Source organism: Psittacula echo (assembly GCF_963264785.1).
Source record: "Psittacula echo genome assembly, chromosome: 1".
NCBI classification, from domain to species: domain Eukaryota; kingdom Metazoa; phylum Chordata; class Aves; order Psittaciformes; family Psittacidae; genus Psittacula; species Psittacula echo.
This window is the reverse complement of record NC_137735.1, coordinates 104,813,100-104,957,278: the sequence shown is the minus strand read 5'-3', so window position 1 is coordinate 104,957,278 and position 144,179 is coordinate 104,813,100. Positions and strand designations below refer to the sequence as shown.

Genomic DNA, 144,179 nt, shown 5'->3' with positions numbered 1-144,179 from the left:
GAATCTCTGTTTTATTAGATGTTTTGGCAGGAATAACACAGTTCTGTGTCATAGTTTTGCTTGATATTTGTTGCAAGATCAGCAAAGTATCTGTTCACTTCATCAGGTTTCTGATTTCTTTCTTCCCTGTTTTCTGCCATGTCCAGAAAAAGTGGTTATCTTTCTTTGTTACCCCCTTCTCCCATATGTTAAGGAAGAAATCTGGCTACATCTTGTCACCTATAACCTGTCCTTTTTTGGAGCAGATGGCACAATTTCATGTTGGTGAACAAAAGAAGGATGACAGCCTGCTCCTAAGATAAGAGTTAAAAGGATATTCTTAGGAGTCTCTTTTAAAGCCATGTAGAAAATAGCAGCAGACTGATTCAGTAGCTGCCAGGCTCCTGTTGTTCTAAAATGGATCCAGAAGATTGTCAGTGAGTTTGCCATACTTTTAAGTTGATGTCCTCCTCAGTTTTTTGTGATGGTCTCTGCAGTGGAACCTTTTCTTCATACATGAATTCATGCAATGGGTGATACTCAGGCACTTCTGATATACAACGTCATCACAAGCAGGTCCTGATGAGGGGTTGTGATCTGTACAAGAGTTATGCTCCTTCTGTCCTGTGCAAGAGGATTGGATTTTGTAGCCTTTTATACTAGAGGCATGGAAAGGCTGGGGGATGAGAGGGAGTGAAAGCATTTATTAAGACCCAAGGAAGATTTAAGAAGAGTGAAGAGAATAAGGAGATCTTTGACAATCAGTGAGAGTTTCTCTTTTGTTTGCCAGTAGGTATATGAATAAATTCTGAGCCTGTCCTTGTTGGCCCTTGCAGGTTTTATTCCATAAACAGCATGGATGTGGTTGCAAGTAATTTGTCTTAGCTAGTGCTTACTGCTACTGGTAAAAGAGATGTGCCATTATCAGGTCATTACACTGTGCCTTCCCAGCGTTAACTCCTATGGAATTCTCTTTCTAGTGCACAGAGAGATCCCATTGAGCAAATCTTTTATTTCTGATATTTATGAGACTGGCTTCCTATGGATTTCTACCTGAGGGGCATCATTTGGTCTTGCAATGCAAAATTAATGTAGAAGAAAGATGCATTCTTTCCTGTGTAGTTTGGGTTTTGTTTGTTTCTTTGGGGTTTTTGATTCCAAGCAACCTTTTTTCTCTCTTTTCACAGAGGAACTGCAAGGGTTGGATTGCAGGTGAATTCAGGAGGATGAATGAGACATGAATTGACAAAGCTTGATCTGAAAGTGATCAAGTGGAATCTCTAGTAACATTCATAAAACTTGGTGTGAAGCTTTTGTTTGCTGAAGCTTTTGTTTGCAGTTTGTTGGTGTCAGAAACTGTGATATTCTTTCAGGTTTGGGAAGCTGGGCTTTGAGAGCAGTAGCTTACAAATTATTCTTACTCAAAATGGTTTGTCCTATGTTGTCACTTCTCATGCATACTTTAGGTGGGATTTCTTATTTACTAGTGAGTATGCACACTACACTGTAGCATATATGCAAGCTACTTTTTAATTTTTAAGAAGTACTCTTGCGATGAAAATCCACCCACTAGTGGTGTTTTGAAACCAATAGCCAAGCCGTTGTTTCAGCTGTTCTTCTTTGGACTTGAGAGAGTCAACTAGATAGTATTTCTGTGCCCTGCGCCATTATGTGCTGTGGCAGTTAGTGTCAGGGAAGGCTGAAGTTCAGTGATTTGTTTGAAGAGAATCGATGTTTTCAAATGCAGTCTGGAGCAGTGGTGACTGTTGGCCTGAGGCTCTGGTGGCAGGGCTTCAGGCTACTGTGGCAGCTTTCAGCCGCTGTGTGATGACAAGAGTCAGTTAACCTCTCTGAAGAGCGTGTTGACAGGGGAGGGGATAAATACCATGAAGGATATGTATTTCAGGATCCTTAGCCATCGGGGTGGATACTTAGTCTGACTTTTGGGGGGTGATGGAGGTTGCTGGTGGTCCAGAAATATCCAGTGGATGCATGTTCCTGTTTTCCACAGCGGGCAGATTTTGAGATTATCTGCCATAGGTGTTTCTTCCCTGTCTGAGCTGCACAGAAAGTGTCCTCTCCCCAGTTAAAAAGATTTCAGCGCCATCTGTGCTCACCACGACTAATTTGAGTCCTTGAAGGTGGTCCCGGGGTGGCCAGGGCTTTCCCTTTCAGTGTACATTGTAGTAACTAGGAATAGATGCTACTAAATGAGGTGACGCTGACCTCTGGTGGCAAAACCACCACATAAACTTACCTATACTTCACTACAGGTTGGAAATCTAAGCATTTCACTGACAGGTAGGTGACAGGGAGCAGAGACCTGGGCAGAAATTTCTGCTCCAAACAGTCCCTGAAAAGTGGATCTAATAATTTGTTTGTGGAAGGCTGATCAGCCACTACGAAGAAAAGTACAACAAGAGGTTCTATATGTAGTAGTTTCGCAACTAAACCTTTATTTTCCTTGTGCTTAGAGTAGTAGTAATGGATTATAATGATGTCACCTACAATAAAATGCAACTGTGTATGGAATTATTTGAGATATTGAATTACAAGAGCTCTTTGTCAATGCCCTCATCATCACTAAAAGTGTCTGCTGATTCGCTGACTTTTTCTCCTGCCAGCAGCTTGACTGTGAGACATTTTGAGATGAAGGAATAGAAGAGCAGCCTAGTGTCCTTCAAAGAGGGTCTGCTGTCAGCCATGGCTCTGTCAGTCTCTGATATGAGAGCATGCAACAGCATGTGAATGAACCAGGTTTCAAGGAAGCACATGTCTGTACCTTGTCAACACATTCACCTTGTGCCCTGCTGCAACACTCATCTCCTAGTGAGCATTCCCTGTCCTTTTGGCTGTAGGCTTCCGGTCCTGGTCAATGCAAGCCTGACTTCAGGTCTCCATCACTGAATTTTTCTTTACTTGTATGTATGCATATATGGGTTATATTTAAATTCTATTATTACATTTTTCATTTATTATAAAATCATTAATTTAATATTATAAAGAAATTGGGTCATGAGCAGGTTCATGGAATAGGAGAGGGATTTCCTCTCCTGGAAAACTGGGATTTCCTGGTACCGAGTTTCCACTAAGAGGAGCGGATTCCTCTGCTCCGGGCTGTGCCAGGAGAGAGCATGTTGCAGAACAGCACAGCCCTTAGCTTCCTTTGGTCCAGGAACTGCTGTGGCAGACATGCATGGTTAGGGGCTGCTGGGAGGCACAGTCCAAGCAGGCCAGCACTGAGGAGCAGCACAGCATCCTCTGCCCACTTTCCCAGGTCTCTGAAGAAGCCAAGCCTATAGGGAGAACTCACGGTAAAGGGTCTGTCTAAACCAGAGTCTATGTGGGATGTTTGTGCCAAATCTGGTTTTTACCACATTTTACCAGGGTGTGACAAACAGTCACCTATGATATCAAATGCCATTCTTTGGAGTCCTTGACACTAGATCACCAGATGTTACAGGAGCCTTCCAACATCTAAAGGGGCTTACAAGAAATCTAGTGAGGGACATTTTGCAAGGGTATGTAGTGATAGGACAAGAGGGAATGGCTTTAAACTAACAGAGTGGAGATTTAGGTTACACATTAGGAAGAAATTCTGCCCTATGAGGGTGGTGAGGCACTGGCACAGGTTGCCCAGAGAAGCTGTGGCTGCCCCATTCTTGGCATATTCAAGGCCAGGCTGGGTGAGGCTTTGAGCAACCTGGTCTAGTGAAGGTGCCGCTGCCCATGAAGGGGACTTGGAAGTAGATGAGCTTTAAGGTCCCTTCCAACCCAAACCATTCTATGAGTCTATGATTCTGAGAAGTCTGCTGGAAAAATGAAAGATAAACATCTCCTACAAACCTATTGTTTGGCTGAGTACTGCACGCTTTTTAATACAAATGCTTTTTCTGAAGTCCTGCTGCACCCCTGCAGGTAGACAGACTATGCTGTATTTGCTCTCCTGGAAGTTACCAGGAGTGCTGGAAAGACGCTGATAATAAGTGAGACCAGAACAGTTTCTAGGAGAGTCAGGGCTGTGGCCAGCTTCTTCCACATGGAGAAAATGATTTCTGGGGTTTACAAATGGGTCAGCTCTCATTCTTTTGAGACTCCTTCCATTTTCATCAAAGGTGTGCTGGCTACTGAAAACCACCATGAAGGGACAGACATTAAAGTAAGTGGTAATGACTTCTGGGAGTTCACACATTATCAGTTCGCTTCTAACAGCTTCAATTTTAAATTGTTCAAAAAATGCTTTTACATAATCTACTGGTAACTTCTCCACATCCTGAATCACCAGGAACAAGTTAAAAGCATCATAAGTGGAAAAATGAGTGAGCCTCTTGTATCCACACCAAAAAAGCCATGAATCTAAAGAAAGGTCATATAAATCATGTGCACGTAGCCTTATCCTGAAGTAGTCCTGCAATAAAGGTGCTGCAAGCCTACCAAGACTACCACTAGATGGTGGTAAGAACTCAATGTCTTGGTTGGTCGGTTTGTTTTGAGAAAGGATTGGCAATCTTAGTGCTCATGATACCATGAACAGTTTGTTAGATGAAGATGAAACACCCGTCAGGCTTCAGATGTGAAACGGAAACCACAGGCTCATAGTCCAGCAGTGGGAAAGAATGTGGGTCCCCCAGAAACAGCCCCTGATAGTTAAGGTTTTTGAAACAGAAAACTTACCAAATCAAGAAAATGAATCTGTCTTCATTAAACCAATGTCCAAACATTGTACTGCATGAGTATTTTCTTCACCTCTGCAGCCAAGTCCTTGCACAGGCAGCACACTAACAACCATAATGCAACCAAGCTTTACATTCACAAACCATTATACTAGGATGTAAAATTTTAATTCCCTCTGTACCTAAATTAGCATATATATGTTCTGGTGTAAGCACTTCATCTGGTGTAAGTACTTACATGTTCGTTCCACTTAACAGTGAATCTGATGTATCTAGAAGTACATAAAAATAAAGTGAGTTACACTAATACATGCTTAGTTGTAATCTGCAATGAAGACTTACTCACTTACAAAATGAATCCTTTTTAAAGAGCCACTTTCATATTCTGCAATCACTGCTACTCCAGTTCTTAAATTTTTGAAGCATTCTGAGACTCACTTGGTCAGGTGAGTGCATTTCTCCCGCAATATAAAAGCTATCTTCTACCTTATAGTATCAGATAAAATATCTGACAAAAGAAATAACCTTATATAACAAATACAGGTTTTTAAAGTAGGAGGCTTTCTTTTTTTCAGTTTGAGGCAAATAATTCTATGCCCCACGCACTTCATTTTTTTGTAATTGCAGGGTATGTTGCATTAGCGTTCAATTGGTTTATCATCATGACTCCCACATTAGTGTGTATGATGATTACTCAATGTTGTGATTTATCAGATCTGGGTGTCCTGCCACCATGACTAATCACCAACTAGGCAGAAGTTGTAAGCTAGGAAAATACCAGCATTCTCAGCTGTTCCTTTCATGCCCTTTCCCTCTTTCTTTTTCTCCAGCGTGGTTCCAGTGAAACAGAGCTTCAAAACAATGAGCATAAGTCAGGGCTGAGTTTGAGACCTGAAAAACCTGAGCTACTGCTCAGAAACTGAGTTGAAGCAGCAATGAGCCAGGCCCTTATTTTGTGTGCTTGATAGCGGAGCACAAGGACCCATGCTGTTTGGAGACACGACTAAGAACAGCTGTGCAAATCGGCCATTGCATTGCACTCAGGCACCAGGATATTCCATTTAATCCTTTCCATTAGTAAAAAAATCCACCCAGAAGAGGTCAAGAAGCTGTAAAAGACACAAAGCCTCTCCTCTCTGATGCATTCTTTGTGGTCTATTTTTACAGAAATCTCTCTTAGTTCAAACTGTCCTGAGATTAATGGTTCAGGGAGGGTTAGTCAGCCTTCCCGCCATGGAAAAGTAATCACGCCACGCAGTCAGCACAACAAATTGATAAGGTGCTGTGTAAAGTGGTCTTTCATCTTCTGGCAGCCTGGGCCCCAAGCCTGTGTCAAATGTGCTTGGAGGATGCCACAGGAATTCAGCTGAGTGTAAATATCTGCCACAAAACATCTCCCAGTTACGTCAAAGCAAACTTACTCAAAGGAAACGAGCCCTTCCTTTAGATACCACCGAAAAAGCCATTTCATTAGCTGATGAGGGTATGAAATGTTGTTTTCCTAGGACATTTACGCCACAGATAGTAACAAATAGGCCAGAGTACACTAACACTTTATCATTTGTCGTTGCATTTGCCAGGTAAATTAGGATTTGGCTCGACAACTCTGCAAGCTGACAGAGAGTTTGCAGGTTCAACATCTGTGGAGGGCCATCCCCATGCTGCAAGCCCATGGGAGGTAAGAGTTTGTGGGGGTACTGCACCTAGGTATGGACGGGCAGCATGGGATCCCTTAGCAAGTTCCTTGCACCCTTCATTTAGGGATAAAGTCGGATGGTGCAGCCAGGCCGGTGCCTGCTTGCTTGTGTTGATTCTGCTCTGTTGTGCCCGTCCTGGAGCTGGTCAGGCTAGTAAACTGGGCAGAAAAATCCCTCTCTCTCTTGCTCTTTTACATGAAGTCCCTTTTTCTCTTTTAGCTCACTGTGCTGTCAGAGAAGCTGATGCAGAAAGCGATTCATTCAGCTTAAACCACTATGTGTCACTTTGCTCTGACTCCCACCAGCATGGAAAGTAGAAGGTATGGGTTTAATTACCTTATCTCTATAGATTTTATTCAAAACCATCAGATACAGGCTTTAACTCTTTAGCACCTAATGATGTTGATAGGCAAGTAATGAGGGTTTGAAAACACAAATCTGTCTCACTGCTTTACAAGTGAATCTGAACCTGAATTCAAGTTTTCAAAGGTAAAAGAAAGAGTTTGAATTTCTTGTTAATCAGTTCACGCAGGTGCACTAAAGCTGTTGGTGGAAAAGGGCAGTTATTACTTGAAAAATCCTCACCCCTTGTTTCTAGCCTTTCAGAAACACAGATTGCAGGATCCTCCCTGGAGATCTCTGCTTCAGGTGCTCCCAAGCACCTGGGTATTGGGAATCATTAGGAAAGGAAAACCAACAAAACCAGAGGGCATCATGGTGTCCCTGTATGGGTCCATGCTGTACCTTAAACATGGCATCGTTCTGGTCCTCCCACTTCAGAAAAGATCATAGAATCACAGAATCATAGAATAGTTAGGGTTGGAAAGGACCTTAAGATCATCTAGTTCCAACCCCCCTGCCATGGGCAGGGACACCTCACACTAAACCATGCCACCCAAGGCTCTGTCCAACTTGGCCTTGAACACCGCCAGGGATGGAGCATTCACAACCTCCCTGGGCAACCCATTCCAGTGCCTCACCACCCTCTCAGTAAAGAATTTCTTCCTTATATCCAATCTAAACTTCCCCTGTTTAAGTTTTAACCTGTTATCCGTTGTCCTATCACTACAGTCCCTGATGAATAGTCCCTCCCCAGCATCCTTATAGGCCCCCTTCAGATACTGGAAGAATAGAATCAAATAGGTTGGAAAAGACCCTTAAGATCATCAAATCCAAACGTTACCCCAAGACTGAAAGGGTCAGTCAGAAACACAACAATGACGATCAATAATGTGGAAGATACATGCCCAAAGGAGCATATAACAGATGTTTGGAAGATGTATGTTGGTTGGGTAAGAAACTGCTTCTTGCTGTCTCTTTCATTGAAGCTGTGTTCCCTCCCAGCTACTTGTACACCCCCAGCCTGCTTGCTGGTGGGGTGGGTTAGGAGCAGAAAAGGCCTTAATGCTGTGTAGGCACTGCTGAGCAACAACTAAAACACTGATAACAGTGTTATCAACACTGTTTCTAGAACAAATCCAAAACATAGCCTCGTACTAGCTGCTATGAAGAAAATTAACTCTACCCCAGCCAAAATCTACACAACACCCTTTATTGGCCACTTTGGGACATTCTTCTGTGTAAGAAGGGCAGTGTACTACAGGGTAATAAACAGGCAGAGTGTGTATCCATCTCCCAGCTCAACAAAACCTTTTAATGGCAAGTTTTCACAGCAAGCTTCTGTTATATTGAGCTATTAAGAAGAGATACTGCATTTGATCTTAATTAAACATCCTCTAACCTAGAGAGTTAAAGGGGCATCTGGTCTGAGTACACATGGCCTTTTGTTCTCATACAGTATCCTTATGTTTTGTTACTCAAAGCTGCTGGCTGCCCAAGCTATGCCCAGGAAAGGATAAACAGAAAAGCAGATTGAGGAGATAATGCAAGCCTTACCAAACGCTGAGGTCAGTGGGGACGCAAACTGGATGCCACCCGACACCACGGTAAAAGGGCAAACAATGATCTAGAGGCAGAAGAATAGGGGTGCAGCAAGTAGGAGGAGGAGCTACATTTGTACTGGTCAGAGACTAGTAGTGTTTGCTTTTTAAAAACAAAGATGAAAAACCTGGGGTGATTAAACCAGTGTCACAAAAACTGGTTCAGTGCTAAAGAAAATGGGGAGCCTATGGAAAACTTAAATCTGTTCAGTTTATTGCGGTGTGACTGTAAAAGGCATACAAGTATTTTCTGAGAAAAAAAAAACAGTCAAAGTGCTCCTTAATCTGACAGTCAGAAGAGGAGCTGGTAGCTAGCATTAAAGAAACACACATTCAAGTGAGAAATGGAACCAGGATACCTGATGATGACAGTCATTATCTGCAGAAGCAAACTCCCTCAAAAGCCATGGTATTTGTGCCTGTAGACTGGAGGTCCCAGCAGGGAGATTTGGCCCAAGCATGCCTTCACTTTGTCACTTCAAGGGAACCTGTACTCCTTCCTTATAGGCTTGGGAAAGCAGGCTAGAGGTATCTTCATCCTTACTATGGTATGACACACTTGCTTCTCCCCAGGTATGTTGTTTCTGTTACTTTAACTCGTACTTTTGTGTTACCTTAGTCCAAGATCACTGGATCTTCCCAAAGATTAATCTAATCGTTATCCTTTCCACCACTTCTCTCCCCAGATTAAAAAAAAAAAACAACAGGTGCAAATGTTATTGCTTTTCATGCCGTGAAACTGTGTTGCAGTGAAAGCTTTATCGGATGAAAACAAGGTAAATGCAGTTACAGGAACTATGTGTGTGTGTGTCCCTTTCTTCCTCCTCTCTCCTTAGTAATCTTTGAATCCTTTGTCTACCATCAACCACAAAAGTTAAAGGTTTCAAGGATAATTAAGATACTACAAGTTTTGTGAAAATAAGTATCCAAGTAGAGAAGAGAGACATTGTTAGTATTTTTATTGAGAAAAGAGTTTTAGCGTAAGCCTACGTCTTTTTAGTCAGTAGAGACGTGCATATGAAAGTGCCTCTATAAGTAAATGCCCAATTATACCCAATATCACCTGGAAATCATGCATCCTTGGAAACCAAAGTCAAGTAACTAAAGCCATAAAATCCTTATGAAAGGAGGTGTCATCAGTTTGGCTGCTCAGGGGATTGCTTGTTTCTCTTTGAAACCCTGTCTCTCAAAAATGGTAATAAACTAGATTATTGTTACAATCTCTGATCACGTCAAGAAGTCTTTTTTCATGTACTTATTTATATTTGGTGTATATATAAAAATAGGTCTTCTGTAAAGTGGTAGGGAGCATAGCTTTCTAATCAAGTGAGAGTTTTTACATGCTTTAGTCTGAACTCCATGCCTTTATAAGAGGATTTGTTGACTAGAACTTCTGAAATGTTTACTGCTTCCCAACCAGAAGAACAGACTTTCTAGTGCCCTTTCTTTGTGACAGAAGACTCAAGCAATGCAAAAGTATCCTCAAAGTCGCAGAATCACCTGCAATGGGTTTTATTTGGTGCAGGAGATGAGACCAGACTCTTACCAGCATGTATGGTTTGCTAATTGAACCAGCTCAGGGCCTGGCGTCTATGAGACAGAGACTATGCATGGACACAGCTACTGAGTCCATGCATAACTTAAGCCAAACTGAGGTTCTTTTATTTAGTATGGGAAATCTGCACTTAGGGGATCAATGAATTGTACAAAGCAGTGAAATCTTAACCATTTTTATAGGATCTGAATGGGGCAGTTGAAACATATCACAAAAAAATCTCTATATCAAGTTGAATTGTTACTTTTTAAATAAGTATCTCTCCTTTGCTGGGCTGCTCCACTTCAAACTGCTCACCAATTTCTGTCCAAGAAGTGCTGATCAACTGGTTTATCTCCTCCAATCTGTGTCCCTGGGGTTATAGGACATACAAGAGCTGGTTCCTCAGAACTGGCCAGGAGAGCCTCAGAGAGCCTCCTCCCTCAGCTCCATCCATCATGCGTACTGCAGAGCCCATTTTCAGAGAGACTCCTCTAGCATGGTGCATCTTGGAAGAAAACATTTGCTATTAGCGTGTGTATTATGATTTAGTTAAAGTTGGCACATAAATTGCTTTTGGAACATTGGCTTGTGATTATCATTGCTTTTTAAAGCAAGCTTTCTTTCTTTCTTTCACTTTTTTCTTTTTTCCTTTTTTTTTTTTTTTTAACCAGGATGTGTTTAGCAGGACAAGTCGACTTTGAAACTGCACTTAGCAACGTTATCTTTTTGTTGTTTGGAAATAACTGTGCCTCCATCCTGAATACATGTAAAACCGTGTTTTCTTTTACGTTCTCCCTGTCTCCGCTGTTCTTTAAACAAGCTGTGACCAAATGATTGTGCTAGTGCAGTGTTTCGTAACAAAGCAGAGCCTTTCACGTGGTGGTGGCTATTTCTGGGGCAACACATGTGAGAAATCACTCCTTTTCTTTTTTTTCTGTTCCAGTCAGACTGAGCACCTATTACCAGGTGACTTCATACCCCCAGTACCAGTATTATGAGTAACCCTAAAAAATAACGCAGATTTGGGTTGATCAGGCTTAGGCAGGTCCTAGGAAGTTGCTCAATTCTCAGCCAGCTCCTTCATTTTTCACCCAGTTTTTAAAGTTTCACTGGTTTCCATCTATGACAAATAACTGGTTTAGAAAGACAAGTGATCCAAACAACAAGCTATAGACATGTTGTACTGAATCTGTCCCTGCTAAGGCAAAGTTCTGCACTATTTCTGTAAGGAATATAAAAAGAAAATATATTTAACTTAGATGCTTTGATGACATTGAACAAAGACAAATTTATGGCTTGGTCACTTCAGCCAGGGGCTTTGGAAAGCAGAGAATCTTTTTTGTTCATAGACATTGTACACAGTAAAACACATAAAAAACTTGAAGCTTTAGTGGTGCAACAGAAGGGGAAGGAGAGATGTGGCAATAAGCTCAGGTTATAGAGTTCAAATCTAAACACATTTAAATATAGAGAGGCTTTATTGCTGTCTTATTTCTGTACCTTGGTTTAAGAAACCTCAGTCCGACCATGGTCTGCCAGTTCATGCATATGGACTCTGGGACCTATACCCAACTATATGACTAGCTCATTTATGGTCAATGGCTCCAGCTTTCATTTGCTGAAGCAAGAGCCGTTGGCTGAGACCTTTTATCACTTTTTTTCTTCTTTTTTCTTTTTATTCCTTTTCCTTTTTTTTTCCTTTTTCTTTTCCTTTTCCCTTGCCTTTTCCTTTACTTTCGCCTTCACCTTCTCCATCCCCTTTGTCTTCTCCTTCTCTTTTTAATTCTAGAAGTAACAAATTTTTAACCAGCTCAGCACACATTGTGTTGTCATTTGCATGCTTTGTAAAATCTTCCCACACGTATTTACCTCATCACTTCCTTGAGTACAGGGAGCCATTATGAGAAAAACAAGCTTCAGCATCTGCCAGGTTACAATTTTTTTGTTTCTTCCAGTCCTACTTTTTGTTAATGGGTTAGCCTGCTCCTTGAGATGTTTTAAAACTCTCAAGGATCCAGCTGTTGAAATGCATGTTAGCTTAATCAAAAAACAAATAAACAGCAAAGATGTGTGGGAAAGGAACCAACCGTACTCACTGTGAACACAGCAGTGTGCAGGATGAACATCGTTTTCCTCTAGTTCCTCTGTGATTCAAAGTTTTTTTACCCATGAACCAGAGAGTAACATTTGATCTCAGTTTGACTTCTGAAGTAGGTCACTGTCTGGTTGGGGAGCAGAGATACGCAGAGATGATGTGTCTGCCTGGAGATCAGCTCTTGTAGCTAATGGGGAGCACATAGGAAAGCATAAATCAAAATAAATATCTGTGTCCTACTGTGGCTAAAATGGGCTCCCGTGGTATCCAGGGACAGCAAAGGATTTGGAAAGAAAGGTTGCATTGTGATAGTATTTTTCCCTTTGTGGGTTACTCAGAATCTTGCATGGGAAGATGAGGAATGGCTCTGAGCACAGACTAATTGGGATGAATCAGTGCTTCTAATTCCGCATAGAATAGCTTTTGTGAGAACTGGAGAGATTAGTGTCAAAACAGGGAGCACTAGGATTAGAAACATTTCTGGTTGTTTCAAGAGGGGTGAGAGTAAGTAGTGCACACAAGCAGACAGGCTCTGGGCTCTCATTATAAGCAGAAGCACAAATAACAACATTATAATGGTTGAATCTCCTGTTCTTCAGGAGATTCTTTTCTTTAGAAACTAGAATACCTTGAGGGATGAAGCAGAGAGTGAGGACTGCAGTGCGGAAGAAGTGAAGTCTCAGACTTCTGACCCCATTAATGGGATCATGGGTGGACTTAAAAATTTGCAAAATGTGAGATGACAAGTTCAGCACCAATGTTTCTAGAAGTAAACCAGAGAAATTAGTCAAAATCCAATGAAAAGTAATGAGTAAACGTCAGTATTTTCCTTCCCTAAGGAGAAATACTTTAACTGGATATGTATGAATCCATAGGGGCTGATAGGTTGCTACCACAAAAGCTGGCCAATGTAATTCTGAGGCCACTCTTTGCTATCTTTGAAAAGTTGTGGCAACCAGTAGAGGTTCCTGAGGACCGGAAGAAAGCAAATATCACCCCTATCTTCAGAAAGGGCAAGAAGGACAATCTGGGAGCTACAGGCCAGCCAGCCTCACCTAGATCCCTGGGGAGATCATGGAGCAACTAATCCTGGAAATAATTTCCGAACATATAAAGAACAAGAAGGTGATTAGGAATAGTTGTCAGCACAGATTTGCAAAGAGAAAATCATGCTTGACCAACCTATTAACCTTTTTTGATTAGATCAGTGGATACTGTTTATCTTGACTTCAGGGAGGCATTTGACATTGTCCCCCATAACATCCTCATAGGCAAACTGATAAAGTATGGTTTAGATAGCCGGACAGTGAGGTGAACTGAAAACAGGTCCTGGGCAACCTGCTGTAGTTCACCCTGCTTTTAAACAAAGGGTTTAGACTAGGTGATCTCCAGAGGTGACTTCCAACCTCAACCCTTCAGTGATTCTGTATATTTGTCTTATACTGTCGGATTTTGAGAGGGCCAAACACTGCAAGTGTTTTGGTTTTTATTGACCAGTGAAAAAATTTCCAAGTAAGCTTGAGAGGAAGAAGGGTAGCAAAGGAGTCAAAGAACTGATGAAAGTATCACTTGTCTACAAAAATGTCTGTGGTTCCTGTTTGTGATGCATTTGGTAATCCTCCGGGGTGATGTGCTACAAAAGTACTGACAATTTGATTTCTTTCATATATTTTTATTGGAAATAATAAAAGATCATGGATACTGCTTTACTTTCAATCGCAAAAGTCCCCTTGCATGAAGCCCCCCCCAAAAAGGCTTTTTGCATGAAGATTCAATGGATCAAAAACTGAAATGAACATACCATGTCCAACAAAGTCCATATAGCAGATACTATTACACTTCTGATGAAAATTTCCCCTTAGGCATTGAAAAGTAGTGGGAATTGCTTCAATTCTCATGAAACAAAGGGTTATATGTGCTTCTAGTGTTTTGTTTCTTTTTAACTACTCTAAAAAAAACTAAAAAAGTTGAAATAGAACAAATGTAAGGAAAATGTCTACAAAACAGCACTGTGGGAGTTTTTCTCTCCATGTGAACTATACCAAGCTCACAGAAAAAGAAAAAAATTCTTTGGTAATTGCCCTTGCATTAAACCCAGCTGAGCTGCAGTAATCAGACTGATATTTTATATCTATCCTGCCATGGGAAACAATACTAAAACATGCTGAACTGCAGTGAGGTTTGTTTGGTTTCAGTACTACAATTTCAGATCTTTAGTGTGTGTCCACTTGCTCCAGTTTTGGGGTGCTCGTGGCCCTCTGCTCCTCCATCACCTCCCCAGCAGCTGCCCTGGGAAGGACAAGATGACTGCTCCTATGAGCACTTTCTGGCTCTTGCCTGGCAAGAAATCCATCACGGTGCAAAACAGGTAGCTCTGGGCTGGTGGGAAGGTCTGTATGAGTGGATGCCAGGAGAATGGGAGCATGAGGCACTGGAATGGGTTGCCCAGGGAGGCTGTGAATGCTCCATCCTTGGCGGTGTTCAAGGCCAGGTTGGATGAGGCCTTGGGTGACATGGTTTAGTGTGGGGTGTCCCTGCCCATGGCAGGGGGGTTGGAACTAGATGATCTTAAGGTCCTTTCCAACCCTAACTATTCTATGATTCTATGATTCTATGTTGGCCTGGGCCCATGCCTCTGTAGGCAACTGGCTGAGGACATATTCCCTTCTCTGCCTGGGAGAAAATTGGGTAGCTCTGGACTACAGTGAGATGAAAGTTGGGGATATCTGAGAGATCGGATGCTTAGGGAAAAACAGAAAGTGAGGCAAACTGAGAGTAGATGTACAACCATACTTTTTTACTTGTGTGAATGCTTGCCTGGCCTTCTGAAGTCATGAACAGCTGAAAAACTCCTTCAACACCATAAAAGTTTAGAAGAACTTAGACTTCAGTCTCACACATGTGGTGCGCTCAGCCATAAGACAGCTGTAGCGTTTTCATTGCAAAACTGTGGTAAGGAAGATGTCTCACCAGCCCAAGTGTTCTGTGGCCTCACTCCCATTCCTGAGGATTAATGAGGCTTCCCTCAGTCCTAGCTAGTTAAAAACAGGGATTTTTTTCTAGTTCCTGATGCACCAGTGAATGGCCTGGCACACCTGAACATGAGAAGGAAAAAGCAGAGATGCTTCCGAGAGACATGCTGGATGTCTCTCAGAAGGCTCTATGGGAAGGTAACCAGCCAGCACCCTCTGGCAGACGAGAGCACCAAAACTGCCCCAGGTCCAGACCGCCCATGTGTGTTAAAGTCCCTTAGGTATACAGCTAGGTGAGGAAATGCTGGTCTGATTGCTCCACGTTATGCTGGAGGAAGGAGCAGCTGAGATGCAGAAGGAGGCTGTGAGCCAGACCACAGGTCTACAGTGAGCCTGCAGCTGTGCAAACAACATCAGCCTGTGCTCACTGACTTTCATGAGCACAGTCTGCATGGATACACAAAACCTTTGATTTGAGGCTTCAGGCCAGCCAGGATGTGATACGGTTTGCTTTTGGCCAGGGCGAGGTTCAGAGCTGGTGTAAGCAGATCCATGGGCTTAGACTTGCACAATCTGAGGAGCTAATAATAATAAAAATTGAATCAGGTCTTCTGATGGTTTTGTATAGCTTTTTCTGGCTTTCTATCTTAAAATAGGCTACAAATTCTGTGTTCAGGAGCTCCATGATCAAAATTATGCAGCTGAAGCTGAGCCCTCAGGAGTTTCTCTGGTTTTTCCATACCTGCATCAGGAAGACGAATGTACTTCAGAAGTTCTTCCTTGACCCTTTCCTAGTACTACCTGTGTGAATCCCATTGCCATGGAAAACCTGTGTGTGTGTGTTCACCTGTACGACAGACCAGCTGCCACAGAGATTTCCATCTGCCCAGTACTGCTGTGGTACAAATCTGAAATAATTCTGTTAACTTCATCAGAGCCGCTCAGCAGAGACACATGCAGTTGAGGCCAGGATCTGTTCCACTTAATTAAATAAATAAAGGTTATATATCCTGGAAGATCCATTTTCCAGTGTCCTTAACCTTGTCTTTGCTGGTGACCTCCTTATTTATTTATTTACTTATTTTCAAGCTGAGCTTTTCATGGTCATTGACATAAATTTTCCAGCTTTTCTAATACGGAACATCTGTGGTCCCTATGCAGTGTCCTCTATAGGTCATGGGAAAGCTTTATCTTACTAATAAGCTCCATTCCTCTATATATTCAAGCCCAATTGACAGGGCCAAGTGTGTTTATAAATAAATATTGCCTTGTAATGACCATTTGCCTATGCCCCAGAGGAACAGAGTTTCAGTCCTTTTGAGCTGGCCAGCTGCCTCCTTTAATAACAGTGAGAACAGTTTTACCCTGTCTGGTTAAAGTTGGATTTATGTGGAAATGAACTCCCCAAAGTGGCGAGCCAGTGATACTGAAGAATGCAATGCTCCCAGCTACCCTTAATAGCTGGGGAAGCTTGTTCATCCATCCACCATTTTCTCTTCATCAAACAAAATTATGGGTGTGTTTACTGAGTATCTCTATTTGTCCCTGACTATCTCTGTCTGCTTCAGCCAAAACAGGGACAAAATCATGAGGAAGGCAAGTGAGTTTCATTTGAATGCTATCCTGTATCTTTCAGTAAATGACCATTGATGTATGACATTGCTAAATTATGGAAGAATACATCTGCTGGGAAATTCAGAGAATGGATTACAAAAGTACCTGATAAATGATCGGCCCTTCTTGCTGATGAGTGCAACAAGAAATATGCTGCAATATGCTTTCTCTTCTGAATGAAGCATGATCTAATAGTTCCTTATCACTGAAGGATGACAAACTGTCTTAGTGGCTTCTTTCTTCTCTATCAGAGAGAATGATTTGTATTTCTTACATGAGTCTTGATCTGCTCTGCATCTTCTTCTATCCAGGCAGAGATGCAGCAGAGGTCAAGACCCATCTTTTAAAGGCTTTGAGAAAAAATCCATTGCAGTTTTTAGAAGATCAGCATACAAGACTAACGTAACCTATCTGTTAATCTTCACTGCTTAAATGGCTCCTTTAGCTGCATACATGCATGTGTTCATGTAGATATATATACACACAGAGTAAAGAACGTTTATGCTAATTTTCCACTCTCCCAAAGCTTTGTTATGTGTGGAAAGGAATGAATGTCTGAAGATTTCTATGGTTTGGTTTCTGATAAAGCCAGTCTGATAAACAGCTTCCATGCTTGATCACTAATGAGAATTGATTCAGATGGCTATTATTTCATCCTATCTTACAGTCTGTCAGAAACAGTTTGGCTGTTTCCTTTGGTGTGATAAACATATTTCCAGCAAGATTTGGCATGAATCCAATGAAAGATGACATTAAAAGAAAGACAAATGTAAAGTATCTCTGTCTTAGCTTGTGCAATTCCTTTATTTCAGATAGAAACAAAATCGTGACCAGTTTCGCAGTAGTGTCTTACCATGGCATTAAAATATGGGTGAAGTCTTTAGGTTAAAACCAAAAGTCTACCATTTTCAGCCAAAATTCAGGCCACAAATATTTATGAATAGCATTCTGGGAGTGTTCAGACATTCCTGTTCCAGAGACAAATAAACCCAAAACCTCCTGAGCCTGGAAACCTGAACAGTGAAAGAGATAAGGTATGGAATTCAAACCTTACCTCCCCTGTCTTCTCACAGCCTATGGCTTCAGTAGTATTTTTTTCTTTTTTTAATTATATTATATATCTGGGGGTTTTTTGCCAGGCTGTTCACCAGAGAAGGCTGCCAGTGCTGGGTCACCATGTGGCACCACGGGCATGTGGCCTCCAGAAGAAGGGTGAACTGAGCCAGGCTGTGGCTCCAGACCAGGAGCACCATGCTGACACTGAGCTGCCCACATGAGGACAAGAAACAGGAGAGGACAGGGCTGAGGATAGTCAAAGGCAAAGAGGGGGTGTGCATGTGAATGTGGGGGTAACCAAAACTTAGGACTAGACTGAGGAAAGGAAGGTAATTTACCAGGACTTCATTTTATTATACAGAGAAACAAAAAATTACCCTTCTGCTTAGCATGTTGAGGTTTAGCACTCAGTGAAAAAAAGGTTATATCAAAATATATGTGTCTAGACTTTTCTCCATTTTTGTGGCAGATCCAATTTTTGCTGATGCACAAAGGACTAGACAGAGTCTCCCTTTCCCATATTCTGGGATGTAGTCTGAGGAGAATTCAGCAGTAAACCTGTTCCTCTGAATTAAGTTATTACACCCTTACCATGTTTTCCAATTCCTTTCATATAATGTAACAATGTATGTCAGAAAAGAATGTGTGCACTGCAGTCTAGTGTTGATACTGACGAGATTTTACATCGCAATCCTGTCTCTTCTGTTTTAAATGGCAACGTGAAAGTCGTAGCACCAGGAAAATAATATAAAATACTGTTTGTAGATATTTAATTTCAGGTTTATGAACTGGATAAAATACCAAACCAAAACAATCAGACCCCCAAAGGCCTCAATTAATCTATTACTACTGGGATCTGCTCAATTTTTTGTTATGTAAACTGCATGACGGCCTTGCTTTCTGCCGGTGGGAAAATCTCCTGAGAAGAAATGTGTCTCTTGCTTCCTCTGGGAATGCTCAGTACCCTGGAGATGCCTCTTGCTTGACATTTTGTTTCTCAAGTGATTACTAGGCCCAGATGAGAGAAGTAATTTTTCTTTCCCTGACTACAAGTAAATAGCACATTTAATTATGTAATTGTAAGGCTCTTATGCTTAAGGGTAAACCGGCTTATGACAGTGGACATACAGGGCTTTGTCCTCCCAGTGCTTTTCTGAGCAAGAGTGAGCAGGGCTGGGCTAATTTGGCTACACTTTGGTGGCAGGTAGCATGGTGAGCTCAGGAAATCCTGGCTCAGCACCGGGCCATGGTCCATCCCTGCTTTCATACATTCTCCCACAGGGAACTTAGGGGCCTGAACCAACAGGCTTGAGTGCAAACCAGGGCAGCACCCTTGGCATAAGGTGTCAGTCATGATTTGTGCCCGCTGTAACTATGGCATACTTATGTTGTTGAACCAGAAACAAACTCTGTTGATAAAATGAAAACACGTATTTGTTCTATCCATCTTCTGGAAATACATGATCATGTGTGAATAATGCTTGTAAAATATGTTGGAATTGCATCTGGAAAACCTTAATGCAGAAGACCCCATTGTGTTAAGAGTTATGTTCACAAACTAGCTAAACTGAACCTCTACTTTCTACCTGATACTGCTTTCTGATATGAGCTGTTTGCAGTCACTTCATTTGGAAGGCACTTTACAGAACTGCAGAAAGGACGCATCTAATAAATGCACACAGGTGATCCAAGCAGTGTTCCTAAATTTATTTTCATTGCACAGTTTAAATATCTGGCATTTCACACAGCACCAGTCTATCCTGCAGTGTCTGGAGTTCTGTCTCTGTGGAAAAGGAGATAATTCTTTCAAAACCAGTACTGAACCATGAGGTATAAAACAGGCAAAACCAAATTTTGGTCACATATTTGAATACGGATGCATTTTTTTCATATTCATTGAGGTCATGTTGCTACATAATCTTTCCTTACCAGAAACCTATGAAACAAAAGTACACTGCTGCCGTTCGGAAAGCCTTACTGCCAACTTCTTTCCCAGCAGAGGTTGCATTAAAATGTCTAAACAAAGATGGTTGTGTTTGAATGTAAGTTTAGGGTTAAATAACTCCCTGGGGCTGGAAGACACACACCCACACTGCCCCGGAGGGGCTGCTTCGGGATTGGGAAAACTCCTATGTTAGACAGATTTATGCTCTGGAGATCTTGCCACTTTTCACTGTGAGTGCTCTTCCTGTCTGGACTCTCGACTCTTTAGCATGTTTTTAACTTCAGAGGCTTCCTTGAGAATCCTCCTAATTTGAAGGGGACTTAAAGCAAGTGTATAGAGATTGCTGAATTGTTTAGGATTTCAGAGGTGCTCAGGTGTTTCTGTCTATCTCGAAGGGTAAGAGAATCCTCACTGTTTTAATTATGTTCACATTTATTCATATTAGTAGATGATACTTTACAGTTCACACTTTATTAGGTACCTATGTCTTAGGTGCCATTTGCTTACCATGTCTTACCAAACAGAGCAAATGGAATTCAGTACTTACAGATCTCCCTTTCAGAAGTCTTTAGTCTGAAATAAACCAAAATCACACTTTATCAAAAAGAATAGCACATTTAGTAAGATATATTTTAAAAACTGTTAAAACAGCTGACATTCACTTCTGCTTTCCTTAAAAGCCAGACACCCCTTGACTTCTTCAGTGCATTCCCACATTAGGCTGGTTCCCTGGATCCCAAGGTTCTGCTCCCTTTGATGATGTGTTCCTTCAAGTCTGCTGCAGTAGTCTGGTGTCTGATACCCCCGGATTCCTCCTTGCCCTGTCATGGTCTCTGCAATACTCTGCGTGTCCTGAAGATAGCTTGTCTTTCTGTTCTTGTTTTTTCTCTTTCTTTTGCCCAGCAGCCCTTTGTTGATCTGGTTCACCATAGTGGCACAACTGCCACCATAGAAACTGTTTCAGTGTTCACTATCCACTATTTATTACAGAGAATCCAGGTTGTTAGTGCTCAGTCAGAGGGCACAAGGGGACTATTCCAGCTCAGATTGTGTGTAAGACCCTTACATGTTATAATCAATTGCTTAGCAAGAGGAAAAGCAAAAGCCATGGAAGGGAATCAGGAATCCGATTTGCCTTTCACAGTCCTTTGAACTGTGCTCTGGCAGCTCTGAGCAAGCCTTCCCCTGGGGGGACATCAGGCACATGTGCTTTTGAGAGCAAGAAGATCCGGGGCTGATCCTCGCTGTTGCTGTGAAGTTTGCCTGGCCACGGCATGCGACCCAGCTGGAAGCGAGTCCCTGTCTGATGTGAACAGGGAAGCACGTAGCTGTGTGGTTGCTACCATGCTTCATGACTGAAAGCACATGTCCTGCACAGTGGTGTGTCCGGCTCCCCATACAGCACCATTTGTGGCTGTGAGCGCTGGTGGAGCAAACTGGGGCCACGAGTGGGTACTGAGAGTAAGTGTTATCCATTCAAAACTCAGATCTCCTAATGAAAACATTTAGAAATCCTGCCATGTCTTTGCTAAGAAGTATTTCACCCCTTGGAGGATACGTCTGTATCCTCTTCTGTGTGTGCGTGCCATGACTGATGCTGTTGGGCACACGGGTTCATGTGTATGACAATTTTACTGAGCTGAACTGCCACAGCCTCTTGAGGATTTCATAATCCAAATTATTACGTGCAAGTTTTGCAGACAGAGGTCTGAAATCTGTTCCTGCTTAAACAGCCCTTCCTTTTTCATAAAAAAGCTCAGGAGCAAAGCATAATATCTTTGCATTTATTTGCATATATTTTATGTATTCGAACACGCACACTTGCACACACATGCACACATTTTTCCATTAGAGTTTATTTCCCCTGTGTACTCCAAATGACATTTCTGAAGTACCCACATGAAATGCCTGGAAATTTGAGGGGGGGGGGAAGAAAATGAAGTTTCACTTTGTAGGTATTCTGCCCCATTTTCTGTCTAGGTGTCATACTGGCATGTACAAGCCTTTTTCCATCACTGCATGCAGATGTAAGTCAAGTTGAAAACTTCCAAAAGGAAAGTGGTCATGTGAAACTCTTTGAGACACTTGACAGAAATCTAAACCAACACATTATGAACAGTCACAGACAAAAATCACTCTCAAAACCAGTGCTTCTCCTGTTACATCATGTCACATTAATCAGTGCTAGGTTGCCCTAATAAGGATGAAAATTCCCCCTTTGCAGCTTGTTGTCCCCGTCCCCCCCCACCCAAATGCATCTGCTGCTGTGTTGGACCTTCCTTAATGTCTGCCAGAACAGGTGGAGCTGGTAGCTTTGCTCAAAGGTCAATGGAGTCAATCGAGGCCCTGGATGGGAGAGAAATCCATCATAATGATGGTCTTTTCCTCTCCGAAGAACATGAGGGAGTCTCTGAAACATGAGGATTCGTGACATACATATAAATTGTGTGCAAATCCAGAGACTAAGCTTTAAATGGAATCTTTTGTCTGGAAAACCAAAATAAAAATAACTTGAAGAATCCCCATCATCAAATCTAGTGGTGAAAATATTTACCTCCTTATATATTTATATATATATGTATTTTTATAAATATGAAGTTAAACAAGCCTTTTTGCTTTGATTTGATAATGTAATCAAGGAGAATTTAAGGAATTTATGAATTAATAGTTCTGTGATTAATTCTGATGAATTAATAGTTCTGTGGAATAGGGAAGAATGTATTGATATACACAGATGTATTAGGCTGGAAAGACATAAAGAATTATCACTAGTTGCTATGTGTGTGATTTGCAATGAATTGCAAGCACCATGCAAGGTGTGGCTACCTATTTAAGATGATCTTTCTATTTTGTGGACATTGCTAGCAGCTTCTCGGTGAGTGAGTGCTCAGATGTTGGCATTTGAAATGAGAAAGATACAATTGACTTAGTCTACATGTTTCCATGCTAAATTATTATGTTTATACATATCTGTTTATACATGTCTCACTTTGAACATCTCCATCAGTACAGTTTCTGCCACTTTTGTCTTGAAGTTTGCACCTTTGCTTTTGACCATACACCATTCAGCACATGGTCAGGAAATGTTTATTTATATTTATTGTCTTTATTTTTTATTCATCTTAACTTCTCATTTCTCCGGTTTTGTGCCTTTACTCAAGTAATTGATGTGACTGAAGTACATTAGCCTTGGACCTTCTCCAGCTCCCCCTGAAAGCAATGTACAGCACAGCCCTTTGCATTTTAAATGTAGGATTTTCCATTGCTTAAAAACATGAGAGGCTTTAAACTGTTGTGATTAAATGTTTCAGGGGCTTGTGTATGATTTGGGTTGCACTGTTTCCAAGTTCAGTTAAACAAGGGTGAAACATCTGTTAGGACTGAAGCAAGGAAAGAAAAAAAACAGCAGAAGACAACACATTTTGCTTGGAGCCTTCATTGACAGAAGGGACATAAGTAAGAGTCGTATCTCCACTGGTAGCAGCTGCTTTGTGGCCTTACGTGGTCAACTTACTACTCCTGGTTTAATTCTGTGAATGCCTTATGGGTGACATATATAGGTTTTCTTTATCATCCTGGTGTCCTTAACGTAGGCTGTGGCTGAACAAAGCACTTGAGCATTAACTTGAAGTCCTGCTAGAGTTAACCCTGGCCTACGGATAGTGAGGTTATAGATACACAACATGCAGCTGGGTCAATGGTCTCACACTCGTGCCCCTAAGGGAAGGAAAAGGAAAAAGAAGCAAACTCCTACTGCACATTAATGCTTTTGCAGGGACTCTCTGGCCTCAGTGAAACTGCGGAAATGTTATTCAAGCAAAAAATAAACATGGTTTTAATACTGGACATAGCTTTTCGTGCTTAGTGATGAGATAGCTGTCCTTCAAAATCAAGCACAAGTTGAAGTGCAGTATTGAGCTGGACCTTAGTAAATGTAGTCATGCCTAACTGTATGTTTTCTTGGAATCATTCCTCAGGACATACCATAATAAATAGGATTATGGAAGGCCTTTTTTTTTTTTTTAATTCCTGAAAAATGACACACTGAAAAATTTGGCCTCAGTTGACAGTTTACTACAAACCTTCACAGAAACATGATGCAGTATCATAAGCAATTTTGTTGTAGTCAAGCAGTCAAAATGTAAACTTACTCTTTGCTCATTGCCTGGTACTTTTTATCTTTAACCACAATGTTTGAGTTGATATTTGAACAGGTTATTGTTCCTGAAGTAAAAAACTCCCATCACGGATAATGGCATACTTAATACCCGTATAAACTGAAGGATACTCATACTTTAAAATGAGGTTAAATAAAATATCTCAAGACTTGTATTCCATTTTTCATGTTGATGTATAGACAATACACAGGGGCTAACTATAAGGAGAGCTTCAGTTCAAAAATCTTATTACTGTCTTAATTTAACACAAAAGATTTAAATAATATGGTGAGATTTTGTATACGGAAAAATAGCACATCACAAACAATTTAATCTCATTGGCCAGGAACAGTGTCTGTTTATAACTCAATTTTAAACACTAGCGAAGTCTGAGCATAAAACACCTTTTAGTATTTGATGTATTTTTGAAATGCTGTGAGATGCAAAGCTGACCACCCAAGGGGCTAACAATTAGCACTTGCTCTTGCTCAAATTCAGCAGTTTCTTTTACTGGGTGTTGCAACCCTTCAGTTTTGCTTTATGTGCTGGCCTTGAATGAATTTGAAAACCATGACAGTCAGCAGAAGCAACCTCTTTTTGACAGAGCAACCCGGATCGCCCTGAATCAAAGACCTAACATCAAAAAATACACCCTGAAGGATAATGAGGCTGGGCCATGGAAGGATGCAATTAATTTTTGTGGCTATTGTGGTTACAAAAGAAGTGCCTGAGGAGAGCAGTGACATTCCCTGGGTGAGGAAGACACTGAGCCCCAAACTGTGACAGCCCTTTGCAGTCGCTCCAGTTGCCATTCCTCAATTTAATGATCTTTGCAGTAGATCTCAGACCATAAAACCGAGAAATACAATTTCACTTTGGTCCACACAGAAATTGGCTTTCTTATCCTTACTACTAAGCCAAAATTTAACAACAGTAGGAAGCAAAGGAAACTCCCATAATGATAAGATACCGTAAGTTTTACAAATTATCCCCAAGAACATTTGTCAGTACTGCTTGATGGATCCATAATTAGCATTGAAATGCATTTGTCAAAATAAATCAATTTGGTGATGCCTGATGCGTTCTCCTCCCCCCCCCCCCCGTTTATTTGTTTCTCAGTGGGAACTTAATTTAAGACTTTTGAATCAGAGAAAGCCTTTCTCTTGATGAAATATCTTTAACCCTCCCTATTCATAAATTTGAAGTGCAGGAGGGATCACTAGATTATCCTGTCTGACCTCCTGAGCAACACATGCCATGGTATCATGCACAGTTACTCCTGCACTGAGCCCAGAAAAGTGTGTTGATACTAACATATATCCTCCAGAAAACTACAGCATTTTTGTGGGTGGAGGTAATGTCTTCAGTTGGAACAACTCTTTTTTAGAGTGGAAAAAAAAAAAAAGTGTTAAAACTTTTTTAAAGGCATATCGAGAATCCAACACATTTTTGTTTGCCTCTTTGCTTTTTTAACAACCTAAATGTTAAAAAGTTAAAATTATTGGTAGCAATAACTAAAGTATGGAGAATGTTTTCCTTGAATGCATGTTTTTTGTCTCTTCTACACTGTAGCATGTCTTGATGGATGTCTAGCATACTCCTTTCACTGTTAATTGATAACTCATCAGTGGTCCTCACATCAGAGTCCTCAGCCAGAAACCTACTCAATATTTATTTAAAAATACTTAGTAATTTTAAATCTTTCTTTAAATCCAAGCCACTTGGTGAGATGTGTCCTGACTGTGAGCGCCTCAGTCTCAGTGGCTGTTTCTCTTGGACAGCACTGATCTCGTCTGCAGGCTAAATCTCTCTACACTGTCCAATAAGGGAATGTGGGAACATATTTTATCTTTACTGTCCAGTTATCACATGAGAAATCTTTTATTTTTTTTTTTTTCAAGTTCAAAGAATTCTGCCAAGGAAGTAGAAACAATTCAGCAAGATAGCGCCGGGAAGCATTATTAGTATGCTAGGGGTATCAGAAATTCTTGCCTATCAAGTTAGATTAGTCTAGATATGATGTAAACACACATACATGGAAAATATATTTTAACGTAAGCATATGAGGGAGGAAAAGTTAACTCTGACTTGACTATGCAAACAACCTGGACTAGGAGATTTAGATAAGTGGAAATTTGCTCCATCATGCTGTATTTCACTGCCATCCATCCGATACCTTCCTGCAAAGGGTGCTATTCAAAGCATGTGGGGAGCCACAGTGCTGCCGAGTCTGCTCCTGGGGACAAGTCACCAGCTCAGGGCACAAACACCAGGGTCCTTGCTGCCTCTAGCCCCAACCCAGCATCACCCCACGTAGAGTCTGGTGACCACAGCTTCTGGAGCAGGCACCACCGTGAACCCCCAGTATCATGTTCTCTGACTGCAAGCATCCAGAGGAGAGGCTGACGCACACTTGTAGGATGCCATGCTGCAGCTACAAACCCCTGTTGCTAACAGCAGCACAGCACAGAATCAGAGTCCAGCAAGACATGATTTATTGTTTGATAGTGCCTTCCAAACCCTCACCAGTGTTTTGAAAATACCAGGCTCTGCCGAGAACACAATTTGTCAAAAATAATGAAAGCTTTGCTCCTTTCATCATACAATATCTAATGTTTTTTTTTCTACAGTCAGAGTTCTTTTCTGGTCTTGGACTAACTACATTTTCAGCTTGCAGCAACAAACATTCACTAATAATAATCACTGGAGAGCTTGGAAACCAATTTCACAAAGCGTCTTTGATCTCTAGTTTGTGAAGGAAGAAAAGATATGCAGAATTAGCTGTGCTTTTTTCAGTCAGCCAGAATGGTGTGTGCATGCCACCTTCCAGATGGAGAAGCCTGAGCCTTTTGCAATATAGATGAAGATGCACGATTTTGTGAAATATATTCAAGATGGCTGTGAGGTAAGTTGAGCCCTATGCCTCTGAAATGACCCAGTGAACTACAGTAAGACATGGTGTTAGGGTTAAAGCCCATTGCATACATGAGGTGTTAACTAAGTCTCAATATATTTCTGACTGTCTTACTGTATGATGTCTTGAGTATCCCAGAAATCTTGAGTTAACCCTTCTATGGATGGAATCAGGGAGTTGTATTTGCAAGGGCAAACTGCTGTGGGGCAACCTGCGCCCATGAAGCAATACTCAGGAGGGGGATTGTTTTACAAGGCCACAGTGATGCTAAGCATTATGGAAAGGCTCAAAGCGTGGCTTGCAGCAGGCTTTAGTGGGGTTTGGTACACAGAGCAGGATGGAGCTGTGCACACTGGAAGCTAGCGCTCATTCAGCCTTGGCTTGAAGGGTAACTCTGCTGCCTTGCCTGTGGTGCAGACCACTCCAACAGCCCTGCTCAGCCAAGTTACCCACTCCAGCAGGCAGCCCCAAACCCCACATTGACCCCTGTCTGGTTCAGCAGTGCTGTCCTCCATGCCATGAGCACTGAGGGTTCCCCCCGAAACCAGAATTTTTGGGCTCTGGGCAGCAGTAAATGACTCATCGACGTTGTACATCCTAGCAAGCCTTGGCTGTCTCACTCTACCTGTGCTGATCAGGGCCCCTGCCTCTGTTCCTGCCTCAGACCAGGTGTTTCAAATGAGAGCACTAGAAATCCTGAAGGTGGCAGCTACAGAATAACCTGCTAACAGGGAAAGTTTCCTCCAAATCCTATTACTCAGATGTTGGCTTTGACCTTGGAGCATTAAGCTTTGCATCTCCTGTAAGCATTGTCTGCGTTTGGTCTCTGTGTCCCCACTGCGGTAACTGAATCTTCTGGGTGTCTAAAGAAAGGAGAAAGGGTCTCACTGCCATTTTTCTGTTTAAAATATAGAAGTTCTTTAAGTTAAGAAAGGAAGATAGAAAGAAAAAATAAAGTACAGTACCAGATATCACTCCTATCCTGGAAGGACTTCATAATCACTTTCCTACCCTTGGGAAATAGTTTTGATCCAGAGTGACAACTGCCTGGTAGGCTGTTCAAAGCGAAAAAGGATATTAAATACACATAATAAGTGATGTTGAAATAATGCAGTTCCAGTTACATCATGTTACAGGAGGATGGGAATAGTAGGGACACAAGTAAGTGTGAAGGGATGGCAGTCAGATAATGCTTATACATTATTACTTCTAATTTTCTCACTTATCAATGGCAGAAAGTTAAATGCTTGCATGAACTGTCAGCAGTATTTGATAGAAATATCAACCGTCATTCTGAACTCGGCAGTGCACTTTAAACACAGAAAACTTAGATTTATAACAAAGCCCCTTTCATCTGATAAAGTTGCCAGGGAGTATAAAGTAATTAAACATATTGAACCACGGTGCTGCCAGTTCATGCCCTCTCAACAGGCATGGTGCTGCGAAACTGGGCCTGAAACCTGTTCTTCAGTTGGCGTACAGCTCCCAGTCCCAAAATCTCCCCTCTGCCCTCCATGGCCGGCCAGGCAGTTTATCCTGACTGCTTCTCCCACCAGCCTCTTCCAAGTCTGCAAGACTTGTTGAAGAAAGGGGCTTTGCACTAAGGGATTTCCTGCAAGGAACAGGAGCACATCCTGTATGAACATGACGTTTATGACACAATGGTCTGCCTTTTATAACTGTTTGGCATCCTTGCATAAGACTGAGGTGTTAGTGTTACCTCAAGATACCAATATCCCTGTAATAGTCTTACAGGAAAGAGAATGCATTAGGTGTAAAGCAGAGAGAGAGATGAAGGCAAAATAAAAATTGGAAGAAGGAGTGTACTTAAGGAGAAAATGGTTGTCAGCTGAAGTCCTGAGAGTATTGAGGTAATACAAAATTATTACTCCAAAGGACTGTAGGAAAGGCTGGGATACAAGAAGGATTAAGAGTATAGAAGAATGAATGGAGAATACAGAGGGAAGAAGCAGGGGAAAATCAGAGACGGAAGAAATCATTGTTGTCATTTTTTTATTTTGTAGAAAATGTGCTTTTGTACAGCATCTGACTTAACCATATATCAAACAGACAGCCTCAAAGAAATCCACAACCCTGGGAACAGAGGCCAGAGACAAACTGTGTATGCTTTGCTCTGACGTTTCTTGGAGGCTACAGATGTTCATTGTTTGAAAACACAATAGACACATTAGTACCTCCAGATGTTCACCATCCATCCTCCCAAAACAGTAATGGGCAGGCCAGGGAATGAATGCATTTAGCAGAAACTTCAGCTTCTGCTCCTGCCTCAGATGAAGCATTTTGTCAATGTTAATGTTCTGGAAAGCACCTGCTCTAAATGTAGGGAGCCTATGCTACAGAGCAGTGCCCCTCTGTGCCACCACCCAACACTGCACAAAGCCTGCAGACCATCCATACGGGTGCTGATGAACTGACTTCCAAAGAGCATGAGAATCCAACATTGCTTTTGACTATTTTACCTGATAAGAATAAGCAAACATTTAAAATTACAAAAGTATTTAAGTGGTTGAATGGCCCAGAGATTCAGTGCAGGATAGTACTTCTCCTGAGCCACAGACATAATAAGACAACTTTTGTAAGCAATTTGAACAGGAATTTGTCCATAATTATACTTCTTATTCCCAGAGGAAAATAGCATGCATCAATTTAACATTATCAAATTTGATACAACTGGTTGTCATGCATTTATGTATTCTTGCAAAAAACCTTGTAATGGTATTTTTTGTGAAGTCTCTAGATAACAAATGCCCATTGTAGTTTGAAGAGAAAAGCTGCTTACCACCAATTCTCGATGTCATATTATATAAAATCGCAGGTGAAATGCTGCTGAAAAACAGTAATTCAGCAGTAGCACCCAAGTCTCCCTGAAAATTATTCACATGGTTTTGAAAATGCTATCTTAAATATGATTGGCATGGTTCCCTCTCATTCTCATTCATGAATTCTCACTGGCCAAAAGTAACCTGCTGAAGCAGACTTAGTCCTACAAAAAATACTGTAAGTGAAGGAAGTACGCTTGTCTGCAGTGTATGAATCTGTAAGAGAAAACAGGACAGGATTTGGTCTTCCACTGATACGAAGAGGATGTTGAAGAGGTGTGTGCTTTTTCCAACTTGCGTAATTTCAGTGCAATGGATGCTCAGCTGGCAGCTGGGAGAACCTGGGTTTCTCAGATTGGGCCACAGCTACATTACAGATGCATGCTGTCCTGCACTGGAGCATCTCACCCTGAGAAGAGCAGTGCCCTACAAGAGGCCATGCCGTTCCACTGTTTTTTCTGCCCGTGCTGCCAGGAGTGGCACCCGTTTTCCTGCAGGATGGTCAGGTCACTTCAGCTGACCTGAATTTGCTCTCACAACACCTTTGCAATAAACCAATGGAAACAAAAAGTTCTGGAAAACTGACTATAAGATACTGTCTCTTCTCCAGTGACATCATGGAGGAATTTAGCTACTCCTTTCAAAAGAACAAGGAAATCACCCCCAAAAGATCAATACCCAAGTAACCCACATAAAATCTGTGGGAGCTGTTGTATGCAGCTGTTTTGAAAAAGCACTCACTTCTGCCTGCAGGTGGGTAACCCACTTACACAGGAAAAAAAGCCTATTTTGTGACAGTCAGCAGAACAAGATAAGGAAGAGACCCTTGACAGAAAGAATGCAATTAAAAAAGTTAGCATGCCATTAAACCAAGTATAAATACACATTATATTACATGAGTGAACAGTGTTTTCTTTAGTGTACGTGCCATTTTTTATTAATTCATACAGTAAGTGCTAAAGTGTTTCCTAATGCCTTTAGGTGGTGCTTTCAGTAAGGAACAGAATAAATATTTCTTGCACAGTTCTTTTCTGCACTGTGGTCTCATTTTCTGAAGTAAAAGGAAATTTAAACAAAACACCACAGGTGCCTCCTCCTTCCAAAGCCCACCAACCTCTCACAAAGCTGTGTATCACGTTTCTGAGGCACTCTGGCTCCCCTCGGGTGTGATAAACTGCACTTTGGGCACGATGAGGGAGGGATTGGTTCTCCGCATGGAGTTGCTCCTCCGAATGGAGTTGTTCCTCCTCATGGAGTTGCGTTTCCGCAGGGAGTTTTGGTGGGACAGCTCGCTCTTCTGCAGTGTCTGGATGAGAATGGACGGCTTCTCATCGAGCTCTCGAGCGCTGCAGCGTGGTGCTGCCACTTTGACAGTGTTGCCAAACTTGGAGTAGTCGACTGAGTACACGCCTTCCTCTTCAGTGACAATGGGCACAAAGCGGTGACCCCACAGGATCTCCTCTGCTATGTAGGAGGTTCTTGCCTGCGTTGTGATGCCAGTTGTTTCTACGACGCCCTCAAGTATCACGATGAGCTCCAGGTCCTGGAGTGCTAGGTCAGCAGCAGAGATATCGTAAAGAGGACTCCGCTTATCTATAACATGACAAATGATTAAGGGAGCCACGAGGAATATATTATTACTTTCAATGGGGTTATCCACAGGGATATCTACTTGGTGAATGGGTATGACTTCTCCTTCAGGGGTAGTAGTCTTCCTCACAACCTGGATTCTCACTGAAGCACTAATGATCATGCTTTTCCTCAGGTCTCCCACTCGAAACATGAAGCAAAGTTTGCCATTTCGAACTGCAATGACTGCCTGACGACTGAAAATCAAGGTCTCAGCCCGCCTGTGAGCTTGTGCGGTTTTCATGAATATGCAGCCCAGCATGACAGCATTGATGATCAGACCCACAATGTTCTGCAGGATCAAGACTGTGATGGCCAAGGGACATTCCTCTGTCATCATTCTGCCCCCAAAACCAATGGTCACCTGAACTTCAATGGAGAAAAGGAAAGCAGACGTGAAAGACCTGGAGAAGAAGACAAAGTTAATGCTAAGGATATCGAACACAAACCAAGAAGCTATTAGCATATACCTTCTAGAAGCAAACTTAAGGATTTCTTTGTAGAGTCCTGGCACATTTATGCCTTCTGTTAACACCAGAAAAAGCATTGCATGCTCGGTGACTCTCTTTTTGTATGATCGATGCAGAATTTGATGGTGACAAAGAACACCTCGGAGCCTGAGCTCCTAAAAGACAATCTGCAAACTAGGTGATCTTGAGCAGATCACTAGATCCTCTTCAGGAACACATGTGACCACTGTGTTAGTCGACAGTGCTGTAACACCTGAACTTTCCACCTTCCCAGCCCATGAAGCTCTTGGTGGAGAGTGGTGGTTTTGGCAATAGTGAGCAGTTGGCCAGCAGAGTGGAATTCTTCCACCAGCCTATGCAGCAAAAGGAAACGGGGAAAACTGCAGCATTTCACTCATACTACCTGATCGCAACCCCCCTTAGCAGGGTTTCCTGGAGGGAAAGGGGACACTCCCAGACTTATGACACTTCCCAAACCCTTGCTCGCCTTGCCACTGAGCCCTTAAGATCTGGCTGCCGAGAGAGATCAGTGGCTTCCATGGTCCCTTCTGCACATCCCAGCAGGTGGACAATGCTGTGACCCAGGGTTTCGGTTCAGCTCACTGCTGTGGCAAGACTAGCTGGAAAATTTCAGTACAGAAATGGGTTGTAGAAGTGTGGTTTAACTTAAATGTCCCTAACACGCTATAGTGCTGGACATCAGAGGATGCTCTCCACAAGTTTTCCACAATACATTATTTATAGTAGTCCACGATGGCCTATCTGCTGTATATACCAGGGTCTTTAGTTTCCTTTTATAATCAGATATGTCCTTCACAAAAGTCTCTTGTGTCTAAAACCAGTACCTTGGGGTTTATTCAGTAGATGTGCAGCACATTGGGTCTCATATGAACTAGTGTCATAGTCGTCCTTTTTACACAGTGCTATACACCAACATTTGAAGCATTGCCATGCTCAGCACAGTTTTACCTATGGGAAATATATCTTCCTCGGGAATATGGATCTAAACTATTCATTTGGTTTCATTTACTTTTAAATTAATCTGCATTCAAATATTTTTTTCTTTTTGTTCCTAGCCATATTTTCATTGAACCTGAGGTCACAAGTAGACATTGAAATAACTTAGGCAGTATTAGGGATAATTTTCAGTAGAATGAGAAAGTCCATCTTTCAGAAATCCAATAGAGATATCTTTGAAAGATCTTTGTCTTTCTTTTTTCCCTTTTTGATTTCTTGTAGTTTTAGAGATTCCCTTGTATTGAGGGGTTTCTTTTAGCATTTCACGCTGAAGAAATCAGGAATGAAGGAGTTAATTAATAGAATCCATGGAAGGACTTCTTATGTTTATGAATTATTTAGTTACATGGAGAATGGAGCTTCTGGTTTAAACTTAATTCAGCTTAATTCAACTTAAAGCTTTGTGAAGTAAATATTCTGATTGCCCTTAAAAATACTGCTTCTTAAAAAAAAAAATTAAAAGAGAGAATCCATCTTTTACAGTGGAAGTAATGGAACCAGCAAGTTTATACAGCATCTTCACCATGTGAAGAGGGAGCCAGAAACTCCAAGTCATGCTATAGCCCGGTCTTTCCCTTTAGACCTGTGTAAAAGGTTTCCTCTTTGTAGAATGTTTGCTTTGTGTGGCTAAGAGCTGTGAGACTTAGGCGTTTCTCCAGTTCTTTGAAAAATTAAAGTGCTGTGCATGGTCTAGGCACTGGTTAAAATTTCCAAAGGCAGGTTTCCTGTAAGTCTGTAATGGCACTGACCCAAGAAAGCTCTCCTGAAATATCCATGGGCTTAAATATCAGGAAAGTACGTTAAAAAATATTTGCCTCTATTTTGGCATACATATCATTGCAATATGAAATATAGTTTACATCCAACAACTCACCATTCTTCAAAATGTTAACCATCACGTTGCTATTCTATTGCTCTGTCTCAAGCGGGAGCCAGATTTAACGAGATGAAATATTTCATTATGAAGGGAAAAGATTTTCCATGGCTTGGGCTTGGGTATTTGAGCAGATGTTACCTGAACCACCCCAAGCATTTGCATGAGGGAGTGATGTGTGTTCTTTTGTCATGGGCTAAACCAGAAAGTTACACGGATTCATCTGCTCTGCTTTTTCCCATCTTCCAGCATAGGGCTGCCACAGCTATGGGGAGGGTGCAAGTCTCAGATCTGTAGCCATGGTCCTCCTTTTCCCAGTGGCACAAAGCCCAAGCAACCAGCTCAGACTCTGCAGGGTGGCCCAGAAGTGCTGCGGGGAGTCCCATGAGATGGCCAAGCTGAGGGGGCCACCAAGCAAGCAGAGGGATATCCTCCTGCCTTACCCTGAAGAGCTGGTGGGGTTTCCACAAATCCCAGAAATGCCAGGGGTAACACCCCAGTGGGCGCAAGCTGGGTGATGAAGTCTCATTCCATTGCGGACAGTAATTGAAAAAGAAATAAGCCAGCACCCCCTCCATCCCAACCTAATGAAAGTTAGCTTGGAAAAATCCCCACTTCCTTTGGCTTGGAAAATCCCAGTTTAGCAAAAAATGTCAAAATCAAAGAAGAATGAAACCTCCGCTCCCTCATGAGCCAGATACGATATCCCTTCAAACTTGGAGAGGTGCCTTAAAACTGAGCGCAGGAGGAAAGAGAAAAGGGAAGTGGACACCCTGATATCTCAGCAGACCCTGTAGACCCCCCAGTCCCTCACAGCACTTTAATGCATAAAGGCAGCTGATCTGGGACAGTCTGGTGGTACCAAATCAGGATTTTTCTGCTGAAAAACCTAGTGCTATAAAAAGAGATTTTGCTGATGAGATGACAAAGCGATCTTACTGCTTACCCCACCTCCCATTTACACTCTCTTCTGTGCGTGGATGTGTCAGTTTATCAGTGCCTTGAAAACTGTCATGGCCTTGGGCAAGGGGAATAAAACACTTTAACAGGTGACATTCAGTCTACTATTCCCTTAAGCTTTCATGTCTGTCACATCATGCGCACTGTGGAAACTGTTCCTCTGTCAAACTACCGGCCTATGGCTTCATCAAGGTATTTTGAAGCACCACATATTTATCTGTCTCATGAAAGTCACCTTGAAAGACTAGTTGTGCCTTAAGCAGTGCTTTTCTTGCTAGCCCTGCCTGACATCCACGGCTGATATCCTAACTTCTCAGACACCGCTCCTGGGGTGGCCACCTTTCAATGGCATGGCAAGTGGCTCGCACCACACTGGGGATGCTCCCGCTGCCGTAGACAAGGTTACAATACATACAACACATACCCACTCTTGTAGCAGGCTCTTATCTCGACAGGCAAGGTATGTTACCCACAGAGTGTGGAGACACATGAAAAGCAGCAGGTCTCCCTTTGTTTCAGATCCTGTAAGGAATCAAAGAAATCTACAGTACAGTATTTTCCAAGCCCAGAAGGCTTGATGAATTTATGTAATCTAGAGGAAAACACTGCACTTTTCAACTGTCTCAACCAAACACAGTGGTTTATGTAAACCAAAAGCTGCATTTTAGCATCATTAGGACAGCAGGCAGCTCTGTTCCACCCCCTTTCTTCATCCCACCGACCATATTTTACCTCACACACGTCACACATGGTGTCCACTTTGTGCTGTTCGTAGTGCTTTCTGTGCTTGGGTCCATGTCGCCGTGGGCAAAAGCCACCAGCCACCACATCATGGCAAAGAGCAGCCAGCTGCACAGGAAGGACATTGTGAAGATGACAAGCGTGTGACGCCACTTCAGGTCCACCAAGGTGGTGAAAATGTCTTGCAGGAATCGCCCCTGCTCACGGATGTTCTTGTGTGCCAGGTTGCATGCCCCGTTCTTGGCGATGAAGCGGGCTTTGCGTGGCCGGTCTCGGATGCGTGGCTTGCGCAGGTTCTCGGCAGCGATCCGTGCCAACACATACTCTTCAGGGATGATACTCTTCCGAGCCAACATCTTCCTGCCACCATAGTCCACTCAGCTAGATGCAAAATGGGGGGTGGTCCCTCTAGCGCATCTCTGCAGGGCTCACTCTACCCTGCGAAAAGAGAACCTGGTTAGATTTGTGCACTACAGGAAGAAGCCCTGATGAGATGCCCCCTACCAATAGCCACAACATTGAATGTCACTGCATGACTACTTATTCTACAGTGCACTCCCTCTTTCAGATCATCATTTTTATATGAGTAATTGGAAATTGCTGGTAGCAGAAACAAAATATGCTCTCTTGACACTCCTTGCAGGAAGGGAGGCTGCAGAGCAGTCTTACAAACTTGGCATAAAGTAACACGACGTACAACAGGTCAGTTTCTCAGGCTGTTTCTCCAGGCGACAGCAGCACCCAGGTGAGTACCTCAACACAGGGCACTAAGTTACTCGCATCCTTCAGGACCTGAAGAATCAGAATTCCCTGGTTTGAACCAAAGCTAGTCTGTGAAGAGACCGTGAAGACTCATTTCTGACGGCTACGGCCTCGCAGCGCAGCCCTGCCAAAAGCCCCCGTGCCGTCCCCCGAAAGCATCACAAGCAGGAGCTGAGCTGGCAGTGCGGGAGGCAGGGAGCGGGACTCCACGGAGCAGGCGGACGCACTGTCCCTTCGCAGCTCTCCGTCCTTTTCCGGGCTAAGGCGGGAAAACCCTCCCCTTTATTCCCAAACTAAGCCCCCAGGCGGGTGACAGAACAAACCTACGGAAAGCGCGGCTCCCCGCCGGCTGGCCCGTCCCACCGCGGGACGTCAGGGGAGGGCAGGGGCTGCCTGAACCCCCGCCGCTTCGCTGGGTCCCCCCCTCCCCGGCACGGAGCTCAATAGAGCCCCTCCCAGTCGCCAGCCCCCACCCGACAGCCGCGTACCGCAGCGCGGCGGGGCAGGACAGGGCAGGCCGGGAGGGGCGGAGCGGAGCGGAGCGGAGCGGGCGCAGGGGGCGGCAGAGGAGGGATGCCGTGCGTGGTTGAGTCTGAGCTTGCGGGGCGTAGGCATCACGCACGGTCGCTCGCTCTTCCTTCCCGTGCGCCCGACCTGCGGCGGATGGGACGATGGGGCGGCTCAGGCTGGGTCCAGCAGGCGTAGCAGAGGGGTGAGGTGCTTACGCAGTGGGTTTGAGCCTTTCCGATGCGGAGCTGGCTCCGTCCGGGCAAGCAAAGCCAGCCCCTGGCTGCTGCCTGACACGGTCCTCGCTTCCTCTGCTAATCCCGGAGTTGTGCCTTTGTAACTTTATCTTATCTCGAATCTGGCTGAGGCAGTTTGCATGCAGAAAGCGAAGCTTGTGCGTAAGAGTTCGGAGGACCAAAGCCAGAATCTCACGGCCTTTGCTGCTTTTGACTTAATTACCTGTTTCTGCAAGAAAAGAAAGAAGTATTCCTTTTCATGGTTCACGACTCTCACTGGGCACAGGGTCACAGCCCCCTTATAATGTTCAGCTGGTGAAACGGGCTGTATGAGTATTTGTACATGGGATAGATATAGGAGAAATTATGCCTAATGGCAGAAACCAAACAGTGAAATCAAAGTTCATTCTTTTTCCCACAGGTCGGGGTTGACAGTTTTGGCTCTTGTGTTTAATGGAAACTTGCATTCTTGGAAATTGCAGCTTTTTTTTCCAAAGTCTTAGGGTTTGTAGCAGGAAGAATAAACAGTACATCAACTTTATGAAAAGATCTAAATTTAGATTTTAATGAAGCAAAGTGCAGAGATTTCATTGTGTCAGATTAACTCCCCCATGTCCAGGGAATGTGTGTGTGTGTACAGTGGGGAAGTTTCTTAACTTTTCTCTGTATGACTCAAGCAAATGACCTATATGGGATAAAACTTACACAGAACAAAATGCTTCTCTCTGTAAACTAGAGAAAAAAAAATGCTTGACAGGCCTGCTGCAATCAGGAAGGTTTTAAGTGTGTTCAGGCTTGGAAAAATTGAGAAGGCGTGTTTGACAGGCAGTGTAATCCTCAGCTTGAAGATATCCACCCTGTTGAACACATGCACGTGCTCAACTTTAAATAGATGAGTGATTCTTGGAAACTTTTCTAGCACTATCCTTTTCTAATCCCAGATGTCCAGTAGTCAGGAAAGAGACAGGCTTAAAGCCCCAGTCACATCAGGCAATTAGCTAAGCATTTGTGTATGAAATTAACTTTAAGCAGATGACCAGCTCCAGTCTGAAAAAGCGGGATATAATTACCTTTATCTTTGGATGCTAACCAGACTCAGAGTACACATACATAGTCACTTGGGTGGGTATCTGCAGGATCAGCATTGTTGCTGCAAGGTATGGCACTTCATGGGCTGGGCTTGGAGAACGTGTGACTTCACCCTGCTACAGATGGGGTGGCAGAGATTAGTTCTGGGGAGCTTACTCATTTGTTTGATACAGCCTCCAAAAGTGCGTCTCCAAAAGTTGGAAATAACTTATTTAATTCACATGGAAAAAAAAAAAATCCATTTCCTTCTCCTTTATTCCTTTTACTTATCCTTTTCCTCCTCCTTTCTCCCTTTTAGCTCCTATGAAGTATTTGTTCCATGCTAGGGCTAGAAACAAGATGGAGGTCCCCTAGTATGGCTGCTAGAGGATTCTCCAAAGATAAAGAACTGTCTGGGAACTGCATGGAAACCCCATCCTTTTTCATAAAATCCTTGAATTGTATTGTTTTGCTTCTGACACAAAGTGCTCATAAAATCCCATCTTTCCATCTCTGCCTGCTCAGTACTGAAGGAGCTTCCCCCTTACAAGAGGGGATGCCTTCCTCCTCTCTTACACCTGAGATTATCTGTGAGGAAGCGTGCTGGGCCAGGACCACTGGGATGTGTAGATCAGAAGCACCAGAACTATTTCCTTTTCCTTGTTAAACATTATGAAACACGATTTTGAGCACAGCATCAGCTTCCCCAAGTTATAGTGAATGAATATGCTCTGCAGAGTGACAGCTACTAAAAATGTTCCCCTTTGCCCTCTTAAATACTTGCTTGTTTGCCACATGCACATTTAAGTCTAAGATTTAAGTAATAGCTGGGGAAATCTCCCAAAATGTCTCCTAATCCATTTTGTAAGGAACACAGTGTCTGAGTGCTGTGAATACAGCCTTTTCAGGCAAAAAATGATCAGAATTGATGGTGGGTTTGGGTCCAGTTTTGTTATGGCCCGTCATGTGTCTCCATTCCTGCTGTTTCCCTCCACCCACAAGAGCTACTGATATTATGGTAAATATAACTTTGCAATTACGTTTATCTAAAAAAGGCTTAAATAACATGCTTAGACATGAATCTGAAATTTCCACATTATAGCTATGTCCAGCCCTTTCAGAAAATCTTGCTTTGTAATAAGTTTTGTTTGAAATTCTAATCTTAGCTTAGAGATAGGATGACTCTGCAGGCATCCAGAGATGTCATGCACTCAGCACAAGGCTTCCACAAAGACACAGAGCTGATAAGCTGCATTTGGACAGCATGGATGAACTCTTCCCCAGCTGGCAGTAGATCCATCAAACATAAAAGAGCAGAAACTGCAAAGTAAGGGCATCTGTTACCCTGAACCAGCTTTTTCCCCCCCTCCTGTTTCATGCAAAAGCAGCAGAGCAAAAATTAGTCTTTATCATCAAAATACATGTAATTAGTGCCTCTCACCCGATATTACTAAGTTGCATAGTGAAGTTTGTTCATTACATGCCCCTTTCCTGGAGCAGGAGTTTCTTCTAAGGCTCTGGGAAGAGACCAGTTTGGTATTGTTTGTTTGCCCCCCTGTCATAGTTTATGGAAAGGCTGTAAATCAGTTCCTAGGTAGATTTAACATGGTTACAGCATGTGTCTAGCTGTGTTAATTCACTGCAGTGTTCTTTACCCTAAGGACTTCTCCCGTCTGGCTCACTGGCTATTTCTCTAATGACTTCTTTTCCTGTGGGAAAACTGTCTGCTGATCCATCTCTCTATGATGATTTTCATTTCTGAGTTTACGAGCCAGACCAGCCCCTGAATAGGCTGAGTAGATAGGTGAACTCTTTGCCTCCTCTAGCTAATGGAGATACAGATGCTCCTTTTGCTACTCTTTGCCAAAGTCTTATGATCAGTCATCAGACGGAGGTATCAAATGGTTTAAGTTCACTGATGGGAGAAATCACAGGGTAGGAGCTCTTCCTACAAGCTCCTAACCTGTGGCACAGTGCCAAAGTGGCTCCCTCCAGCTGCGGTGGAAGAGCTGGTGGGAAGCTTCAGTGCTGTACTTCATACCACCAGGGCACTGGGGAAAAGGTGAACAAGGGTTTGGGATCCTTAGCATCTTCCTCTTGCGTTGCTCCATTTTTTCCCCATCGGTCTACCCATAGGAGACTACACCTAAAACAGCAGCGCTCTCCAAATATCTGAGCTGTTCCCAAGCTCAAGAGAAGTCTCAAAGCAAGATCTGCTAACCTGATTCTCAGCAACCAGGCACAGCTCTATGCTTCCCTGGATGTCATTGCACTCTTTCCTCTGCTCCATCTCATCTCAGATTTCCATACAACATTTGAATTTTAAGTCTTGTAGGGCAGGGATTTCCTCACTAAATGACATCTCAAAGTGTCTAACACCTGTTTTTTGCTAAAACATTTTCCACTGCGGTGGTGTTTCTCCAATTCTTCATGGCAGGGTTTTGGCTTGTATCGAGTGGGACATTCCCACCCAGTAACCACGCACAGTTTGGATGTGGGAAGCCCCAAACATGTTCCAGAGACTCTTCTAAATGCACAGGATGGACAAGGCAACCTTATTTTGGGAAAGCTGTGATTTTAGACATATGGGTAGTCTCACAAGTAGGCTGTGCTACTTTTCTCATTTTATTTAGTAGTGTAGGCAGCATCTAAGAGTAGACTCTAGGAACAGGTCTGCTTGTGGCAAAATGCTGGAGGCGGCAAAATGCTGGAGGCAGCAAAACCCCGGAAACTAAGAGAGGATAGGTACTGCTGAGACAAACGATAGGTGCCATCTCTCTTCCCTTTTTCCATTGCTGGTATCTGGAGCAACAAAGCCAAGTACTGGTGGAATCAAGGGCTTTTCATTCCATCTCCTTGTCCAAACTGTGCTTATTCCTCTAATGTTGCAGGAGCGAGAAAGCTTTTGACTGGCTTCAGCTTCAGAGTAGTATAATAGAATTTTTTCTTCTCTTCTGAGAAGCCCAGGGCTGGCTCAGAAGACTGTATCGCCAGCTGAAGGTGATTTTTATTCTGATTCGTGAAATAGAATGTTTTTGTATTTTCATCTTTGTGTTTCCAGGTCCCCTTGCTTGCAAGTGATTGATATCTCTGCTTGCTGCAGAGTGAGGGTTAAATTAAGATTATGTCACTGATGAAGATAGAGGTCATCTCTCTTCTTAAAATCATATTACAGAATAACTAGCAACTCCAAGCCGTCTGATCTCAGATGCCAAGACCTGGAGAAGTAGGTGGCCCCAAACCCAAATGATTCACCCATGAAAATCTGCAATACTCAGAGACTCTTAGAACCCACATTCCTGTCTCTGATGGAGAAGTCTAATAGTCATAGATGGTATTTCTGAAAAAGGAAGGGCCTAATCTAGCTGGTACAATAAACCCACATATAACTATTAAATATGAATCTCTAAGTTTCTGCTTTTCAAAGAATATGCTGCTTTGGGACACCCGTAACTGTGATACTTAAGGGTGGTGGTTCTGGACCATGTCATTTACACTAAGCTGCATTAGTTCCTTAGTTACATGGTTAAATATTTTACTGGATGTTTAAGTGGTATTTATATATGTAAGCTGGTACAGCCAGAAAACCCTGAAGTAAATTAAAAGGAGAGTTGAGAAATGTCATGGGAGTAGCTGTGAGTTGCTCTTATGGGCAGTGCTAGCTGGTGCTGTTCATTACTTACTTATACCATTTATCCAAAGGTTGTATAACTATGTAAAGTAATGTATTGGTATATTAAATGGGCTAATATACATACAAGGGAATGAATGCATTGGGCAGTGAAATGTGCAACATGGTAATGTGTGAGCTGAATGCTGCATTGTTACATAGGAATTCATAGGATGAATAACCATGTTCAATGAAAATGGGAGAAAGCATCTTGCACATTATGAATGTCAATTAAACCAAATAAAAGTCGATTTAAAAATATATTTTATTAGAAATTTATATATATATTTTTAATGACTGCTTGTTTGTTGTCTCTTCGGAGTGTGGCTTATTGTATGAGAGAAATAAACAGCTCCTGTTAGGAATGTCTGTTATGTTTGCAAAGGTAGTGTCTAGTAGCAAACAGATGCTATCAATAGGGAAAAATTAATAATAACTATGTAGTAAATAAGTTAAGACTTTTCTAAAAATCTCTTCTCTTGAAGGACTGCATTTGGAAGCTTCTCTGAACTCCACAGTTTTCTACAAGCTGTCCTGCCAAAACAGCATCAGCACATTGATAATTTGTAAGAGTGGGAGAACTTCTGCCTCACAATAATCTTTTGACAATTTGAAAACCTGATAATCTTTCCCCACAATACCACATAGAGGTCAGGTCTGGTGGAGAAAAAACAGAGCAGTAAAAAACCAATGTGGAAATGATTGGGATGTTTGCATGGCAATGAAGAATTTGATTTACAGTTTTGTTTTGCCTTTGAAAAGATTTATTTCCAAAGAAACTGAAGAGTGCTTCACATGTCATCATGGAATCCATATGAGAGAATTTACATTATTAATTTTAAATTAGGCTTTTGAAAGATACTACTTGAGGATATAAGCTAGTACATGTGCTGAAATAATTTTTGCTTTTAAACACATTTTATGGGAGAATCATTGCTCCAGAGAGATTTTAACAAGTAGCGCTGTGGTTTCACTAGCTATTTTAGAGCTCATTTCTATTGGCAGTGTCAAGCTGGGGACACTGGGCCATAGTGCTTGCAAGGGAAACATATTCCAACTCTTGCCACTACATAATGGAAACATGATAATGAAAACATGGCCCTTGTCCATAGTTTTTTATAAAGGAAGTTCTTCATCTCAGATATATTATACCTCTATTTGTGACAAAATGGCTACACAGCTTGTGTAAAATGCATGTGTGATGTGAAATGTACGTGTGATGTATGTTCAGCTTCTCATGACGTGTTAGCAGAATGGTATGTCAAAGTATTGTCATCTTTTCATAAGGAAGTACTAAAGCCAATAGCAAAATTAATCAACTTATTGCATAAGAAGTTTGAAGAAATATGTTGTACATATAATAAGATGCTAAATCCTTTAGGCCATATTCATGTTGGTACTAATTGAATGTAGTGGAGGTGTATTAATTTACAGCGGAGGTATTCTGCTTGTTTACACTAACCTAAAAGGGGCTCATTCGAATGCTTGAGAAGCTTTTGATAAAATGTTCTTTCAGCAGAATGATTCAGCTGGGAAAAGCGGACACATCTTTGCAAATAAAGAGCTTTTTCAGGTCTGCAACGAAATTGGAACATATGAACCCTTGAGATACCTCTTTTGCATATCAATTTGTTTAACAAAACAATGATCTCTCCCTGCAGACTTTGACTTGCTTATGCCCCTAGCTTGTCAGAGCTATCCCAAAATCCTATGGGGAAGTTTCCTGCCTTGGAGGAAATGCCTGTGGATTAGTGCATCCTCTTTGGTTAATACATGGTTAATACATGGCTAAAAATCCCACACCAATTATCTATCTGTATCTCTCAGAGGCTCCCTGAGGCTGTAAAGCTAGCAATCAAAAAGGCAGACATCTAGTTCAAACTCATTGCCTGGACTCCTCCTATGTACTTGGGTGAAAGACAGGCACCTCCAGAAGGAGAATCATCCTTTTGGCTGATGCGATGTGGATCTTTGCCTGACATTGAAAAATACATACCGGTGTTCTTTAGAAACCTTTCTTCTGAACACAAAGGAAATGAACCTTGCTTCTTTATGCTTCTTTAAACAAACGATTACATATGTGTTTGTGCATATAAGCATACACACATACAGATAACATGCTGTATATCAAATAGAAAACTTATCCAAGTGGTTTTAAGAGGTCTTCGTATCACAGCAAAGGGAGTCTGAAGTTAGTTACAAGAGACTATTTGAAGTAACATATAATATTAATGTAAAACAAGTTTGAAGTTACAAACCCTCAGCAACAAGCTCAGCTTTTGCAACTTTCCTATTTGATAAGTGTATTGTTTGAAATACTAAGTCCAAATAATTGTCATGCTCCCAAAATCCCTGAAGCATAAATAATAATTAGCAGAACACAAGTGGTTCAGGCAAAGATATTCTGAAGGAGATTCTTATAGTCCTGCAATTGGCTGGAAAACATCATCAAAATAATTCACCTTAGATGAATTCCAGCATCCACTGTGCTGATGTAGAACCCCAGCAATGTGAATAAATGGAGAGTTTTCTATTTTAAGTCATGGATCTTGAGGAGGAAAAGCTTCCCCTTGCTACCTGTCAACAGTGCTGCTTCATCTTAGAGGCTGGAGCACCCGTTTCAAAAAGTGCTTAAAATGCCTACAGTGTGTTTCCCAGCACAATTAAGTTTTGGTTCAGTAATAAATACAAAGGTTGTATGGGATATTAGTAGTTTAGAAGAAGCAGCAATAAATAGATAGGTGTCATGAGTCTGATGAAAAGCCACATATAAGAAGGGAGCAGTCTCCTCTCTGCCAGGCACTGGACCCAGCTCAAGGAGTGGGAAAGATAACCCATTGGTTGCAATTCAGATGTTGAGAAATGCTGTTGTGGCTCCACAAGCAGTTACACAAGAAATTTCAGTGTTTAAAGGGGGCGTACAGGAAAGATGGGGAGGGACTCCTTATGAGGTAGCATAGTGATAGGACAAGGGGTAGTGGTTCTAAACTGAAAGAGAGTAGATTTAGATTAGGCATTAGGAAAAAATTCTTCACTGTGGGGGTGCTGAGGCACTGGCACAGGTTGCCCAGAGAAGCTGTGGCTGCCTCATCCCTGAAAGTGTTCAAGGCCAGGCTGGATGGTGTTTTGAGCAACCTGATTTAGAGGAAGGTGTCCCTGCCCATGGCAAGGGGGTTGGAACTGGATGATCTGTAGGATCTCTCACAGAGATGATTTTCCTCAATCCATAGTTAAAAGAAATATATCCATGTGTTTGCATTCAAAGCTCCCTTGTAAACAGAACTTCTTAATAGTTCTGGGGCATAATACTGCAATAATGAAGCTTGCTTAGTTTAATACTTGGAAAAAAAGAACAAATGCCATAACATGATGACACTACAATAAGTGTCCCCCTGAAAAGGAGGGGTGCTGTTATAGAAAGCTAAAGAAAAGCAGGGTGAAAGGAGAGTGAGTGCAGATCTGTGTCAGAGAGGAAATGGAGCAGAGGGTATGGAGGTAAATCAGGAAGGAGTGGGAGGCTACAGGCAGAATAAGGAGCATTCAGCGATACGGTATGATATAAGGAGATGGAAATAGAAAAACCAAGGAAGCTGTGGCAAGAGAATAAGGGCTGACCAGCAGAAGAGTCAGTGTGACAAGGCAAAGAAGCAAAATCTCCTTTACCATATGCACCACAGCTTAAGGGAACTGCTCCTAAAGGTTCTAAAGGAACTGAAGGGAACTGCTCCTAAAGGTCCTAAAACTGCTCCACACATTTAAGACCTTTACATGAAATGAAACTTATTTCAAAGTCTTCATCCCTCCTTCACCCTTCTTAGTAACAAAACAGCTGTGCAGCTGTTGGGAACACCCTCTCCATTAGAGAGAAAAGCAAAGTTCAGGGTAAGCCCTTGGGAAGTATTTAACATCATATGCACAGTGGCTATAACGTGAGGAGATCTGGTATGTCTATAGCAGTTGGTTTATGTTTGCTGTTTCTCTTGGGATTTGTGTGTGTTCAATAGGATTGATTGCTTCAAGAATGAAATAGGGCTTTTAAACCTTCTAGGCAGCTGCGGGATATATTACAACTATCATCAAATATTTTGACCATTGTTAATGTTGCACTAGGGCCAATACTGCACACCTCCATCAAAATGAATGAAGCAAGCTGGTAGGTTTTTCTCATGTAATCTTGTATATTCTTTCCCAAATGTTTAAACAGCAGTGTTAAGTTCTATAGGTCTGGAGGGTTGGAGAAGCAAAGAAGGTAATTCTTATGCCTGTAATGGCTCTATAACAAATGTAGGTGGAAAGAGCTACTAATTATTGACCCCTCTTAAGTATCAGATCTCAGTGAACTAGTTGTCACCATTTAAAATCAATCAGGATTACATCGTCATCAAACATACACAGACAAATAAAGTTACTTGTACTTCATACTGACTGAGTTTGACAGCAATTAATCCAATTAGCTTTTTGCTGAAGACAATGAAATTAAGAATGATTCTGGCCTTTGGGTTTTGAAATCTGTGTAACTACAGACACTTCCACTGGAAACATCTGCTTTATTTTTTTATTTTCTTTGTATGACAAAGGTTGACAAAGGGAGTTAATCCAGAAAAGAAAGAAAACATTTCACAGCAGCAGCCAGGGAAATCACAGAAGTACTTTCCTTCATACAATGTTCAAGACTGAGGTTTTTTTTTGTTTAGTTGTGTCACACAGCTTTTATTTCCAAGAGTTAAGGTGGGAAAAAAATATAAACAAAAGAAGGTAAACCATTTTACTATTTTTACATGACCAGACTAAATGTAATCCTAATTTTCAGTCCTACAACTTCTCCAAAATTTATAGCATTTTTTTTTTGTGCCAAGTACTCTGCCTTTTGTTCTTTTAATTACACTAGAAATGGGCTGAAGTGCACCTTACGATCTTCCTATATAACAACAAATGAGTAAGAATCACATTGAGTGCTAGTGAAGCTGATGTCTCAAGCTGTGCAGTTGGAATTATGTCTGTGAAACTCCTTCTGGAGGTTTACTTTCCATTGTGCAGTTGTCATGGTTCAAAATCTAGCCATGTGCATTAGTCAGGTGCAGGCAAGCTTTTCAAAGCTGTATGATGTAAATACATATCTAAATTAACCTAAATTCTTAAAGATATAGTAATAATTTGAAAATCATACCTTTCTGGACTAGATCTGATTTAGAGAGATGCCAGAAATGCGTAAAGGAAAAGAAAGATTGTCCCAGGATAAAAAACAATGTGAAGGACTAAAAACATACAAAACAATTAGTGGTTGGCTAATTCTATGCCATATTATGTAGAAAATTGTAGGGACATTTTTAAAAGATTGGCTAATATAAAGTTTACAAATTCATATTGATTTGAATACAAAGTCTTAAGATACTGTACAAAATTCCTCTATAGGCCTATCAAAGCATGCATAGTTATAGTATGATTTTCATCTTTGATGGAAGAGAGTCTGCAGAACAAATACGGATTTAGGAATTGACTGTAGGGATAATACATCACTGCACTGAAAATAGTACTGTGACAAATATTGTGTGCTAGCTGAATTGAAGGACAGGAAGAGTTTCCTTATTTCTGATGGAATTTCTTTTGCTCTTTCACTGCTCCTCCATGACAATTTGAAGAGCACAGTTTATGCCTTTGGACTGCAGCAGACTGCCCCAAGTGTTATGGGTTTGGATTTGATTTTTTTACATTTTGCCCCTCTGGGGACAGAATGCTTCTGGGGATCTCTTGTTTCCTTGACAAACTGCACGATTTGATTGCCAGTTCCAGCATAACATACGCAGTTCATAAGAGCAGTGCATTTTTTTGCTCTCTGTAAAAGAAAATAAAGTCACTAAAAAGTCTAAGGAAATGCCAAATTCCCAGGAAATAAAAAATTCTGCCTGTATGTGCATATGTGTGTGGGTGTAGTTTAATAGCTTTTGAACGAAGTGACATTTTTATTGCTTTGAGGTATACATGTATTGCAATAGGTTTTATTATTTTGGAAGATGGAAGTGTGAAGAAAAAATCTCTAAAAAATAAAAGATAAAAGTGATGTTACATTGAATAAAAAATATTTCCATTTCATTTGTTTCAAAATAAGCTATTAAGATGCATCATGCAATTCTTCACATGTCAGCCCGGACAAATGAAGCAAAGATGCCATCTTCTTGGGAAAGTAGGTTCTCAGGCGTATCATATTCTAAAATGTTCCCTCGCTTCATGACGATGACCAGGTCTGCAGTTAGGATGGTGTGAACCCGATGCTGCCATACAGAAAAGCATACAGAAGTTGTCATTATGATAATTCTCAATGCAGTTAATTAATGGGCCTAATCCAATGCACACTAGGTTAGCGACAGGCTATCCTTGCTTACAGTCTGTGTACTATACAACTTTAATCTGAAGAGATCTCCACTTACTTTACAGCCTCTGCCACCAAGCCTGCAAATACTTCACTTTTGGTCCACTAACTGCCATCCTGGACAGCACAGCTGTTGGAATAAATCCTACAGCATAATTGAAATACATCTTCCCCTTCAGGAAATATGGGCGATAAATATCCTGGGTATGCCTGCACTGTCAGGAGGCTTAGTGTCCTACTTCAGTCCTTGGTGTCTATGCATCTATTTTATGGCACTCCTGGGCTGTCTCTGTCTGTAAATGAATTGGCTCCCTCTGAGATTAAATTTGAGTGTGCTACAGGCAATAGTTAAGCCCTATAGGCAACAGGAATGTAATGAGTTTGATTTCAGTGCCATATGAATACAGCCAGTCAAGTATAGACAGGGCAAACTCTAGAAGTCAGATATTTCACTATACAGATTAAAAGTCAGGGATTGGTCCAGGGGGTAGATTCCTTTGACATGATAGATTCAATGTTAGCTGCATGTCTAAGCTTTAGTGCAGTATGATTAGCATAAATAGTCTTGAAATGAATCAAACCTAGGAACCACACAATAAACACATTCTTGCACCTTCTTGCACTGTCATCTCTGAAGCTGTGCAGTAGAAAGGAAGCAGAGTGAAAGGAGTGAAAGGAAACTAAAGAGTTAAAAATAACTACCAAAGAGCCCGAAGTCTCGTGAACAGTGTGGACTGAGAAAGTCTACTTGTGAGTCTTCACCAAAGTGGTGAACAGGCCATCCTCTTTGAGGAGTAGGTTTGAGGCAGTGTCACATTCAACTAGAAAGCCCTCGGAAAGGACTAGGACAATACTGGCATCCAAGATGTGAGATACGCGGTGCTGGAAAAAAGAAGAGAAAACAGGTGGGTGAAGAAAGGATCAGCCATGAATGAAGAGAGGAAGGAAATGAAGCCAACTTTGTGATGAAACATAAATATTAACACGTGCTATTTTGCTTGAGACACCGACTTTGGAAAGGCAAAGCAAACGAAAAGTGAGATTCCAGTCAGAAAGACAATGCTGCAAACTTACATGCAAGGCATGTAACTGAAGAAGACTATGCTTACCGATAGCATCTTCAGCATTTACACATCCCAGAACATTAGAGCCTATTGTCAGTGAGCTAAGTTAAGTGGTTTGCCTGACACAAACTAGTCACTAACAAACAGGCTTGAAAACAGAGTCCAGGAGGCGTAGCTCTAATCTGTAGCCACAGGACTAGATTCCAGACAAAGCAAATGGAACAGCTGTTGAAATGCGTATTTATCTCATGGATAAAACATCCATTTGTTGAGTAAGCCTGCTGTCACAAGGTGGAACTATTCTTAATGGTATCCACTGTATGTGTGTGCATGTATATGCATACCTGCACACATATGCGGAACTTCTGGGCTCTAGAAATGGCAGGAAAACAGGCAAAAAATGAGTCATAAACCCTTAGTTGAACAAACATCAATTTTTGAGCAATTGCCATTGATTCAGATTTTTAAAATCTTTATCCCAAACCCAGCTGTTTATTCTGAAAGACAGAAAAGATAACCCAATATAAGAAACCACACCAAAAATGATTTTGAAATCTTATCTCCCTTTATATAGTTGTGTCACCATTGTAAGCACTATATATTCATAGACTTTCAGAGGTAAATTTCAAATCTGGATTTTGATGCAACTTTCAATCAAGGTTTAACCCATAGGTTTTGTTTCAATTTTTTAGTGAGAATGAGCTCAAATTTTCTTGGAGACAGTGTAGAGGCTGAAGTTCTCTGTAAAGTCCTTCTTCAGGGAAACAGTGTTTTAGATTTGACCGACTTTGTAGCAAGATAGCATTCACTGCAAAATTTCAGGTTGATTGTCTTGACTTGTTCTGGTACCTGGAAATATTCCTACCTTGTGTTCTAGTTTTATTTTGTGATGTTTTTAATTTTATCTAGTGATGTTTAATGGTGAAAGGCAAGATTAACTGCCTGAAGAATGAGGAAAGAAAGCATTTGCTGGCATCAACACTTACTGCTATTGTTACAACTGTGCGGTCTGCAAAGGCAGTCATCACGACTTTCTGCAAAATATTTTCCTAAAAAAACAAAAAGGCTTACTTCAGTTAAGTCTTCCTTTTACACATCCAGTAAACATCCAGTAACATTCAGTTATACACCCTTTTAATTCACGTGTCTTTAAGCACACAGGAGAGAGGATCATGTTCCAGACCAGCTATGATCTGCGCACTAGATTCTCACGAAGGAAATGTCACACCTGTGAAAGCAGGGATTTTCTAGAACATTTTGTCTTTTTTCCTCTCACCATAGGCATCAATCCCCAAAACACATCGACAGCAATGGATGAAACCAAATGCAAGAGAAAAGCAGAAAAGCTGTAATTTTTTTCCTGCTAAGAGGTCTCATGGCTGACATTTAGGAAGGATGCCTCTTCTTATACATCCACACATCAATGGTGCTAATTGTAATACTCACTGTGGCCATGTCAATAGATGCTGTGGCTTCATCCATGATAAGAATACTGCTCTTGCGGACAAAGGCTCGGGCCAGACAGAAGAGCTGCCTTTGCCCTACACTGAAGTTCTCTCCTCCTTCCGTGACCATTGCATCTGTAATAAAGTCAAGTACTTTGAATGTAACACCACTGAAATGCTGTAAGTTCATACAGAGAGGACCTAGTGATTTTGAGTGGGCACCATGAAAGCTCTGATTATGCAGATTTCCAGTAAAAGCCAATTAGCATAATCCTGGAGGAGAATGATATCAAAAAAAGTGAGTACAGCTTCTTGGGAAAGGAGCAATATATATCATTAAGCAAATAGTTGGCACAAATAGCAAATCTGGTAGGCTGCAGGATAATATCTTAGTAATATGAAACACACTTAATATGAAAGAAATATGTGAGTTTCCTTCATGAACCAGAACTAAAATGATAAGGAAAATACTCTGTCAGCGTTCTAGACAAGAGCTACAGCTCTGCTGGCAAAGCCAGATTCTCCTGAAGGTACGGAGGTAAAGTTGCTCTTTTTTAACTCTTTAATGACTAGTCACACCATTATGATGCTGAGGTGCTGAGGATTGTTCTGCAGTGAGTGGAAAACCAGACTACTCTTCAGCTTTTTAGTAAGAATAGCATGGAGACAGAATATTCATTAGGTGCCTGTCAACTCCTATATGGTTCAAAGTGTAAGATCCCTGCATCTGTTTATATGTGTGCATGCTCATGCGTGCATAATTTCTTATTGGCCTATGTTCCCAGAGACCTGGTTCAGACTTACCAAGGCCTCCTGGCAATGACTTGACCATGTTCTTCAACTGGGCAATCTCCAAAGCTTCCCAGAGTCTATCATCAGTGCACTTGCATTCTGGATCCAAATTAAAGCTGCAAAGAAAACCGTAAAAGGAGTGTTGTTACTGCAATTGCAGTTCATTCAGGTCTTCTGCAAAGGAACATTTTGGCATTGTGTCTATCACTTGACTTCTCTTGGATATGATTTGATACAGCTAGAAAGGTTTCTACCCTTTTCCATCCCTTCCTGTTCCACAGTGCCCATCACAAATATGCCATGCAATGCTGCTTCTCCCCCCCTATGACATATACCTACCGGATGGAGCCACTGAACAATATTGGATCCTGGAGAATAATGGACAGTCGGGAACGGAGAGTATGAAGAGGCAATTTGCTGATGTCTATTCCATCAATCACTATCCTCCCTATTTAAAACAACGTGCAGACGACATGTGAGGGAATTGCAGAAAGCATGTGATCTGCAGGTAGCAGACAGAAAGATAAAACAGCTGGTTTGGGCTGGACTCCAATGAGGAGGCAGCATGTCTCTGTGATCTCTCAGCACTATCATATAAACACAGGGAAGGTGAGTGTATGTAGTAATGCAGGCTAGAGGGAATGCAGCTTATTATTAGTGACACTGTTGCCTTGCTGTCTTTCTTTCCCTGCTCCTCGCTTAGAGGAAATAAGTGGCTTCCATGCTATGTGATTAATGACAGCACCAGAAGGAAATTTTATTATGGAGCAATCTGAACTTTACAGCCAAACAAAGTGAGAACAAGAGCAACTTCCGTAAGTAGCTATGTCCTGTGCCTTTCTTTGTTCCCCTTGACTTTAACAGTTGCCAAAGGTATTAATTTGACATTGTGCACAATTTCTTTTGCATAATATATGCATTTATCATATGCAATCCATTCATCAGGAGCCAAAACACCCAAGGAACAGGGTAACATTAACTTTTTAACGAGAGGCAGATCACAAAAACAAAAACGGTGGCCTACTCCAAGGCATTTTAATACTATTCATGCTGGTTCCTACAGCTTAGTTTCATCTGAGCATTTGGTTGTGAATTAGCCACATACTGTTCTGCTAGCATAACATTACTGGAAGCAGCCACATTAATCACCCCTTAACCCAGTATTTCATTCCCTGGCAAGAAGTTGCTGCAACAGCTAGGATACTTGATGGAGTAAGAGGATTTTCCTTTTCTAGTCACCACTTCAGGTCAATGAGCCTATGGATCTCATCTGAAAATCTGATTTATGATGTGCAGGGTGTGGCAACTGCTGATACTGATGCCAGGGAGATAGGGGAAATGTACAAGAGAAACTGGTTGGCTACTTTGAAAACAGAAAGAGGGTGAGAAGGGCAGAAGGAATGTTTTCCCTTGAATCCTCAAAGAAAAGCCAAGAACTATTGGCCACACTGACTTTCACTGGACAAAAAAACCTCCTCCAGGTTACAGGGAAGGGGCGGGCAGCAATGAGGTAGCGGTCATTGCATGAACTTAAGCAATTACTTTTCTTCATAAATGAGAACATAAGGTGGACTAATCAGAGAAAAATTAATATGGCATGCCTTGGGAATAGGGGAGTGCATTTTTGATACAAGCCAGGGTGCTCGAGGAAAAGAACAGAGTGGATGAGGAGACTTATGGGAAAAAGTAAATTAGAGATGAGTTGGGAACGCAGGAAAGTAATGAAGGGTGTCCAAGCAAGACAGATGAGAAATGAGACATAGTTTGAACAGAGGGCAAGAAAAGAGAAACACTAAAGAACAAAGAAAGAAGCAAGAGTAGGGGTATAAAATGGAACACATACAAATTTAAAGCAATAACAGAGACATAAGGAACCAAGATGGACAACATGAATAAAATCTTGGTTTTAGTAAAGTTACTTCAAATCTTGTTATGTAACTTTTATTAGAGCCAGGACTCTACCCAGAAGTGGACCAGCATAGAGGCCAAATAAGGGTCTAGCGAAAAGAGAGAGAGAAGTGCACAAAGGATAAACAGGACTCAATTAGAAAAGATTTAGGCATTCCAATTGGGAAAAATCAGGATTCTGAAGGAACAGACAAAGAAAAGATACATAAAGAAGATTAAAGTAGAAGGAAACTTCAAGTTGGCTATGAACATAATTACTACTTGTTTGTGCTACTTATATATCCAGGAACCCTGGTCATGAATCAGAAACCTATTAGCTTAGATACATATAGACACAGAACCACATCAAAAGCACATATTAGCTGCATCAGATTTACTTATCCTGCTACATCCTACTGGGGTTTCCCTAGCAAACGTTCCATGCACAATAGCTAGACTAGAAACATGGAAATCTTTGAAACAAAAAGATAACTTTCCAGTAGGTTTCCATATTCCCATAATAGTATACATGCATGTGTATTATAATTTGCAAGGGTTCATATTGCAGCACATAAGTTCAGGCCAGTTAGCTGGGAGAGTGAAGTGCCACAGGAGTGAAAACACAGCAAAATGTTTCCAAACCCTTTAGTCAATTTCTGCTGCAATTGTGGGAAACCACAATAAAATAAAAAATAAATATCAAGGGAATGGACTTGTTGAATTCTAGTTTCTATTCTGCTAATATTTTAACAGCTATCAAAAGTTAATGCAATTATTCATTAGGGAAAAATTCAGAGGCTCAAGAGAGTTGCACATTTTCCCCTCCTATCTCAAAAATGGCATATTATTTTGTCAGAACATACGTAAAAAAGTTCAAAAAAACCAAGAAGGATAATCTGTGCATAACATTTCCTGGAAGATCCGAGCACTACTCACGATAGGACACTTTGTACTTGGAAGGATAAGACATAGCAAGCCTCATTCTAATCAAGTATCTTCTGAGCCAGAGAGCCAAACTAGCAAAATGTCTCCTCAGTTTTTCTGAAGAAAAAAGGGGGGAGCAGGTCAGGAGTCAAACATACTCCATTGAAAACTAACCATCAAATATGTCCACCATTCTGAAGAAGGCCAAAGACAGGGATGACTTGCCGCTGCCAGTACGACCACAGATCCCAACCTGCAAGAGAAAGCAGGATGTTATTTATAGAGGGAAGCCATAAATCAGACTTGCAGTCCATTTGGGAAAGCTGGACTGGATTGCCCTACTGTTGAGGAGAAATATCCTTCCCAGTGGCCAGTCACAGACTCCAGGGGGAAAAAAAGACATGACAGCACAGCAAGGACACTTTTCTGCCTCTCAGCATCATGAGGACTTGTCCCAGGAACATTTTTTAAACTTCAGCATTTTGACCTGGACTAGAATGATACTATACCCTGAAATGTGAGATATTCTTGCATTTTCTGCTCAGTTCCAGTCTGATGTCTGTCTAATCTCATCTGGCCACCTAGGCTCACTCTATGCGGAGAGATGGGCTTGGAAAGAAGTAGAACTGCCAGAAGGAAAATTGAGCCCAGCCAAGAATAAGGTATCATCGGTGTAAGTTTCTTGACCCATGCCCAGGGACTTCAGAGAGAACCATCAATATATATAGCTGTCACTGCAAGTTGTTATTCCTGCTTTTCTGCCACCTTAGAAAGGAAAAAACAATAAAGAAGGATCTGCTCCAGAATGAGGATGATAGGCAATTGCTTCACACTGTACCTACCTTTTGCCCTGGTTTGATATACGCCTTAACATGCTTAAGAACAGGCTTCAGGTTGTTTTCATATCGAACACACAAATTTTCAATCTTGATTTCCCCCTCCTGGGGCCAATCTTCGGGGACTTGAGAGGGATCTGAAATAGTTACAGTAAAACAAACCAAAATGAATCTATCTGAGGGACACTCTTTACGACATTTCCCTTTCCCCACCTCTCTGGGCACCCTCCCGAAGCCACTCAAGAAATGGAGTTGCAGTTCCCTGCCAAGGGTGAGCTGGGATCAGCCTGGCGTGCACATTAGCACTTAGCTTCCATATCATAACACATACGAAGAGAGAGCAGATGCTAAAGTCGCTCTTGGCAACAAAACAGGGAGAAGCCAAACAAGCAGAGAAGAATGTAGTGTCAGTGCTGTGTTAACATGTTCTTCGGTCAGTAACCGGCACAGGAAGGGCAGTGCAAGGAAGAATGTTGTTGCTGCCATACTACAATATCACAGCTAGCATTTCATCCTGATTTCCAAATACATGGGCAGGTTTTCCCTCCAGACTAAGGGGCTTGGCTTTCCAGGGAAGTTTGCTGATATGCAAGCCTTTTTGGTCTTGCACTTCAAGCACTTCTAGAATACCGGTCAAAGCGTGGAGTATGAACACCAATGTGCAGTTCAAGGAAGAGCTGTTGAGGTCTGATGTCCTCAACAACTGATCTGTCCTGTCCTGTAGTCCCCATTTGCTGCAAAGATCAGAGATTCTGAAGCATGTGACTGATGGTGCATTTCTAATTTTTATCCATATTTTTGTTTTCTAAACAGCTATATGGGTGTTTTCTTCATCCCAACTGTGCCCTGGTATTTTCTGATCGTAATACAGGGCCATGCTCTGTCTCCCTAGCATTTGGTAGAGGTTTTTTTTTTTATGTTGAGTAGCATGGGCTACATATCTCAGAGGTTTTTTTTTGGCTATCCTTGTCACTCAGATCGGTGGGAGCTCCTACACGTAAAAAAGAACAGATTTTAGCCAAAGAGGAGTATATTTTTTGCATGACCAAGAATATTGCACTTTCACATTACCACATTAAAACCCCAAAAGATTTGACAGCAATACCCAAGTAGCCATCGTAGTTCTCCGACTCCATGTTCAGGAAGCTGTGTACTTTTTTTACTGCACCCATTTGCACCTCCAGATCAGCCAGATTCCTCACCACCCAGTTCAAATAGTTGGTTATCTGCATCATAAAATGAAAACAAGGATAGTGTTCAGCTTTCTGTCTGTTCATCTATCTAATTGCAAATAAAAGGTGGATAAATATGCCAAAGTTTTTGACCTGAATCAATACAGTGGGTCTCTTATTGGTGTTGCAACAGTTCAAGACTCGGTGCAACACTATCAAATACATAATAAGCCAGTCATCCTCCAACACAAACAAACCTGACAAAGTAATTTAGTGCTCAGTATTCTCATCCTTGTTTTTTGAAGGAGAACTACGGAAAGGTTGTACCGACAGTCTGAAGATGTGACTAAGGGAATCTCTTGTTCTCAGCATCTAGTGATCAGTACTGAAAGGCATATTTAAGCACACAAACAGGAAAAAAAAAATCAAAATTAGCAGTGCTATGTGTAAATATTACATTTTCTAATCTTTCAAAGACTGCAAATAAGGATTAAGAAAGTTCACTATTTGCAAACAGATTGAAAAAAATGACAGGCATTTCATTGCTATTTCATATTTAAATAATTAATTTCTCTCTGTGGAAAATGTGAAGGGCTTTTGGCAGAAAAAATATATGAGAAAAAAAGTGTTATCAGCTCAGTAGTACTTCCTTCTTGCTTTTTATTCTCATTTGTAATGAAAAGGATTTGACCAATAGTGAAGGTATTACTTATAGTAGACAACAGCTGATAATTAGTTGTCTAACACTAGCCAGTAGCTTAGACAAGCTGATCTCTAGTCAGAACTGACTACTTAAGGCTGAAAATTGTAAATCAGTTTCCTAAACATTCTTAAGTCTGTATTTAGGTACTCATCTAAAGAAAAACTGATCTTAATAGGAACAGTTGATTCCTAAGTACCTTTAAAAAATGAGATACTTCACATACCTGATCAAAGGTTTAGAAAAGTAACACAGTGAAAATATCCTATACATATACATTCAGAGAAAGGTTTTGTCGTTTATTTGCGGGAGATTGCTGAATCTGCCAAATAAGAACTTTTTAATGAAGAAGTTATCCAGCCCCACTACTTTTCCACAAACCTAATATTGATGCAATAGGCATAGAGTAAATAATTTTCACTGAGATTCATCAATAACATTATTTTCTATTTAGAGGATTTAGTTGCTTGCTTTATACTTAACATAGAGTTAGTCAAGGGGGTATTATTTTCTTTGTTGTTCAGAAACCTGCTCATTTGGTGCCCAGCCTTTGAGTCCAAAATGCATACATTTGCAGATAAGCTAAACACTGCAGAACTGCTGCTTGTGGAGTAGCAGACTGTAATCATAGATGTGGTGGATCTGATAACAGATCCTGTCATCTGAAAGGCTCTACCCATTATTTCAACCTTCGTTGTAGTTGTACAAGGGAGTTGGCAGTGCTTATGCAAGGGGAGAGAATAAGCTTATGGATGTCTATTGTAAACACAATGTCGGTGCAGTTTGCTGTCATCCAGGTCCAAACCTCAGCCCTCTCTTAGCTCCAAAGAGAAATTATACAAAAACATGTGTGAGGGCACACACAGGTAATAATCCAACGGTATTCAAAATCTCATCAATCCTGTTGTGGAGCAGAAGAGAGACAGGTAACCACGTGGTGACAACAGCGTTTTTTGTCTGCTATGCCAAACTTCAGCACATGGCTGATTTACACTAACAATCTGTTTGCAAACACAGACTAAATACAGAGAAGCCAAAGATGATGCAGACATGCTGGCGCTTCCAGATCTCTGCTAATGAAGCAGGATTACCAGGAAATGTTTTCAGAGTGAAGTTGAAGCACTAGGACTAATTCTCAGTTGCTGTCAGGTTCTCACACTGCTGCAACAGTGTCACGAAGGGGATCTAAGTCCACCCTAAGGCAGCTGCTGCGAACTTTTTGCTGTAACTATGGGCTCACCAGCATTTACGTGCAAAGCCACACTCAGTGTTAGGCCTCTACCCATACCCCTCCCTCATACCAGTGCCATAAAGCAGCCAGATTTTTGCCATGCCACCCATGATTTCAAAAATTCTTTCTGCCACTACCTTTATCCTGCTTTTGTCTCCACCATCATTGTTAATTTAATGGTATTTTTACTTTCTATAGTGATGGTACTCACTCTGTGCTCACAATGCACTCTCAGCCTCTCTTATAGCCTTGTACCATAAATCACTGTTCCTTCTCCATGATTTAGCTCAAACTGCTCAGTACTAATGACAGTGTCACAATGAATCAGCTAGTGTGCCGCCAAAATCTCATTATTCCTAACCCCATCACCTGTGCTACCTGTCATGATGAACCATGCCTACCAGCCCCAAAGGTGCCAATCCCCAAATCCATTCGGAATTGCGTGGACAATATTGGATGTCTGAATGGTTTCCCTCTGAAGGCAGAACTGGTATTTCTGATTCTTTAGCAATTATTTTATTTGGTCTTCAGTTAAAGATTACCCAGGTTATGAGCATTTTCAGGCAGGTTTTGCTATATACAGACGGAACCAACACTGTGTTGTGCAAAACAGGGCGCACAGCAGGTCCTCTTACGCATTTTTAATTTCCCTGCTCTGCTTGGGAGCACACAGGGCCTGGGAATGGTTGTGTTTTTTTAATTGGCTCATAAAAACTGAAGCAAGTCCAAGTTGCCCTGAACTCTCTCAGCTTTGGCTTGAATCCATTATTTGCAAGATTGTTTTATTCAAGATTAAGAAAGCTGGTAGATAACCATATATATATGGTTTTTAAAATATTATAAAATGAATACATTAGTCTGAAGGTTCTTACGCTTTGCCTTGGTACATACCGTTAGAGCATACAGGAGACCCAGCCCCACAAACCCTGAGTGAGGTCCTTCAGTGATGGAAGTGACAGCTGCAGTCAGAACTATGCAAGCACCAAGGTAATCCTGGAAGGAGAGAGATGGGGAGAGAAAGATTCATTAGTCGTAGAGCAGATTCACTTTACTGAGGATTATTTCTGTAATGATGCCTAGTCCTTAATTCTGTTTTGTTCTTTTTTTTCCTGGAAAAGGTTATGGGTTGTGGTGCCCAACCTGAAACACTCCAAAGGAAGTTGCTGAAGACAAGTGAAACAGGCCAGTGTATTCTAGAAATCCATTTGGGCCAGGGCATCTTATAGTGGCCACCCCAAAAAATCTAATAAGCTCATAAAAAAGGTAAAATATAATAATGGCATAACAATTTCTGTACCCCTAATTCCTACCACTAAACCAATTCCTCAATCTCTACTCTTCTTTAGGTCTTCTTAAACATGGGCTTGCCTTCCCAAAAAAGAGAAGTATCAGTGACTGTACAAAGTCCATAAAGAATTTTGGAAGAGTTTCTACAGGTCATGCAACATGTTTTATTGGCACAAGTGGACAGACTGACACACAGCGTCTACATCATGCAAGGGGACACTGTGCATGGTGAAGGCATCCCTAAGCCTTCTATACACTCACAGCCTGCAGTGAAACACCATGTGGGTGTTGGCAGTGTGGACTTTGAAAGCAGTATAGCTGTGCAGTTGTGGTGCTGCAAATGGGCTACTAAGCCTTGCTCCTGCCACAGCACTTGGAGTTTCAGAGTGATTCCGTGGTAGATACCTGAAGGATCTCAGCTCTGTTGCATGTTGATGACTTGCTTTAAAGAATTTGCTGTGTAGGCTGTATTAGAAAGATTTGACTTCTCACAAGCTTTGCAGGAGCTTGAACCTCTTCTTGATGTGTATCTCAGTTTTGAAGTGAATGCCACATGTGATCTCATGTAGTTGTCAAGGTGCCTGATTCATGAGACTGCTGGTATTCCCACTGCTCCCTGCATTATATTTACTTTGGATTACAGGGTTAGCATTTTCCATCCATTTTTTTTCCCCTCCTGTCTGATAATATCCTGCCTGGAATCTTTCCTGCTGAGATTTGAAACAAGGGCTGCCTAGTTCATCTGTCTGTAAAAAGTGTTGATGAGCAGATGGCAGACTCTCAGAAGCACAATGGTCTCAATTCTCCATCAGCAACTGGGACAGGACTTTGCTCTTGCTATTAAATCCTGCAAACTTTTGAGTGATCTTAGTACCACCGTGACATTAGGCAGGGCTAAATGAGCTATTCCTTGGCAAGCCCTCATTATTTCTAATGCTATGATGAAGCAATGATGAAGCTTTGATCAAATTCATTCCGCATGTAAGCAAGCCTATGAGACATTAACAGGCATCATCACAGCTTATTCCAGGATTGACTGTTGCTCTGTTATTTTTCTGTCTTGATTTGGAAGCAAGTCCAGCTTGATCTTGAATGCTGTAGGAATCTGAAAGCTTCATGCACAAGGGAAGGTTTTGCCACCATGAGAAATGGAGCACCTTTGTTGCTCCACCAGCGTATCAGGACGTGAAGGTGAGGATACAGGCTTTGATGTGAGGATTAATCATGCCTGTTACTACTTGTGTCTAGCAGAATCAGGTCACTGTTCTGTTTATTCACTGCTCTTTCAGTGTCAGGTAAATAAATCACGGTGGCTTTGCTTGCGTCTTCTTGGCTTGCAGATCAGAAAAGTTCCATGTGTGCTGTCCCTGGAGAGCCCCTGTAAAACCCAGGAGCCTGTCCCACTGGCAGTGGCTGTGTTTTGCCCTGTGTTCATTTAGTTTTCAGCTGGAGTCTAGTTCTGCCATTTTCATGATACTAAACAGTAAAATCACAGAGAGTATGGCCTCATGGCTGCAGTAAGGGCACTGCAAAAAGGGGTTTAAATTACAGCTGTGGGTTTAAACCTGTTACTGGAGATATACTTCAGGACCTGGAAACTCAGTGGTGCTTTAGAACAGATCTGGCAAAATGACAGCACAAAGCTACTAAATAGCCATGCTCTGCTTTAAAAGTAGTTCCTCCTGCAACAGGTCTGCAGATGGTGCACAGTAGCAGAGCAAACCTCATTTCAAGTTATGTGAATGTTTGTTCTTGCACTCTCTTCAGGCGCTAGACATCACAACAGCAAAAGATGAGCGAGACTTGTATTTTCTTACTCCCGGCCAAGTCAGCTGAAAAACCTTTACGGGTTTAATATAAACAATCCTGATCTATTTTAAGGGACAGTGTGTATAATCTCATCGTGAGATTAATTCTCATTATCATCTTCTCTGCATCAAGCAAAGTCTCTGTTTGCTTCCAAGGTTTCAAAACCAGGGCTGGGACGAAACTGAACGTACCGTCCTGACCTCCAGCCATCTGTTGGCAGCTGATAGAAATAAGTAGGCAATGTTGTTCGTGTCCGTTAGTTCCAGCATACGTTGTTTAAATCTGGCTTCGTGCCTGCCAAGAGCAAAGTTGTTACATTACGACACATTACACACTCATACACACAAGGATTAAGCATTAAATGTGTCTCTCCCTCCCCTCCTACCAAAGCAAAACTTTCTTTCCCTTCTGCTTTTTCCAGACTTTGGGTTAAAAACTCTTCCCTAAGGAGCTGTACCTGCTGCCAGGGCTTTCCTTAACCAGGCAGAGCAACACGTACAGCAGCGAGGACAAGATCTGGATCAGAGCCTGTCCCTTTAAAGAGACAGCAGTGCCTATGTGCTAAGGACAGGTTTTACTCCCCAGAGCATATCCACTTCTACAGCTGCGGACTGTGGCTGCTGCTGCCCTCCAGTCCTCTCACTGGTGAGTGCTGTCATGGTCCCTCACCTTTTCCTCACAAGCCAGTTACCTGGCCAGATGCAGGAGTCTTCAACAGAAGTGACATCTCTAAGGTCTCAACTAATGCAGACTGTAGATTGATCAGTAGATCAGTGCCTTTCAGCTACTCAGCTCAGCTGTTTTCTCAGCCAGACACACATTGCCTGAGCAACTCGGAAAACCAATGAGGGAGAGCTACAGATCATTCCTGAATTACAAATATGAATGGTGGTACCTCCACACTGTCACTCGTTTCTTTCTCCCCCATGTAATGTCTCTCACATTTAAAAAGCAGTGCAAGGATGTCATAGTGCTAAGAGCTGAGGTACACTTTGGGAAAGGCGGGGAAAATCTGTGTTGCTATAAGTGTATTCATGGCACCTTGCAGTACTTCAGATATGACCTGCAGGCAGATGGAAACCATTTTGTTGTTTCATATTCTACTGTCTCTTAAATGTCCCCACTTGAATAAACTAGCTTGACTTCATTTAGCAGCTTATCATTTGTTTTATCATGGCAAGCTCTTCCATTTTAAAGTCTCAGGCCCTGCTGTGAACCACCTGTAACACCTGATCTGTCAGAAACTGCTTATTGCTTTTATTTTATTTGCTTTCCCACTGATACTCTATTTCCTTCCGCACAGCTTGTAAACATGGCAAGCGACCTTCCTAAAACAACAACTGGTAACAGGAGTGACGCCGCGAGGAGCAAAGATGCACGGACTATTCTGCTTGTCTGCTTTTCTGGCAGCAAAACTCCTGTTTTCGTAATGGAAAATCTGACATGCTCAATCTGTATCTTTTCATCCACGTCCAGCTCATCTTCTAGGCAGTCTTAGACTTTTATCCTGTCAGATGACAAACAGCAAAGGTCACCGAAATTGCTTTCTGATCCAATTGTACTACTCTGTGGTAATTTGTGTGAGGGACTGCTCTATCCTGGAACATACTGAACTAAAACTGCAGAGGATGACTAACAGGAGTATTAGTAAATATGAGTCTGCTGACAAAAAACACCAGAGACTTCAGGTTTGGTTGACAGTGGAGGACAGGCAGGGAAATGAATTGGATTTTATTAGCACCAGAGATCCTGGAATATTCAAGTGATGGTTATGATGCTTAGTCCTTCCCTAGGGGTGCCTCTTGCTCTCTGTCATCCAAGCCCACGTTGTCTTTTCGTAAGGTAAGGAAAGGTTAAACCACTCCCAAGAAGTGTTAAGCTCCTCCATCTTTTTCAGAAGATTAACGTGATGAAAGGCCACTCTGAACCTCTCAGTAAGCACTCAGCATACATCAGCATCAGGCCTTAATTATGAATTACTGCTTCAATACATCATTCTGGTTGAAAAAGCTTGTTAAAACATTTCTTGTTGACCACTGGCTCACATCTCTTCAACATAGCAACATTTTTCCTTATCCTCCCTTAAAGCAGCACTCTGTACTAATACCTTAGGGAGTAAAGCTAGCTTGAAGGGATGAAACAGTGTTAAGTTGATCAAATAGCTGTGTAAATAGCAGATCTGCACTGGCTCAAAATACTACATTGTCCAGAATGAGTGCAAGTTACACTTACTGGGGAGTAACATCAAGCTGGCACTTTGACAGACTCATGCTAGCTATAATGTAGTGAATACAAGAGGAGAATTTGGCCTATACTTTTTGTAGGAAGTAGAGAAAAAATATATGCATGGAAAATTGGAAAAATTCTCTGAATCGTGTGGAATTTATTTTTCAGTTTTGATTCACAGGTTGGGTTTTGCAATACTAACATCAAGTTCTGTTCTGCTGTAGTTTTCTTGGAAAGTCTGTCAATGTTGCATACTGACTTTCAGTTGGAGAGTGCTACAGTGATGTTTGCCTGACTGAGGAGTGGGTTAAATACAGAAATTATTCAGGGGTACTTGGATAGCACAGCTTGTGGGATGTAGCAGGAGGGTCTGAAGAAGTGGTGCCTGTGCCTGGCCCAGCAAAGGAGAGCTCCCCGCTGTCCAAGTAAGGCATGGTTAAACTAGACACCTTATAAGTTTAATTATTGTATCCTAAAAAGGTCATCATCTTTAATTTAGTGTAAAAGCCATACAGATAAATCAGTGTTACTGAAAATATGCACAAGTGTTTAGAGACATGGCAAAGCAATAGGAAAACAACATCTCTTTTTTGAGATGTCTTATTTAAAGTTTACCAAATGAAGCAATTTGCCCTCAGACATGCTCTAAGCAAGCTTCCTGGGCCAGACCAAAACCCAAGCCTCCCTCATCATTCATTTTTCTCACCTGAACGCTCTAATGGTGGTAAGGCCTTCAGCTGTCTCAGAGAAGTGACAGAGTAAAGGTAGCTGGGTGCTGTCATCAAGTTCCTGGAGGTCCCTGGGAGTATGAAAAACAAGACAGCCATTACAATGTGAACATCTCTGTAGAAATTTTATTGCATAGCAGACAAGAATAGACATTTTATGTATTGCACATATTCTTTTCAGGATCACACAAAATAGTGTTTCTGTAGTATAGAGGGAATATCACATTTCCCTTTTGCCACAGGAGCCTTTGAATCATCTCCCAGCTCCGACACAACTTAGCTTTTGGTCACACCTAGGCTTCTCTTTGTCCCACAGTGATAATGACATTATCATGTCTCTCCTGGATAAGAACCTGCTGTCCATTTTAGCCAGATCTTAATTACCTTTTCTTCTCAAACATTCTAATTTATTAATATAATTACTTAAATTTAGAACAGCTGATTTTAAACTTTATAGCATGTTATTTGTGGCTCTTAGATCAGGTATAAAATAGAGTTTGCATATCTGTAAGTTTATCTATTTTATTGCAAATCTGTCTGCTGGCCTAACAAAAAGGATCCCTTTCCATATAAACCTTGCCTTACTTTGAGTATCTCTAAATAGCACAAAATGCTGAACGTAAAATATAACAGTAGTGTTAATATTACCACATTGGTTAAATAGAGACTGCAATGACAGAGAAATAATATGAATGAGAAATTCCCTCAATTATTCAGCAATGGTGTTTTCAAGACATGCATGGGGCAAGGATATTTAAGTCTAAATTTCCAGTTTTCTGAAACAGGAATGTTTTCCGAAACAGGAATGTTTTCCAACCACAGAGACAAATACATCTTTCTCTAACACTCTGCCACTGGCATAGCAGCTAGTTGTATAAACAGAAGAGAAGCCAGATCTTTAGATATTTAAACTCTTTATCAAACTCTTACTATGCACACTGTTTTAGCTAGGCCAGGAGAAATAACTGCTCCATGATGCTGAATGTTACAGTATACAGAACTGAATTTGCTGCTTATGTTTTGATGATAAGTATGCCCTCCTTCAAATTTATGATGGAAAATACACAGAAGTTTTTGAGAGATATAATGGAATATACAACAAAGAGTCAAAGTGCTGCAAGAAATCCGTAAATATTTGCATTTCTAAAAATTAGTGAAGCTTATATATCTGGAAAGTACTGCATGCAACCAAGTTATAAATACTGGCTGAAGCTATTCCTTCATCCTACATTTCCCAAGACTATTTTTTCTAGAAATAAATTGGACGTATTAATTTCTGTTATGGACCGAAAGAGCACAAATCAGCCTTGAATGCCTCACAAATGATTTAAGAGAGGTCAGTTTAAACAGAATTAAAAAAAGAAAAAAAAAAAAAGCATTTGCTGACAGATTTCCCCAGAAAACTGTAAGGGAATAAAATGGGTGAGGTAGTTAGTACAGCCAATGGATGTATGTGTGTGTGTGATGATTTACAGCTGATCAACCTTTTGCTAGCTTGCATGGTATGACTATTAGTACAGCATGTGGGAAAACTGAGTCTGGAGACAAATGGAGAATTTACTCTCATATATTAAATAAAGAAATAGTAGTATTTCCCTGAGGTATAATACATCAGATTTTGCCTACTTTTGTGTATTTTAAGTAAGAAGTTTAAACTGTGTGCACTGCTATGTGAGGCAAGACAGGGTGTCACTCATAAGACTACAATGGATTTAAAACCAAAAATTAGGTCTGCTGATTCCTCAGCCGCCCTGAGACCTGGTGTACTGCCACATACAGCTTGACTTTGGAAACCCGGGAGGGAAAGAACAAAGTTTCTGAAAAAAAAATCAGAGAATTTAAGCAAATTATTTCAGAATTAAACATTTTTTGTTTGTGCTTTCTGATTGTAGGGTTTTCTTATGCATAAATCTCCTCATAAATTCTGAGGAAAGCTGATGAAAAGTAGAGTAAGGTGAAGCTAAATTACTGATATGTTACTCTGTGCCCCTCCTGCTCCATTGTTTTAAGATGAATAACTGATACAATTATTTCTCAAGCTACCTGAGTAAGAGTTTTCACTGTGAAGCCAACTGTAGTGGTATGCTCAGTTGAAAATCACTGTGTCTTTTAACTGGATGCTACAAAACAGCAACTAATGCTTTACCATGTGCCTACTGCAAAGACAGGACCAGAAGATACAGTTGCTAACTGTTTTGGCTTCGCTGATGGTCATCAGGCACCTTGATTGGTATTTTTAAGTATCAGAAAGTGGAGCAAATCCAGCTATAAATCATGACTGAATTTAAGAAAAAACTTCCAATGACTTTCCTAAGATGTTTTACCAAATTATGTGATTAATTTAGCACTAGAAGCATGACTAAGAAATCATCACACTCGTTTTGCTGAAAAATTTTGTACTCTTTATAACCAGTCAAGCCATTCTGAATATAAAATGTTGCTGTACAGTGGGAATTATTTTCTGTGGAGTTTTTTTCCCAGTATGAAGAAAAATCTGTGACTAATGTTATCCAGGAAGTTATTTTCCATTCTCCACTAACCCTCAAAAGATCAAAGAGGAGCTGCAACCAGATGCGAGCTGGCTCAGTTGATTAACAAACTTCATGCTCATCTGACTCTACAGCCAATGGTATACATAAGTGATACAACTAGTGTTACTTCCCAAATACCCAATTTGTAGTCATGTCAGCTGGAAACATCCTCCATTGTATGTCTCACAATCATCTCAGGATCAAAAGTGGGATGCCATGGCCATTTTCTTCTTATAGTAGCTCCTATAGCTTCACAATTCATCACAATTCTTATGTACATTTTTTTCTAGAAGAAATTTTCAGGTCAGCTTTTTAATACATACTTGGAAGCAACTCTGAAGTATTTCTGGATGAAATAAAATGCTATCCCAAGTGGCACAAGCGCAACAAGGAACCATGGAGTGGCATAGGAGATCATTCCGATGGCTGACAGGCACAGTAAGGTGGACCGGGTAAGAGACTCCAGTGTAGGTGGAATGTGCTAGAGTGAAATGAAAAACATACATAACACAAAAAACACTGGTAATACCCCTATATGCCTTTTCCTATAGAGGACCGTAGGGAAAGTGGAATGATACCACCTTGTGCTCGCTGATAGTCTCCTTACGTCAGGAGCCTTTATATTTCTGTGCATTTATTATTAAAATAAGCAGGGGTTAAAAAGTCAGTAGTGTTTTTTTTTAAAGGTCAGTGATTCAAAGATTACAGGGAAATAGAAGACATTTGCACCTCATTTAACTGGAAAGAAGGAGAAAATTATTCTTGATATCCCAAATATTTAGAGGAACAGAATGTTCTTTCTCAGAGCCTCTTAATTTTCCTTCCATGTTCCCATCACCCTTACATTCAGGATTATTGGTCATCCAGACATTTTAATTCAGAGCCATAGTGAAAGCGTTCCTTTCTCTCCCTGAATGCTGTAAATTCACATTTGCTACTGCCAGGATGCAACATTTACTTGTCCAGTATAATCCCATATAGTTAGTTATTATATTCTATACTGTTTTGAGCCCAAAATCTAGTGTTTTTCTAATCCATATCTTCCAACATAAGCAACCAGACTGCATCTGAGGAAATTAAGAGCCACTATCTCTCACCATGCCTATTCTAACGGTTACCCACCTTTATTACTAATGTGTGTGCTTTCTATGTTGCATTTCCTATTATCATTCCCAGAGTCTCTTTTTGCTATGCCTTTCTCCAGTGAATATTTTAATAAATCATCTTATTCAGTAGCTAAATGAAAATTTACAAGCCAAGATGTAATAAACCAGAATGTACTGATATGCCTACCTGATCAATGATATTTGTATCAGCAGAGAAGCGATTCAGAATTAGCCCCAATGGAGTCATATCAAAGAATCTGTTGAACAAATTAGAAACAAAAAGTTACCTGAAAAGGAATTCCAGTTTTGGATAAAGAGCCCAGTCAGAGAGAACACAGAGCTGTGTCCAGCCATTTTCTAAAACCAAGTGGTAAATAACATAACAGATCATAATGTCTGCACCCTGACTTTCTAAATGCTTCTTTTGGCATTCCCCTAAAAAACTAAGTCTCCTCTTCCAAAAACTTACCATCTTGCCTCCTGCTCTTTCATCCTGCTCCTTCATCCATGCTCCCTCAAGACTGAAGATCCCCTCTAAAGATCACAGCCTTTCCCTGGCTGCTACTCAACCTTCCTGCATAGTACGGGGCACCAGAATTCAGCTGAATTTCACGTGTTCTTACATGGATTTTTTCTCCTGATTATCTCACTAGTCATTTTCATTTTTTAGGGCTTGAAGAAAACAGAGCAAATGCAAGAGCTTTTCACAAGACTAACCTCCCATTTACAAAAACGGTGGGTTTTGACTATAACTTTGACTGTAACTCTTCAGGAGGAACATTATTTTTGTTGTACCTAATTGGCCCAAGGATGATCTTGTTAAGGAGATTATGGTGTAGGTTCTTGGCTGCTGTAAGACCCATCCACTCCACAGTCAGAGATGTGATGAGACAAAGGACAATTCCTGCTCCAGAGAGGATGCTGAAGACAGCTACGTGATAAGTCTAATAAAATGACAAATAAATCAATCCCAGAAATAAACACACATTTCTCTTTTCTACTAGGAAGTTCCCAAGATATGTGGTATCTCTTATATGACATAATTTTGTTAATAGAATCTTTCATAAATAAAAGAACTATGATGGAACTGCAATTCATTAAGTTCACATAACTAGAAGATCTGGCAGTACTAAGATCCCTCAACCTACTGATGAGTAACTTTCAAGACTTTGAAGTGATAGTACTTAGAACTGTGAAGATTGACTAACTGGACAAATCAAAAGTATACAAACTGATAGTCAAGAAGCTTAGACAACCAAAGTAGAACCTCTCAAGATTTAAAGCACTTGAGAGATGTTAGAAAGTTCCACTTTATTAAATTCAAGCACCACAAAAATTCCCAGAGCGGATCCCAAATTAATCTACTAGGGTTACAACACATTTAAGTCTTCTGAAAGTACACTAAGTAGATTCCAGTGAGATATTTGTATATGACTCAAATTTACAGTTATAAGCAGACTGTATTTAAGCAGTACATTTGAAGACTTATTTCTTTTCCCTCGACAGGACATTACTGGAGAGCCAGTACTTAGGAAAATGGGGTCATTGACTTAGGTGTTAAAAAATACAGATGGAAGAGTTTACTATGAGATTCGTTTCTTTGAAAAGTCAATCATTTTTCTTACATCAAACACGGGCTTCTGTTTCAGTTTTGCATGTTTGAAAAGATTAATAAAATTTGAATTGTCTTATTTTTTGGCATGAACAATTCACCCATCCTATATAATAATCAATCTCAGTATATGTATCTGTCTAGTCTAGCTGGCTTCTAGATGAACAGCAAATAATTACTTTTGAACATATATTTTCCTTCTATTTTTGCCCTGTCAAGCATCAAGATATGGCCTACCTTATTTGTGCTCTTATCATCGTCAGCATTCCTGACTTCATTTGCATTGTCCCTGGATGTCCAAGTAGCAAGCCAGTAATCTATGGCCACTATAACTGAGTGTTTCAGCAACTTTGAGAAAATCATCAGAAAGAGCAAGAAAAATCCTCCAGAGGTTAGATATCTCCAGCAGGTTTTCCACGGCATCTTTGTCCTGAGCCTCATTACAGTTGACATATTATCATCTTCATCTTCTTCCTCTTCTTCCTCTGTGAGTCAGACATTTGATCAAGTTAGTGCAGAATCAATATTAAGAATTATACTTGGTTTTACTGGATTTGGTTAACTTCTTTTGTTTTGAATTTCAGTTTTAATGGCAAAATTCAATTTGTCATTTAAAACAAACACTTCAGACATATTTTCGTAAGACTTCCCTTGTGCTCTTTGCACAACTCTGTAGACTGTCAGTCTTTGACTTATTACAGTTTTGTTAATGTTTTTGTAAATCAGGTCTTCAGTACTCACTACTTACAGTAGGCATTAGGCCTTTCCCAATTTGTTCAGCTGCTTTTATTATACAGTCAGCAGAGCATTTTGGGATAGCATGAAGATTCTAGAAAGCTATCCAAAGCTTTCCATACAGAGTCTCCATCATTTGTTGCATGAGAGTTGAATTTTCCCTTTATTCAAGAGTACTAAAGTTTTGCCTATGAAAAAATGATAATAGTTCTTATTATACTGAAATACAACTGGTGAACAACTTCTGCTACAGGAAATATGTATTTCAGAGGTGCATAAACATGGCATTTAAAAATTTTTTTCCAAGTAATAAGAATATACATCTCACAGGCTTGAAGGCTGCAAATGGGGAAGAAAAAATACTGACTTGCTCTTGACAGCCCTGAACTAACAGCATTTCCACTCATTTCTGATTTTGAACATTAAAAATTAATTAGTGATTTTGTCATTTCTTGAAAGGTGAAATTCTACACTTCTGGGAACACAGAGACTTTGTATGTATTCCCTAGGTCACATAATAAGTATGGATGACCTGGAATGCAATGCCAGGTTATATTTCTGTCCTGAAGAAAATGTTTTCTGTTATGTGTTTTCTGATCTGAGTGATGCAATGTCTGCTTTTTGCAGGCCTTCCGTGGACTATATGAACATGCCTTTTTTTCCTGTGTTTTCTGTCATACCCCACAATGAAGACACAGGTTTTTGTCAAAGTTTTCTTCCACAGACCAAAATGAGGGGCTTGGGAATAACATCAACTTAAACTCCTCAGGAATTAAACTGAGAAAGTGTACTGATGACTGCTCTGCTCTGCTCAGCTCTGCCAAAGAAGCATGAAGCCAACATAATATTTCCATCTTAAGGACTCTGTGTCCAGCTCTGCCTATTGTACAGTGATTGGGAATCTCTTCAAAATGGAGCAATCCAGCATCTAAAGACCTATGACTTCAGATGGCAATCCATTGTGAGTGTTGCCAGATGAATCACAAGGAAGCACTGTTAATAGCCAGTGGCCATTCTGTGATCACTCCAGTCAACATCACTGTGATAATCCCTGCAGTTAGGACTGCTGCTGAGTTAAGGTGAAGGCTGCAGTTTGCCTGTTCTCTTCCCTAGCACAAGCTTTCTGCTTTCCAGGGATGCCAACTCCCTTTAGGCCTGGTCTAACATCCCAGGGATGTTCTTGATGGATCTCATTGCCAGCTGCTAATATCCAACTCTTCTGCTTCCTGACCCACTTTAGAGGTGTTACAATTCTTCCTGTTGTTTTACTTCTGTCTTGCTCCTCAATACCTCTAGGCAGTATGAGTTAGCAAGAGATTAACTTCTTTTGGTACACTCTAATTGCTGCACAATTTTTGACAAACATATGGAGAACCCCTTAAACAAGTCATATGGTAACAAGTAGAAGTATTGGACTTTCCACTGTTAATATCAAGTGCTGTCAACGTCTTCATACTTCGTTGATAAGAACTGCCAGCTATTCAAATGAAAATGCAGTGAAACACGGTAATAAAGAAAATAAGGTGAAATGATAAAACATACCTTCATCTTCATCTTCCAGTTGTGATTTGGATTCTCTGGGGTACATGGCCCTTCTAAGGGTTTTTCTCTCAAGAGTAGTCTGGTCAGCTTCCATATCCTGTAATAAAGAAATTTATTCATTGAGAGCTTAGCTGCCTGCCACTGTGGTAGCACCAACAGTAACCTCAAAGAGACTTTATCTGGATCTTTTAGTTCATAGAATGTGAAAGCACAATATTTTAAGATTTATCTTTCAGAAAAACTTGCTTTGTTCACTTCTCTCTCTCTTTCTTCCATTCTTTCATTCCCACTCTTCTGAAGTTAAAAACTTCAAAAATAATTTTTAGGTAAATGCTCATGGCAATAACAGAATAAAAGGCTAAGAGATACTTTAGGAACTCTTACTCCATCAGACCAGTTGTGTACCATATTACAAAAGCATATTTGTTTAATGTAATAATACTTCCCACCCATGACAGATACATCACATACTTCCCAGACAATCTATTCCAGTCCTTAAAGTTCCTTAGAGTTTATGTGGGGTTTTTTTCCCTAATGTCTAGTTTAAAACTTGCCTTCTGACATTGCTTGAGGTTTTTTCAGAAATTAACTGAAAATTATTTCTTTTTAAAAATATCATCCTTCCCCAAAATGCTCCTTTTTACCTTTTCCAATTCTTGATCTTGGCGATTCATCAAGGTTTTCCAGTGTTCATATAGCTCAATATCCTTGTTTTGGATATCCTTTAGTGTCCCTTCTCTAAGCACCATGCCATCCTTCATTGCTATGATCTAGGGAGGAAAGCAGTCAATAGCTTTACTCAGCAACACAGATACCATAATCACTGACCTGGATCCTACAACACATGTCTCAGTATTGGTGAGATTACCATTATGGAAATTTCTGTGTTAATTTTATTCAGTATTTTATTAATAACTTCTTCAGTTTGTTGACACAGCTGATAAAATTAAATTTCTATAAGCCATGCTTACTTGTACTTGTAAAAAGCACGCACAAGACATAATAAGTGATAGACATATTCTCAATCAAGTCATAATTCTCTGGTGGCTTTCAGTCAAAAAACCCTACACAAATAATATAAAAATAAAATTGCTCCTTCTATTATAAAATCTGTATTATATAAAGTGGCAGTTAGCCACATGACACATGGAATTAAGGAGAGACTCTATTACAGAGAAAAGTAGTGATCCCATTAAGTGTTATGGTGCTAACTTCAAGTGGACGTTCCTCATTAGCAAATCTGCACCGTGGCATCTCTTCTCTTACCCAGTCAGCATGTGGTAGATATTGTAACTTATGTGTCACCAGAACAAGAGTCCTCTTGTCTTCTTGCAGAAACTTCAGAATCCCTTCCTGCATTAAATGGTCACTTAGGTGAATATCCAGTGCAGAGAATGGGTCATCCTGTAATTAAATGAAAATAAAAAAATTATATTAGAACAGGATATAAAAATTGGTTTTATTTCTTTTAAGAGTTTTTCTTTTTAATAGAAAGCATTTGCTATTACTAACGTTTCATCACTCTAATGACTAAGACCTAGTCAGAGAGCTGCACTATGAAAGTAAGCTATAATCCATTGCTCTTCAGTTGATAGCAATGGACTCAATTTTTGACATCTAGGTGTGTTCAGTGCTAGGGCCACACTGACAGGATGGAGTCATCCTGCTCAGGAACACCAGAACTGAAATTACCCATCCAAATTTAAGAATGCCAGGATTCAGAGCCAAACTTAGGCCTAATTTTGATGGGAAACTGACACAGTAAAATTAAAGCAGAGTTAGGAACTGTTCTAATTTCCTCCAAAGTAAACTGCAGATGTGTCAGTCTTTGAGTGAGTGTGGGTACCAAGAAGACAGATAAGGATATTAAAATGGAAACACTTTTTCTCTAAGAACAGAAGTCCTTGGTTGATTTTGAAGAGGCTCAAACGGCCCCTTCATGAGCAATAATCTCCTGAAATTCCTGACGTGTCTTGAAATAAGTAATAGAGAAGGAAAAGTTTGTCCAAATTCACAGCACTCTGCATGAGAGTGCTGTACCCTCAGTCTGCTCATTGCTCACAAGTAGTTGCATTATGGTGCTTTTTCTTATCAGAAGTCCTGCTGATTTCAGTGGGACTATGTTGATACCAGGTCACCACTGAGAGTGAGCAGAAGTTAGACAATCTGTTCTACTCTTGCAGTGTTAATCTCTGTAGGAAATCCCACCTTCACCAGCCTCCCAGTATGTGCTGATGCTGCCTCTGGTGGATGTTTATTTACTAACTCTATAATTTGGATTTGGAGTTTAGTACAAGTCCCTATGGCTTTCTAATCTAACATACATTTTTCTAAAGCTAAATATAAGGAATGACAGTTTTATTACTAACTTCCCATGCTCCATGTGAAAAAGAAAAATCTTACCAAGAAGACAATGTTGGTGTTCTGATACAGTGCTCGAGCTACACAGATTCTCTGTCGTTGTCCGCCACTTAAATTAATCCCCTAATGAATATAATGGATCAGAAATATGATCTTTGAATAAACATCATGATACGACTTTGGAAATGTGATTCGTTTTACAACTGTGTAGAGTTGAATAAAAATAAAAAGCTTCATTAAAATGCTAATCCTGTTGCTAAACAAACATAATCCTCATATAATATCAGAAGAAAAATTATCACTCAGCAACTAATTATGAGTAAGTGTAAATTATGAAGAGCTTCTTTAAGCACAGAAGGCTTCTTAAATTGAAAAATGCAACCAATACTAGCATCAAATTCCACAGGCAGAATATAAGAGACTGATCAAAAAATGCCATTTGAGAAATATCTGAAGAAGGAAAATGTTTTCAACTTTTTTTCAGTAACCCCTGGTGAATTACAATTTTCTGCCAGGCTGGAAGCCCAATACAGACTTGATCTGTCTGAGTGACATCAGAGAGCACCTTCTTAATACTTAGGCTAAGCAGACAAAACCGCATTCATATTATTTACCCTTTCTCCAATTTCTGTCTGATCACCAAATGGTAATAAGTCAATGTCAGGCTGCAGAGAGCATGCATCTGTAACAGCTTTGTACCTGTAAAAACAACATGAGCATTGCAATTGATTAATCAGCCACTTACTTTGCTATCACAAAAGCCTCCAGCTTGAATTTACTGCCAAGTTATTACGGCTCTGATGGTTGGGTAATTGCAAAAATTAATGCGGCAAAATGATTATTCAGTGACTAATCATGGAGCATTGTAAACTAAGCATCTAAAACTTGACATTTATTAGAGATCTTTATTGGCAAGTCTGCTTTTTAAAGATTCAATTATGTAAGTTATTGAGTACATTCCTCCTTATCATGGAGCTGTTTTGCTGGACTCCAGAGTGTTTGAAGCCATTTTTCAATGTGCTGTTATTTTTCCCCCTTTAGATGTCCCTTCATTTACTTCTGTGTGATATTACAGAACAAATACATCCTTATGATCTTGCCAGAACCAGGAAACCACTTGCAAAACCTTGAAATTTGTTGTTAGATTTCTAGGTCTGTGAGGTATTGCAGATGATTTGCTGAAATGAGATTATTTGAGTGGTGCAATTAAGCCTGGCCCCTTTGGTATGCTTGAAGTTAGGCTGATGGATGCAGTAGCTGAAGAATCTGGTCCCTGAAATTTTAGATACTTATCTGGATTTTAAGATATTTGCTAACTTTTACCAAGTAGGAATGGAGTCATACATGTTAACAAAGCACACTCTGAGACGAATGAGATGTATTTTTAATAACTTTAAACAGAGAGAGTGTTGCCTTTGAAAACATCAGCAATTTGTTTTCCTCAAGCCAAGTCACTTTTTCCACTGCATTTGTCAGCTGACCTTTTCGAAGGACACAAGAAGCAAGTGCTGGATAGGAACAACAGAAGCCATGTACGTCAGCTTTCACACTCCTTTCTCCTGTATTTCTAAAGGAAGAATTAAGGTTATTTCCTTGAGGCACCCTATCTTCATACATGCAGTGTTTTTGTAAAGTGGCTACTCCAGTAACTTGATCACAGCAGGATTAGCACATAAACTCAGTGGAAACATGCCCAGAATCCCTATTTCCAGATTCCTCTGGCAACCTCAGGATCCATTAAACAAAACAAAAACATGTCAGTAGTCTTCAAAGATGGGATTCATCTCACCTAACTTTTGCTGCTTGAAAAATACACATACGGCTTCCACTGTATTCCATGGAGAGCCACTGCTGTTGTGTGATTTCTCACAAACATTTTAGACATGCACTCTGGTTGGAAGAGGAGACTTGAAAGATTGATTTAAAACAGAAACCTTCCCTTGAGATGGGTAAAGTCAGGTTAGCTAAATCTACCTCAGTGTTATTGTGCATTGATATTTCTGGAACCTACAAACTTCTTCCAGAAGGAGAAGCCACAAAACCCTCTAGAAGAAGCTGCCAGGTGTTTTTGCAAAGGAGTTGATACTTACCTCTGCTTATTAAATGGGCTCCCAAAGATAATGTTTTCCTCCACAGTTGCATTCAGCAGCCACGGCTTCTGAGCTGCATAAGCCACTGAGTATCTGTTTCTACTGCAGACAGATAAAGAGCATTATTAAAAAGCAAAGCACCCATATTATGAAATGTCTGAAAATCGGTTTAAAATTACTTTTATGAATGTGCATTCATAGAAATACAGGGAAACACATAGACCAAGCAACTGTTACAAAAGTGAAGGGAAGGATTTTAAGTCAGATTCTTTTGTTAGAACAGCACCCACTCTCACCTGATGGCAAAATCTACACTCTCAGTTGTATGCTATTCTACTATACATGGCTGGTACCTACCTCAATCTAGTAACTGCAATTTCAACCCAAAGGCAAATTATAAATAATCAAAATAATTAAATTCTCACAAGAATAGATATTTGGGTGTTTTTTTTCTCTAACATCATAACAAGTAGTGAAAAGGCACTGTTCTAATGGCATTAGTACACTTGACTTGCTGCTTTCTGAAGTTTTAGAAACTTTTATGTGGCCATACACACAAAATACTTCTTTCTTAGTGAATGCTTTTTTCCTTTAAGTCTGTAGATCTTCAGTGGACTAATATGATGTTGGAAAAGAGGGCAGTTCAATACAGGTTAGGAAGGAATCACTATGGTCTCTCAAGTATTTTTTAGACATACTTTAAACATGTTTAAATACCTAATGACGTGTACAATAGGGATATGAAGAGTCTTTACTTTTGGTGGTTTTGCCTACGTACAGCAGCAAAAAAGCTCATATAATTTCAGACATTTTCCTGAGATGCGCAAAACATGTGAGGAAGGTGGTGTGAACTGGTACCAGCTTCTAGATCTGAACACCATCTTCCTTCTCAGTCTCTTTGACAGTATTTCTTCCAACCAACCATTTGATACAGCTTTGTGTGTAAGCATCTAGGAATTGCTGAGAGAGAGGGTGCTAGAGTATGAGAAATAGCTAGTTAGAAGCAGCCAGTAGTATCCCCAAAATTTTAGGAGTTTTAGCAGTTCAGTATGCACTAGTATGAAATCTGCCCTCAGGGTTATCAGGTAGCAGATCATGGTGTGGGTTCCCAACCACAGCTATGTGTGCCACTACTTCTCTATCATTTATGACATATTTTTAGTTTAGTTTGTCCTTTTCAACTTGCAGGCCCTTTCCCTAAAGCTAGGGCTGGAGTCACCACTTGACTTCAGCTGGAGCACAACCAGCTCCCTTTCTTGCTCCATCACACAACTGTCAAACTGGGTTACAAGCAACATGAAACACAGTGCTGATCAGAGAACATGCAATCACATGGGAGAGTACATGTAATGATGTCTTACATCTGAAGTCCTGTCGTGCAAGATATGGAGCACACTAAACTCCCAGCGATGTCAAATGGGAGCTGAGAGCACTGAACATCTTTCAGACAAGACTGAGGTAGTGGTACAATGGCTGGAGAAGATTGGGATCCACTAGGTTTAATACAATCTGTCGGTTAATCATATGGTAAATGATCATCGACACAATAAGAAAACACAGAGATGGCTGAAGGCTACAAAGGTGAAGTTTTGAGGAAATTCTGAAGAAATGAATGAGTGTATTATGATACACTAAAAATAGAAATAATACCTTCTGGGTGCTTCAAAAGAAGATTCAGTTTCATTTACACTGTAAGTTATGGTAAATGACATTTAGTAAGCAGAAACTACAGAGAATAACATTTTGTGCTAGTTTTACATACAGGGAAACTGGAGTTAAGTACATATTTAAGGACTCAACATCAGTTTACTGTTTTTTTTGTTGTTGCTCTTAAAGAGAAAATAAACAAGTTCTAAGTAAAAGCGTAGATCTTTTCTAAATACAACAGTTTCATATTTATAGTGCATAGTGGCTAAACAGGCAAGTTATGTTATGAAATGTATTAAAAATGAAAAGTGTATTGCAAAACCTATTAAAAATGGAATTACTAATACTGCCTGGGCATATAAAAGGTTGACAAGCAAATAAGTTAGCTTCTTCACACAGACCTGCAAAAGTTGGTAACTACTGTCAAATTTCCCCTGCAGCAAAGGTAAGCTTTGCAGATACACTTTTGAATCAGAACAGATTTTGAACCTGTTTACAGCACTAAGGCTGCATCAAGCCATGCATGGCACTACAATACATAGGCTTTCCTTGTCAACCTCCACTTCTTAAGGATCATATCCATTAAATATGTTTTGAAGAGCATGCAATAGCAATAATAACATGGATGACTTTGCAGCTCCCTCTGTTAATTGACTTAATAACAGTGTTGAGGGCATGAAATGGCAGTCAAAGCAGCTCTGGACCAGCAATGGGGCTCATGTCCAGGCATAGCAACACATCACTGCAAAGTGCAAAACCTAAAAGAGTAAGTTTATGCCAGGTAAATGGAAACAGGCATTAGAAGGGACTAGAAAACTGATACTAATGTATTACTTGACTGACTTAAAAAAAAAACCAAACCAAAAAACCCCCAAAGAAACAAACAAATCCTCCTCTCCCAAGTCTATGAATCGTCCAGATGAAATATTTTACTGCTAAGAGGAAAATGCCTGCTTGCCTGCTGGGATGCCAGTAACTGCAGCTGCACTTATAAGCAGAAGATCCAAGTCTGGCAAAGGGCATAAAAATTCTAATAGCAGAGCCCTTATAATGCCAGACTTATGTATTATGCATCTTCCCAAAATGCCAGAACTGAAACATGTTCCTTTCTTTGCTGCACATCAGCTGTCTAAGAACTTTGATAATTCATGCCTCCTAAAGGACACAGTCAGTGTGTTTCCTTCATGCACCTATCAACAGAGAAGATACTACACCAGAGGTGAACAGGCCCTGCTGGTTATCTCAAAAGAACTATAAATTGAGGCTGAAAATGAACATTCCTTCACTAGAGTTGGTCCTTTATTCAGCAGAAGCTTCCAGCCTTCGCTACAATGGAAACAAGTCACAAGAAAGCAAAAGATGGATTCTAAAGAGAGATTTGAAAGAGGCTGGAAATTAGGTCAAGCCAAACAAAAAAGAAGATGACCTAAATTTTCTCTGTTGAAAACCCTCAAACTTTTATCAGCAGAGCATTTGAATGGTAAAGAAAGGCATAATGCTTTCATCTATACATTTGAGAGTGCCCTCTAAAGTACAATTTAACAAAAACTGGACAGAAGCTTTGCAAGACTTTTTGCAATTCCATACCAGATTTAATATGCTTGTCATTATAATCAAGTAGGTTATCCGAATGAGTGTTTAGGATCTCAGTTTCTTAAACACTTCTTTCTTGGTTTCTTCTTTCGTTCCATGCTTAGCTTGAAAAATACATTTTCATTGAACCCACATTCAGTAATAATCTCACGAATAAACACATGTAAGATTTTTACTGAACAGGGGCCCTCACAAATAAGGACATTAAGTATTTGGTCTTATACTTCATCACTCTACTGACTCTGAAAGAGTGATACAATTGCAGAGCATGGGAGTGGGCTGAAACGGAAGCTCCTGAGGTTTTTAAAATGAGTATTTTATTTGCCCACTGGGATTAGTAATCTTTGCTTTAATTGCCTTATTTATTGAAATGTAGCTATTTATAATGATTTTTTATCTGTACTATAAAATATACATATTGCCTAAAATGGGGCATGATAAGTTCAAGTCTGAAACAGTAGGAAAGACCAAACTGATTAGATGAATTAGTTATTTTTATAAGATTTTAAATCTATAAAATAAAATAATATAGAAATAAATTTAAATCAAGCTTTTAAGGAAAAGTGAAAAAGAAGTTCGGATCACTTTTAACTTTAAACTCTGAACTTTTAAAAATAGAATAATGCATCTCTAGTCAGGCCTGGATTCCATCGGCCTACAAAATGCAGAGGAAGGAAAATAAAGAGATAGAAAATCTCTAGGATATCACTGTAAAAGCAGAACAAACCATCTCTTCTGCTAATACAGTCAAGAAATTTGAGGCAAGACAAGGGCCAAACATCTACACAAATACTACCCAGCACAACAACCTGTTTGCATGGAAATTAGTTCAATGTGCAGAAAATGTATACCAGGTGAAGGGCTTCCACTTACCTACTCTGCTTGGCAGTTGGAGACTATTCTGACTGTTTGGCTTGGTGTGGATGAGGGGAATAGATGGCTCTGCATATTCCCCACATCTGTTCCTGTACAGACTTAATAACTGAGATCTGAAACAACATCCGCTGAACCACTGCATCCTGACAGCTTATGCTTCAGTGTTTAAGAAGTTTCTCTAGCTGATTGTGCACTGGGAAAAGAAAAAGCCAGCTCCTTCTCTAAAATTTGTAATATGTCTGAGGGGAAGTGGGGAAGAACTGAGATCTGGCACCTAAGATTTACCCTGGCCAAGATCTCCTACAGAAAGTTACATTAAGATGCTTTCTTCCCCTAAGATCCCAAACCAGTGACAAACTTAGCAGCAGGACATACAGCTCTCACTGCAATCAATCACAACAGCAACAGGGTATTCAAGCCCCATGATGGGCTTTCACAATGATGCATTACAGGATTACTGCAATATAACGGGCTGTTATATTGTGCTATAATGTTTTCATCATTACTATTACTGTGTTATTATACCTGAATTTGCTGGGGAATTCACCTAGCCTGCATTTCGTCCCTGGATCAGTAGCTGCGTTAGTCATGCATGTGGAATTACATGGAAAGGAATTTAAGAGTGTAAATAGGACCTTTATTACGGTTTTGTAAAATACAGGATCCACTTGGTTAAATACCTGAAGTATCCTTCTGTATTCATCTGTCTGTCAGGCAGTCTGAAATTATCAGGAGAACATAACTGTGTTTGCATCAGCTGTATCACAGTACCAAATTGTAGTTTGCAATGAAAAGAAGTTGCTCAGTAGGGCCTGAGATGCTTGCTAAAACTTGAGTTGCCTGGTTATGTACAGAGTGCTATTCACCTGATAATATGATCTTAATCTCTCTCAAACAATGTGAAACTTATGCAATATTTCATAAACTTCCATTAGTATCTTTCTAAGATTTTCTTATTTTCTCTAATATTTCCAAAATTCCATATCTTTCTATATGAAAAATGTGAGTATTTTTCAAATATATCTTTGAAAACAACTGTGAGAATAATTTCAAGGTACACTCTACTCATTCCTTTTATTTTAACTACTCAGAAAAAAATGCCGGATTGCGATGTCAAAATCTTCATTATATATCCCGAAGAAATTAACTATGATAAGACACATATTAATTTTCCTTCAAAGCTTAAACTCACATATAATTAAAGTTAGTTTTGCCTTGGCTCCAACTGTACCTGCTACTCCAGTGAGATCATATGTTTAGAATAGCAGTCAGTGAAATATAGCTAGAGAATAAAAATGCCATGCATACTAGCACAGGAAAAGCAAAAAAATCCAGCTTGCAACATTGCTGTAAGAAAAAGATGACAGACGAGGTCACTAGTCAAGGGATGGGGCAACTAAATATTGGTCTCTGTGACAAAATTAACCCTTTCTCCTTGAAAAGCTAATTAAGAAGAATTTGGCTTGGTAGTTTAAAGGAAACAGAACTGATCTTTAAAATCAAAGAACAAGCCTTGAGGTTGCAGCACATCTCTTCCACTGCCTCTGCCCTGGCTAGGCAGGAAGTGTAGTTGCTGCCCCACGTCGTTTCTGTAGGAAGTTCTCATTCGCTGGGTCTGAATCCACGTGGATCCCAAGGCCTGACCTCGCTGGCAGTCCCTCTTCAGCAACAGCTTCTTCATAGCCTTTACTCTTTAGGTATTTGGCATTCTCAGGCTGCTTTCTGAACATGTTACTGTGAAGAGTAACACTGACTTCCATAAGCAAGGCTTGGGCAGATAAGAGGGAAGTGGAAAAGCATTGCTCACGTGTTTGTTGTTGTATCACCTTTTCTTCTCCTAGCAGCAGCATCACTGAGTCAGAAATACAACCTTTCGGGTATGCTGGTGCCCTATGCATACTACTTAACTGAAGAAGCTCCGTCCTGTCATGCTTTCACTGGTGCATACAGTAGCAGCGTAACAATGCTGACTTCCATTATAGTGAGTATTGAAGCCTATTTGATAGCAGGAATAGTATATCCTTTCTATTCAGGGCATTTGCTAGGTCTAATATATTAGATATTAATTGTCAGACTAGTCTCTTTCTCTTCCCGAGGCATTTTGTTCTGCCTGCTATGAACCATGGCAAAACAGCACAGAAAATCCTCTATAAGTTCGCAGGTGATTTATTCCAGTGAAGATCTGGGTGATAACAATCATTCAACATGCAGTTCTGAGACATCAAGTTCACCTTTCTCCCAGCAAATCCCAACTATCTCCATCTTAAATGAATACAGGAATTAATAGCTATATGAAACATACTTGCTCCAGTGAACTTTTCCTTCCAGTGTCTGCATCTCTCCCAGTATAGCAAGTAGAAGTGATGACTTTCCACAGCCAACTTGACCCACAATCATTGTCATCTGACCTATGATAATAAGAATAACAAACGCATTTTCAAGAAAGGAAAAAACCTCAAGTCGACAAGGCCCAAACAGATCCAGTTCTAGAGCATTTGAACTAGGTGGTTAAATTTGTTAGCATCCACTACATAAATGGGCAATATTGCACATATTCATCTATGGAAATATATATTAATGGACAGTAAAAGTACATACTCATCTCCAAAGGAATGAGACTACTACTTTGACATACTTTATCACACGTATGGGACTCTGTTACTGTATGGAAGTTATTTAGGGTTAAATGATGCAACGTGGGGAGTGTTTATCCAGTCTGGGGTTGCATGTAAGTTTGGGCCAATCTAATAAAAGTGACCAAAACTGAAAGAAGATCCATTGCTCTCTTCTGTTTCGCTGTACTCCTCCTTCCCTCCTACACCTATTGCAATGGTACTTCTCAGATACTCCCAAAAACTAATTCCCAACTCACTAACTGCGCTACCTAGTGCATTTGCCAGGTAAGGTTCTTGGCAGCTAGGGAGTTATGGGTCTTATTCCTTCCAAAGGAGGAAATCTCTCAGACTGGCACATCCAGCTTGGGTACCCATGGCCTTAGATAGTCATTCCTTCAAGCAAAGACTTTCTGCTGGTGTTGTATGGGGCACTGGGCCAGCACAAAGAAGTGTTCATATATTTCTAGGATACCTAATGTTACAGTGAAAGAAGTGATACAGACTTTGGGATTATTTCGTACTTATATTATATCTAAAATGTGTCAACCTAAAGTAATAAGCTGTTTTAAAACTAAGCACTTGATAAGACATAAAAATAACAGGCTATTTAATAACATGATACATCAACAGGTAGGAATTCTACAGCATTAATAATGACTAACATCACCACCACCACCACCACAATAATAAGAAACAGTAGTTGCTACTTTTCACATTTGCTATGCAAGTCTTCCAAAACAAGTAAGTGTTTTGTAAACCTGTGGAACTCCCAGGTAATTGAGGATGCAAGAAATTACAGGAAATCAGCTGGACAAAGATAAATTTCTTGAAAGAGAAAATAATTGAGGATTTCTTGACAGACAAACTGCATAAGGCTGAAAGAATTTTCTGAGATTAAAACAGTTGTGAACTGAGAGACTGTAATGTTGAAAAATGGCAGGAGAAGTAAAATATATGAGTTCTGCATCCCTGTGCATGCACTGGTAGCCACTGCTGGAAACAAAATACTGAATTAGATGGTTTGAATAAGTCTGGAGCTCTCCCTCATTCTTTTTTTTTTAGTCTATTAAAAATAATAACAATTTTTTTATAACCATCTTTTTGATATTTCTTCTTACTCTTGACTTTGTTCCTGCTATTATAAAACCTATAAAAACTATATGGTATATAAAAAAATGTAATTTTTTTGCTTATTTATAATACTTTCGGTATTCTATTATATATATTATGGGTCAATACTGTATATATATTATGTGTCATAGCTATATGACCAATACAGTTCATGATCTTGTATACATTTTTAACCTTAATTTTTTCTTATAAAAATCTTAATGCATGATTTTGTGTTTTCACAACATCAAGGAATGGGATTAGTAACAATTTAATATTACATATTTCATGATTGAGGTACGCATTTATCCTACCTGTTGGGATTCTAATGTTTATATTAGACAGTGTAGCTAAACCACTTCCCCATGAAAAGTATCCATTGGTCACCTACAAAAAAGTTACCATATGTCAGTTACACAAACATATGAGGAAAATGAAAAAAAGAACATTTAGTTTGGATTCAAAATACATTACTAAAATAAATCTGTGCTTAATAGATGTGGGGAGGTAGGCTTATAAACAAAAGCAAACCCAAAGTTAGGTTAGTAAAGATTGCAAAACCCAGAAAAGTTTGTGAATGTTATATACACAAGTATATATACTGTATGAAACGCAATAAAGGGATGGTCTTGAGCTGAACTTTTTTTACCAAATATTTTCATTATGTCAAGTGTAGAAGAATAATCATAAGACCACAGGTGATAATATAAATAGTATAGCTTATCAAGGAATGAATCACTCTGCATATTGTGATATATAGCCACTTGTGAATGTATTCCCAAAGTACAAATAGAATATTCACAAGGTTTAGGCTGGACATAAGTAAAATGTTCCCTAGTGGACCCTCCCTTTTTGTGCAAACTTCCTGACAGGGCCATGAAACATTTTTTGCACAGAGCACATATATGTGGAAAAGTTGGCCAACATGACTTAAAATACTGTCATAATAAATGACATCTCAATAATAATTGTCAAAAAATGACTCAAAAGTTTTGTCTTGGTTCTAAGAGTGAAAGAGTAGTGCATGGAGGGAAAGTAAAAAAAAGTGTATTAATTTCTGCAGTTCAGATTGTCTAGGTTTTGTTCCTTTTGTTCCTCTGATGATGCCTCTTTGTTTCCTGAGAAGACACGGAATCTCTATAAAGACCTGGTCAGAAGCTAATTTTTCTCACTTATTTTGCCAAACTGCTAATTTATTTAGGGGCTTGTTCATACAATGGGCAATTTGCCTTTGGAAGAACAGCACCATCTGTTTAAACATCTGTTGGGCACTATCAGGTACTGTGCAGAGGGACCTACTCCTTGTAAAGAACAAGACAATGTTTTCAGTGTTACCACCTTGATTGCAATATCGTCTATCTCCACAGGACGTGTTTGCTTCCTTGTTGGCTGCTCATAGCTTTCAAGCTGATACCTTAAGGGCTGCCTCCTGTTGATGGCCTTGGTGTGCTACATAGTGAAATGAAGAAAGGAGAAAAGCTGGAATTCTTGAGACAGTATAGCATTTGGTTTCCAATAAAACAAACAACCCATTCCCTTTCTTACCACCATTCTAGGTGAGAAGAAGAAACCAGTGCTTTTCAGCATCTGTGATAATAAAGACACACTACTGTGATGCACATAGGGTAATGTTTTAAACACCTTTACTGAAGCACATGAAATATCTGATTTTTGGTTTCCCGTAAACAACCATCCCAAACTTCAGCTTTCTCATGCTCCTCAAACTGCTGGTAAGTCTGCCCCACCTGAGGTATCTCCAGACAAAACTGTGTCAGTAAAAGTGTAATGACATGCAGAGTTACCAGTTTGGTTATTGCAAGCAGAATAGCTACAGGAGCAAGAAGCGTATCAGATTAGCTTGTGCAGAGTACCTTGCTAATGCATAATACTGATTATGGAACTAGCTCATTCAGAGCTACCTGTGGTATTCATGAGTGCCACTGTATTGAGCTAAATTGGTATAATCTTAGTGATTCCTGATAGCTGGGCTGTATACAGTGATTGATTTAACCTTTACAAATATTACCTTTAGTTTTCCCTCTCCTCATCATCTAGACTTTGTCTCTCTCTGTATGGCTAAGCAAAAGGTGGACAAGAGTAATAAAACAAATGCTGAAACAGTTTAATTTTTGTTTCCTTTATTATAATTGCTGACCCAGAAAAATGTTCTTTCAGGTTTGTAAACTAATTTAATTCACTCCAAAATGAAACTTATTTTGTGCTAATCCTTTCTTTCTGTTACTGTCTACAAGTTTCAGTCACATTTCAATGTATGCAATCAGATTGAAACAGGTGAAATATCTAGTTTTAGAAAAATGTCAAAATGAAAAAAAACCCCAGCTTTTCCCAAATCATCTCTCTTGGGTTATTTCCCCCTTCAAATTTTACTCAAATTCACTGTATGTTTAGCACTCCAGAAAAAGAATTCTGGAATTAATTCCTATTTCACAAAGTTTGGTGTTGTTTTTCCCACCTCAAATTCTGAATTTCCCAGAGTCAGAATTGGTCCTACCTAAAGATGCTCAATGTATGATGGGTTGCACTGGCAATATATGGTATAAACCCCATCAGTTTATGATCACAGGAAATGCACATGGGTCTTTTATATAAACTGAGAAGGATGAATTTGAACCATGTGTAAATGTGTTGGTGTGTTATGGGGTTTTTATAACTACTGGCACTTCAATGCTTACATATGTTTGGGGGACCCTTCACGGCATAGAAAAAAGAGATCCTGACATAGGAGGCAAAACTGGTTTATATTAGAGTCAGACTAAAAGCCAAAACTCACAAGCCCTACCAGCTTGGCCAGTGGCCTTGTATGGGGCTATATGGCCTCTCTACTTTGAAATTCAGTGTCATAAATCAGAACTTACAAGTCCTGTGTGCTTCTTACAGGATTCATAAGCTACAGAGCTGTCCCCTCCTCTCCAGCTGTCATCTCCAATCTCATCACTCAGGAGAAACTCATTCAACTTCTGTACACTTGAAAGAAAACAGGACAGTGAGTTAAATAAACCCAGGTTTCCATGAGTACATTTTCATTTTTGTGCAGTACAGGCAGCAGGATGTATCAGAAATGTTCCAAAAGAAGTTCATAGGATTGGACTGTCTGCCACCCTGATGGCAAGTGACAATTTATTTCTGTGGAGGAAGGACACATGAAAATAATTAAACATCATGCTGGTAGCTGGGAATGAAGAGGAGAGCTAGTCATGTGAGTGGCACTAGAGCTCTGTGGATATGGTTTCCACCTTGGCAGACTTATCTCTCTGTGCCTTTCTCATGCCTACACACAGTCATGATTCGTAACTGAGTCATTCACCTACCTACATCCTCTGAAAATGACAATGCACAAATGACAGGTGCATCCTGAACATAACTTTTGCACAGCTCAGAACAGCCTTGGAGAAATGCAGCAAGAGCTCTTTTGCCTACTTCTTAAAACTGTCCATTGGGAAATACAGCACACAGGTTCAATTCATTCTTTATCGCAGAAAGATTTGACCATCTTTCCTTTGTTGAAAGGAAAATTTGTATGTCTAACTCCCATACCAGAATTTCAGCCTTAAATAAGTGTGCCAAGCAAGAATTTATTCATGTAGAAGATGAGAGACCTTGTTTTGATCATCTGCCTATGAAGACATCAACCATTACTTTGCATTTGAATGACCTGAGAAGCTTTCATGCTGTTAGAACTACTCTTTAACATAAAATGGAAATTCTGACCAAAGTATAAGCACCTAATCATAACACAAAGGAGTACATAACTCATGTACATGTATTTGGTTGATGACACAGCCATGGGATGGCCAACTATGCATTCTTCATTCTTCACTTGGGGAACATGATGTTCATGGGAGAAAGATGTTAGGGAATAAATTTGCCAAAGGGTAACGTTTGTTTTGGCAAATATGGTCTTAGGGGTGGCCATCAGTGTTAAGGAAAACGTACACACCATTTTGATATTAGGGCCATGCTAAACATACTGCAGAGATGTAGAGGCTGAGATGATTTATGAAGGAGCCTTGAGATTTTCCACTAATCAGAAATAATTTTAAACCCAGGGAAAATGTCTCATGTGGCCCTGCTGCTGCTTTGATAAAAACAAACCATATTTAATTATATATATTTAATAATATTAATATTTATATTTAATATTTAATAATATTAATATTTTATTTAAAGTGAGTGTGATGCTGGCACATGACAGCTGTGGAGACTAATGTCCCCACGACTACTATTTGTTATTATTGTTACCCACCAAAACCATGCAGTGGCAGCTGCAATGCAATACATTGCCAATGTCCCTCAGTCTTGGCAAAAAGGAACTGTTTCTGGGTGGGAAGATTAGTTCTGTCTTTATGTCCTGCTAGTCCTTGGCATCTGACACATTACTGTCAGTCAAGTGTCAGTTTGTGCCTTGTGGGACGTCCTGGCAGTGTGTGCATCTACATAACTGCCCCATGTCCATTAGCCTTTCCATACAGACCCCCGATGCAACAGCCAAAAGTCTGAAATCTGACTTACTACCAACCAGCTCCCTTGACATTAACTGCTCTATAGCCCAGCACACAGGAAGTTGTTTTGTTGGGCTGTTTGCAGAAATGAATGCCTGGAACATACATGTTTCTGATGAAGTGACATGTTTCATGAGTTCCATTTCAGGTTTTGGTTTTAGATCTTTTCCACTTTGTGCCAAATTTTTCACTGTCCTGTCATGCAGATCTCTAACCCTCACAGATGAAACTCCCAAATGTCTGCTTTGCCATGTTTCCTCTCCTGCATCTCTTTACTGTCATTCAGGGGAAAGGAATTTCCCCTGTAAGAGAAGTCCGGTGTGGTTCAGTTTCCTTTGATTAACTCATCCTCCATTGTCCAATGTTCCTCCACCCACTCTGTTTCCTAAAAGAGTCCATGCTAGTGCTAGAATATGAGAGTCAGGACAATACCAAACTCTCCCTTAAAGCCCAATGCACCCTTTGTGGAGGTAGGTAAGAGTTAAGCCAGTTGCTCTTCCTTGAAGCAGCAAGGCCAGTCTTGCAGGTAGGAACAACCTCTGTCTCTAGCTCTGTCTCTAGCACCTTCCCTGTTGTATTACTGAACACAGATGCTCAAGAGCTGGAGAAACTAGAAGGGCCCCTTACCTTATGATAGCCTTAACAGCAAAGCGAACCACCGTGGAGAGCAGGAACAGTGGTGTGACCAGGATGTGAAACAATGAGAGTGATGCAAAGGCCTGGGCGGGCTGCAGTGGCTTCTCATTGGTATACGCATAAGTCACAAAGGTCTGTCACATCAGGAAAAGAGCATGTCAGGATAAGGACTCTTGAAAAAGGTGGACAAGGACAGCAAGCAAAATGTTTTACTCAACTAAGGCCTATAGTTATGTATCAGTTTATTGGGAATCCCAGTAAACTGAAGAGAAAGGTGTCTTCTATTAAAGTGAAAGAGATTTTAAAAACTTGACAGTGGTTTCAAGAGATTTACACATTTAAGAATGAATAAAAATTCTTTGTAAAGGTTTGTAATTGACTTCAGGGTTTACAGGAAACACACAACCCATAAAAATCATTAAGAATCTAATAAATCTCACAGGTTTTTTCACAGATGCAGACCTGTGGTCATATTTCATCCAATTCTGGTACATGCTGTCAGCATATTCTGATTAATGCTCTCAGAATTTGGTCTATGAAGACTCCTTGCTGACCAGCATACCATACTTCCTCTAGTTCATTAGGCTGAGGTTTAAACACGGCCCTTTTTGTAAGAAAAAGTGAAAAACCCCATATCTTACTGCAAGAACAGCTGCTATTGGTATGGCCGCATTCATAAATACTGTGAAAGAGAAATAAAAAAAGGATCAGATTATATGGAATGAGAGAAAACAGTTGTACGATTAGTTGTACGGTGCTAGAAAAATCTAATTATTTCCAATTCAAATAACTGAAACTCCCAAAGGAAAATTGCTCTGCAGGAAGAAGTTTCCTTCCATGACAGAAATCTTAAACACACAAACAAATAAACAAAGGAATTATCTCATTTGCATACTTTAGTGAACTGGGATAAAAAGTTTTATGTGTGCACAATTATTATGCAACACAACCAAAAGATTACCCTCTCAGCTTTTCTACATTTCAGAAAATACAATTTATTTCAGACACTGATTTATCTTCACTGTAATCAGAGCTACTAATATTATCTGGAGTCTCCTTACTATAAAGCAACTCATAGCTGTAATGTCATAATGAAGGTGACAGAAAACTTGCTACAGAACAATCTACAAGACATGCTCTGTACTTTCAAGTTTCTTTGTCATATATTAGTCATGACTTTTTATTTTAATCACATTACACACACACAAAATAGTGTCATAGGCACAGCTGTATCTCGCTTTAGTTGAAGTCAGAAGGAACGTTGACATGAAAAACTGGATCCATTTTTGAGCACTAAAAGCATCGTTACTTACTGGACAGAGATGTGTGAAGTGCAAAGGTTTTGAGACTGGTGAGTTCCTTCATTCTCGTTTCTTCCACGCTAGTACAAAATATGTGCTCCCAAGCATACAGCTTTAATAACTTAATGCCTTTCAATATCTCATTGGTTTTCTTTAATCTCTCAGTAGAATAGTCCTTAATTTCAAAAGAAAACAAGGATAAGACATTGGTTTGTAGTTTTAATGAAATGCTTTTTTCCCTTCCATTGTAAAATTCATTAAAGATCTATAATTTCATTTGTTTGTGATTTTGTATAGGCTTTCAGTTGCCATACTGAGTAAAACAATATAAAATTCCATGTTCTTTGGAGATATTAAAATGCTTACAATCATGAGGGGAAATTAAGTGACCCTGTTCTGAAAACAAAAATAAAACAAATCATCTGAATCCTTCAGATAGAGAATAGAACTCAGGGAGGTGGATTATTAAGTCAATGATGTCTGCAACAATAGACAGAAGACTACATGTGTGTAATTGCTGATACAAGATCCATTCCGGGATTCATAAAACAGGTAATGAAAATAAGTGAATTGCTTATTGGAGAGGGACTCTTTGCAAGGGCATATAGTGACAGGAGAAGTGGGAATGGCTTTAAACTGACAGAGGGGAGATTTAGATTAGGCATTAGGAAAAAATTCTTAATGTGAGGGTGGTGAGGCAATGGCACTGATTGCCCAGAGAAGCTGTGGCTGCCCCATCCCTGGCAGTGTTCAAGGTCAAGATGGACGGGGCTTTGAGGAACTTGGTCTAGTGGAAGGTGTCCCTGCCCATGGCAGGGGGCTTGGAACCGGATGATCTTTAAGGTCCCATCCAACCCAAACCATTCTTCGATTCATGATTCTATGATAACAGAATCATAAAACAGTAATCATAAGTTTTGGTAAAATCATAATCCAAAAGATGTTATGAGTCAGAGGAACTTAGAAAACAGCAAAAAGAAAGATTCAGAATATTTCTGAAATTATGCAAAGATAGATCCTTTGTTGGTATAAATTGGTACTACTCAACAGGACCTAAGTGTGCTGAAGATTAGATCCATGTCTAGAATCACAGAATCATAGAATCATTTAGGTTGGAAGAGACTTTTAAGTTCATCCAGTCGAACTGCTAACCTAGCACTGCCAAGTGCACCACTAAACCATGTCACTGACACATCTACATGTCTTTTAACTACGGCAGCCTGTTCCAATGCTTGACAACCCTTTTGATGAAGAAATTTTTTCTCATATCCAATCTAAACCTCCCCTGGCACAGCTTGAGGCCACGTATGTATAATTTGCTTACTGAAAATTAAGATAAAAAGGACCTTTAAATATTTGACAACTCGAACATCAAAGATTGATAAAAAAAGTTCAAGGGTTGTAAGAATAAAGTTAAAAATTAGACAAAGTACCATAAAACATTTCTAATGGGTGAACTAGATTAGACAACATCATAAACTTACAGCACTTAAGAGTGTACAATAGGTATTAATCCAGCAGTATCAGCTGATTTTTAGAGAACGCCAAAGCTTGGGGTGAGAGCATAAAATCTCTAGCCATTTTAGGGGGCGGTTGTACACATTCCCTAATAATATCCTCCTATAATTTATCAGTTATATGTACTGTTTGCTAACATCATATGAAATACCACATCTGAATGTAGGAATAAAACCCTTCCACGGAAGTGAATTGAGATGAAACTGTGCTAGCTGGGTGGAAAATACTCTCCGTAAAGAAGGCAGGTCAATGATTTTTTTTTCACATTCTTGTCTGACAAATGTTTGGAAGGAAGAGATACTCACCCACAGAAAAACAGAAAGAGAGGGACAATGTAATTAGGAGATGGCTTGCCCAAACCTCCACAGTGAATGTTCCCTAACAACAAGAACGGAATCCAGAACTCCTGTTTCCCTGTTCCCTGTCATTTCTGGATGACAAATGTCACTGAAATAATTTACTTACAAGGGTGCTCTTCTGAGCCTCAGCCAACTTTGTAGCTATGAAGTACTGTATTGGAGCTAACAGTACAATGACAGCAGCACCCACCAAGGCACTCACTCCGAGTAAATTATAGAGTAGGATCACACCCATTATTATCTGTGAAGTAAAAAGCAACATGGGGAAAAAAAAAGGATTTCAGTATGCCAGAATGATAGCAAGAAAAAATATTTGTTATTCTAATAAACAGTTAGATGGTTCCAAGGAATCAGCTGAGCCCATACTTCAGAAGGTCATATTTAGAAAGTGTGGGAAATTAACCTAGAAGCCTTTATTTTTGACATTAACTGCATAGTTTGTGTTACTGCCTAGTAGTTCTAATTCCACAGAACTAAAAGACCACTAAAATGATGGTGCTCTCCCCAAGGCATTTTACAGAATTACTGGCCTCAAGTCTTATTTACATGAGAGCTCCTTACATCACTCTGGAAGTATTCAAAGGTCTTAGGACTGCCGTGAATCACAGCTGCACTCTGTTGTATTGGTCCTCTTGCAACGGGAGACAGAGGCACATCTAAGACAGGCACTAAAGCACAAAGGAGATGTGCAGGGAGTGACACAAACCTGAACTTGGTCATCAATGCCACGTAGCTCTGTAGGAAAATACCAAGATGCTAGCTTAGCCCTGCAAAGAGCTTAGGAACACTTCCCACAAAGGTTTACCTGGGAATGGCTCTGATGAAACTACTGTGATTCTGGTTTCCAAGTTAATACAAGCTATACTAAACAAGTATTTTTATTAAAAGCTCCACTTTGTGGTACACAGATGTCCTCAGTAATAATAGGGCACAGAGAACTAGTTCCCTATTTCGTATTTTATTCTTATTATCTTTTAAGTCAGTTCTGTCTTTAAATCTGCCTTCTTCTTATACAATATCAGAAATAAGGATCAGTAGAGTTCAACATTTCGAAATCATTATTAGCTTTTCAGGTTTCTGTAATGTAAATTAGCATGCCTAGATGCCATTTTTCTTGGCAGAATAATACAAGATTACAAGTAGCAATTTGTACTTGTGTAAACTGAAGCCTTTACTGGGGGACTGATCCTGCAATGAATTTTTCCTCTTGGTACACAATTCATTTTCAAAGAAAGATATACATGTGTGTATATATACATACATAATACAATATATATATAGATGCAATATATTTTCTAATATTCACCCCAATCTTCAGCAGGCTATGGCTGTATTTGACCACACTGGATGGATATAAGTTCAGTATTTGCTACAAGCTGTTCTGCTGCTCAATGGTGGAATATTCCTTGAAGCTCAGCTCCTTTGCATAAGGCAAGACAGGACAGTCCTATCACCTTTTCCAGAGTGGTATAGTTATAATCCAGCTCATATTTACCAAAGGTTAGTTTCTACCCCTCTTTTTCCAAAGAACAGCCAATTGAGTTTATCAGGCAGAAAGACGTATTACCACAAAATCAGTGTCATGGATATCAGCTACATGGTATTTTGAGAAGGAAGAAGTAAGTATTCACCTTTCAATTTTATTGTTGGAGGAGAGGTGTAACGCAATTGCTATGATTAAGAGCTAAACAGCAGAAGGAGCCCTGTATAGCCACAGATGCTCATTCACCAAGTGCACTCAAAAGGTGCAAATTCATGGGTGAATCATTAGAAGCTTCCTCAGGCCAGTGTTTTATAGTAGTGGTGAGGAAGGCCATTACTTTTCTACAGTAGCTGGGGCAGAAATTTCATTGAAGAGACAAATGAGTGGTGAATGTAGGCTACATGCAATTATTCACTAGCCACAGCAAATAAACCACCCGTTCACAGAATAACATTCGAAGTATTAACAGCAACAGTTCCAGATAAACCTGGATTTAAAACAGTGACTTAAAATGAAACCCTCTGTATTATTAATTAATTTCCTCTACCATATAATCTTTTTAGTCTTTTTCTCCAGAAATTGTTTTATGACTCTCTAAACCCTACCTGATCCATTAGTAATAGCAATATTAGTAATAGTAATATCGCTATTATAATAAATTACTGACATAATTTCAGGAATTTCAGCAAAACAAATCTACTATAAGAGTGGGTTCTATCCCTTTTTAAACTTGTATAATGTCAGCAGGATCACCCATAACTAAAGAACATGCCAATCCCATCCCAAAATGAAAATTCTGAAGGTGCTACAGGAGCCCAAGCTTCATGGAAAATCAGCATGGCTTAGGTCACTACATCATTCAGAATTTTTGAAGGTTCCTTTCAGGCTAATAATCTTTACCTTTCCTTCCTATGGATCTGCCTACAGATCTTTCACAGCCTGGTTAAGAACCAGACCTTTACAGTAAGTAAGCTTGTTTAGATGAGAGCTCCTCTGAGCATTTTGTGCATTGCATTGTCAGTGCTGGGGTCAGGCACTGAGCAGGATTCAATTGCTTTTCACTCCTACCACAAAACTCAGTTACAAGTGGGCACTGCAAATGCAATATTTAGTGCTGGGCAGATGCCTGTGCTGCTGTCATGTGGCAAAAGTAATAGCAATGACTTTTGTCAGCAGTGGAAGAAATATGAGCCAAGTAAGGATGACAGGTCATTATTCTTAAAGTCACAGACCACACCCATGACATGGAAATCCTGCTCACAAAGATCCTTTCTCTTCACTGGCCCTCAGAGAGAGACTCCCAGCCCTTGCAGGAGATGTTGGGCCACATTTCTGCTTGTTAGTTTTCCTCACAAATGAGTGTGAAGTCCAGGTTCCCCTCCGGTTTTTGTAGTAGTCTCATAGACATATACTCTTTTCAACAAGGCTGGAGGATCTCTGAAATCAGGCCCTTACTTTGATGCTCTACCTGAACAGGCATTGCCCACAGATTGGGGCACAGGAACAAGAACCACATTAATTGATTTGTTTCTATGGCAACCAAGTTATTGATTTGTCCCAGCGTCATCTCTCCCATGGACAAGTTGGATGTAGAAAGCCTCAGGATCTTATTATATATCATTGCCTGCAGGGAAGGAATAAAATGGAAGATATGAAAATGATGCAATTATAAAACAACAGTAGCAGCGGGACGTTTTGAACTGTGGTATCAGTCTTTACCTAAGACAGCCCTTCTCCCAGTCTCTCACCTGAGACAGAGAGAGAGATGGAGATAGAGTGAGAGAAAGCACAAGAGAGAGAACTGACTTTTAAAAACTCCAATTCCTCTTAAAAGGTTTGTTGCTTAACGCAGACCTAAAATAGAAAAAAATGACAAAAAACCATCAAAATTTAGGAGGCGGGGCAAAGATCTTTTTTAACAAACATTTGGTGAGCCTGCTTTTCTGTGACATGGTCTGTCAAAGAGATCCTTGTTTCCAATATGACAGTTAAACTCATGTTATAGAAATCCTGATCAGGGTAGGTATGTATTCCTTTGGGTTTCTATCCTTTACCTATTTCCATAAAATAGGAACCTAACAGGGTTGAAAATTAGACAGGACTTCTACCTACAAGAATTTTCAAGATAAATATTGTGAGCCCAGTTTGCAGCTATGACCAAAATATCAAACACTGAAGCTTCAAAGAAGTTTTTGAAAATAATTTTTTTGGCTCTGTTTTGTCCAAGAGCAACGTAGATCCCGTTGAATTAATCAGAAATGCCTACAGACTATGATGAATTACATCAGCTGCATATGGTCATAAGAGTCCCCATTTTGGCAAGAGGGAGCCACAAAAGCACAAGGAAAGTTTGTACTATCTACTCTGGGAGAAGGCAGAAAATGTTTGAAACAGCTACATCAATCAAAGTGAGCACAAAGCTAAAAAGAAGCTTCCACACTGAGATGATATTCCTATGGTTAGTTACACCTGGCAAAGCATCAGTTCCAGCTTCTATTTTGCACACAGTGCTACTGCTGTCTGTGGAGTTTGGTCTGCGGAGACACCTGCTACAACCCATGCTGAGCTGGAGCTGCTGGGTCCAGTTCATAAACGTGACTTTCACAGAGGGTTAATGGGTGCTGGTTTTGGAGACAGTTTTGCAGATGAACTGCTCCTGTCTCATCTCACAGGGCTCAGTGCAAAAGGGCATAAATACTCAGGATCACTACTCATGATACATGGACCATGTTCCTGTAAAACATAGCTTGGCCAAGGTACTCTGCGGATGACTGTCCACAGTCAGCAGAAGTAACCTCATAAGCAAATGAACAAAGCAGGTGCCAGAGCCAAAACAACTATCTTTATATACCTAATGTCATCTGCTATGTTCTTATATGCACAGAGTGAGTATTAAACTTCAACATGTAAGTATGATGGGCTTAATTTTTAGCAAAAGGAATTGCTGGCATCAGTTTGGCTATGCCAGTGATACTACTTTTCTGTATAAAAATACATAGTTCTTGTATAAAAAAAAATATAGTTTTCTGTTTAAAAATATAGTGCATATCTTCTCTTAAACAATTGTTAACAAAGTCTTCAGATAAAGAACAAGACAAATGAAAGTACAAAGCTGGAGCTATTATTACTGAATTTCTTCGCAGATCATAGGAACATATTTGCTCACCAGTAAAGCACCTCGTAGGTTGATACCAGTTTCTGTAGTCACATAATATGACGCCTGCAGGAATGTCCTCTGCAAAATAAGGGCCAGGAAGAGAAGAACTGCTAAAACATAAACATTCCTGAGGAATTCCTCTGAGGAAAGATATGAATTTGATGGATCCTTCACCTGAAAAGATAGGAAAAAATTCCCAGGCTGAAAGTCAAAAAACACAGCACTGCACCAGCTACTAAGAAAGAGAAAAATTACTGCTACTGCTGAACCCAGGAGAGTGGCATAGGAGGGATGGTATATCCTTGAGACACTGGAAATTCGGTTATTGCAATAGAATACAAAATATTGATGGCATTATGGGAAAGTTACAGAAGTCAGATTTCTCACTGTCCTATGTATCAAAATCATTTGAATACAAATTACATACTCTATGCACGTTAAAAGACTTGGAACTTTACTTTTAGCAGTTCTAAAATGAATTTTTTATAGCAGGAAAGTGATAATGAGATCACCATGTCTGCCTTATCTTTAGTTTCTCCATCAAATTCTGATGATTTGTAGATGATTTGTAGGATAGAAATGCTACTAAGTAGAAAATAAACCTCATTCCACCTGCACCACAAAGAAGCTGCAAGACAATATTTATTATTATATGTGATTAATTACTTACATTGCATTTGCATACTGTGGAAACTATTCCTTCCAGAATTACAGTCTGGAATTCTGAATAAAATAAAAATGTATATGCCAGTACGCCCCACAAAATAAGGTTTAAATGCCTCAACAGGGGCAAAAAAAAACCCCAAGCAAACAACTTTATTTGTTTTAGTTTTCTGATATTTATGTTCACCGTTCTGCTCTGTTTCAGGCAGAAAAGGAACTAAACTACTGCAAGGAAGGCTGTTTCTTTGGTATTTCCGATCCAGCTGGAAGCAGGATATATAGGAATTCTTTTTTTTAAAAAAAAAGGAAAGAATGATGAAGCTTGTTCTACTGAAAACTGAAATATCCAGCCTGATTCTGAGATGAAAGGTTCGGGAAGCAAGTCATTATCCACCCTCTTGAAGATTCCTTCATCTCTCTGGATTACTGTCAGCCAACATGAGCCTGCAGGCAGGAGAGAGGTGCTCCAAGCCGTCCAGGCTCACCTCACTGCAACAGCCCCAGCCCCTCTTCACCACACACTCTTCCCTCTGCCAAAGGCAACTGACACCCAAAAGGCGTGTATAAGCACCCAATAGTCTTTTCAAAAGGTCCAATGCCTGTAAAACACCCAAATCCCATCGAAATAATAGAACTAAATGGCTCAGCGAGCTCAATTCCTTAAAAATTAGGTTGTTTAAGTGCATGATTGGTCAGATAAACATATTTGAAAACTCTTTTTGTAATGTTCTGCTGCATCTGACTTCCCCATGTGTACACAGTGGGGATATCAATAATACCTCAATATATACAGAGTTCTCATGTACTAAGGGGGAATAAACATAAAATTAAATTAATTCATATTAATTGAAACGACACAACTTAAAGGAGAAATGCATAATAGCAAGGGCAACCAAGAGAAAGATTGCCAAAATCCATAAATTAAAAGCAAATGTATTCTGAAATGTATCCAAGAGAAACAGTGACTGTCACCAAGCCAGGCTCTTGGAGTAGTTTCAAGTTTTCCAGTGATTTTAATCTTCCCTTTAGATAGCGTTGATTAAAACTTAACACACACACACACACACACACACATACATACACACACACACATACATACACACACACACATACATACACACACACACATACATACATACACACACACACACACAGACACCCCCCAATTAAAACCACTACTCTGAAGAGTACAAAAGATAAAGGAAGCTGTCAAGACACAGATTCCTAAATCTGAGACTGAGAAATTATCGCTTTTCATGCTAAAATAACTTGTTTGCTGTATATGCAAAACCTCACTATTTTTGAACCCAAAATACGCACTTTGCCTTTTAACTCTGTGGCTCAAATCCAATACATAGAGGTTCAAAGATGATAAAGAGCTTTATTTGATAAGCTGCACAACTAAACTCTCTTTCAGTGCAATGGCTTAGTATGTCTAAAGCCAAATTCAGACCATCAGTCAAGAAAATGAATGTCAGGAGTCAGCAGCCAGAGGAAGATATTTGGATAGTGATGATAGTGAAATGCTTTATCTGGAGGGGAAAATGTTTTTCCATTACATACCTATCTGCTCATTCAAATACAAAGCACTTACTGCATAAAGCATACAGGATGTTTCTGTGTCTGTGTCAGAATACAGATGTAGGAAAATTTCTTCATCATGTCTTCTCTGCTGTCAACTAGTAAAATAATTTTACCTGCGTCTTTTCACTAGCAACTACTAGGATAGAAAATGTTCTGTGTCAGATGCTTGCTCAGCACTCAGAGATCTCTCAAAAATCAGTCTCAGTGAAACTTGAAATGAGCTGTGAGCTATCATCTTTTGTGCATCTCTAGTATCAAGAATGTGACTAAATAAAGTGGATGCTTTTTAACTTCTCATGTGCCAATGCATTTCAGCAGTATAACCAGTCATAAACAGGGAGTGACTACTGTCAATTTCCCAGTGGAAAACAGATTCCAGAGAGCTCAAACCTGCCAGTGAACTACAAATGGACAGATGGACAGAAATTAAGCAAAATTCACAGGCTCCTACTGGCTGGACGCATCGCTGAGGCATCACCAGCAGGTGTCCTGCCTGAAATGAAGAGGCACGTTTGAAGAGGAGCAGAAAAGCTCTTCCTTCTCCCCAGAACTGCTGGCATGACTCCACTAAGAGGCAGACAGCTGGGCAATGGGTGGAAGCCTCCACTACCTGTGTTGCATTTATAACAAAGACTTCCACTATTCAGATTCATAACTTGACTGTCTCTCACAAAACCCCCTACTCAATTTGCTTGAAAAAAACAATGGAACAATACAATGACAATATCATAGACATATAAAAGCATGCAGCCAGGCAAATTAAATACCATGTATGAATCTAGAACTACTACTAAACAAAGTCTTTCAATCCATGTTGCCAGCTTACCTTTTCTGTTGCATTTGTATTATTGGTTGTATTCTGGAAGCCCTGGACAATGCCAGAAATGCATAATGGCCCAGCAAAACCCAGCAAGTCAGCCAAGTAACGGAATGTGCTGCTGAGAAGAATTGGTCGTCCAAAAGCACTATACATGGCTAACCATATGGAGGGACTCCGATTGGGCTGGTCTGCTACCTTTTTCTGGAAAACAGAGAAACAAGTATCAATGCACCAAGAAGAGACCTCCCTGGCAACTTCCATTTTATTCCTGCCTGGATGCCCAAATGGTTCCTGAAGGGAGTTTTGGGTAGGTGAGGTAGCAAACATGTTGTAGGTATCAACAATTTCTGAGATAACTGTGGTTTCTCCCCTCTAAATCCTACCACTTTTCTGAACCTGTGAACACAGGAATGCAAACACAGATTAATCAAACTGGCATTTAGCCATTGCTCCTTGTCACATGTGCACTCAGGAAAAGGTCTGACCTTTCCACCCCTTGCTCATAGGGGTAATCTTGGCTTTCACAGTAGCTGTGAAAACACTTGATCCAGTAAAGGCTTCTGATGGGAGAAAGGGATTACAGAAAAAACCCATGCACAGACACCACAAGAATATAGTTTAATTTAATTTATCTGGACTTTTTTTCTATCTATCTCTTGCATGCCTTCCAGGAAGACAGAGTTCAGCTGATCTCTAATTACTGTGCTCAAAAAGATAAAGCAGGCTATGTTGGGAGGTAAGATCAAATCAAAGCTAGAAAGCCTTCAGTTCTGTGAACTGATGCAGTATCACAACTCCTGCCCTAAACCACCAACCAGCAGTTACCCTTTATCTAGTCAGAGGAATTCTGATATTTAGGAGATTCTCTTAATCTGCAGAAGAAAGAGTTTTACTGAACAGATCCATGGTCTGCAGAGCGCTTCCTTGTGCTCCAGGCAGCAGCTTTTGACACTTTAAAAAAGCATCTGTCACTTTTCAAGTAGCACACATGCCTGCAAGTTGTAACCCAAGCCAAGCCCTCTTGACTGTTCACCAAGACATTTTAAATATAGCCCGGTAATAACAGCTCCCTCCCCCCACAAATTAACCAAAGAAAAGCCAGTATGGCTGTACCCTGCTGGGCTGCCTCATGTCTCATTTTCTCTTTTCTCATTTTTTCCTTTTATGCCTCTTTAGCAGTGAGATAGAATATGTGCACGGTGCCAGAAATGCACAAGTGTAGAGGAGGGCCAGATCGCTGTTTACTGGCTTCTGGAGACTAGGCCAGGCTGGTCATACCCAATGCCAGGAAGCTTGAGAAATAAGCAACATACGGACAAATTAGAGCTAACATTTCAGAAAGTGCTAAGAATAAAACTGCTGCTTCTGATGAGGGAAACAGCACATGCGAGTTTCCCAGACAAAAGGCTCTGAATTTGTTGCCTAATGTGTTTTGAGCTAGACTGCAATTACAGGGGCTACCGTCATCCTGCTGAAATAAACGATATGCACTTTAACAGAATGATAAGAGCTAAGGTAACACATCAGGAAAACACATTTAAGTAAGCATACTTACCAAAAGAGCTTGGTTTACCTGTAGTTTTACAGTATCTTCAAATTTGAAAGAACATATGCTATGTTCTTATACACATTCCAAGCACAAACTACATATAAAACCAGTAATGATCTATATCTTACAGTAAGAGTTGGAATGCCTTTTGCAGTAGTGACTACCAGACTAATAGTCAATTAGAATGTTGATCACCAGCTATTTAGCATCGTATTGTATTGTTTTATATTACTTAATATTATAATAAATTACGGATAACTGGCTTTAAACTTCTACAAATTATAGAAAAAAGTGACAGTACTTGATACTTTGAAAAAAATTACTTATAACTAAAGAATTTTGAGTAGTGAATGTATTCACAATGCTAAGACATGCTTGATGAAAATCTGAAAATGTAAAAAACCTAGAACAGAATAGTGAACTTAGTTTTGACACTGAGAAGTGTTAGCTTAGCTATTGTGTCAGTGGGCAAACCTTCAAATGGCAGGAGCCAGAAGAATTCTGTCTAAATAGCTGGATACGGATTTCAGGAGTTACCTACTGGCATCATGGTTATGCAAGTGGCACTATGCTGTTTTAGCAGAATATAGCAGCCATAAAAAGTTAATCTCAGACCCTCTAGTTTACACTCATATGACTGGGACTAAAGTTTGGAAAACAGTGATTTTGAGAAAAGAGTCATCAAAATTCAACCTGACTCATTTAACTCGTGCTACTAGTTGGTAGAGAACCGCAACTGGTTTCAATTTTTGTAGCATGCAGAAGGGATAGCAAGGCAATGCCACGTGAGCCATCTCAAAGGCATTTTACAATACAGAATATTCATGGTCATGTTGAGCATCTTTCATCAAGGCATGATAAGAAGGGTTTGGAAAGGAACAGAAGCTTTCTTTCTGCAGGGCCATGGAGGGCTGAGATCAACTCTCACCAGGCAGAGGCAGGGATAACCCCATTTAATCCAGAGGATTCTGGGGGGCTCCCCTCACCAGCTGCAGAAGATTAGTGTAAAATACACTCCAGCAGCAGAGACAAGTGACATATCAACTCATCCAGATTGTGGACCACACTTCAACCTGAAGAATCTTCCTAATTCTGTGGTTGTGTTCTGGCCCAACCATGCACAAGCCAACGTATCTCTCTGTTGGGAGTGAACTGCAGTGATTTTCACTGCCTGCCTCTTTGGATTGGCTTTAGCCCTTTGGTTTACTTTATCTGTATCAGTTTACTTTAGGGTTACAGCCTGTTTTTGAACATTGGCACAAATGTGCTGCAGGCTGTGGTAATCTCAAGACTTCAAACAACAGAAACCAAAATATCTGATGTAAGCCAGCTTTATAAACGTAGGTGCATGTAACTGCATGGGTACCTATGCAAGTCTTTGTACGTGCATGACACACACCAAGGGAAGCTACACACTGAAAGTGTGTTCATACACATGAGCAATAGCACTCTTAACTTGCATTTTGGCATCTGAATCACATATTTGTGCAGGCACACACAGTGTCTGCAAATGTAAATGAGCTACAAACAAATGCTTGCACTCAGTCGTCATGACTGTCATTAAGAATGACACAGAGACTCAGATTTTTGGGGTATGCAGGTGCCTAAGACTTTTGGCTATTTGGCTTTCTTTAAGTAGAATTTAGGCATCAAATACTTCTTTAAGGAGCTGGCCTAAGGGATGCACTTCTTGCTATGAATAGCTCAGTTCCAATTACTCAGTAGTTTTCTGCTTACAGCAGAAGGGTCTTGGTCTCTAAGCATCGACTACAAAAGGAAAGAGAAGCAACCTAGATCTATTAAAACAGAAATAATTGTACTGATTATGGTTTCATTTCAGAGGGCACAGAAAGGAGCCTGCAGCTCCATCAGTTGCTGTGAGCAGAGAGCTGCTCCTCCCGGCTTTCCTTTGCATTGCAGTTCTAAACCATATCCTGTGTGGAAGCATGTTTCTCTGGTGCGTGCAGGAACAGGATTGGTATGCTTTTGTCCTCTGTGCTACATTTTCCAAAGTGGCCTCTGAATGCCAGTATTCTCTCTATGCGTGAGAATTGATATGTAAGTAAAAATCAGGGACACAGGCTGTCAAATCCTTCCTCCTTTCTGCAAAACAAAATCTTCCTGTCTTTGGCAGGAATCACCAGCTTGAAGCACAAATGAAACATCAGACTTTTGCCTAAATGCTTTCAGAAGTTTTTCTGGAAACTCCTGCCCTAGCCAGTGAATTTGCCCACCATGAATTTTGCACTGCGTCTGGCTGGAATGGAGTTAATTTTCTCCATAGCAGCCTGTCTGGTGCTGTGTTTTGCATTGGTGACTTAAAATGCTCTTAAGAAATGAGTGTTTTGGCTGTTCCTGATGTGTGGTTTTGATTATTTCTCTTTCTGGAGGAAAAAGTGAAGATGAGTTTTTCCAGCTGAAACTATGGACAGAATGTCTTCTAATTTAAGATGCTGCCATAAGAGGCTAAGATTTAAACAATGCTTTCACTTTTAAAATGAAAGCTAGCAAGTCTGCTATGGTTTTAGTTTTCAGCTGCTCTCAATCTGGCAACTCTCCGCTGCTGTAAATTCACTTAAAACTAAACAGTATCCATTGGATTGGATCTTCCTAACCTAAGTTTCACTTCGGAACAAACAGTCCCAAGTTAAAGATTCCTAAAACTAGGATTTCATAGAAGCAAAATAAATTCAAAGTGACGCTATAGTTTCTAAGGCCAAACAGTGAAATTAACATCTTTGGATACCTTTTGTTCCTCATATGCTTCTTTAAGGCAGACATAATTTGTCAGTGCTCTCATTGCAATTGGAAGCTTTCCGATTGCCTTCAGGTCCACAGGTTTCTTGTGAGCAGATATAATAAGAGTATTCATCCACCAATAAGTCGCTTTAGAGAGCAAGTTGACAAATGGCTGCAGAAACCTCACCCCCAAGTCCTGTAGATCCTCTGGTGGCTTTACTTTCTGAGGGTTCATGAAAAAAACATACCTCTGGAGAAGAAGAAATAGACAGCCTGTGTTCAGGAATGATCTTATTGATAGTAATTTTTAGTAAAAATTATGTATAATACAACTATGGTGTCAAATCAGTATTTAAAGGTAATCATACCTTGAATTTAAATATAAATTTGCATGTAAATAAGAGCATTTCCATTTTGACAGCATAACTGGCAAGAAATTGAGCAATACGGAATGTGTACACAGCTCTATAGCCTACCAGTACAGCAAAAACGACATAAACTAATTCTTGAGATGTAACTGTATTTTAAGTTCTCATGGGTAAGAACATATGCTAAGTTATACATTCACTACATACATAGTTTATCTGCATTAACATAGCATATACTGTATAGCTTCCATTCACATATATACCCTTACATGCACAAATATACATGTGTATCTATACAAATACGTATGTAGTCTCTGTGTGTATATGTATACACAGGCACACATACATATGATGTCTAGGGGACACGTTAAGGACATATAGTTTAAAGAGATGCCTGGTCCCATTGATTTCTATAGAATTAACCAGACATTTATAGCTAAGCTAAACTTGGGCGTACACCTGACACAAGCCAGAGTTATTGCGACTAAACACCCATCTTTATCTCCAAGATACTACAGATATTTTTTTCATATCATGATAAAGAATCCACATACCCTAACTCGAATGACATTGATCTCTACAGCCATCAGCAGCCCATAGAGAATGACCATAATTCCAGTGATGCAGAAACGCAACTGAGAAAAAGGCACACCATCCTGGCAGTATCTGACAAGCTTGATCGTTTTGGTGACAAAGGCCATTATCCAGTAAAGAAAGAGAGCTGTAAAAAAGGTGCACATGCATAAATAAATAAATAAGTAACCACTCCTGTGCTGCAGAAGTATTAGCTCTCTCAAACAGACTTATTCCATGGCTTAGTGGAACACAGGCATGGTGACCCTCTTTGTCACCAGCCTGTAGGCTGGCGATTTGTGATCTCAGCCAAAGTCAGGAACTCAGATTCAAGAGATTTGCTTAGCAGTTCCTTTACCCAAGTCATTGTTCTCTTTCCTGGTGCCATCTGAGGTGATGACGCCCTTCAAAGAGATCCACAATGGTGGATCTTCACACAATTACGAAAGTCCACTGAAGATATTCTGGAGGGGAACATTGTTATTCAAATTAAGTAAAAGTCACTTAACTTGATACATATCATATTCTGCCTTTGAAAAAACAGGATGCATCCCAGATAAGAATATGGATATGTGCTCATTTTGAAACAGAGTTTATAAAGTTTAATTATACCCTGCAGCATGGCTGGTACCTGTCAATGGCTCATTCAGGTTGTTGAGTTATAAGTAATTTGGATAGTATATTTGTATGAAGCATTAACCTGCTGTGCTAGTCAGATTCTTTTGACCATCTCCTAACTGACACAGTAAACCCAGAAGCAGACTAGGTAATCTCAGAAGCAATTGCAAAGGATGCTGAGAAACAGTAGCCATCTGCACAGGATGACTTGTGATCAGGCAGCTATTAAAAGTGACCTTTTGAAATAGCCCTTTCAAATGAAAGCACGATTTTGCCTCAAAATAATGAGCAGTGTTAAAAAATACCTAAAAGCTCATGCTAGAAGTATGATAGGCGTACAATTCATTTCCTTTTGTAATCATTTTAAAAACAATTTTCGCTGTATACTTTATAAAAGGTGCAGTAACTTCTATAATAATACTAATCTGAATAGCAGAGGATTATTCCTCTTTTTTTTAATAGTCTCACACATTTCGTATTTCAATATACCCCAGCTGATTTTGGCTAAACTGCTGGGGTTTGCAAGGTTTTGTACATAAATATCAGAATCAGACTTACCCAACAGTAGCTTTGGGAAGTTAGATGTTTCAATATTATGGTAATAGACTATGGATACAGTGGCAGCCACAAATCCCATTATAGCTGGTAGAAAAAGATGCAGATGGCGTGATTTCATTTGTCTGAAGATAAACAAGGTATGAATTAGTGATTTTGATGTCTTTTTTCAATGTAACATTTTTACATTCCTAGGTGTTCTGCTATTTAAGAGGAAAAAATATGATTTTCCTAGAGACAAAAAGATATTTTCCAAGAGAATGTTTCAAATTTTGTCAATATTTACTTGACATTATAGCTTGAGAGAAGAATGACAAAGTGCTGAGAACAATCATTTCACTCACCTTCATCTCATAAAAATCCTTGCAGTTCATGAAATGATGCCCCATTTTTTTGGGGAAAAACTCATTATGCCTTACTCACCAGCCCATTACATATTATCACTATACACTAATGAATGCAATTACTTTGTCTGTCCACCAAACAACCTCACTTACGTATCGGAAACTATTCCCTCTGCTATTTCACACACATGTACAAACAGGAGGGTGAATGTCAGGATCCACCGCAGGTTGTGCCCAGGGAAGTGCAGCCAGGTATTGTGGTGAATCTGGACTTTCGAGCTTTGGCTTCCCCAGCCTAGGAAGTAACAGTAATGAAAGAGGAAAGTTATCACACAGCCAGACCTCGAGTGACCTGGTTATCGATTTCCTACTCTAATCCATAGGTCATACTTACTAGTATACAATCAATGCAAAAACACCACAAGACTATGGGGGCTGCTGTTACTAATAAGATGATAAGGGATGTCTGAGTTGCCATGTAGCCCCCCAATAATTTCAATCTAACTCTACAGACAATGGGACAACAGCCTTCCCACAATTGAAATCAAAGATAAGAAGTCCCTGGCCAAGAACAAAAATGACAAAACCAAAATAAACATCTCAGAATCTTGGCCTCACGCAACAGGGACTGATAGATCTTAATTCACAGCGTCACAGTGTCTTTCCTAGCCGCAGACAAGAACGGGCAAAGATTCCAACTGATATGGTCAATGAGGCCTCAAATAAATACATTTACTTCAAACAAATAACATTTATTATCTCTGTTTCAGGCACTGTCTCAGGGGATGCTGAATGGTGATTTCTCAGTCTCGGCTCCTCAGGCATTGCCCAGCCTTCTTGCCCTGTGCATTCTTGGCACATTAAAACTCCCGGCACAGCACCAGCACTCTGCTGATTCAATCAACAAATTAATCTTGGATATTATTTCCATGTCATCACCTTAGATGGCACCTATCCTTTTCAGGCAAGATCCTGTCTGAGGCCAGCAACCTGGCAAGAAGCAGGGCACTGAGGAACTGAGAGAAATGACAGTGTTGGGGGGAGCTGAGGACTGACTAGGAGTCATGACAGTAAAGTCTTGTCCTGCATGTTGCTTTGGCCCTTGTTCCTTCCCACCCTGGTAGAGGGCTGTCCTAATTCAGTCAGCCTACATGGTTGTACATGTTCCTCTTACTGTAAGGCAGCTCCTGGAACTTGCCAACAGAATTTCCAAAGCCCATAGAGAATCCCAAGAACAGCACATTTTGGGGAAGTAAAAAAAACAAACCTAAAAATACCCCCACCCAGCTGAGTTTAAAATCCAGGATATGCTTTCGATATGCAAGGATGTAGCAAGGATGCAGCATCTTATCATGCCTAGAAGCTCATCAGGTGATTCAGAAACACCTAAACCAGAATGCAGGTTTATTAATTCTTGGAAACTGTCAGGATTTTACCACTTCATCCTTGTTTAATATGCAAAATACCACAGAACAAAATGTTCTCTCTTCTCCATATCCACCTCAAGCATTTTCCAGTTTCCTGAGATTTTCCTAATCTAACATGGCTTTCTTTGACCTTGCTCCTATCTTTGTCTCTCCCAAGCTGCTTTTCATTATTAGCTCCTCTTTGCATCTGCACAAATATGGTTCATCATCAATTTTCAGTTTTGGAGTCACTCAATACTGTGGACTCCAGCTGGCTTTTAATGCTCTGTTCAACAATGTCCTGATAATTAAGGTACGAAATAGAAAACAAAGAATTACATACACAGAATCACAGAATCATAGAATACATACATAACACATAATTTAAGCTACTTTGGGATTTTTTTTTTTTCATTTTTTTCTAACATTGTTAGAAAATAGATAGAATTTTTAGTGGCTGCAATACTATTTCAAAATTAATTGCCTAATACCTGTAAGGAAATTAAAGTATCTTTCTACCACTCAATGCATAACACAGGATGTCATAAAAGATTCTCTCTGCTCTCAGACCTTGCATTGCATTTCCATCAAACACTTCTGCAGAAAGCCCCTGCAATTCAAGGATGACTTGTGTCTCATCTCAAAGAAAGAGCCAGCAGTGATGTAAAGATCCAGCACTGTTCGAGAGAGTTCTCCATAACCCTTACAGGTTTTTTTTCCTGGTCTTCAGTTACTTTTTTTGTTAGAACTTGTTTCTCACTCCCCTCCTCAATGATATAATTAGCTTTCAGCCACTGGATCTTGTTATCCTTGATTGGTAGGTACTGTGTGTCTTAGCCCACAGGATCCTGTAGCCTATTATTCAATCACTTCAGAGTCTTTTTGCATAGTGGAAGTCCTTAAATCTTTAGTTCAAATATAGTCCCAACTTAAAACCTTCCTCATGGAAGAAATGCATTACTATGTATATACATGACACCAGAAAGGTAACATGGAAGGACTGATATGCCATTTCTCATGCAGTAATAATATATATTGCCTATTGATGGTTATTCAAGTCTCTTTATCTCTTATGATCAGTTAGAATGCTACTGTTTGACAGCTCTGAAAAAGTATAAGTTGTATTTATTTCACCACTGCAAATAACTGGGATAAAGAGACCAACTGTAGAGAAAATGTCTAATTAAGAGTTCTAGTTTAGATGGGGCTTTTTACAAGAATAGGTGAGTTAGAACCACTCCCCTGTCCTAAATTCTTCAAGACAGATTTAACATTTACCTCCACTCCTGTGGAAAAATACTATCTCTCTTGCTCTACCTCTGTTTACAAATATTGGTAAAAGAACAAATCATTCTGTTTTAAAAGTTTCCTACACTTCTCCTAGCATTAGATCCAAGTTGCACGTTTCAGACATTCTCTGAAATTCATGTAACTTGAAGGGAATCTGGACCCAGTGCCCTAAGTCTTCTAATACCTAATAATAGCAAAGGTTGCAAGTTGCCAATTTCAAATCTGAGTAAAACTTCTCCAGAGAGAAGTTTCAAAGCATTTGGATCTGTTTCCTCTGGTTTTTAGCCATCCTTTCATGCCATTTAGTTCATGCTGTATCTAATATTCCCAACATTTCAAGTGGGCTGGTGTCACGTGCTCTGGGTCAAGCCATTCTGTCTCTTCTTTTTTAAAATTAGTAAATACAAAGCATCAAGTGGTTTGCACCACAGGCCTCCAAGCACGTATAAACATGACCGAGTATAAATACATGCTTAAGCATTTGTAGGATTGCACAGACCCATTGAATAACTCACCAATGAACAAAATTGGGAAGGTGATAAACAGCAAGAAGACATGGGGAACCAAGTTGAGAGCATCCACAAAACAGACATTTCTTAGGACACCAGCACTGATGTTATAGGCTGAAGCATTGTCATTACCACAAAATGCAAGCCTCATTGCTTCCAGAAGGTCCGATTACTACAAAAAGGAGAGAATAGTTAACTACCAAGACTGCTAGCATTCCCCTTAGCTAAACACAAAATGAATATAGACAGATACAGAAGGAACACACTGAACAACCCATACAGAATAATTCAGTTGTATTTTGAAAATTCTTTTGAGCTGTGTTGAGTATTAAGTACATTAGAATGAAGGCTGTGTTTATATTATTTGTATGCAGTTATTTTTATTTATTCTTTATTATAAGTACTATTTATTACAGTATGCTATGTCTTCTCTTGTTCATTATATGCACAAATGCAATGCTGCAAATGCTCTATTAAGAATATAAAGAATAAGGAAGTTTTGAAAAAAATGTATTTCAATTTCTCATGAGAAAACGCAAACACACATAAGCTGACTCCTGTGTGTAACTGCTTATTTGATGAGCTAACATTCTCTGTGCAATATCTCTGTTTATACAAGTTGTTGCAGTACATTCTCAGTGCAAGCTCTGAACCTTTGGTATTTGTGATTTGGCAGCTTTGCATTCACCGATATTTCGTATTTCTTCATTGTCCCATAGAAAAATGGTCTCATACACAAGTCATTACAGATAATTGCCAAACTCTTAATCAAAGTGGGTTGTAATGAAGATTGCATAGCCAGTAAATCAGCATTTGTGCTTGATCCTGCAAATCCTTATACATGTGCTTAGTCTGATCTAAGCAGTTCTCTGGCTTCTATGATTTCTTAGGAGATTATCTTTGTGCAACGAGATAAGCTCACGTGTTCATGCTTGCAGAGTGTGGGCCATCGAATGACCAAGAGTTATGTCCAGCTTCTGGCTTTTATCAACCTCTACATCATTTATTTTTTCATTCTTCTTTATAAGAAGATGAAATAAGACTGCAACCAAAATGTTTCTTTGCGGATTTCTTTGCCCAAGACTTACACACAGCAACACAGTGCTTTACAGTATGTTGTGTAAACTCATTTGCTCACCTGCTTTTTTTCCTAAATTTTACATACTAAAATGGAAAGAATATCTTCAATTAAGCAAAGTATATGTATACTTTGGTGAATCCATCTTTCTGCAACAATATCGGCATTAATGCATGAACAGAGTTTAAAAAAAAATACTTGATTGAGGAGAAAAAGACTCTTCTTCATTCCTCAAATAGTTCAGATTATTTCGATGAGCCTTGCTGTTTAAACAAGGTAGCATAACAAGGTAAGCATAAACCACTCAAGTACTCCCTTAGAAAGAGCAGAAAGATAGATCTTCAAAAGAATACAGAATTCAAAGAGGAACTTTCTGCTAAACTCACTTTTTCCTTTTAATTGTTTTTTTGCTGGATCTGAAAAGCATAATCCCTATTGAAATACATCAGTGAAATCTGTAAAGGAGTTTCATCAAAAAGAATGTGATAAATGCAGACCCTTTTCCAAACATACTAGCAATTTATGGTCTGAGATTTGCCAGAAGTTAGACATAACTGAGACTTGTTTGGTGGACCACATCCTGCAAAAATGCATACATGTACTTACTGTGGTACAAAAGCTGACAGGCAACCCACTCAGTCTTCAGCAGAACACAGTTTGATGGAGATGTTGGACCATTCTCTAGAATGAACAGAGTGGTATGACCACTATCATTCTATCATTTTATTTTTAAATAAAAATATATTCATAGATGCATAGGACTAGTAACAAAAAAGAAACATCATGCTACTGTGAGTTCTGTCTGAATAGACTGAGCGGTTATTAGCAAAACAAATATGAAACTTAAAAAACAACTACACAGAGATTGTTTGTTTTTAATTTGTAAAAGCTTGACATGTCCCCTTTAAGAGAAACATAACGGTAATGTTAATCTCTTGAAAATCAAAAGTGTTGTTTCCTCATTTTTATCGAAGGTCAGAAGTCCAAGGGAGTTCTGCTGGGAATTTTCCTCCCTTTCCCACAAAGAGGACTCTTTCCTGAGACAGCATAAGATGCTTTTGTGGTCTAGCTGTTGGATTGGTATTGAAAGGCAGGAGGATCCTGGGTTCAAATGAGCACTGAATCATTGACTTCCACTGTGGCTTTTGGCTTTTGGTCAAAAATAAATGTGGGAGAAAGGATTAAAACTATACAGCTCTCAAGAAAAATACATCTATCAAGAATCACATCTGAGTCTTCACAAGAATATGTGCTGTGCCTAGTTTTGTGATGTAGTATGTCCAGCAACATAAGTTTCAAAACCCACTGTCCTCTGCATGTTTGCAGGGCTGGGGAAAGAATCTGGTCTTACTGTTAATATTGATGTATAGAGACAGTGCCCATAATATTAATGATAGTTTCCAAGAGCAGGTATAATAAGCAGTCTATCCACAATACTTTTGTTACAGGTTCATTTCAAAAATGAGGTAGAATTTAATGGTCGTCTCTTAAAATGAGAGAGAAAATCGAAGAGCCTAGGTTGGCTAGTTTGTAAAAAAAATAAAACCAGAAAATCAAAAAGATCACATTGCCAGTGAAATGAGATAGGCTAATTGGCAATAAATTCTCAAGTTTCTAAATCAGAGAACACTTCTTCATTATTCAGAACATCCAGTGACCATGTTCATTAAACCTCCACAGGTTTCAAATCTATCAAAACATTCTGGTCAGTGTCATGGTATTGGTTGACCCAATGCGGCTTATGATTTAGCCTCATAAAATGCTCACCAGGTACAACTTCCCTTTTCAGCAGCACCCACTTCAGGACACACATCTAGTATGGCACTGATAGGGAATAGAAGAGATAAGAATTGTAGAATCATTAATAGTCCAGTGATCCTTGCTCCATTCCTTTTTTCCATCCATTTGTCCATCATCACTGTGCTAGAAATGAACTATGACTGGACGTGGAGGAATCTTGTTCTGCATCTGTTGATGTATGCCAACTTTCCTAGACACCTTCTGCTGTTTACACAGACAAGCTGCTAGTAGTTCTCTGTATCTTCAAGAGCGGTGTATAAGTATACACTGCAGTAATTTAGAGCTCTAAGAAATAATTTTACGTCCAGTGTGCCTCACAGGGATCAAGAAACCACTCTGTCATTCCCTTCCCATCCATTTTTGGTGCAGAAGGCAGATCCAATACACCCTCCACAGTTCTTCCCATATACTGGATGAAATTTTACTAAGAGGTAAGGAGGATACTTTGCATTAACAGTCCATGCGAGTGACTTCCCATTCAGTTTGAAGCTGGAATTAGCCAATACTTTCTGCTGCATCAGAGAATGCCTTATTTTCATTGCCTCAAGGTTTAACATGCTGTGTTCATTTCCAAAGAAGGACAGAAATAAAAGCCCCTAAGGCAGAACAAGCCCTTGATTTCTGTAGACAGACATTATGGGCCATTTTAAGCAACACTTGTGCAGTTCCACCAAAATTAATAGGAGTTGGACCATGACAGGTTTCCAGATTCAATTGTTCATTCAAGGAAACAGTGTAACCTTCAGTCTTCTTCAAAGGAAAATTTGATAATATAATGGCAAAGATTCTTGTGCCCACATCCCATGCTGCAAAGTTCAGCATAGCTACAGATGTACACATTCTTTGGGCTGCAAACAGTGCAAGTAGCATGTTCAAAAGATTCAGATTAATTTGAGAGACTAAGTTGCATTTTTAAACAGTATTTCAGTATTGGGAGTTAAGGATAAGAGGATCTTAAATGCTTCTAAAAATTGTAAGGTTTTAAAAGGGCTCAGCTATACTGACTTGTAATGAGTTCCAGTTTTGAAAATATTCACTGAGAAAACTGAACCTGGATATTAAGACAGTTTGGAAGATCTTGACTGCAGATAACCAATGCAAGGCAGAGGGAAAAGCCACTACTCCCTCCTCTACTGTAAACCAGCAAGATTTCATTTCATGAAATGAAAACGTGAAATGAAAATGTGAAATGAAAGAACAACAAACTTAGAAAAAGCATGAAGAATTTCACTTGTTCTTACTGTTGTAACTCCAACTGCAGATAGACAGGAAGATGGAACACTTTTATGACCGATCACTGACCGAATTTGGTTCTTTTAATAATAATTAAACTATTCTTCCACTGGCTTTAACTCTCCTGGTAAGCCAATGCTGGGCTTCAGGCAGAGCTAGATCTGTAGAGAGGTGAATACAGGTACCTTGTCTGTGTGTTGGAAGTGCTGTTCGTTTCGCTCAGTGCTGAGCATTGTGCGAATACGTAATTAAATGCACTGACAACTTTTTCTGTTTTTCCTGAGCACCAGTGGCTGATCATTGCCAAAGGCAGAATGCTGACCACACTGAACAGCAACTGTAATGAACAGCCATGCTGCAGATCTTTGAATCAGCCCTAAGAGAGTCAGAATACAGTGTTGACTCAAGGTTTCCCACAGTGTAGGCAAAGGTGATCTTCTTACTAAAAATGAGGAGACAGACATTTTAGACCCCAGTTAGTATACAGGGAAAGATTAAAGGGGAAAAACTGGGCTGCAGAGCCACACAAGGAGAAATTTAGAGCCTTCTGTTGTCAAGGTATTGAAGAAATAAAAGTAGTTATTTCTGCAACCCAAAGAGGTTATCACCTTTTATAGCAGCAGTTGACCTCCTATACCTGCCAAGACACCTTCCTTGGTAACATGGGCAGCAGCACAAAGCTGGGCTTCCTGGGACTGCACATAAGTGAATTAAGCAGCAAAGCCAGATGGTTTTATCCTCCCCAGCAGACTGCTGCTATAGGCAGCTGCCTGCTACACTGTAGGTTATGCCGTCAAGTGGAGAGCCACACAAATATTATTTCAGCCTCAAAATTTGTGGTCTTCATCACCATGGTGCTGTTCCCTAGATAAGAAGCCCTGCTCACAGCAAGCTTAACACTGCTGCTGAGTTGTTGCAGCTGCCATACTTCAATTCCAAAGTTGGTTCATGCAGAACTACCTCAAGGGCCCATGAACCATAGGGCATAACAGCAGAGAAATTTCCACTAGCTTTATTAGCAAATTTTTATCTGTGGGTCCTAAAGGAAGGGATAGGCACTGGAAAGCAAAGGCCTCTTCTTTTCATATGGATTGTCAAGATTTTTCTCTAAGCTTAGGTTCAGATTGGAATCTTTAGAGCTGAAGGTTTCTTTACGGGCAGATGGCTTCGTCTAGTGAACAGGAATGCCTGCAAAACATGGGAGCAGTCTGACTGCCACATTAAAACAATAAACTGCATAACCCAAACAGATGAAAGGGTATCAAGTTGTTTTGAAATTTTTTGGTCATCTGAAGTTATTGACCGCGATTGCTCATCACATAGTAGCACCCCATCAGAAGATCCTCAAATACTCATTTACGAAGACAACATTATTCATAGTGGTTACAAAAAAATGGTTTTCTGAATTTCCCTTTCTGTTGAATATAGTAGACCATCGAATTGTGCTGAGGTGATTACACCAAAGAAAGCACCTCACATTATATTTGCTTCACTACTGATTGTAGGAGGAATGTTGTCAAGCATACTAGGTTTAACCTAGCATTTCAGCCAGGAGAAATGCAGTGATGTGATAGAGATCACCTGATAACAAGCACATGCTATCTGAGGGTACCAGGTATATTCAGCACCCCAACAGGGGTGCCAAGTGCCAGGTATTTTTTTATTTTAACACTTGTAAGCTGGAAGACCTTTGTCCTTCAAAGTTATTGACAAATTTCTCACTTTAACTTACAACCTATAAAACTGATCAGAATTTTTCAGAGGTGATTTATTTTTCCTTCTGCTTTTGAAAATGTCCTTGCTGTGTAGTCAACTACAAGCTAAAGCCACAAGCAAAACTCCATAGAAGAGAGGAATGCAAAGAACAATCAGGATGATGGGTCCATGATGGTGCCACTGGAAGGGAAGTTTCAGCTTCTCTTTACATAATTTGGGAATTGATTCCCTGCTGGTTTACTTTAATGAGGATGTGAATCATCTGAACAGCAGTTCACCGTGCAATGAAATAGCTAAGAAACCTTGTGTCCTTTTTCATGCTAAATTTTCATGCCCAATTTTCATGCTAAAGTCCCCATTACTGGCAAGTTGAGACTTTCTGAATGGGGGCTAAGGTGTACAGATATAGTCATAATAAGATTAAAAGAAACCAGTACAAATGAGAGTCAGGAATAAATACTGTGAATAAGAAAAAGGTTTTGGGAAGAAAAAGGCCAAATTTGTAATCATGAACATGATGTAGCATTGAATCTAAACACAAGTCTCATGTTAACAAGCATAAATGCGGATTCTCAGGGCACTAAGCCAGTTCCTGAGATATATTTTCCACAAGCAATAGTGAAGAAGACAACTGGAAAATGGTTGAGAATTCAAATTTCCATAAAAATTATGAGAACATCCTCACCCAATGAAAAACTGTAAGAATTCCTGTTAAAGACATTTTGATTACCTTAGGGTCTTTTAAAGTGAACATGAAAGTTGTCATATTCAACAGTTTCATCTTACCTGGATTATCACCCTGTTCAGCATGCTTTGCAAGATATTTATGACTATATAGAAATGAGTATAAATACAGTCCTCAGGAAGACCTTGTTTGGAGGAAATAAGAATATTTTGAAAAACATTTATTTCAGTAGTTCTGCTGCCTATATTAGAAAGAAATTAACAGCTGCACTTATTAATTAAAATATATCAGCTTACAGAGCATTCTTGGGTATTAGTTCAGATTTTTTTGGGGCGGTGTCTTACATATAATGTCCATGTATGCACATATACATGTATATATGTACATGTACAAAAATAGTTCTTATCTTCTGAATAATTAAGTAATTACAAAAGCTATTAGTTTGTCTTCTTGAACTTCACAGAGAAAATTTTAATTAAGAACAAATGATGAAGTTGTAGGTTTGGATAAGCACAATAGAAGGCCTCACTCTGAGTTTTGCCACAGGTTTGAGGTTAGTGCTCTGAATCTTTTTCCTTTCTAGATACAAACCTATTTGTTCCTACTTTCCTAAAAGCAATCTAATGTGATCTAAATGCAATCTACGGACCTAATGCAATCTATGTGATCTATAGTCTATGCATTTTTTGCAGAGTTCTGATAAGGTAAAGGCAAAAAGTGCTGCCCCTTTAAAATCTATTTTATAAAAAATGACCCTGCACAAAATATCATTTTTCTTTTTATTCCTATTTAAGTTGTGACCACCTATTGTAGATGGACACAGCTCCCTTGCTAAGCACTGTCTCAGTTACCTTGGGCCTTAAGGTGATGAATTACCTGCAAATTACTTGTCGATGACCGCCGCATACCAGCAGCCGGATCCAAACCTTACTGAAGTCAATGCAAAGAATCTCATTGACTTTGGTAGTTTTTGAATCAGGCTCCAAACACAGAGAAAATCACAGCAGCAGTGGTGCTAAACAGGCTAGTGGCATTGAAAAGCATTTCACACAAACATCTGCAGTGGTCTCCTACATCTAATACATTGCTTTTTTTTTGGTAAGCTGTTTAACAGAATGCAATTTCCAACATCAGCGTGCTACCCTGCCTGCTGTAAAACCTTCGACTTCACATGCCAAGATAGGACAGCTTATAAAAAGAAACAACCCTGTGAACAGCGGCAAAGAAAACAGCAGGAGGGGACGGTAAAGGCTGAGAATGCCTGCATGTGGAAAAGGAAAAGGGAAAGGAGATTGGAGTTGTAATCCCAGGAAAGAACGAGGAGCAGCCCTGTCCCACAAATATAAAGGGAAAGAGGAGGAGGTGGTTAGTGGGAGATAATGGGGGAGGGTCATCGCATGCCCGGTTTGGTTGCTGAATATTAGATCAAACTCTGTAGCTTACCTTTGTAAACACAAAAACAAAATACCAACCCAAATTGTCACTCGGTTGTGCTATGTGATCAATATCATCCCGATGGCAGGATTTTCCTCCACTTAGTGAAGCTGCTCCAAGCCCTGGAGTGGATTATTTTTAGGCTGGTGATGGGAAGATCAGCTGCTGCCTCCTATCGAGTTTCCAAAGTGCATAAACTCTTCTTGTCTTTCTCATATGCTGAAGGGGGCAGGAAACTGGGAAGAGACAGGCAAGCAAAAAACACCAATTTTTCGCCTTCTGAAGCTACAGTCCCCTGGGATTTCTTCTGCTTGCTTTTATTTTCATTTTTTTCCTCACTGGAGTAGTAAGATTCCAAAAAGCTTCATTACCATGCATGGACTATTAGCACATGGCTATTCCAAAGTAATTGATTCAGACAAGGTAGTCTAACTTTTGGCAGGCTTGCAGAGATTCAGCTTTTGATTTCTTTTGAAATAATCTTGGATAATTAGAATCTGACAACATCATTTTGCATGTCTCCCATCATCATGAACAGAAGAGAAGAAGCCTACTCAGATATTTTACTTTACCCTAGATCCCTCCAGACTCTTCTGCTTAAAACACAGACAAATCCCACTTTTTGATCACACCGATCTGCTTCCTTTGAAACACATTTTTTATTGCAATAAAACACAAAACAAATCTGATGCTCATACAAGGAATATAGTTTTCAATAGAATATCCCTTATTTAAATGGGATAACATTTTTTGGCTGCAAAAACAGCAGAGCTGTTCAGTCCTTAGGTACCAGAGATGGAGGCCCTTGGAATACAATTTGCTTAGAGCTCACAGAATCCCTAGGTTGCAACTAGATCACTAGAGAGCAAATGGTTTCCAATGGATTGAGGTCAAAGATGTTTTCACGCCACAAAAGGGATTACAGTGAGCTCTGAGGGGAGAATGCAGTTGGAGATGGCTGAGGCCAAACACTGGCAAGACTCACCAAAATCTTGGCAAACCCAGCTTGTTCCTTCTTCTCTGATGTTTCTTACCTGATGACTGTAGGGATAAGAAAGCAGAAACCTCAGATCTAGAGAAAATCAGCGCCTTTTGTTATCTCGCATTGACTTGAAACAACAGAGCATTACACTGAGGCAGTCCTCGGCAGTCCTCCACAGCACTTGAAATCTTTTATTGCATTCACTTTATTTACCTTTTTTTTACTGTTTTTGTACTTTAATACTACATGTATTAAAGTATAGTGCCTTAGGAAAAAGATTGTGGATTGAAAGCTTCTGAGCTCTGCTGTATGTTTCATTAGAGAAGATACAAAATAAAATCTTTAATCCTTATAATAATCATCTAAAATATCATTGTCACGTGGTATTTCTGAGAAAACATGTAATTTCAGACAGAAGTGAGCAGCATTTATGGTCACAATTTTCTTTACCAGAACAGGCAAATTTGCTTCAATGTCATTCTGCTCTGTCATTTCTACCAAATTATGTAAACAGGATGGAAAAACAAAACCAAACCAAACCAAACACACCCCCCACAAAAAAAGAAGGTAAACCGAGCGTGGAAGCAACCAGCATGTTTCATTTTGCTGTTTTACATAACATGCTTTCATTCCTCTACATGACAAGCTAACTGTTTTGAAATGCATTTTCAAAAGGATTAAGAAAAACAAAAAGCTCAGTGTCAGAACACATTCTGCTCTGACCTGAAATATTTATTTATATATTGTTTTTAATCTGGCCTTTTCAATTTGCAGAGAAAAAACCCAAAACAACAGCAAAACCAACCAAACCCCGCAACAACAAAGCAATAACGGGAATTCAGACTGTTACAGGGTATATTTGGACCTGTGAATGAATGTTAAAACCCACACGCCGGGTCCCAGGTATGTACGACATGCCACCGCGTTTCTCGCCGCTGAGCCTGCCAGGACCAGCGCTCTGCTACCGAACCCTCCTGCGGCTGCAGCTACCCCCGCGTGACGTCGCGGTGACAGCGGCGCGGAACCAAACCGGGCCCCGGCAGCGGCGGGGAATGCGCCAGCCCGCGCCCGCGCAGCCACCCGGCACTGGCCCCAGCACTCACCAGCGGCGGCGGGGCAGGGAGTCCATCCCCTCGGGGATGGGAGTGCGTGCGGACGTGACCATGGCGGATGGGCAGCTTTAAGACAGCAGTTGCTTTACGTGATGGATTGGGGGGCGGGAGACGGGGGTGGTGGTGGGGACACGACCGGGACGGATATGCAGCAAATTCTAAGCGGATCTTAACGAAACGTCTGAGTTTTGGTTCCTCGCTCCGAGGCAGGGGAAGCCCATGTCCCAGCTAGCAGTGATTTCCATGCTGTGGTGGGCTTCCGTGAGTGTGACCTGCTTAAACTCAAAGGGACCTAAGTGGTTCAGAAATAGCAGGAGTGGGAAAAGGTTTTAATAAATGAGGACTCACCGATGTGAGGAAAATGACCTGACAGCCATTGCGGGTGTAGGCTAATTTGCCATTGCTCCCAGCTGAGCACTCTCCACTTGAATTGTCTTGGTTTATGTAACTCACTAAGGAGGGAGGGAAGGGTATCTGCACTCTGGACAGTCTTCACATAGCAAGCTATTCTGGTTTCAGCTGACAACACTCACTCTGCCATTTTCCATATTGTGGACCAGTCCATATATCTCCATGCACATTACAGCACACCAACACTAAGCAGTCAACTCACCGGACCATGAGCTACCGCTTACTAGCCAAACTCAGGCAGTTGTATGCAGGCTCTGAGTTGCTCCCATTTCTTAGGTGAAGAGCTGAAATGATGATTATTTCACCCATGCATGCATGTTATTTTGTTTGAACTGTTGACACTAAAGTAGCTGTTTTGGAGAAAACCTCTCATGCATATTGTACTAAGCAAGCAGGGATAAATTCCGTGACTTACTTTAAACCCATATATACCATTTATACCAGGGCTTTATGCTGATATAGCAATATAAACAAATCTTTGGAGTAAATAATGTAATTTATGGTCTATCAAGACTTTATTTTACTTCTGTATTTGTCACAGTGACAGAATTCCCACAGTAGACTGTCAGAACTCATGCCATCATACAAAAATATCAGACTGACACAGCTTCAAGTTTAATCTTATGTATGTTTACAACCCTATTTAAAAAAAAAATAAAGGTTTGTTGTATTTAATTGCACATTGCGCATTTTATCTAAAAACATATAAATGGATCTACTAAGAAAATGTTAATGAAGAGGCAACAACTCCATTTTATTTTATTTTTATTTTTTAATGTAATGGAAAATGTAGCCTGGTCTTTGAATAACTTCTCTGTCCTTTTTAAATATTTATTGTGATTAAGCTTGGAGGGGGGACGCAGTAGAGGCTTAGTATTATTTGAAATATTTTCCACAGCTTTTTTGAAAGTTATTATTCCTGGTTTCTATGGAGAAAACTGTTGTGGAAAATATATACAGCAAAATTCAACAGAGCAACCTAGTGTAGAGAAGGACCCTATATGGGGAACTACAAGAAAATCACAGACCTCAGAGTTCATCACTATAAAAGGTGTATAAAGCCACAGGACTTGAACAGGGATTTACAAACCTTCTGATCTTTGATGGACAACTGCTTTTAAGTGGCGCAATGGTGGAGTCAGAGGCACCCAATGCAGTGCTACAATTTGTCTTGGTAGCTCTTGATCTTGGCCGTATCTGCATGCAAAGTTGCAGCTTAGATGCTACACACAGTATAACTGTTCAGATCTCCAGTTTTCTCTCTTCTGTTTGGTAAAAGTTGTTTAAAAAAAAAAAAAATCAGTCACGTTGTCAATCAAATATATATGGTTTGGATTACACTCTTTTTTTTGCTTCAAAACCCACACAAACCCTAAGAGCTATACTTTTAATATTGGACGGCTTTTCAAGGCTCTCAAGAGCAAAGCAAGATTTCCACATCCTCTAAGTGTAGAGGAGTTTCATCCTAAATATCATAAGCTAGACTGTTTGTACTACTATTTAAATTCTACCAAACACATAGACCCACTTGCATTATAAATTACAGTTATACTGTGGATGTTGCACGTGTGTCTGCGTGTGCAGAGCTGGAAGAAAGGGTTTTCTTTGGTTTTATCTCTGGTGTATTGAATTTGCACCCTCTAAGATGACAATTCAGACTATTCTTGTGTGTTCTTCACTTATTTCTAAGCCAGCAAACCTACCAGTTGCATTTTATCCTCTCTGCAAACAAAACAGGAGTAAACCAGGAACAAGGCACCTACATTTTTAGTCACATTTACAAATTTTAGCCTTTAGATACATATTAGTCAAAAACAAAAATATGTTTAAGTGTCTAGTTTCAGTGTGGATGCCTGAAAGGGGAGATAAATACTAAATACAGAACTTGCCTCACCCAGGATTAGATGGCAGATTGCTTATGTCTCTGCCCATTGCCTACACTCCCTATATGGCATTTGGATAAAAAAATACATTTTCAGATGGTAATTCTTTTAATCCTAAAACAGGTATAGAAGATACTGGGAACTCCTTGCTCTCTGGGTATGACTATCTCACCCCATGGAGAAGGACAGAGTCTATATAATTAGGATAAAGTAATTCTCACACATAGAGTTAGGGAAGTGGACTCCTGGTGCTACACATGCTATGATACATTTGGAAATAAATCACTGGAGCATTTGTGAAAATTTTACCTTATATCTTTTTATTTTCTTCTTTTTTGGGGTATGGAAATAGATTTTCAGCCGGAGGTAGTTTTGCATCCATCTACCTTATGCTATTGCATACAGCAAGAGAATATGTTAAAAAGCTAATATTCATAACAAGTATCTCATAGAAGTCATCCCCACTAATTTTACTACACCTGGTAGAACACACAGAGTTCTTCTCCCACACCCCTTACTATCTCTGACTGTAATTCCAGAAGCTGTCGTACTTGAGCACTGCTATGTCCTATGCTGGGATAAATGTATAGCACAAGGAAAGATGAATCATCAGAACTGTAAGAAATCTTTTTTATAGGAAAAGATGAAATTCATTTGCCGATACGAATCTTGAAATCTGACGTACGCTGTATACAAAATAAAGTTTGTTTTTTCTTTTATTTGCACCATATATGATGCATTCTTCAGAAAGCCACTACCATAAGAGGATTCATTCAATCCCTAAGAAGATCCATGTCTTCTTTTTCAGGCAAGATACGTAATACAGTTCTGCTTTCCAACAGAACATTCAACTGCAAAGGGTCCCACATCTGCTTTTATCTAAATCCTCATACTTCAGTCTCTGAAGTTGCATGTCTCAAAGCTGAAGCTTTTGAACAAAGTGTCTGTTCAGGTTTCTGGAAATAAAAAAGAACTTCTATTAAAATTCACTTTCATAAAAAAGGCAAACCCCAAATATATTTAAAATCATTGTGGTCACAATTTATGTTGCATTTCAGTTAAAAATACATGTCATCTGGGTAATTTAACTGCTGCAGTATAAGTGTAGTAATTGAGGCTTTAATATGCATTGCCCTGTTCTTCGCGTTATTAGTATGTAGTGGGTACTAAATACTGCTGTCCTGGACCTTGGATCTTTTCTTATCTTCTTGCTGATGTCACCTGTGACTCTTGCTGGAAATGAGGAAATGGTAAGGTAAGTCTAAAGTCCATCTCACAGCACAAAGAACTTTATTAAATCCCATGCTTATATCGTTTAAAACCTGGAATAAAAGTTTGTCAGTAGGACGTGTCAATGGCAAAACAGTGGAAGACAATGTCTTAGCAGAAGACACAAAAGTCCATTGATGAAAATGAAGAAAAACTTCTGAAATTATCCAGCAATCAGAACACATACCACAAGGAATGGTGCCCCTACAGACTATCCTACTTTCTGAAGCTCTTCGATAGGACATTTCTAAAGTACTCCCGTAAGTACTTCATCACGAGCCTGTGACAGCAATCTGATAGCATGGTCAAAGGGTTCATAGAAGTAAAGAAAAAGTGGGCTAAATTGTTACAACACAACTTGGTCCAGTTCCAAGACAGCAACAAGATAATACCGTATGGTAATAGAAAATAAAGCAGTCTTTGGGGTGAAAACAGTTCCTGTAGAACAGAAGTAGTAAAACACCACCCTGCAGAATATAATGCTTCAAGGCAGACTCTTGGCAGACAATATAAGATTTGTTAATATGACTTAAGAGACATGTACATCATATTTGCTGTAATAAAGTAAATGGTCTGAGAAATGTAAAAGAGAATTACACAGACTTTCGTCAGTGTTCATTCTCTGTTTTACATCTTGTCCCTGTAGCAGTCACAGGCTTCAGAGGGAGCAGTATCTCATTTCAAGTGGACCAACAGATTCTTTTGTAACTTAGCATATGAAACGCTGTCATGCTGAGGCAATCTGGAGATCTTTGAACAAACACAACCAGAATCACTCTATTCAGATTTGCAGTCTGTGAATTGGTATGTCAATTGACTGCATGTGATCCTGCATTCAGCTGTTCTGATGAACTGATTTATCCTTCCAACTATCACAGAGATAGGAAGATCAAACTGGTATATGTGCATGAGTGTATGTTATGTGTAAAGTAATGTATTGCTTAGCACTCCATCTGCAATTAAAAATGAACTCCGTCTGCACAACGGATCCAAATCTCGTGTGTAGATGAATCATCATACAGCAGATGTTTCAAACTAAAGGGTGTTATTTTATCTACAGTGAAAAAGATTCTGTGAGACAACTTGCAGCAACTAACTGCTGGCTAATGCATGTCTGAAAGCAGTTGGGTGTAATTTGGTTTAGATTTGAAACATAAGGCAATAGCCACTACTGATGAGAATCATATAGTCATGACATGTTACACCTGAACAGATTAAATGGTATCTTCAAGAGGTCAAACTCCTGTTTGCCTCTTCAGAAAATCCTAGATGGAAATATGAGTTCATGAGACCAGAATGTAATATGCCCAATACGCATTTCATACATTGTATTATGTCCTCAGCAGCTGATGTGTATGCACACTCTTTTATTTAGACTGAAAAAACCCAAACTCACTATATCTGTTGCTATGGCAATATTATGTTGTTGGAAAAAGTAGCTAATGATATTCTGATTTGTATTGTTCCACAGAACTGAGGAAGAAACTGTGAGAGAAAATGAGGAGAAAGGACAGGGGAAGAGAAAGGACAGATGCTTCAGGGCATGCCTACAGGAACATTTGTGACTTTGAGGAATAATATAGCTGCACATCCTTCTTACCTTCATTAAACAGACCCTCTTGTAAGACAAGGTGGCTCTGACTAAAGTAATGTTTGACTAAAATACCCCAGTGAGATCCAAAGAAAAAGAAAGGAATCTGGTCATTGTCAGGATTGATGAAGACAAGCAGGTCCACTGTGGAGCAGCTGTGTTCTGAAGTTTCTCAGATTCATATGCTGCCTAATCTTTACCGCTCAGGCTGAGTAACTGTGTTTAATTAAGTGTTTAATTAAGCTGGTTCAATACAAGCTGATATGAAAACCATGACTAGTAGAGTTGGTTGGAATTTTGCTTTGAGAAGCTTTTGTCTTACTCATAAAAAAGAATTCAAAGTATTTTTGTCATGTTTTTACTTTTTACTTATGAAAGATGTAGGCTCGTTTTCTTATTTCTAATTTTTTCTCATTTCTATATTTTCTACTATTTATATTATTTTCTACTCTTTTTTAGTAGAAAAACACAAGAGAAGAATTTGGAAAACCTTTTTTCTCACATCTTGAGAGTCCTTAGTATCTCGTATTTGTTGAGATAAAAATTATGATAACATTGTGAAAAGTCTTATGCAGGAAAAAATTATCTTTCAGATTCCTATGACATTTGTTCTAGCATTTTCAAAATGCAAAACAGTAACTTTAGGCCCCATAGTTTGAAAATCTTAACTTCTTAACAACCAGTGCTAACACTGTTAAGTACATTTCCACAGAAGGGGGGAGGAGATGCAGATTCCTGATACCCCTGAGGACCAATTTTCTGAGGAAATATCCAGAGCTAAGAAGAAAGAGATATATATGAATTTAAGTTAAAGAGGGTGGGGAATGTATGGGAAGATGCAGTTACTTAATGTGCTAACACATTTTATTATGCATGGCGGAACCCAGCAAAATGAGATCCTGATAAATAAACCAAACTGAAATACTATTTTATAATACATAATATTCCTACTACATTTACCACAGTTTATGGACACAGTTTGAATAGTAAACAAGATTCTTCTTCAGAAAGCTTTCTCTCCTGCAAATACGCATTTCAGCTTTCACCATGAAAATTTACAATGCTTTTAACAATGATAGAATAGTTCCCTTATAAAATATTGTGTTTCATTATGAGGTTTCACCAATAAAAGTGTTCAATACAACATCCATCATACCATGTAGATATCTACAACAATATTCTTCTGTAGTCCTTTTGAAGCAAGTTTTGAGGTTGCTGGAATCTCAGAGGCTAAAACTTGATGTTCATTCAATAAATAAAATACAAAGGCATTCACAGTCTCAGATTTGTAATCTTTCTCTTTCACAGACAGAAGCTGATGAAGTCTCCCAAGGAAGGTGAGGTTGCTTACTACCACTGTACCATCCTCTAAGTTCCTGGCCTGTATCTGTTAGTAATGATCCTGCTATAATTCTAAACCAACCTCCTTTTCATGCATAGTTTGAAGCATTCACCACTGATACAAAAAAAAAAAAAAAAAAAAAAAAAAAAGTACCAGTATCCAGGCATCTTTCACCTATGTATGGAAAAAAGGAGAGTGATACAGGGGAAAGTTTCTCCTCTCTATCAACAGTGCTTGCTATCAGACCAAAACGTGTCACTCCCTTTGAGCAATATGATGTGCATCAATGAAGACAAAAGGTTCATGGCCTGAGTTAAGAGTACTTCATTAGGGAAAATGGGAAGAAAGACAGAAGGAAAATTACCCTGCAATGATATTTCTGTGAGCAATTTAGCCTGAAGACAAAAATGATTGACAGAACAGTTGGATGTTTGTGGTCAGCGTGGTCGTGGTCATGATCAGCATCAGGAGAAGCTCTGGCTCTGGAACGGCATCCCCTTGCAGCTATCTCTGCACTTTCTGCCTAAGCACACTTAAGCCAGCCTAGGAAAAATATCTGTTGAACAGATATTTTTAGGTAGCTTTCACAGTTAGTGACAGCTAAAGGAGATTTAATGCATTTCAAATACTCCAACAGGGAAGAGATCTAATTGGCACCATTCAAGGGACAGGTCCTTGCAAGTGCTGTGTTGTCAATTGTTACTAATGTTTGCCAGGAGTTCTTCCCTTAGAGATAAGGCACAGGGGTGATGTCTGATTTGCCTTAGGCTTCCCAGGAAAGCTTGTTTGTGTGGTTGAACAGAGATCTTTGTTTTAGATTACTTAGAATAAACAATTGTGAATCTCCTAAATTGTTTTAAGACATGGTGTACAACACATGCCATATAATAAAAGCAAGTTGTAGCCTAAATAATTGAAAGCAGAGCACTGTGTAGTACTGAATGGTAGAATATTTGAAAGACCAGCTCTGTACCAGGTTTGGAAAACGATTTGACATGGTAGGACAAATTTAGGTGTTAGTCCCACATTCCCAAAACTTCCTGAACTGTTTTCAGAGATTTTATTGAAAAGCGACAACAAACTTGCAAAGGGTAAGCATATTGTAAGATGGAAGACAATAAGATGACTAGATAAAGTCTGTTTCTATAAAGTAGAGGTTTCTGTGTCCAACTCTTTTCCAAGATGCAGCAAGGAAAAAGTCTACAGTAAATCAATCACCTAATGTCCCTTTAGACACCTCCTGACCATAATGGTCACCTCAGCTACCTGTTTCCCCTTGGGAGGCACTTCAATCAAAATTGCATGTATTAAGCTGTTTTTTTAAAATATAAATATATAAAATCATTCTATATTATACATATTTTGAATGTTCTATGTCTTCACTAACAAAATGAAATAATTCTTTACTCCATGATCAGCGTAGTGCTACTTTCGGGTAGTGTTAAGGAAGAATTAAAATTTATCTTAAATATCTATGACTGTGTCTACAAATGCGTATTATAGAATCATAGAATCATAGAATGGTTTGTGTTAAAAAGGACCTTAAGATCACCTAGTTCCAACCCCCTTGCATGGACAGGGACACCTCACACTAGACCATGGTGTACAAGGCTCTGTCCAGCCTGGCCTTAAACACTGCCAGGGATGGGGCATTTGCTATTTATTTGGGCAACCTGTTCCAGTGCCTCACCACCCTCACAGAACTTCTTCTGTGAAAGAACTTCTTCCTTACATCTAGCCTGAACTTCCCCTGCTTTAGCTTAAATCCATTACCCCTTGTTCTATCACTACAGTCCCTGATGAAGAGTCCCTCTCTGGTATCCTTGTAAGCCCCACTCACATACTGGTGAGTGAGATGTGGCTCATGTGCTTGTATGGCTAGTCCAAAATGACCAATTCCTAACTTATTAGCTAGAGTGTGAGAACCATCTTCCAAAAATTTCCATTGTAGTGAAACAGGAAGATTGTACGTGCAGACCTGAGCTCTGTAATACTCTCTCAGCAGCTGCATTGAGGCAAGTGACGCTACGGAAATGTGACACAAAATATCTCTGGGTCTGAGAAGACAGTTAGCTAAACAGGGGGGCACGAGAGCAACAAGGACTTTCTGACATTGCACAAGCAATGGAGAGTGGGAAGTAGATTTCTTAATAGTGTGAATTACAAAGGTAGCATCAGGAGACCCTGATCTCTGCCTGATCTTTTGTACAGTCTCCATGATTCACATGCTCATAGAGAAATTATTAAAAGGACTATTTATCTGACCCCACAAAATTATGTTCAAGCTGCGCATGAGCTTTCTGTCCAGGGCTTGCTCCATGGGTCATCAGCCAGCGATGAGATTGGAAATAGGAACCGGTCCAAACAACAACACTTTACTGTACTTGTTTCCCATCCAGCTTGAGGCCTAGACAAAGGGAGGGTGTTTACATTGAAAGGAAGAGGAGCTACATGCGTGCACAAGGGATTAATTTCACTTAAAGGGAAAGTACTGTTTGCTTGATACCTGTAAGTTGTACTCTGTGCAGAATAAGAATTCCAATTCAGCATAACTGTAAAAGATGCAAAAAATACAGTAATTAGAAACTGCAAGCAGTAATAGCATAACAGCATCTGCAGAAGCTATTTCATGTGCAATAATCATAGATAACTGTCTTGGAAATCTATCTGCAGTAAAAATAGCTGGTGATTTTACGGAGTTCTCCATGGACACATCTTGACATTGTTAGAATAAGAAGGATAATTTAAGCAGAGTTCTTATTGCACCTCTGATGATTTTCTCAGTTGATTATTAGTTGCTTCTGTATCACATAGTACTAACGCTGCTATAATAATGGCACTAGATGGCACTGTTCCCAGCAGCTGCTGAGATGGCATCCGGCCACTACTATGGATTGCTTTATGCAGTTATACAGGGCTATGTTACAGGAGCAGTTTCAGAAGACATGTCAGACTATGAGCTGTTTGAATCTGTAACTAAATCTACTGCTTTAGAGAAAGGAAGGTATAAACTGCTTTAGACTAGATACAACTAAAGCAAGCTCTGTTCTGATTGTGGATTTCTCTTCTACTAAGAAGCAATGTGCAAAGCCTTGTACTTGGCAAACCAAAACCATTAGTAGCAGTCAGGGATGTTCAGTTCAGGCAAAAAAAGAGACACTATATACACATTCCTGTGCATCAAGTGGAAGAATTTGTTAATGTGCAAAATAAGCATGCATTTCATAGTTTTGACATATATAGTGGACAAATGGCAGCAGCAGATTGTGGATGTTTATGGACTCAGACAGATAAACTTTTTAATGAACCAGTGCACAGATAAAATGAGTAAGCTGGCTGCTAAAGTTGTAGAGATTTGTAACAAAAAAAATCAAGTGTTATGAACACTATATGAATGGAAACATATGTGTGTGAAAGCACCAGATGAGACTGTAGAACAAGGAGTAAAAGAATAGCCTGTACTGATAATGAAGAACATCATTCCCTTGACACTGTTCCCAGAACATTTTTCTCAGTAGTAAAATTGAATAATGTGGTGTTTAGGTCAAGCCCAAAAGGCTTGCACTCTAGGACAAGAAGACTTCACAGCAGAAGATGCTGCATCCTCAGAACAGAAAGATAGCAAGAAGGCTGCAGCATATGACATAAAACATTTCTTTTCCCATTGGCCTGTTGAAAAAACAGATGTACATTTCAAACAAACACAAAAAAATGGGCAAAACCAGCAACTTTGACTAAGATTTGTGGAGGCTGAAGGAAACAAAAACCCAAAGCAAAGGACAGCCCTATAACAAGCATTTATTCCTAAAGGTTATCAAAGGTTTGTCAAAAAACAAGTTTACTGTTATCAATCAAGAAGAACTCCAGAGAAATGATGAACACATAACAGACAATGTCCTTTGCTATCTATGTTGCACACAAGCGATCCTTGCCAGGGAGGCAGATATAGGTGCTTGTAACTGTGATGTGGGATTGTCAGCAAGTGAAATATTTGAGGGAATATTAGTGCATAACATCAATTTACATAGACATTTGCAAGTAGATTAAAAGTTATTCTCTAAGATCTAGCACTGGGTTTTGCTATGATGAATTTAAACTTATATTCCCATGTCCACTGACTCCTTCACCTCTTTGAACTCCGCTCTGTTACAATGTTCTCTCAGACTTGTGTGTATTAGTGAGTTTGAGTTCTCTCTCTGTTTTCTTCCTGAGAATGTCTTCTTTGCAAAGCATAATATTAAGAAATTAAAGAGAAAGGGAGATGGAAGAGACTCAAAGAGATTGTCTAGGTCACCCAATGCTAAGCCAAATCCTAATACCATGTCAGTGTCAGCTGCCAATGAGGAAGATGTCACATGCTCCCTAAGCCACGTAGGGGTAATGGCCCTTCCAATTACCATTTCTAGTATCTGTCCTGAATATTGTAGGATAGCTAGCACTGTTAAAACTGATTTTCCAGCTGGGGCAAGCTGCTGATGTATCCTCTCTGAGGGCAATCCAAAGTTTAGGTGCCTTCAACTGTTCTCTAAAGGTACCTTCTTAAGGCTACTTGAACTATATACTTTGGCTATACAAAACACCTGAGGTATTTAGGCTCAGTTTATTGTCTCATTCACCTAGAGTTAAGGAGGATGAATCTTAGTCATATCAAAAATTATGTACAAGTGTAAACATCCACAATGCTGACTTGATTTACAAAGTTGTTTGGATTCTTTTGGGTAAAAATTAAATATAAATCAGTGTTGTTATCACAAGAATTAGCAATTATTTTACAGCCAGATAGGGAATATCAACACCATTTGTCAGATGTTATAGTTTTGGTAATAATAATAAAGACTTCAGCAGTTTGAAATTACTCTTAAATATACATATTTCTCTTCTTTCTGATTGCTTCTGTGTACATGAGATTGCCAACAACCCATGAGGCAGGCACTGAATTAAACACTGCATTTCAGTATGCTGCAGCAGTTTGTTCCATTTAATTTCTACAGAATTTCTACAGTAATACACTAGTTCAAGTGTAAGCTCCAAGTGATCATATCTCTATCTATCTGCTTTTAAGAAATCTGGGACCTTTGAACACTTCCTTGGCCTTTTTCACAAGCATATGTTATCCTTTATTCCAGCTCTCACGTATAGGCAGACTGCATTAGCCCAAGACTTGCCTGAAGCTTCCAGCAATAGGAACAGGTGATTTTCTACACTTGCCCAGGCCCATTCCTTATTTCCTTTACACTGGTTTGGAGCTATCCATGGTTCAGAGCCAGGAAAGAAGATCTGAATGAATCTCGGAGATTTCCTGTTGCTGCAGGGAGGCCTAGAAAGAGTAACTCCAGTTTACCCAAAGGTAGCATATCCCTGAGGTTTCCACTACATACTTCCACTGAGTCTTTCTTACCTGCTTCTGTAGTACTTACTAAGTTATGACGTCCTAGAAAAAGATAAGACCTTGCAACTGGACCCACTATATACTTACTTATGGAGCCCTACTAATGTAAAAGAAATTAGACTCATGCACACAAAATTAAATCCTAGCCCCACTTAGGTTATCAGCAGTTTTACCACTCCTTTTTTTGAGGCTTTTGGCTTTGACCAGCGCACCACAAGGCTCTTCTCATGAAGCTCCAATGTAAGATTCAGAGAATCATTATTACATATTTTCCCTAAAGCTTGTGAAGAGTGTTGTGACCAGGGTGAATGTCAGAAAAAGCAGAGCAGAGCAGATCTCAAGACTGGCAATTCAGAAAATGAAAGGGCAGGGTAGATCTTGTGACTGGCAAAGCAAATGCCAGCCATTGTAACTAGTGAGGTTTTCTTCATTGAATTAATAGCTTAAGTTCCATGATGTGCTCCCTGTTAGTAGCTTATAACCCTTAAACAGTGATCACAGTAACACTCAAGCACAGACCTATTGAATGCCTTCAGTTTTGTTCATTTGCTTTTGCATACATGAATGAATGGACTTCTTTCTTGAAATTACAATATTTTATAGCAACTGAATAATGGCCAGAAAGGAAATTCACAGATTTTATTATCCCCAATGGAATCATATGACATGGAACATACTTTAAAAATAGATTTATTCCCACTAATTTTACCAGTATACCAGTATTTCCTTGAAATGAGCCAGTTTAGCCCCCCTTGTTTAGGGACAGTTGGGCATGATAGGACTCAACTGTCACAAGACCACGACCAGTTTACATGATGTAGGATGTGGTGATGAGAAAGCTGAAATCCCTTCCTCCATGCTGGAAAACCTGTGCCTGCAGGCCACTTCATGATTACATAAAACGGGGTACATGTTCCACAGAAGCGGAAAGCATTAAATTCTTTGCTTTTTTCTCTACTGCTCTATTATTAGAATAGCAAATGTTCTTATCTCACTGAATACTGTTACCCACACAGTCCCTTCAGGAGCAAGACATCAATACAAATACAGAAGAAGCGACTCAGAATGTATTTAGGTGAGTAATATCTACTCAAACTATCTCAGAGCTGAGTTTCATCCTTGGATACTGAAGCAGCCGGCTAATGAAATCTCAGAGCCAGCTACAGTTACCAAGACTAGAAAGCATAAAATACCCACTATGTTAAAAATGGGGAGAAAGGAAGAGCCTGGGGACTATCTGCAGTGTCTGCTTTAGCAAGTAGTATGAAGAAGTAATAGTTTATATGTGCTTTGAGACTCATTTCAGAAGTGCATTCTTGATCTAAACTGAAATTTCATATGGATGCATTTGAACCATTAGTCAAACACTTGATACTAGTAAAAAATCCCTGCTGGAATAAATAATCAACAAGTTTGGTAAGCACATAAAAGAAATCAAAGCAGTTAATAGCAGTCAATAATAACTTACCTAGAACGAGTCAAATAAGTGTAATTTCAATCTACAAAACCAGGCCTGTGGCTAGAGGGAAGTGGAGTAAATACCATGCACCTTAAGCTTAGTAAAACTCTTGACAAGGTCTCACATAGCTTTCACAGAAATAAACTAGAGGAATATGGTTCAGATTAAAATATTTTAAGATGGGGATAGATCTGGTTGCTGCAGGAATAAATTCAAGATAATGCACTTGGGCAGATATAGCCAGATGCAAAGGCAGAGGCTGGAAGTATCTGACTATGTAACAGCTCTTGCAGAATCAAATATTAGGTCATAGTGAACCACTATCATGACAACATTGTGCAAGAAAAGGTAAATCGAATCATAGAGAGATGTATGACTGAGACTACAGCCCTCAAGGTATATGAACTAGTCATCTTTCTGCTTTGCCCACTTGCAATATTCTGTTTAATTTTGAGTACCACATTACAAGATTTCCAAAGGAGAATAATGCTGATGGAAGTCTGGAAGATTTGAACTAGGAGAAAGACTGAACCAGTGGGTATGATCCTGAAATGGAAATGTCTAAGAGGTGAGATGGTTCCCATTTTTAAATACACGTGTGCTACAGAAAGATAGGAAATAATATGTTCTCGAGATCTGTTTTGGATAAGATGGGAATTAATGGTCTTATGTTACAGAAAAGAAGATTCAGTGAAGATTAGGAAAAGCTTTGCTATCGATCTCTAGATTGCCTGGAGAGGTTATGCAGTCAACATTACTGATAGTCTTTAGGACGGGGTTAGACTCATGTCTATGGAGAAGGACAAAGGTATTTAAGATACTTGCTTGAGGACCATTTCACTCCTATAAGTGAAAGATTTGCTTTTGAAGTGAAAACCAAAAACCACCAAAACAAAACCAAACCACAAACAAACAGGTTTTAATTATGCACAGACCTTCAAAAGAAATTCTTGCTAGATGAACTATGAACCCTATCTAGATCTATGATGTAGGCCAGATCTTCCGATGTCATTTCTTTTCTCTGTAAATGAAAGTTGAATCCAGACTCAGCTCCCTGCTTGGGATATTCCTGGACTATGAGAAAGTACTGAAGTGAATTATGTAGCTGAAAAATTATTGTTGAGAAATCATCCAATTTTCACAATGTGATGAAGCAACATACAGATTTTTTAACCCATTGGTACTTAACATGTAGGTATTTTGAATATTGTTACAATTATCTAAGAAACTCTGAAAGACATTTAATACAGCATGTGATTTCTTATTCTTCAATTGTTAAAGCTTTGTATATTTACCTTATAAAAGTGTCATCTCTGGCTGCTTTAAAGGAATTTCTCAGATAACTGCCCAAAATAATATGATTTAGTGTAAAAGTCAGTCCACAAATCTGACCTCAGAAGGACTTCTATCTTCTCAAAAAAAAAAAAGAAGGGCCCTTGTTTGCAGCAAAAGTGCACCATGTAGCTGTTGTGTTTGTTCAGAAGTTTGATATTCTTTTTTCTTATACCTATGTCTAAAAGGGTTGACAGGTAGGATCTAGCAAACTAGTTGTGCCAGGTTAAAAAGTTAGCACTGACAGACTCTCCTGGAGATTCCAGCCTGTGCACCAGAACTGGCAGCTCTCAGCAAGACCATCAGACTTCACACTGAAGTTGACCTTGTCCAGGCACGTGTTTCATTGCGCTCAGTCTGCTGTGAGCACAGAGGCCTCTAACAGAAAAGTAGTGCTAAGCAGGTAGGAATTTACAATGTGAGAAAGGCCTGAAACTCCAGAAATAAAAAAAAAATTTCAAGATTATGTGCATGGAAAGTGGCCTGCAGGAAACACTGTACTTAGCAGCTTACAGCTATGAGTTTCAATCTCATCTAAAAAAAGAAAAAAGAGCCCTGAAAGCTGTTGCCTTGATCTGCACAGCAGAAGAGCAAGCTGTCTCTCTGCTCTCTCTTATTCTTTGAACAGATGTCCACTTCAGAAAGAAACAACAGAACACCCAATAGTTATTCTTCTTAAATGCCTGCTTACTGCTGAATATAACTTTGTCAGTGGTAGATGAGGTCATTCTGCTCCGCAACACATGTCAAATAACCTGAAGAGGATTTCAGTGAATGGCATGGGATATGTTTCCACTACAAACTGACACCAGAGTGTTCAGGAGTGACTTCATGATGCTGTCCAACAGCCTCAACTTTCCATTTTTCAAATTACCTTAAAAGACAAATTCCTGTGCAGCAGGTTGTGGTATTACTTTATTTTATCTATCCTGTTTCTTCATGCAAATTCGCATAACAACATCGCGGTTTTATGTTGTTATTTATGGTCTTGTGCTTTAATACACTTTCCACGAGGCGGCGCAGTGAGGGAAGGTTTCCCTTCCACGCCGACGGGCTCCGGTGTGACCACGCTGCCCTCTGCCGGGATGCGTTAGGCGATAAGGGCACGACACAGGAGATACCCCTGAAATGTGAGGATTTGCGCCAGTGGATGATGAAAAACCCACTGGATCCGGCCGCTTGGTGCGTGTGCAGCTCTCCGGACGCTGCGGAGGCCACACGGACCCTCCATCCCGCCTTGACAGTGTTACCCATGAAGACACGGAGCCTTGCTTCCTGTGCAGGAGAGGGCTTTGCACAGTGTTCTGTGACAAATAGGCTTCCTATCTTCAGAACCAGGGAGGAGGCTGCCTCTCTTCCCCTAAGCAAGGTGCCCCTTGGTGCCAGACCCCTTCACCCAAGTAGCAACCCTGCCCTATGACACAGAAAGGCCCTGCAGAGGGATCTGTACAGGCTGGATCAATGGTATGAGTTTCAACAAGACAAAGTGCCGGGTTGTGCATTTAGGCCACAACAACCCTATGCAACGCTACAGGCTTGGAGAGAGTGTCTATAAAGCTGCTTGGTGGAAAAGGACCTGGAGGTGCTGATTGATGGCCACTGAACATGAGCCAGCTTGTGCTCAGGCAGCCAGGAAAGCCAATGGCATCCTGGCCTGTATCAGCAACAGCACTGCCAGCAGGGCCAGGGCAGCGATCATCTCCCTGTACTCAGCACTGGTGAGGCCACACCTGGAATACTGGCTCAGTGCTGGGCCCCTCACTACAGGAGAGATGTTGAGGTGCTGGAGTGTGTCCAGATAAGGGCAATAAAGCTGGTGAAGAGTCTGGAGAATAAGTCTTAAGAGAAATGGCTGAGGGAATTGGAGTTGTTTAGTCTACAGAAGAGAAGGCTTAGAGGAGACCTTACCACTCTCTACAACTACCTGAAAGGAGGCTGTAGCGAGGTGGGTGTCAGTCTCTTGTCTGAACTAACAAGTGACAGGACAAGAGGTAATGGCCTCAAGAAGAACCAAGTAAGGTTCAGACTAGATACTAAGAAAAATTTCTTCACCGACAGGGTGATCAGGAATTGGAACAGGCTGCTCAGGGCAGTGATGGAATCACCATCCCTGGAGGTGTTCAAAACCCACTTAGATGAGGGCCTTAGTGACATGGTTTAGTGGTGGAGTCGGCAGACCTTGGGCTAACAGCTGGACTTGATGACCTAAAAGGCCTTTTCCAGCCCAGCTGATCCTGTGACTCCCGTACACCCGCCACAGCGCTCTCCCCCGCCCCGCGCTCCCAGCACGCACGCGCGGCCAGGCCGGGGCGGGTCGCCCCTCCCCGACGTAGGACTACACTTCCCAGCGTGCACGGCGGGCCGCGGGGCTGTGCTGGGCAATGGATCGCGGTGCGGCGGCAGGCGAGGGCCGGCCGTGCGCCCACCTGGCCGCGCTGGTGCTGGCGCGCGGCGGCAGCAAGGGCATCCCGCTGAAGAACATCAAGCTGCTGGCGGGGGTGCCGCTCGTGGGCTGGGTGTTGCGTGCCGCCGCCGACGCCGGAGTTTTCCACAGGTGCGCAGGCGCTGTCCCGCTCCCCGCCTTCCCGTGCTCGTCGAGGGGTGGGTAGGGGTCGCCGGCCGGCGGATTCCGAGGGGCTGCGGCGTTCTGAGGGGTGGGAGGAGCGGTCTCTGTCCGCAGCAGGCTCCTGGAGCAGCCTTCTCTTCTCTGCCTCGTCCTCTCTGACAGGCTGTGAGGCGCCTGTCGTGGGGCGGGTGGTCCCCCCCCCCCGGTCGTCTTATTTAGCCTCGGTGAATGAGGCGGGTGTGTAGTAGGAGTCCCTCACTGAAGGCAGAGGGGTGCGGCTAACGTAGCTTTGGGTTAGGGATCGGGCAGGGCAAAGCAAGCAGGCTGCACCCTGACGAGAACTCTGCCATCCCTTCCTGGTTAGAGTGAGCTGAGAAGGAATGAAGGAATTAGTCGTACTTTGAAATTAAAGTTGTTCTGATTTGTGGTTAGGAGCCACTGATTGAGGATGTTTGTCAGTAAGTCTTGGGCGGGGCTTTGAGCAGCCTGGTCTAGTGGAAGATGTCCCTGCCCGTGGCAGGGGGATTGAAACTGAGTGATCTTTAAGGTCCTTTCCAACCCTAACCAGTCTATGATTTTATTATGGTTTTACTTCTTTAAGATGGCTGCATTAAATAAAACTGCCAGGCGGTAGGTAACATCATATGATTCACTGGATTGCAGGCTGATTCCAGTGGCCCACTGTGGAAAGCTAGGCTCATTAGGATTGCTTGGGACCACATGCAGCTGAGCTTGAGTATCTCCAAGGATGAAGACTCTACAGCTGTTCTTGGGCACTGGTTCCATTGATAGACAACCCTTAATGGAACCCGTTGAATTGGCTCTTCTGTTCTTGCAGTATGTGTCTGTGTCCTATTACTGTGCTCATCCAGGAGAAGTTTCTCTGTCTTCTCTCCACCTGCTCACCAGGTACTTGAAGATGGCAATAAAGTCACCCCCTCACCTTCTCTTCATAAGTCTGAATCAAGACAGGTCTTCTGGCATCTCCTGGTATGCATGTGCTCTGAGATCCCAGTCATCATGCTGGCTCTCTGCTGGGCTTGCTCCAGTTTTTCCTTCTTGTATCAAGGAACCCACAGCTGTACGCAGCACATTAGAGGCAATCTTGTAAATGTCAAATGGAAGGAAACAACCATGTGTGTCCATGTGACACAGAACAGAAGCTTAGTTTGTGGCAAAGTGTGGGAAACTTTGGTAGCAATGATTAGAGCTAGATAGAAACGGTATTTTGTTAGTGCTAAGAATATGGGCATTAGAGATTTTTTTTTTTTTTCCGCCAGAACAAAACTGGGAGTCTTCTACCCACATACTGATAAACTTAATTAAAACCAGTGCATGGTTAGGATGCACTTGGTATGTAGCATACCTAGGTGCAGGTTCCCAATGCAAACCTACTGCGTTACATCAAAGCAGGGACTTGATGTAGTCAAGTAGCAGTGTAGCCCAGCAAGATTCAGAGCTGGAAGCAAGCATGAGCCTTCTGTGTCTCATAGCTGCTGTACCATTATCTATTCTAGAAAACCTTTTTAACTGTATCTCAAAAGCTGAGGAAGTTGAGTTGATTTATTTTTGATAAAGAAGCAGTCAAAACCATTTCTGACCTAGAATTTTTTAATAATTGATAATTATTTAATGCATGTGAATCTATATTGCTTAATGGCCTATGGTGGATATGGTGGTTTGAGTGACTTTCTCATTTTCTGTCTGGCACTTCAGTTTGCCCAACAGGAAGCCACTTAGGGTTATGCAGCCTAACTCTTGAGGCATAACAAGTGCATTAGATGGAATATTAGTTTTTTCTAGTCACCTTTGAAACAGCTGCGTTGATGGGATATGTGTTACACAACAAAACTCTGTTAGTTGACTGGGGAGTGTGTGTTTAAGCTAACCAGCCTGAAGAAGTTTATGGAGAATACCTCTTCTGCATTTGTTCAGCTGGGTGTGACTTGACATTGCTGTTGCTGTCATACATATTTTTGTACTGGTGATCCCATGATGTCTTTGCTTGAAAAATACTTAACTAAAGCACCATTTGCTGTGTAGAATGCATTGAGAATGCCAGTGTTGCTGAGAGAAGGGTTATTTTTCGTACTTTTTTGGTTTTATATCTCACATGCTATTTTGTCACAGTGATGCCAGTAATGGCCTCCCAGTGCTCAGCCAGTGTTTATTATCACATAATATTCAGACTTGGCCCTTCCTTTTGTAAATGTTTATTAACCCTGAACAATCACAATCTTGTTTTACCAGTACTGAAGGTTTTCTGTGCCAAAACATATGTGGTTGTAACTTGAACAGCTCTTTCTCTGGGATCGTATGGAGCCTAATTAACACATTTTAAAACACTTGCAGATAAGTTCATCTTCTGTTCTTTGGTGTGGCAGCTCTTGTCAGCTTTGTTTCTGAACTCTTAGATGATTTTGAATGCCTCATTCAACCCATTCACAATTCATGGATCTGTTAGCATGCCTAACAACTTGTGGTGTGCTGACACTGGATTTTTCTGGTAACACTCCTGAATTTTATATTGCTTAAGCTTCCCACATGGAAGGTAGATCAAGCACCCTACAGTATTAAACTGAAATGCAGCCCAAGCTTGAGATTTTACGGTCTGGTGAATGTGAATCTCTATGTTTTATTCTTATTGTTGAAAGTTGCTTTATAGTCTTACTAATGCAAATAAAATAACTAGTTACTTTCATTGGAAGGTGTAGTGCGTACATAAGCCAGAGTGTCATTCAAGTTAGATTATGGTGGGCAAGTCAACAGTGCTGGGATTTATTCTTTATATTCATTTCTGTCACTGTCTGCCAACAGTATATGGGTTTCTACGGACCATGATGAAATTGAGAAGGTTGCAAAGCAGTTTGGTGCTCAAGTTCATCGAAGAAGCCGAGAAGTTTCTCAAGACTCTTCAACTTCTCTAGAAGCTATCAGAGAGTTTCTTAATCATCATCATGGTAAATCAGTAATGAAATATGCTGACCCTTTATGTTGTAGCCCCAGAGCGAAGATGCACTTATCGTTCAGAAACATAAGTAAAACTACTTATTACTTAGAAAAATAAGTAAAGCCTTTAGTAAACAAAAGCTAAAGATTCTCCTCCTTTTTTTTTTTTTTTTCAGTTTTGTGTGTGTGTGGCATCTACTCATGCCAATTAAGAATATCGTTTCATAAACATTTCTTTCTGTTTCTTTAGAGGTTGATATTGTAGGAAATATTCAAGCAACATCTCCCTGTTTACATCCGAGTGATCTTATAAAAGTGGCGGATATGATCCAGAAGGAGGGGTTTGATTCTGTCTTCTCTGTTGTGAGACGACATCAATTCAGATGGAGCGAGGTAAAAAAAGGAGGTAATATTTAGGTGTTTCTGGTTACACTTAATCAGTTTTTTTTTTTTTTTTTCAAATGGTTTATTTTCGTGCCAATAATATTTACATTAGGAAGTGATATTCTTCCTAACATAAAAGGTGAGAGGTATGGAATGGCTTAGAAATTCCTTCTAAGTAGTGCTGTTTTGATATTACTGATCGTTGCTCAGCCTTTCTGTAATTGTTTTGTAGAATTGCTAAGGTATTGAAAATTAAAATGTTATTAGCTTGCCTAGGCTCAAAATAGCTCCCAAAAACTTTACATGTAAACTTCTGCTTAGTGGGTACTCATGTGCATGTAGACATGACACTGAGTTCCTGTTTTAACTAGGAAAGTGTTTGTTCTTACTCTGCAGTAGCTAACAAATGACAAATAATGTGAGGTAAAGTCTTAGGGAAGATGGGATGGCAACCTCTTAGCCTGGAGACTTAGGGTGTGTTTCAGCCTGCTAATTTGGCTGCTGACATACGTGAAATTGCAAACTGCCTTTGAGTCATGAGGACAGAGCTCATGTTAATTAGCTCATACAGAAGGATGTGACTATTTTTCCCAGTGAAAATATGCCTCTCAGCTACAACTGCCTAGATGACTAAAGACTGAACTCTACTTGCAAATAAAGATTGTACCTTGTAGCTATAGAAGTACCTTTTGTCCTTATACAAAGAACTATTCTGCACATTACCTGTATTAGTTTTGTTATTGTGAGTGAAGTAGAAATGTTTGCTGCTTTTTCAAAAATAGTTGATTCAGATACTGTCACATTGTAATTTTTTAAAAATGAATGTGTTACTTGGACATTAGAATTATTCTGTTGTGATATAAGTTGCTTCAGATGAAAATTTTTTTGAGCTTATAGAGCATCATCCAGTTTAGTATTGTATTCTTTTTATTTATTTTTAGTCTTTGTTCAGATGGCTTTAAAATACTGATTATGTTAAAAGAATTTTATATCTTTTCCTGTGTCTTTCTTTTATTCCTTCTGCATGAAGGTTTAATATTGATGCGTTCTGAAAGAGAAAGGTGTCTCTCTGGAAATGTTTTACTTCATTGAGCACACAGCTCTAGTGTATTTATGAAGGACAAGGTGTGTGTATATATACTAAAGCCTCAGGATGTTCTGGGTGTTTGAGAGTGCCCTTTAACTTTTTTATAGTTCCTAGATCATGAGACCTGGTGAATTTTAGCTGCTTTGTGTGTGTAAATTTGAGTGGCATAAGGACAGAAGTCTGGTTCCCGGCTCAGTTTCTGCTGAATGCACTGCTGGCATTAACAATATGGGATCTTACGGGATCATGTTTGTTCAAAGTCACTTGTTTATTCATTGTGAGCATTGATTAAATCAGTTATGAAAAGTTAACATAATGTGTGTCCTTAAATAGGAGATATTTTGGGGAAGTGCCAAGATGTTTTCACAAGCAAAATTTCTTCTTGTATGCTCTTCCAGGTTTCAAGTTAGTCCCTTCAGCTCTTGCAGTTCATTCAGGGCATTCCTCATTTTAGGTATAGGTAGTTGAATTGGGGTTTTTGGCTGTTTAGAAGAGTGTCTCTCCCTATGGCCAGTTTTGGAGCTGATAACCTCTCAGGGTTTTTTTCGTGGTTGTTTCTTGTTATTGTTTTGTTGTTGCATTTAAAAAAAAGTTCGAATGAAAGATTTTTCTTTCCTCTCCTAGGACCGCAAAGCAGTCCTCTGGTTTGTTATCCACAGCTCCAAGAAAGAGAGGCAACTCAATGATCCTTTATAAAGCTAAGCAATGAGAGGCCATAATGAAAGAAGTTGGTGACTGCATTGCGTCCTTCATTTTTCAACAGAAAACTATTTAAAGGAAGTTCATTGACTCTGAACAGAGGTGCTAGAAAATTTATTTTGTAATTTTTCTTTGTTAACAGAAAACAAAATGACAGAACCCCAGAACCTGAATCCAGCAAAACGATACCGAAGGCAAGATTGGCCTGGGGAACTGTATGAAAATGGTTCATTTTATTTTGCCAGGAGACAGTTGATCGAGAAAGGCTACTTGCAGGTTAGTGCTTCTGGTTTTCATGATCTTTAGAATAATGCACCTTTTACTGTTGTTGTAGAGGGTTCTAAGTTCATTAATGTACTTCTGTTTCTGATGCAGTCAGTATGAGGTAACAGCACATTAACCTCAGGACAGTTTACTTATTATGTGGAACTTAACAGGGCTAGCTGCAGTTCCAGTAACAGCATCCTTCACAGGGATCAGATTTATACAAATAATATTGAGCAGTATATAGCTATAAGCCTAAACCAGTACATTACTGAGTTTCACGTCAGTTCACCAGGATGTAAGTACACATCTTGTAATTCGTTTTAGTGTTACTAAGGGTGCGAAACTTCATGCAGTCTTACAGGCTTCTCATTTAATCTATAAACTCGTATTCTTGGCCAGTTTACTCTTAGGCCATTTTATACTGTAACTTAAACAGTCTTTTTCTCTTTCCTGATGTTTACATCCCAGTGTAGTAATGCAGAACAAATGCATTTACTTCAGCTTTCACTTTATTTGTTTATCTGTCTACAAGTATAGTCTCTTCATTTTCTCATGCAAAACAAGTTCTCCATCTTACAGGTGATTTCCAGTATTTGTTAGCAGAACTGCAAAAAAGCCCAGTGTAAATATTTTCGTATTTCTAACAGGAATACCTTACTAGGTGTGTCAAGAATACCAAGTTCTTGCTTCGCTCTTTTCCAGATATGTCACTAATGCAGAGATGCTAGCTTTAGGTCTGTAGTTTGTAAAGACCCGTGCAGTACCAGCTAGTGCTGTGTGGACTTGCAAGCATTGATCTGGGTAGTACAATTGTGTTGAATTCTACATTTTCTGCAGATTGGGCCACTAACTCTCAGAGGATCAGGGCTTTTGGTTCTTTTCAATTACATTGGGAAGTGGTGGATATTTTTCCAATTGACATTTTTTGTGTAGACAGCAAACAAAATATAAGCATGCTCTCACTAGATAAGTGCTAAAGGCATTTCTATTTTACTGTAGTAAAAGACCTGGTAAAATCAGTGTGACGTAATGACTACAATGCATAACAGCTTTCTTGCACACTTTCTGTAGTGGTAAAATAAAAATACCCATTAACTGTTCTCTATAAAAGTTCCTTCGCATGCTTAGTTCTGTGTCACTGGCAAAAACATAATTATTGATGGTTCACGTATACAAGCTGTTGTGACCGATGCTTAACCAGATACTTAGCTTTCATTACATGTTGCTAAATTGTACGAGTCTCTTAATCTTGTATTAAGCCAAGCAGAACGTTTTAAAGGGTTCTGTTTTATTTAGGGTGGCAAAATGGCCTACTATGAAATGCGTGCAGAGCACAGTGTGGATATTGATATAGACATTGATTGGCCTATTGCAGAGCAGAGAGTATTGAGGTAAAACCACTTTTTATTCCTTTATTTCTTTGATATCTCTGATAGTTTCAGAGTGTGCTCATGTGAATTCATAATGTATGTAATATAGGTAATCAAAGATAATTGGACAACTTGATTTCTATGCATCATTTTTTCTTATATCTGTTTAAATCATCTAAATTACCTTTGCTATATGTTTGGGTTTGTGTTGGGTTTGGCTTTTGTTTGTTTGTTGGTTGTTTCTTTGAAAGCTCAGCCTGGGGAAAAATGTGAGCCTCACTGTACTGTAGCAGTGTGTTAGCATCATCTCCAGCCTTTCCAGCTGAGTTGTCCTAGGCTTCCATGGTCTGGAGCAAGTTTACTGATGCACGTAACTGAGAGTGTTTGCATCTAAGGCATGAGCTAATTACATCTTGTCAGCTGCCTTTTGTTTGCAGCTACTCTGCACTTCTCTAAGGAGATGATTGGTGGGAAAGGAGTATGTTTTTGTGCCTTTTTTGTCCTTTGATC

General features: G+C 40.0%; 3 protein-coding genes across 3 annotated transcripts in view; 1 reads left to right on the top strand and 2 right to left on the bottom strand.

Annotated features, from left to right (window-relative positions):
* Positions 1-30,551: 30,551 nt before the first annotated feature.
* Positions 30,552-35,466, bottom strand: KCNJ8 (potassium inwardly rectifying channel subfamily J member 8; the record flags this gene model as incomplete). Its single annotated transcript, XM_080626275.1, has 2 exons — positions 30,552-31,452; positions 35,102-35,466. The coding sequence occupies 2 exons, from the start codon at positions 35,464-35,466 to the stop codon at positions 30,552-30,554; spliced, it is 1,266 nt and encodes a 421-aa protein (XP_080482401.1).
* Positions 35,467-47,484: 12,018 nt separating this feature from the next.
* Positions 47,485-109,782, bottom strand: ABCC9 (ATP binding cassette subfamily C member 9; the record flags this gene model as incomplete). Its single annotated transcript, XM_080631796.1, has 38 exons — positions 47,485-47,622; positions 49,771-49,833; positions 50,231-50,364; positions 51,034-51,137; positions 51,361-51,469; positions 54,007-54,085; positions 54,675-54,805; positions 55,774-55,894; positions 58,663-58,764; positions 61,059-61,161; positions 63,800-63,892; positions 66,676-66,833; positions 67,646-67,715; positions 68,254-68,402; positions 69,308-69,555; positions 71,348-71,444; positions 71,992-72,117; positions 72,614-72,751; positions 73,751-73,831; positions 74,323-74,407; positions 75,799-75,900; positions 77,449-77,487; positions 82,217-82,322; positions 83,954-84,026; positions 84,978-85,088; positions 86,516-86,624; positions 88,787-88,929; positions 89,437-89,477; positions 90,109-90,271; positions 92,080-92,214; positions 94,925-95,080; positions 96,623-96,787; positions 99,687-99,881; positions 103,976-104,218; positions 104,891-105,057; positions 106,086-106,207; positions 106,580-106,721; positions 109,638-109,782. The coding sequence occupies 38 exons, from the start codon at positions 109,780-109,782 to the stop codon at positions 47,485-47,487; spliced, it is 4,686 nt and encodes a 1,561-aa protein (XP_080487922.1).
* Positions 109,783-136,728: 26,946 nt separating this feature from the next.
* CMAS (cytidine monophosphate N-acetylneuraminic acid synthetase) overlaps positions 136,729-144,179 on the top strand; it is a gene marked incomplete at its 5' end in the record, with an annotated part of 11,701 nt that continues 4,250 nt past the window's right edge. The window contains 5 exon segments of the mRNA XM_080609754.1: positions 136,729-136,901; positions 139,731-139,873; positions 140,113-140,268; positions 142,175-142,308; positions 143,596-143,690. Coding sequence (XP_080465880.1) covers positions 136,729-136,901; positions 139,731-139,873; positions 140,113-140,268; positions 142,175-142,308; positions 143,596-143,690 — 701 coding nt within the window.